General features: G+C 44.0%; 1 protein-coding gene and 1 non-coding gene across 2 annotated transcripts; one reads left to right on the plus strand and one right to left on the minus strand.

Annotated features, from left to right (window-relative positions):
* Positions 1-16,799: 16,799 nt before the first annotated feature.
* Positions 16,800-120,999, minus strand: CACNG3 (calcium voltage-gated channel auxiliary subunit gamma 3). The gene is made up of 4 exons (XM_003930206.4): positions 119,744-120,999; positions 33,203-33,286; positions 24,233-24,373; positions 16,800-17,857 (listed from the first exon to the last, which is right to left on the minus strand). The coding sequence occupies exons 1-4, from the start codon at positions 119,952-119,954 to the stop codon at positions 17,346-17,348; spliced, it is 948 nt and encodes a 315-aa protein (XP_003930255.1). The 5' UTR covers positions 119,955-120,999; the 3' UTR covers positions 16,800-17,345.
* LOC120367474 (small nucleolar RNA SNORA1) lies at positions 44,376-44,508 on the plus strand. The gene has a single exon (XR_005581855.1). It is a non-coding gene; the product is annotated as a small nucleolar RNA SNORA1 (small nucleolar RNA).
* Positions 121,000-121,896: the final 897 nt, after the last annotated feature.

A 121,896-nucleotide genomic window follows, 5' to 3' on the forward strand; every position in this document is an offset into this window, starting at 1 on the left:
AACATCTTAAGTAATTCTTAAACAAAAGCCTTATGATTCTAATGTCAGAAACAATGGGGATGAAAGTCAATTCTTAAACTGTCTTAGGACCTTACTGTTCGAAATCTTACCTACAGGAATCATGAGGATGCAATGGTCAGTGTCCGGTACTAAGTGACTTTAGCAACAAGGAAGTGGGGCAGATTGCAGCCTGATTGGTACATCATTATAACTATATTTCTGTCCAGAACCTGGAATGCAATTCTTGTCAACACTGCAGGAATGGTTTCAGGGGGCTGTTTCCCATTCTGTTGTGGCTTACTGTCTCCTAGCATAACTGAAGTCAAACTCTACTCACTTCCCTGAGATTAACTTCTTATCAAAGACCATCACCTCATTAAGGGGACATTTAAAAAGCTATACTGGAGAAACCTGCAAAAGAAAAAGATAAAGGTATAGGCTCCAATCAGGTTTAAGTTATTTTGGAGAAACATAAGATTTATTGCTGTACTCACTCCTTTTCAGTGTTGTGAATTATTTAAAATCTAATACAGTGAATATTACCAACGTAATTATGGAGGAATAGGAAAGTGTTAATGTTTCAGAGGCCTGATGCTACCCAGGCCTAATATTACTCATGAGGAAGCTTAATATTTAAACAGAATTGGAATGAACTGGGCTGCTTTAAACTGCTTCCTTTATGTTCAAAGCAGACATTATCTTCTGAAGGTGGAATGGCCTTCCATTTGCATAATGTCTTTCCTTTTGTTCCTTCTGTTGTTCCAACTAATTGCTTTAGAATACTGACCTCTTCTGTTTCTCCTGTCTTTCTTGCCAATAATGATTTATGGTTCTCTTCCCTCTTGATATGTAAAATGTGAAATGAAAATTCAGACACTTCAAAGGCACAAGACTTTGTGTAACTCCCCCACATCCATAATGGCAATATTGATCCTGGGTGCTAGAGAGTGAATCAGGGTAGAGGAGAGAGAAGCCAGCTCCCCTTGTCTTCCTTTTTAATCAAAGTGTTTCATTATGGAATGAGAGGGGCTGGGTTTTGAGGAAACATTGTAGGAGCTGGGTTCTTAAAATTAAGAAGTTCCCCTTCCTAAGATAGGCTCAGAGTGGGGATTGCCTGCTTCTTTGAGGTTAGTACAACCAGATAAGTTTCTGTGACTGAATTGTTCTGCCTTCTCTAAATTGTCCTGGAAACTTAAAGGACAAAAATACTGGGGCTGAGGGTGGATAGAGCTTGTATTTATAACTATTGAACAAGTTATAATTTATTAAGTATTGACTATAAGCCAGTCATGTGTTAAGTGCCATGTAGGAGTCATCTTGTTAAATTTTCAGTGCACCCAGTGAGTAGGATTCTATTGTTATCTCCATTTTGCAGTATAAAGGGACAATTTTTTCCCCCTACCTTCTTAGATTTAATAACTAGGACCCTATAAATTGAACTGACAAAAGGATGAAGGCATACATGTTGTATTTGTTGCTAATATTTTAATTTTGTACATGTACACTTGGATCTCACAGAGAAAGAAAATGAAAACTCAGAGAAGTGGTTAGGCCCGAGAGTTTATATACCATTTTAACAAAGAACGATAAATGTCTGAATAAGTGACAAGACACAGGAAGAGGGTTTGCGCTTCTGGGGGTGGTAAATTGTGGGAAGATAAATACCTGGGAAGGGGGAACAAAGGGAAGATAATGGTTATTTCAGTAAGATTTATTTATGCAGATTCAAATTGGTGCAATCTCAAGTGATAAGAGTCATCTCATTTTCCTGGTATGACAGAGGGGAGCCAGGACACCTTTATAAAGGGAAATTTATGCTCTACTTTTATATAGAAAGTGGAGGGTAGGAAACTTTTCCTGCATCTGCTGTTTTTTTCTCAATTGCCTTCAGCTCAAAATAATTCTTATGCCAAAGTGTTATATTTTGGGGTGGCATGCTCTGATACCCTCAGCAGCTGAGTAAACTGAAGCACAAAAAGCACCTTGCCTAAAACTACAGAGCAGGGACTGGAACTGGGCCTATTTTAAAGACAGGGAGGGTAGGAATGGGGTAGTAGGGGAGCTTTTTGTGGCAAGGCAGTCATGATCACATAGCTCAAAGTTTCTGCTCTCCCAGGTCCTTTAGCCCTTGGGACACCTGGCACAGGAAAAGAAATTGCTTGATCTCTAAGGAGGTGAGCACTGGCAGGAGTGAGTGTAACAAGTTCTTCTTGCCTGCTGTACAGATAAAACCAATTCACAGAGACAGCCATATTACTGTAGAGAAAGAGTTTAATAATCACAGGGCTGGCTGAGTGGAAGGATGGAAGTAATTACTCAATCAGCCTTCCTAAGAACTCAGAAGCTAGGGTGTTTTTGTTTTGAGATGGAGTTTCACTCTTGTCACCCAGACTGGAGTGCAATGGTGCGATCTTGGCTCACTGCAACCTCCACCTCCTGGGTTCAAGTAATTCTCCTGCCTCAGCCTCCCAAGTAGCTGGGATTACAGGTGCCTGCCACCACACCTGGCTAATTTTTGTATTTTTAGTAGAGACAGGGTTTCAGCATGTTGACCAGGCTGGTCTTGAACTCCTGACCTCAGGTGATCCACCTGCCTCAGCCTCCCAAAGTGCTGGGATCATAGGTGTGAACCATCATGCCCAGCTGCGGCTAGGGTTTTTATAAATAATTTGGTGGGCAGGAGGCTAAGGAATGGGTGCTATTGATTGGTTGGGGATGAAATCATAGGAGTGTGGGAAACAGTCCTTTTATGCACAGTCAGCCTCTGGGTCGGGGGCTGAGTCATGAGTCATGGGTCTAGGTGGAGTCAGTTCATTGCTAGAATGCAAAAGTCATGGGTCTAGGTGGAGTCAGTTGGTTGCTAGAATGAAAAACATCTCAAAAGACCAATTTTGGGTTCTACAATAGTGATTTTATCAACAGGAGCAATTGGAGAAGTCATAAATCTTGTGACCTCTGGGCACATGACTCCCAAGCAAACAGGTTATAGAAAAGTAAGCTAGGGGGCAATGGTTAGCTATCCTTTATCTATGCCTACATCTTAGCAGAATTTAGGCCCCTCCCATCATCCTAATCTTGTGACCTTTCATTAGTCTTACAAAAGTGGTTTCAGTCTCCAAACAAGAAAGGGATCAGTTTTAGGGAGCGGCTATTATTAACCTTGCTTCAAAGTTAGAACATAAAGGAAATTCCTCCTATGGTTAGCTTGGCCCATGCCAAAGAATGAGCAAGGACAGATAGACTGTGAAGCTAGAAGCAAGATGGAGTCAGCCATTCTAGACTTCCCTTACGGGAGTCAGGACCAGAGGGTCAGAGGTTAGAGAGGCATCAAGACTAGAAGTGTGGAATAAGATTGAGGTTTCATGCCTTTTAAAATGGTGGTAGAGGCTAGGCACGGTGGCTCACACCTATAATCCCAGCACTTTGGAAGGCCAAGATGGAGGGATCACTTGAGGTCAGGAGTTTAAGACCAGCCTGGCAAATACGGTGAAACCCCATCTCTACTAAAAACATGGCCAAGCATGGTGGCTCATGCCTGTAATCCTAACACTGTGGGAGGCTGAGGCGAGTGGATCATGAGGTCAGGAGTTCCAGACCAGTCTGGCTAATATGGTGAAACCCTCTCTCTCTCTCAAAAAAAAAAAAAAATAAATAAAAAATAAATAAATAAAAATATATATATATAAATAAATATAAATATATAAATATAAATATATATATATATAAAAATTAGCCAGGTGTGGTGGCATGCATGTAATCCCAGCTAGTCAGGAGGCTGAGGCAGATGAATCACTGGAACCCAGGAGGCAGAGGTTGCAGTAAGCCAAGATTGTGCCACTGCACTCCAGCCTGGGCAGCGGAGCAAGAATCTGTCTCAAAAAAAAAAAAAAAAAAAAAAAAAAAATTAGCTGGGCATGGTGGTGCATGCCTGTAATTCCCAGCTACTCAGGAAGTTGAGGCAGGAGAACAGCTTGAAACCAGCAGGCAGAGGTTGCAGTGAGCTCACATTGTGCCATTGCACTCCAGATTGGGTGAAAGAGCGAGACTCCATCTAAATTAAAAAAAAAAAAAAAAAACCACAAGGCCAAACGTGGTGGCTCACCGCCTGTAATCCAAGCACTTTGGAGGTCAAGGCGGAAGGATCACCTGAGGTCAGGAGTTCAAGACCAGCCTGACCAACTTGGTGAAACCCCATCTTTAAAATAATAATAATAATAATAAAAACAGTTGTGGTGGGGAGAGGGAACAAGGCAGGGAAGGAGGAAGATATCGAGAGTTAAGGCTGTGAAGAGATTTATTGCAAGGAATGAGCTTATGTGATTGTAGTGGCTAGCTGGGTAAATCCAGAATCCACAGAGCAGGCCATTAGGAAGGGCAGGCTGGAAAATCTTGGGCAGGAGCTGGTGCTCTTCTTCTTCTGTATGGAAGTCTCAGTCCTACTCTTAAGGCCCTTTTAAACGACTGCATCAAGCTCACTGAGATTATTGAGAGTAATCCCCTTTACTTAAAGTTAGCTGATTGTACATGTCAATCATGTCTAAAAAGTTTCTTCATAGCAACATCTGTATTAGAATTAGGTTTGATTGAATAATTGCATGCTATAGGCTAGCCAAGTTGGCACATGAAAGTGATCATCACAGTGCCCAACAAACAGTTGCTGAATTAATAAATAATAAACTAAGCCAGGCATGGTGGCTCATGCTTGTAACCCCAGCACTTTGGGAGACAAAGGCAGGGAGGACTGCTTCAGCCCAGGAGTTCAAGACCAGCATGGGCAGCATAGTGAGATTCCATCTTTACAAAAAAATAAAAATAAAAATAAATACTCATGCACGATGGTGCATGCCTACAGTCCCAGCTACTCAAGCAAGGATTGCTTGAGTCCAGGAAGTTGAGTTTGCAGTGAGCTGTGAATACACCGTTGCACTCCAGCCTGGGAGACAGAGTAAAATCCTGTCTCAATAATAATAATAATGATAATAATAAGCTAGTGTGTTTTGTTCTGAGACAGAGTCACACTGTTGCCCAGGCTAGAGTGCAGTGGTACGTTCTTAACTCACTGCAACCTCCGCCTTACAGGTTCAAGTGATTTTCCTGCCTCAACCTCCAGAGTAGCTGGGATTACAGGCATGTGCCACCATATCCAGCTAATTTTTGTAGCTTTAATGGAAACAGAATTTCACCATTTTGCTCAGGCTGGTCTTAAATTCCTGGCCTCAAGTGATCTGCCCACCTCGGCCTCCCAAAGTGCTGGGATTATAGGCGTGTGCTACAGTGCCCGGCCCTGCTAATGTTTATTCAGCAGTTAATGTATGCCACACACTGTTCTAAGAACTTTGTATATATTAATTTGTTTGCCTTTCCCAACAGATATATGAAGCCAGTATTATTACTTCTGTTAGTAATAATTAGTACTGTTTATCAATCAATATTTCCTCTTCTCTCTTTTTGCAGGCATGTGGTAGGTTTTCACTTTGCAGTATTCTTCACATTTGGTATAGTCATGTGACTTGTTTTGATCAATGAGTTGTGAGGAGGAGTGATGTGTATCACTTACAGGTGGAAACATTTAAGAGCTAGTTTATTTTTCTTTTCTTCTTTTCATTTTGACCAGCAATGTTCAGATAATAGAGTCTCTTCTCAGCTTTTGTCTCCTGGAGTGGGCAACATGTGCAGAAGCCCAGCTGACCGCAGTGGATACATAGCACGTGTTTCTTTCTCTCTCTCTCTCTTTTTTTTTTTTTTTTGAGTTAGAGTCTCGCTCTGTCCCCCAGGCTGGAGTGCAGGAGTGTGATCTCAGCTCACTGCAAACTCTGCCTCCAGGGTTCAAGCTATTCTCCTGCCTCAGCCTCCCAAGTAGCTGGGATTACAGGCACGTGCCAGCTGGTTCATCTAATTTTTTTATTTTTAGTAGAGATGGGGTTTTGCCATGCTGACCAGGCTGGTCTTGAACTCCCGACCTCATGCAATCCACCCACCTGGGCCTCCCAAAGTGCTGGGATTACAGGCATTAGCCACCACACCTGGCTGCCTGTGTTTCCAGCTACTTATTTTGGAGAGTCATTTGTTCCCACTATATAGCCCAACCTATCCTGATAATCCCATTTTATGGATGAGAAAACTGAGGCACGAGGAGGTTAAGTCGTTTGCCAAGTCACACAACTAGTAGATGGTGAAGCCAGGATTAAACTCATTCATTTCTTAATCCATGCTCTAAGAACCTTAGAACAACTCAGGTTTCCAACTTTTCTGAGGCCTGGGGCTTCAACTTCCCCACCCCTGTACCAGTGGTTCTCAGTTGGAAGTCACTTTAGCCTCTCCCACTTCCAGGAGACATTTGGCAATGTCTGGGAGACATTTTTGGTTGTCTTAACTTGCTGGGGGAGGGGAGTTGTCTTGCTGCTATCTCGTGGCTAGAAGCCAGAGAGGCTGCTAAACATCTCACCATGCACGGACAGATCACCCCCTGCCAAAACAATTATCCAGCTTCAAATGCCAGTAGTGCTGCTGTTGAGAGGCCCCAACTTACACTAAATTCCCCTGTTGCTTAAGTTAGCTGTCATTGATTTTTTTTTGCTTGCAACCAGACAGTCAGTGGGGTTATTATGGGTTGTTAGTTAATTGATTAATTGAGAGCAGTGGGGTGTCAGTGCTGGGACTGGTCTTATTTGACATTTGCCTAACTGATCTGGAGGTGTGAGTGGTGAGAGCTCCACATTTGCTGATGACACTTCGCTGTGCCAGGTAGTGAAATGCCAAGCCGCTGGTGATAAGCCACAGGAAGATCTCACCAGGCTGTGTGAGTGGGCAGAGGAGTTGCCAAGGATGAGATTCAGTGTGGGCAAGTGTAAGGTGCCGCGCTTGGCAAAAATAATCCAAGCTATACATAGAGGTTGGAAGAGGACGGAAAAGGAGAGAAGAAAATGAATAAAAATTAAAAGAACTCCAGAGTGATCCCCAAGTCTACCTGATTATGAGACTCACCTGGGCTCTAGCTAACGGTATAGGAGCTCAAGCTCTTACCCTGGAGATACTTGGTCAGAAGTCTGTGCATGGCTGCTCAGGCCTGCTTTGAATTTCCTGTGGGAATACAGAGCCAGTTTTTACAGATTTCTGGAATTTTGGAGAGAAGCTACAAATCCTGGCTTTTATGTGTATGTTTCCATTTTCCCTCATTTTTGGTAACTTTTAATTTTGATATAATTTGAAACTATAGAAAAAAACTGCAGGAATGTTATAAACAGCTTCCCTACACCATTTGTCCAGATTCACCAATTGTTAACATTTTGCCCCATTTTTCTGTATCATTTTAAGTTCCTAAATTTTAAAAACACGCTACAGATCAAGCTAAACATGAAATAGAAGGATTTTCTTTTTTTTTTCCTTGAGACAGGGTCTCACTTTGTCATCCAGGCTGGAGTGCAGTGGTGCAATCACAGCTCTCTGCAGCCTTGACTTCCTGTGCTCAAGTGATCCTCCCACCTCAGCCTCCCAAGAAACTATGCCTGTAGGGGTGTGCCACAGCTCGAGGCTAATTTTTTTTTTTTGTGAGGGGGTATGTTTTGTAGAGGCAGAGGTTTGCCATGTTGCCTAGGCTGGTCTTGAACTCCTGGGCTCAAGTGATCTGCCCACCTCAGCCTCCCAAGGTGCTGGGATTATACGCACAGGCCACTCGGCCACTATGCCTGGCATATATATATATATATATATATATATATATATATATATATATGTATGTATTTTTATTTAAGAGATGAGGTCTGGCTATGTTACTTAAGCTTGTCTCAAACTCTTGTGTTCAAGCAATCCTCCCACTCCAGCCTCCTGAGTAGCTGGGACTATAGGGGCACACAGCTGTTCGTGGCTGTGAATGAAATTTAGTCCTTACACTATCGATTGGTGACTTCTGAAGCCCAGCCTCCCATCAGACTAATTTACTCAGAATCTCTGGGGTGGAGACGGGACACTTATATTTTTAAAGAATTCCCTCTCGGTGATGCTAATGTATAGCTAGGGTTGAGACCACTGGAGGTGGTCCCCAATGGTAATTTTATTCCCTTATTGGTAACTAGTTTAGGAATGAGCACTTGACCCAGTACTGTCCAGTGAGAATAAGAAGAGAGTCTAATGGTATGCTTCTGTGAAAGCTTTTTCCACTCTTAAAGACACCTTTCTGCTGGATGTTGTATCTTGACACAATGGGATATTATATTTAGGTGATGGTATACTGGCCTAAGAATGGGGGTGTGGAAAATGGAAAGACTTTGGGTCCTCGAGTTTATCTCTGAGCTGCTGAAGTAACTAACCCTGGAACCCCTTTATCTTCAGAATTCTTTTTATGGAGTAGACATTTTTCTTATTTAGGTTATGTGGCAGACACCCGCCAAAGATTTGTGCACACTTTATATAATATAGAACTATTATTTGGAAGCAATTCTCCAGACATGGATGACATTTTCAGTATTCCTTCTCCTGGAGTCTAGATGGAACTATGTGATTCATTCTCACCAGTGGAATGTGACATAGAGTGGGCTACTTCTGGGCCAAGGTTGTTATGTTTAGGTGCATGATCCTTCACATTCTCACTACCACTTCTTTTCTCTTCCCTCCATTTACCAGGCAGATGAAACCAAGAGAGTCCTAAAAGCACAATATGGTGGAACTACAAGACAGAAGCCGCTTGGGTCCCCGAGTCACTGTGTGGAGTAGAGCCATCTAACAGTGTCACTCAGCCAGGAATGCCTGCACTGGTCTTTAGTAAGAAATAAAGGTTTCTTCTGTTAAGCACTTGAGATTGTAGGATTTGTTTTGTTATGACAGATAGACTAGGCTACCTGATTAATACGAGCTAGTTAAGCTGGAGTTAGGTGTTACTTGCAGCCAAAAGCATCTTACGGAAAGCTTTAGAGAAGGACCCGTAAGTCCAGATTACCAACTCAAAACTGGTTTTTGTTTGACTTGTTTATTATTTACAAAAATAAAGCTATCAACATAGCATGAATTTTATCTAATATCCAGGAATTCTTGCTTTCAACCTGGTGACTTGGCTTTGCCATTGCCTTTATGATGTCTTTTCAGACTGATGCTTTACTGAACCCTCAGACCTTGTCACTTGGTTTCTGGTTCCTGGTTCTCACTCTGTCTTGGCTCTTTCTGAACTGAACTTGCTTTGAAGTTCTGATCTCTCTTCAACAAACATCCTGACTAAATACTGTTCTGGCATGGCTGTCCTGTCTCTAAAAGGGACTCTCAGCTGTCCCCCTGTAACTGAGTGTTTCCCAATTCTAGAGACACAGCTTCTGGTTAGTGTTTATTTGGTAACCCACTCAGGCTGGCTCAAGGAAAGAGAGGGTTGTTGAAAGAATGCAGAAAAAGTGACACAGGGATCTGAGAATGGCAACTCAAATTGAGATGGGCCTTGAGGAGATGGGACAGGGAAGCTATGAGAAACAAGGAAGAGGTCAGACAAGGTGGCTCATGCCTGTAATCCCAACACTTTGGGAGGGTGATGTAGGAGGATCACTTGAGCCCAGGAGTTTCAGACCAGCCTGGGTAACATAGTGAGACCTCGTCTCTACAAAAAAGTAAAAGGAATAGCTAGGTGTAGTGACATATCTGTAGTCCCAGCTACTCAGGAGGCTGAGATGAGAGGATCACTTGAACACAGGAGGTTGAGGCTACAGTGAGCCATGACTGCGTCACTGCACTCCAGCCTGAGTGACAAGGAAGCCACTCTCTTTCTCTCCCTTGAAATGCTTCTGCTTTCCTCTAAACTGCTCTTAATGCATTTTTCCTTTCTTCCTTTCTTCACTCAGGTATCTGAGCACCCACCATGTGAATAGCTCCATATTAGGTATGGAGGATACGGTCAAGGACCTTGCACTCACAAAATGTATGTTCTCTTAGGGAAATCTGTAAAAATAAGTAAACGAATATGAAATAAAATACTAGAACATTTTGAGCTCTCAAGGGAATAAGGATGAACGCAAGTCAAGAATAAGAGATGATTTACTTTAGAGAGTTGGTGAGGAAAGTCCTCTCTCAGGAGTGACTTGTCCAGCTGAGATCTGAAGGATGAGAAGGGGTCAGCCATGTAGAGAGATTGAAGACATTTCAGTCAGTGGGAATGAAAGGTGCCAAGGCCCTGAGGCATGACCAAGGAACTGAAAAAAGAACAGCCTGACTGGAGTCCACTTAACAAGATGGAAGTATTAGGTTGGCAGAAAAACAATTGCGTTTTTTGCCATTGAAAGTAATGGCACAGTTGGGTGCAGTGGCTCACACCTTTAATTCCAGCACTTTGGGAGGCGTAGGTGAGCAGATCATGAGGTCAGGCATTTGAGACCAGTCTGACTAATATGGTGAAACCCTGTCTCTACTAAAAATACAAAAATTAACCAGGTGTGGTGGCACGTGCCTGTAATCCCAGTTACTCAGGAGGCTGAGGCAGGAGAACTACTTGAACCCAGGAGGTAGAGGTTGCAGTGAGCCAAGATTGTTGCACTGCACTCCAGCCTGGGTAACAGAGTGAGATTCTGTCTCAAAAAAATAAATAAATAGAAAAGAAAGAAAGTAATGGCACAGAATAAAGTTACTTTTGCACTGACCTAATGGCACAGAATAAAGTTGAATAGGTCAGCATGCTCTTGATAATGCAGGAACTTGGAGATCCTGGCAAAAATTTGGATTTAAAAATTTTTTTTGAGATGGAGTCTTGCTCGGTCACCCAGGGTGGAGTGCAGTGGCGTGATTTTGGCTTGCTGCAACCTCTGCTTCCCCGGCTCAAGTGATTCTCCTGCCTCTCAGCCTCCCAAGTAGTTGGGATTGCAGGTACCTGCCACCACATCCAGCTAATTTTTGTATTTTTAGTAGAGATGGGATTTCACATATTGGCCAGGCTGGTCTCAAACTCCTGACCTCAAGTGATCCGCCCGTCTCAGCCTCTGAAAGTGCTGAGATTACAGGTGTGAGCTACTGCACCTTGCCAGAGATCCCTATTTAGATTTGCATTTTTTGCAGTACATTTTCCCTTCATGGCATAGATCACAATTTTGAATGGTGTTGATGTGTTTGTTCATTTGTTCAGTGCTTGTCTCCCCCACTTAGACTGAGAGTTCCATGAGGACAGTGGTCATATCTTTTGGGATTATTACTCTTTCTGGCAGTCTTAGTCTGTTTTGTATTGTTGTGAAGAAATCTCCGAGGTTGGGTAATTTCTAAATAACAGAGGTTTGTTTGGCTCACGGTTCTGCAGGCTGTACAAGAAGCATGATGCCAGCATCTGTTCTGGTGAGGGCTCAGGAAGCTTTTACTCAAAACAGAAGGCAAGGGAAACCAGAGTGTGCAGAGATCACATGGCAAGAGAGGAAGCAAGAGAGAGACAGAGTGGAGGTGTCAGGCTGTTTGAAACAACCAACCCGCGCAAACTAATACAGTGAGAATCCACTCATTCCCAAGGAAGGGCATTCATCTATTCATGAGGGATTCACCTCCATGACCCGGCTGCCTCCTGTCAGACTCCACCTTAACCATTGGGGATCAAATTTCAACATGGGGTTTGAAAGGGGTCAAACATCCAAATGATAGCACCAGCACACAATAAGTGCTGAATAAATAAATGAATGAATAAACGGATGAATGCCCAGAAGTGAGAGACTGTGGCCTGAGGAGCCACAGAAGAGTTCATGGTGCCGGATGTAGTGGGTCATGCCTGTAATCCCAGCACTTTGGGAAGCCAAAGTGGGAAGATCACTTGGGGTCAGGAGTTCAAGACCAGCCAACATGGCAAAACCCCGTCCCTAATAAAATACAAAAATCAGCTGGTTGTGATGGTGTATGCCTGTAATCCCAGCTACTTGGGAGAGTAAGGCATGGGAATCACTTGAACTCAAGAGGCGGAGTGAGCTGAGATTGTGCCACCACACTCCAGCCTGGGCAACGGATTGAGTCTCTATCTCCAAAATAAATAAATAAATAAAATAAAATAAAATTAAAAATGACTTCATGGAAAGGATGAGGCTTCACCTTGGCCTCGAAGGATGAATAGGATTTGGAGAGGGCAAGTAGAAACATTTCAAGTAGGGGTAACATTTATCAGCAAAGGCAGAGAATTGGGAGAAGAGAGCTAGCCCGGGGTACAGTGTGGACACTGGCCTGATTAGCACAGAGGCCTGTGCTGACAAGATCTGGAAAATAAGATTGTCTCTGCAGAAAAGTGCCCAAATGGGAAAAATGTAAATCTGGGAACTATATTAAATCACAATAGCTGACATCTATGTTGTACTTACGGTGTTTCAAGTTATTTTCTTTTGATGACTGGTTTAGGAATGTGCTTTACGAATGTAAGCTCATTTAATCCTCATGATAAACCTATGAAGTAAGTACTATTAGTGCTCATATTATGGATGGAGAAGCTGAGGCAAAGGGCAATGACCTTGTCAAAGGTCTGTGGTTTGTAAACACAGAGCTGGGATTTAAAGTCATTGGATTCAAAGTCAAAGGATTCAAACTTTGAAGTTGTCCAGATCCAGTTGTAGAGTTTGTGTGCTTGAACGTTTTGCAAGCTGCCTCCCTGTTCTGAAAAGGTAGAGGCATAACTTGGCAAAAAGTCAGTTCCAGGGGCTGCACAGTAAAGCCGCAGCAAAGAGAAAGTCAAGGGTTCTGGTCTGGAGCTTGGTGGAGGGGTCTGCTGGTGAAATGAGTCAGCTGGGAAAGAGAGCTGCATTTGAGGGAGAAGGAGTTGGAGAACTAAGCAATGGAGCAAGAGATTCAAGCAGCACGGCCAGGACTGCTTAGTGAGGGGCGGTTGCATGGGCTTTGGAGTCAGGCAGATGTAGGTTTCTGTATTGGCTTTGCTGTCTACTTGTAAGTTTCATTATCCACACAATGAATTTAGCAATCATACCTGCCACAAATATGAGGATTCAATGAGATAAGATGAGTGAAGTTCACGGCACAGTGTCTGACACACAGAGTGGCAGCTTAATGAACGGGAATACTTTTCAAATGGATTTGGATGGCAAAAATTGGCCAGAATCCTGGCTACAATCCAGAAGTGGTAATATTGATATTTATCAGATGCCAGCCAGAGGCGTTCAGCTGAGCAGCCTTCAAGCAAAGGTACCCTGAGGCTACTGTGCCAAAGCTTTGCAGGGAGCAAACCTAGACGGTGCGGTGGGGAGGGATATGGGGTAGAAGGGGAGTCCTTCCGGGGGTCACGTGGCCATTTCTCTCCTCTAGCACTCTGGCCTTTGCAGAAGGACTTTATTCTTGACTACCAGGGCGGATGCCCCACTAGTTAAGGCCCCGGGGCTTTTCTCTCGATTCCAGATAGACTTTCCAAATGCTCTGCTTTTGCACACTCCTAATTCCCAGGGTGTCTGGATACTGCTGCTCCTCCTTCAACCTTTTGCTCCGGTTCTCAGATCCTTCCCTCTCCAAGGGTGGCTGGAACCACTTCTTCCCAAGAGTAGGAGAAGATGCATGGCTCCTGAGCAAGGATGACATGCAAATTCGTGAACTGTTTCATAGTTTTAAATAGCTAATGCATGCGGGGCTTAAAACCTAAATGACGGGTTGATAGATGCAGTAAACCACCGTGGCACACGTATACCTAGGTAACAAACCTACACGTTCTGCACTTGTGTCCCGGAACTTAAAGTAAAAATTTTTAAAAAATTACCTCAGTTGACATTCCCAAATATTTTTCACATGCTTTAAAATAAAATCTACCTCATCCTTCACCTTTTAAAAATATATAAAAAATAGGGCCGGGTGCAGTGGCTCACACCTGTAATCCTAGCACTTTGGGAGGCCAAGGCGTGTAAATTTCCTGAGCTCTGGAGATTGAGATCAGCCTGGGCAACATGGTGAAACCCCATCTCTAGTAAAATACAAAAACTTAGCCGGGCGTGGTGGTGTGCACCTGTAATCCCAGCTACTTGGGAGGCTGAGGCAGGAGAATTGCTTGAACCTAGGAGGCGGAGGTTGCAGTGAGGTGAGATTGCATCACTGTACTCCAGCCTGGGTGACAAAGTGGGACCCCATCTCAAAATAAGTTAAATAAATAAATAAATCTAGAATAATAAACTTCCATTAAAAAAAAAAGAGTAGAAGATGATTTAATATAGTGCATGGCTGCAGTATCATGGAGCGTCGAATCACACAGTGAGAAGGGTACTCCCTTTTGACTTCTCCTTTGCGCCTTCTGGGTAAACCAAGGGAATCATTTTCCTTTGGTGCTAGAATATCCTTTAACACCTCTCTAACACTTTGGTTATATCCTTTTCACAAAGAACAAGCAGTTGGCCTTCAGCCAAACTCAGGGAGGTACAGATTGCAGCGAGCTGAGCTAGCAACAGCTGGAATATAGCATGCTTGTTGGTGTTTGTATCGTATTTATTTTCCCAGTTACCATTTGATTATGGCAAGGAATTTCAGTTTTCTCTGAAGTGATACAAAGTTCCTTTTCGAAATATATTTATCGAACGATTAAAAGAGAGCAGGCTTAAAGAAAGACATTAGGTAAACAGTTGTTGATGTGGCATGTGTATATAAAAAACTTCCTAGGAGCCACACCCAAATGACTGAAAATGCTGGAACACTGGGGAAACCACACAATGTAGGAAGCAGAGGCTTAGATACAAATGTCTCTCTGCTTATCAGCACCCAAGATACTTACTTTCTTTGAGCCTTTATTTCCTTACCTGCCAAAATGGAGATGATAATTCCTACTACACATAGTTCTTTGGAGGACTAAATGAGATGATTTAATGTATGTGCATGCCATTTGCATGCGATGACTCAAGTGTTGAACAAAACGAATTGTCCCCAGGTGCACTTTACAATGAAATTCACTGTGTGAGTGTGGGCAAGGTACTAGTTTCCCAAGACTTCTGTTCCATAGTGGGAATAAAATTTGGGCAAGTCACAGCACTTCTCTTTCCTCAGTTTCCTCACTGGTAAAATGGAGATCTTAGCAGGTGTTTTCTTCATGGGGTTACTGGGAGGATGAAATGATTCTGTGTGTGTATGGCAGCAGAACACAGCCTGGCACCCGCAAGTGTAAGCTCTCAGGGTGGCAACCCTTCCTCCTAGTGTGCTGGAGCCCTAAGTGAGAAGGCTCCTCAGAAGTATTAAGACCTGGGTATGTGCCAAAAATGTTCAAGGAAGTCACTGTGGGCATAGGTGACATACTTCTCATATTTTCTTTTCTTTTTTCAGATAGGGTCTCACTCTGTCACCCAGGCTGGAGTGCAGTGGGATGATCATGGCTCATGGCAGCCTCCACCTCCCTGAGTTCAGGTGATCCTCCCATCTCAGCCTCTCAAGTAGCTGGGACTACAGGCATGTGCCACCATGCCAGGCCAATTTTTTTTTTTTTTTTTTTTTTTTGTAGAGACAGGGTTTCTTTGCCTTGCCCAGGCTGGTCTTGAACTCCTGGACTTGGCCAAGTAATTCTGCCCATGTTGACCTCCCAAAGCACTGAGATTACAGAAGTGAGCCACCATGGCCGGCCAATGTATTTCTCATACTTTCTAACATCAAACATTTAAAATATCTAAATCCTTCCATTCTCTCTTCCAGAGCCCTCAGAGCCTGTGCAAAGTATATTCTCTCTCTTTCTCTCCCTTATATAAAGTAACTTCCATTTGGCTTTTGGCTTTTATCTTGCTACAGTAACACTTTTTGTGGACTGAACTGTGTCCCCATCTACCTTCCCATTTCCCCCAAAATGCATATGTTGAATCCCTAACCCCCAGTGTGATGCTATTTGGAGATGAGATTTTTGGGAGATAATTAGGGTTAGATGAGATCATTGGTGTGGGACACATAGGACCCTCACTATGGGATCTGTGGCTTTATGGAAAGAGAAACTGAGGGAGGGAGGGAAGGAGAGAGAGAGAGAGAGAGAGAGAGAGAGAGAGAGAGATTACTTTCTTTCTATCGTGAGGATACAGCAAGAGGGAGAGATTACTTTCTTTCTATCATGTGAGGATATAGCAAGAGGGCTGCTATCTACAAGTCAGGAAGAGTAGTCCTGAGCAGAAACTGAATTTACTGACATTTTAATCTTGGACTCCTTAGCCTCCAGAGCTGTGAGAAATAAATGTCTGTTGTTTAAGCCATCAGTCTTTGATTTTTTTTTTTTTTTTTTTTTTTTAGAGCTAGGGTCTCAGCTAGACTTGTACTCTTGAACTCCTGGGCTCCAGTGATCCTTCTGCTTCAGCCTTCAAGGCTGTAGTCTCATGAGGTGGGACTACAATCTCATGCTGCCTCTCCTGGCCCATTTTGATATTTTGTTATCACAGCACAAGCAGATCAACATGATGCTTGCTCTGCCTAAAATCCACCCGAAACACTGAAAAATATATATCGATTGTTTGTAATGTGCTAATCATTTTACACGCAATGTTTTATTTAAGCCTCACAACTCTGTGGAGGAGAGTGCTATGATCATGTTCCATTTTACAGATGAGGAGACTGAGGCTTGAGGCTTAGGGGACTTGCCCAAGGTTCTAGAGTTGTTGTGTGCCAGAGTTAGGTCTTGAAAATCAGCGTTCACTCACCCACCTACAGGTAGCCTCCAGGAATTCAAGTGGAGGGAACACACTGATCTGGACATTTGTGGGAACAGAACACCATGCTAGCTTCCAAAGGTGCAGGGAGATCCTCCCTAGTGGCTCAAGTATGGATGAGCTAAGTTGAGAGTGTAAGATGGACATGAGCCAGTTTGGAGGCCGGGGAGTGAGTTTGTGTAGGAAACACCAAAAGAAACAAAACACCCCTGGCTCAGTGGGTTACGACAAGGCAAAACCTTTAATAACATGAGTGCTTATTACATTAGCTGCTTCGGGGCTCTGACATCTTTGATTTCTGGTCATGTTTTTCTAACATGTAAAGGTGAATGCCTCCCTCAGGGCCACCTGGGCGGTGGTTGGTTTCCTGAGGATTTGTGTGAGTGGACGACGGGGACAACTATGAACGCGCCTGATGGGGATTCAGAAATCCCCCCTGGCCACCACCCATGACTTTTAGTAAAGTCCTCTTCCAAGGAGGGAAGAATGTGGAGGTCCTTCCAGTAAAGAAGGAAGAAAGGAAAACATCTGGCACAGATACACAGAGAGAGGAATGACATTAAGGGATTGGCTTGAAAACTTAGGGAGGGATGGAGGGGTTAGGACTTGGAGGGTGAGGGGCAAATGTGGGAGAGGGCTGAGTCCATTTGGTTTCATTCTTTGTAAAAAGTAATACCATCACGAGGACCATGCCATGCAACCTCAGAGACATCTCTGTACACTTCCCCCAAGGCTGTGCTGGGCGTGGGGCAGAGGTCAGAGGTCAGTTCAGACGGGCGTGGTGCGCCTGTTGGCCGGATTATTATGCAGTGACTCTTTGAACTCTTTGGGCGTGGAATTGTGGAACTGTAGAAAAGCGTGGTCCCGGTCAGAGTTGAGGAGGGTCCCCATGGTGATCTTTGAGGGGTCCCGGGAGAGAGTGAACATCGAGATGTCAGTGGAAGGGATGGTGTGGAAGCCTTTGCTGATGGGGGACAGGTCTCGGGATCTGGGCTCGGTGGAGCGAGAACTTGACCGCCTCCGGAATCGATACCTGTAGGGTGGGAGGCGGGCAAAAGTAGATTTCTTCAGGAACTCCGAGTGGGATTTGGCTCGTAACTGCTGATGTTTTTCAATATAGATGTGCACGGCAACCACTCCTACAATTTCTGCGATGATGAAAGAGAAGGCTCCGAAATAAAAGGACCAACCATAGGAGTAACTTTTTTTGGAGTCACGTTGCCCAGGGTCTCCGGCATTGGCTGATATATAAACTATGATGCCGATGATGTTGCTTAACCCTAAGAGAAGGGGAAAAGAAAAACACGTCTTTTATAAAACTCAGAGAGAACTGTCACATTCCGTCTTAAAATATTTATAGAAAATGTGGAGGTAACGGGGAGAGAGGAGAATGGATTATAGCTGGGAAATCCAACCACAGAGCTCTTTTGCATGGTCTGTCACTTGGGAAATGAAGAATTCTGCTGCTCAGTTCCAGGCAATGTGTATTCAGCTCAAGAGTACACCCTACTCCTACAGCAAGTACAGTAGAACTCAGAATGCCCTTATTTTTCCCTTAGAAGCAATTCATCTCGTCAACACTTAATCTTTGGCACTAAACCATGAAGACTGTGAAATGAACAAGATCCATGTCCCTGCCCTTTAATTCTTTATCATTAGTAGCAAAGACTGACATGTAAATGCAATCACAGGAAAATACAGTAAGGGTTTTATCAGAGCCACATAAAAATGGTTCAGGAGCAAATGGAGAGAGAAAGACAGTACCTGGCGCTGAAGATGAGGTGACATTTGAACCAGATCCTGGAAATTAAATAGGGGTGAGCCAGGAGATGAAAGACGGTTGACTATGGCATGTGAGAGAAGGAATTGCGAATGAGTTACTAGGGTTCTAACTTGGATGCTTGGGAGGCTGGTGGCATTTTGAGCTCAAATAAGAGGCAGCAGAGAATCCAGGTTTAGATAGAAGAGGAGGTTTGAACACATTAAGTTGGAAGTGCTTATGGAAACTCCAAATGAAGCTGCCCAGTGGAAATGTATGGGTCTGGAGCTGCAATTTGGGACAATAAATAAACCCATGGGGAAGAGGTGGGAGCTTACCAAGTCTTTTTATCTGCACAGGATATGATAATGCTTCAGATCAGCTGTTGTTTGAGCACCAGGCACCAGGACTCGGGGAACAGGAAGCTGTTACCTCCGACAGGCAAGCCTTGCAGACATAGCTTCCCCAAGTGCCAATATTGCTGGAAACAGCTGCTTAGCCCACTAGAGAAGAATCAATTCTCCAGGTGGCGGTCAGTAGGAGCAGGAGGTTTGGAGGGCTGTGCACATCTCTGCCTACCTTTCTCATGTTCTTGCTCTGAAGGGGATATGTCTCTTTTTGTTTCTTTGTTTCAAGGGCCTCATCCAGGGCTTGGTGCCAACAATGACTCATGGAGGTTGTTGGTACACCAGCTGGCATCTCTTTGCCTCCAAATTTAGGCTACCTGTAGGGTGGTGCTAAATGGAGGTTGTCCCTCATTACAGTTTCCGACAACAGTTGGTGAGTAACCATTTCCAGGAGCCTCTTGAATTCTCACACCATTCCTTGAATGTTCTATACTCTTTGAACTTGGGCATCCCCAAGATCTCCCTACAGTCCAGCAACCAAAGGGTTAGAGCTTGATAGGGCAGCAGACATAGGCCTGTGCTCCAGTGCCACCATTCCGATTAGCTGGTGCACATGCATTAGGGTTATTAGTTTTGTTGTTTTGTTTTTTAAGAGATGGGGTCTTGCTCTGTTTCCCAGGCTGGAGTGCAGTGGAACAATTATAGCTCACTGTAGCCTCAACCTCCTGGGCTCAAGGCATCCTCCCTCCTCAGCCTCCTGAATAGCTGGGACTATAGGTAGGTGCCACTAAGCGCAGCTAATTAAAAAAAAATTTTTTTTTTGGTAGAGATGGGGACTTGCTATGTTGCCCAGTCTGGTTTTGAACTCCTGGCCTCAAGTGATGCTCACACCTTGGTCTCTCAAAACATCGGGATTACAGACATGAGCCACCATGCCCAGACTCAATATTTTGAATAGGACTTCTGATTAGACTTCACCTAAAACTTGTCTCCAGAGTGCAGAGACAAAATCTGCTTCTCTCCTGCCTCCTTTTGGCTCTACCCAGCACAGACATTCAGCAGGTAGGCAGCAAGTTCTCATCACTGAGCTATTTCTTATTATGGGGGTTGACACATCCAGCTCTGTGTCAGGCTGCAAGAAACCACAGGGTGACAAACGGCTCCTCTTCCTGGAGTGTCAATTTGGCTTGAAGATGAGTAGGGAAGACATATTCTTTTATATTAAAATGAACAAGGATATAATAAGGAGGAGAAGGCAGAATTCACATGAATTTTTAAGTTAAATGGGAGGCAGACTTCAAAGACGTCTCGGCTCAATGAAGGTGGCTTCTACTGATGCCCCCTGACTCCCCCAGGCCATATTTTCTCTATCCTCTGCCAGCAGGAATATTTTGATGGTAAAGTTTGGAAACTCCCCAAAGGAAGTCTTTCTGGGACAGCAGGGAGTGGGGCAGGGTGGGGAAAGAAAGAAAGAAGTTCAAAGAGAGGCTCAGATGTCAGACGAGGCTGATAGGAAGCCAAGCAAATTGCCAGTTATCTATAAGGCACTTACCATGTGCCAGGCACTGTGCAAAATCTTTATATGCATCCTAACTATTAATCATCACAACAGTCTCGCTTAAAAAATGATTCCCCTTTTACAGGTGGGAAAACAGACACGGAGAAGATAAGTAACTTCCCATGTCGAGCACAGCCATTAAATTAAAAGTAATTGCAAAAATCACAATTACTTTTGCACCGACCTATAGAAAATAGTTGAAGTGGGATTTGAATCCAGAACTCTTAGCCATGGTGGATTTAGATTTCAGTAACAAGGCTTAGGGAAAACAAGATATGAGTAGACAATTGCTTTGTCCTACTTTCAGACTGTAAGCTCCCTGAGGGCAGGGACCGTGCTTATCTCATTCATTGCTATGGCCATATCTCCCAGCCCAGAGCCTGATTCATAGCAAGAGGGCAGTCCATATTTGTTGAATGAGTGAATGAGTGGAGTTGGTATGAGAATTAAATGGCATACGATAACAGCTACTATGTGTGGAGCACATATTGGATGATAGGCACCACTCTGGGCACTTTATCTCTACCAACTCATTTAATTCTGTTAACAGCTTCAAGAGGTGGGACCATTATGATTCTCTTTTTTCAGATGGGGAAATAAATGAAGCACAGAAAGGTTAAGTGACTTGCCCAAGGTCACACAGACGGAAAGTAGGAGAGCTAGATTTGCACTAGGCAGCCTGACTTCAGAGCTCATGCTCTTGAGCATTCTGCATAATATCTGATACATAGTAGGTGCTCAATAAAGAATTGTTTTCTCTGTCTTTTTTTTCCCCCAGCACTCTTATTTACTGATTTAAAGTGTTGTTAATTGCTTGGCTCAAATGATCAACCTTAGAGTAAGATGAGCAAAAAAGAGCCTTAGAGAGTAGTAAATCATCTACTCCTTTCATTTTAGAGGTGGAAAAACAGGATCTTAGGGTTCTTTGGGGAGATCAGTGGAAGGATCTAGGATTAGACCCCAAGCCTCTGCCTTCCTGTCAGGGCTTCCTCCACGGACTCACACGCTTTCTAGTTCCTATGTGTCTACTCCACCTGCCACCTCTCACAATGCCTTTTGTGAGAAGAAAGTTGCTGGTGACACTCTTCCCTAACAATCCCCTTGGGGGACAAAATAATGATCTTCTCTTGTTCTTAGAAAACTCTCACATCAGCATAACACTGATACTGATCCTCTGGATCCGGCAGCACCCGGAGACACAGCCACCTGGGTGTTGTGACAGGAACTGTGCCTCAAGATAAAACAAGTCCCTGGGGTTGTAGATGCTAACATCTGTCCACACAGAGCAAGGTAGAGGCCACTGCCACCTGTGGGCTGATCTCATCCCCCTGGGGCAAGATGGCAGTTTTCTTTCTGGTCTGTTGCTGGAGTCAGTTCCCAGCGACTCAGCTTTAAACAGCCTCACTTTCTTATCTCACAGAAAGGGAAGGAGTGGGGAAGGAATTTGAGCAAGTTCTTGTGGGACTCCAGATTTTGGAACTGTATTCTTGCTGCTTTTCTAATAGTAGAAAATGGTATTGTGCTTTCTCTGTTCAGTCTGTGTCCCCACCCAAATCTCACCTTGAATTGTAATAATTCCCAGGTGTCAAGGGTGAGGCCAGGTGGAGATAATTAAATCACGGGGGGAGTTTCCCCCATATTGTTCCTGTGGTAGTGAATAGGTCTCATGAGATCTGATGGTTTCTTTTTTTTTTTTTTTTTTTGAGATAGAGTCTCACTCTGTTGCCAGGCTGGCATGCAGTGGCGCCATCTCAGCTCACTGGAACCTCTGCCTCCTGGGTTCAAGAGATTCTCCTGCCTCAGCCTTCCAAGTAGCTGGGATTACAAGCATGCGCCACCACACCCACCAGATTTTTGTATTTTTAGTAGGATGGGGTTTCACGAGGGTTGGCCAGGATGGTTTCTATCTCCTGACCCTTGTGATCCTCCCACCTTGGCATCCCAAAGTGCAGGGATTACAGGTGTGATCTGACGGTTTTGTAAAAGGGAGTTCTCCTGCACAAGCTCTCTTGACTGCTGCCATGTAAGATGTGACTTTGTTCCTCCTTTGCCTTCTACCACGATGGTGAGACATTCCCAGCCATATAGAACAGTGAGACAATTAAACCTCTTTCTTTTATAAATTACCCAGTCATGGGTATGTTTTTATCAGCAGTGTGAGAACAAACTAATACAGTCTCCTTCCAGTAAACCCCATGCAGCTGGTACTATTATGATTACGATTATGATTTTGAGACAAGACCTTGCTCTGTCACCCAGGCTGGAGTGCAGTGGCATGATCATGGCTCACTGCAGCCTTGACCTCCCAGACTCTAGCTGTCCTCCCACCTCAGCCTCCTGAGTCACTGGAACTATAGGCAGCCACCAACATACCTAGCTAATTTTTAAACTTTTGTGTAGATTGGGTCTCACAATGTTGCCCATGGTAGTCTTGAAGGCCTGTGCTCAAGTGATTCTTCTGCCTCGGCCTTCCAAAGTGCTGGGATTACAGGCGTGAGCCACCAAGCCCAGCTGCAGTTGGTACTATTATTATTTGCCACGTTATAGTCAAGGAAAACAAATCACAGAGAGTTGATCACATTTCCCACGGCCTGATTGGTGGATCCAGGATTGAAATCCAGGGGGGCTGCAAGCCACTCTTTCTCACCATTTTATACTCTCCGACACTGTCCCCATGCCAATCCATACTCCGCTATCATCTTGCAAAGTCTGAAAGTCATCACCGGAGTCCAGCACCATCTTCCTCCGTCCCTGACCTATGCTTTGCTTCTCTAAAGCATTTCATCCAGATGGCACTGATCCACTCCAAAAGGAGTGGGGTAGGAAGAGATGGGGGATGAAAGCAAGGATGAAGGATGAAAACTCAGAGGGAATCCAGGAAGACAGGCCACCAGCGAAGGGACGGAGGCGGAGCGGGGCGAGAGAAGGCAGAGAACAGGCCCCTTTTGTGAAGGGTGCCCCTCAGCGCCCTTGCCACCCTGTGCTTTCTTCTGGTCAGGGCTGCTAAGGACTGTAAGGTCTTCCTGCAGAGCATCTTGGGCTGCTGGTTTTACCTTGTTCCCAGAGATGCTTGGAATGATATGAGAATTTGAGCACTTCAAACACTGGATGGGGCTGGACTTTGGTGATGACTTTCAAACTTTGCAGGGTGATGGCAGAGTACTGATTGGCCTGGGAACAGTGGAGGAGATTATACAATGGTGAGTAAGAGAGGCTTGAATAATAGCTAGCTGGCAAACACATATCTCGAAGGGCCAGAGACTGTACATGAACATGCCCAAGTGAACACTAAAATGCACCTCTATATTTTCACATTTACGTATTTAGCGATAGGACCTCACTTTGTCACTCAGGCTGGAGTGCAGTGGCATGATCTTGGCTCACTGCAGCCTTGACCTCCTGGGTTCAAGTGATCCTCCCACCTTAGCTTCCTGAGTAGCTGAGACCACAGGTGTGCACCTGTGGTCACAGCTAATTTTTTAATTAAAATTTTTTTTTTTTTTTTTTTTTTTTTTTTTTTTTTTTTAGTTATCAGTCTCACTATGCTGCCCTGGCTGGTCTTGAACTCCTGGGCTCAAACGATCCTCCTGCTTCAGCTTCCCCAGTCAAAGTGGAACACTTTAAAACACACGATCAGTTCACACCAATCATATATGCAAGCAGCAAGCATGTATGTACACTCCTGTTAATCTCTCTCTCCTTCTCTCTTTTCCCTTTCCTGTCCCTTTCTCCTTCACCCTCTCTCTGTTTCAGTCTCAGCTGATCCTGCCATCCGGTTTCCTCCCTGTCTTTCCCTCATGCTGGCTTTAGTTAGAGTTTTGACACCTTTGATTCTAATGAAATTCTTTGAGTTCTCATCCTTAGCACAACAACTGGAACATTTTCTTGCTCCGTCCCTGGAAGGGAGCTCTGAATAACATTGCTTTTTCCATGTGGCCCTGGCTTTGGTTTGGTGTCTGTGAAGATCTCAGGGCTAGGGCCAGACACTCACCTGCAGAGACAAAAAAGATGCCTGCGCTGAGAATGACATTATGTCTGCTGCGGTGAAACTCGCTGGCTGCCACACAGAGCCCGCCGAAAAACAGCAGCGTGACACTGAGGATGGGGAAGACACTGGAGGCCCTCACGGCTCCTGCGGAGAGAAAGAGAGAGGCTTCTGCCTGCGCCCAGCCAGCCCCTGGGGTCCTCCCACTGCAAGCGTAGCGGTGCCTGATAGGAAGGCCGCACGGGAGGAGAGCAGAGCCCATGTTTGACGTGGGCCCGAGACCAGGTGCTCAGAGCCTGTGCTTGGAGTCTTGGCACTTGGGATTGATGTTCTGCAGTCACCATCCTGAGAGCCTTAACAATTTTATAATCAAATGTGTGTTTTGTAAGTGAAATCTGATGGGACAATGGCATGTGCTTTGGGGCTTGGGGCTTTGACTTATGTGGCATCCCACTCCCTACCTCCCCTCCTATCACCAACACCTTCCCACCTTCCTGCCTCCCTGGAAAAGGCTCTCAAATGCCCATTCTCCCTCTTCAGCCCAACGACTACACAAGGGCCCCTCTTTACCCTTGGTGGGAGCCCAGGCAAGGACACAGGGAGAGTCAGAGTTGGGTGCAAGCCCCAGGACCCTGGGAGGGTTTGCACTCACCAGGAGAATGTCCCTGCACCCCAGGAGGGTGATATTAAATGGCAAATAGAAAACACCATGATAGATCAAGAGTGATCACAAAAAAGGAGATTTTTGTTTGGTTTTGGTTTTGGTCTCAGGTTTTTTGAGATGGTGCTTATTCTGTCACTCTGGCTGGAGTGCACTGGTGCAATCACGGCTCACTGCAGCCTCAGCCTTCCAGGCTCAGACGATCCTCCTGCTCAGCCGCTCAAGTAGCTGGAACTACAGGCAGGTGCCATCATGTCTGGCTGATTTCTGTATTTTTTGTAGAGATGGGGTCTTGCCAAGTTACCCAGGCTGGTCTAGAACTCCTGGCCTCAAGCAATCTTCCTGCCTCAACCTCCCAAAGTGCTGGGATTACAGGCATGAGCCACTACGCCTGGCCTAAGAGCCCAGGATTTTCATTTCACACTGGTCCCTGCAAATGACGCAGCCAGCCCTGTGTACAGGGACTTCCATCAGACCACATACTGCTCATTAAAATGCAGAATCTTTCCCTGTAGGCATCTACATTGGCATAGTAGGGAGAATGACAACACCCATTGAATACTCATTTAGTCACGAATGAACAAATGAATTTGCTTATTCATTCGACAGATATTTCTTGAGCACCTACTAGATGCCAGGTGCTGTGGCAGGTGCTGCAGTCATAGCTGAAATGTTTAACCACAGCAAGGGCACAGGCACTACCCTTCAAAAGAGATACCGGCTGAGGGGTCAGAGCAGAGTCCTGGATCCTTAAGGTCCTGGGAGAGGGGTCCCCTGTGGTGGGGGTACCAGTATTTACCCAACCAGTATAAGAGTATTTCCTGGTGGGTCCGTTCCAGAATACATCAGCTGAATAAATTCCGTGCTCACTGGTGTACCAAGAAGCCAGGGGTCCTGTCCTCATGGGCCTTATGCTCTAGTAGCAATGACAGGCAAGATCAGCTACATAATTTCTAGGGCCTAGTGCAACAGAAAAAAATGTGAGGCCCTAGCTGGGCACTGTGGCTCACACCTGTAATCCCAACACTTTGGGAGGCAGAGGTAGGTGGATCACCTGAGATCAGGAGTTCAAGCCAGCATGGTGAAATCCCATCTCCACTAAAAATATAAAATATAAAAATATAAAAATCACTAGGTGTAATCTTAGCTACTCGGGAGGCTGAGGCAGGAGAATCACTTGGACCCAGGAAGTAGAGGTTGCAGTGAGCCGAGATTGCGCCGTTACACTCAAGCCTGTGCAACAGTTTGAGACTCCATCTCCAGACAGACAAACAAACAAACAAAAAACAGTGAGGTCTCCTGTTCCAGAATTGTTAAGAATTTCAAGATGGTGACAGCGGAGCATGGGACCAAGGGTGGGGTCCTTCTGGGGGCAGAGCCCTGTTGCACTTTGGGAGGGGGAGGATCACCTGAGGTCAGGAGTTTGAGATCTGCCTGGGAAACATGGCAAAACCCCATCTCTACTAAAAAAATTAAAAATTAGCTAGGCATGGTGGCATGTGCCTGTGTTCCCAGATATTTGGGAGGCTAGGAGGCTGAGGTAGGAGGATCACTTGAGCTGGGGAGGCCGAGGCTGCAGTGAGCTGATATGATACCACTGTACTCCAGCCTGGGCAATAGAATAAGACCTCGTCTCAAAAACCGAAAACCAAAAAAAAAAAAAAAAAAAAAAACCCAAAACCAAAACAAAAACACAAACCCAGAACCCAGGCAAGAGCCCTTCATGGACTGGGTGACACCTGAGGTGGTAAGGCGTGGTCAGGTTCAGGGTGTACTTTATATTTTGAAAGTAAAGCCAAAGGAATTAGCTGACTGGCCATGGGCTGCAAGTTGTGTTTCATCTTAGGTGCTGAGTGAATGGAGAATCCTCTCCTGACCAAGGACACATGCAAGGGAGTGGGGGGCCAGGGAGGACATGAGTTTATTTTGACTCAGGCATTCAAAGCTTAGTTGACATTACTCAGTGTTCAAGCTTTTAACTTTCACATTCACTATGTGTTTTCTGCCTATTTAGCCCCAGCCGTTTTCATTTGCTACTGCGCTTTCATTTGTTTGCTTGTTTGTGTTTTCAGTTTTCTGAAAGTCTGGTAACTTATTTAACCTGTGGGCCCTAGAGGGATGAAGGGGGAGACCTGAAGTGGGGGGCTGAGGGCACATAGGGGTGAGGTTCTCTTAAGAAAAGACAGAAGGGATTTTTCTTTGGTTTTGAAACTGCCAATTTTCTTTTTTCTTTTCTTTTTTTCTTTTTTTCTTTTTTTTTTTTTTTGAGAATTAGTCTTGCTCCGTCACCCAGGTTGGAGTGCAATGGTGCAGCCTCAGCTCACTGCAACTGCCACCACCCAGGTTCGAACGATTCTCCTGTCTCAACCTCCTAAGTAGCTGGGACTACAGGTGCATGCCACCACCCCTCTCTAATTTTTGTATTTTTAATAGAGATGGGGTTTCACCATATTGGTCAGGCTGGTCTTGAACGCCTGACCTCAGATGATCCACCTGCCTTGCCTCCCGAAGTGCTGGGGTTACAGATGTGAGCCACCATGCCTGGCTGAAGCTGGTCCACTCTTCTAACAGCCTGGATGCCCATGAACTGAAGCTTGAGAAACTTACATGTGTAAGTTTCAATGAAACAAAGTGCACCTGCTGCCTGCTGGCTAAATCCTCTTCCTTGCCCCTCCTGTGTTTCTTCCCAGTTATACCAACCCTTACTTTAGTTAGTGGTTGGGGTGGAAATGGATTTGAGATTTGTCTTCCATCCCTCTGACTGATGTCAGAATAAAACCTTCTTCCTCGGCAACTCTCATCTCAATGATCGGTTTCCTATGGGTGAGCAATGGGACCTAGACTGAACTCCTGGCATTTGCTAACAGTTTCAAGGTGGCTGTCCCGAATCACCAGACATGGGAGCTGGGCAGTCAGAGTTGCAGATAAAACTGCATCCCTACCACTCCTCTGCTGCAATGGTAAAATTCTGGGAGAAATTTCAAACTGCCTGGAAATCCTGCTGGGAGAAGCCAGGTGTTGGGGAGGAGAACCTGACTGCACTGACCCTCTGGGAGCATGATTAGTGTCCTTGCTGAGTTCTGGCCTGCTGCAAAGTCCTGCAGTTCTCTGCCACTGTTCAGGCTTGCAGGAGGCAGAGCTGGCTCCTGATATTTTTAGCTCCCAGGTCTAGGGGGCCATCCCAGAGTTCTGGGGTTCCGTATGTGAGTATAGCTTATTTTTAATGGGCCCAGTTGTGGGCACAACTTATTCATAATTTGTAAAAATGTACACATAGGACCTATGGGTTTCCAACTGGATTCTTGCCTTGGGCCCCTGTAAATACTGTTGGGGGGAGAGTCTCCTCCAGTGGTTTCAAACACCTGTTTGGGACTTGTGGACTAATCTTAAAGGGATCACTTGCATTGTATCTGAATCCAGGAATTGCGTGAATATTCAATGTAGTGAGTGTAATTAATAAAAAGTGAACACTTTAAAAAAAAAAATCAAAGGATGATTAACTTTTGATGTGTGCCCTAAGGAAATGATCTGAATGCTTGAAGCTATTAAACTGTGTTGGTTACAAAATGGGATATTTGGGCCTGGCCTAGTGGTTCATGCCTGTAATCTCAGCACTCTGGGAGGGCCAAGGCAGGTGGATCGTTTGACGACAGGAGTTTGAGACCAGCCTGGGCAACATAGAGGGAATCCCATCTCTACAAAAAAATATAAAAAGAAATTAGCCAGACATCATGGTGATCATGCCCCTGCACTCCAGCCTGAATGACAGAGCAGGACCTTATCTCAAAAAAAAAAAAAAAGAAAAAAAAAAGTTTGTTTGAAACATGTGGATGGGAGATATGTAAATGTGACTGTTTCCCAAGTGGTGCAAACATCATTTGGGAACCCATTGGGGGAGAGACCCCATTCTTTGCCCCACAGATGAGATACAAGTAGATTCTATCAACTCTGACTGTAAGGGTCTGCCTCAGACAGGACATTTTCTGGTGTCATTTTCTCCGAAGTCAGTGGAAGTTCACCTTGCATTTGTTCTAGCCCGGTGGGCGCAGGGTGACTTCAGATGGAAGAGGTTTTTATTGTCTTCCTTCCATTTCTCCTCCCCACACTGTGTGCGGCTAAGTTAGAGTCTTAAGGGTGGAGACATAAGCTTGTTCAAGTGTAGCCTCATCATCAGAGTCTGAAAAGGGTTTTCTGAGTCCAATGCTGTGTTGCGGGCATTTCTAGTCAACAGAATGTATGGGCTTTGAACCTTCTGCCGACAGAGGCATTGGAAACAGAGTGACTCCCTCTTGAATAGGGCCTGGGTCAAATGAGGCTGAGACCTGCTGAGCTGCATTCCCAAGCACAGGATGATATGGGGGTCAATACAAGACACAGGTCACAAAGACTCTGCTGTAAAACGGGACAAAATAAAGAAGCCAGCCCAAACCTGCCAAAACCAAGATGGTGATGAGAGTGACCTCTGCTCATCCTCACTGCTCATTATATGCGAATTATAATACATTAGGATGTGAAGAGACACTCCCACTAGCACCATGACACTTTATAGATGCCATGGCAATGTCAGCAGTTACCTTGTTGTCAAAAAGGGGGAGGAATCCTCAGTTCTGGGAATCACCTGTCCCTTCCCTGGAAAGCTCATGAATAATTCACCTCTCATTTACCATAAATCAAGAAATAACCATAGTATACTAGGTCAAGCAGTTCATGCCACTGCTCTGTCAATAGAGTAGCCATTCTTTTATTTCTTTACTTTTCTAATAAACTTGCTTTCACTATACTCTGTGGACTCACCCTGAATATTTTTTTTCTTTTTTCTTTTCTTTTTTTGAGACAGAGATTCACTCTTGTTGCCCAGGCTGGAGTGCAATGGCGTGATCTCAGCTCACTGCAACTTCTGCCTCCTGGGTTCAAGCGATTCTCCGGCCTCAGCCTCCCGAGTAGCTGGGATTACAGGCATGCACCACTACGCCTGGCTGATTTTCTATTTTTAGTAGAGACGGGGTTTCTCCCTGTTGGTCAAGGCTGGTCTCGAACTCCCTACCTCAGGTGATCCGTCTGCCTCGGACTCCCAAAGTGCTGGGATTACAGGCATGAGTCACCGCACCCTGCTCACCCTGAATCTTTCTTGTGTGAGATCCAAGAGCCCTCTCTTGGGGTCTGGATCTAGACCCCTTTCTGGTAACGCTGCTATGGGTTTATGCTGCAGCTTACGCCAAAGAGCATAGGAGACAGAGGAAACAGCAGAAAAGTTGATATGCAGAATCCCAGTCCCTCCAGGATTGTGGGTCAGGACAGGGATCAGCGGCGTGAACACCGGTCAGGCAGGTAGAACCCTGCGGGAACACGCTTCCGGCCCTACATGGCTGGATCAGGAATTCTAAAATTCCCAGCAGGAAATCTGTGTGCTCATTAAGGCCTCTCCTTAACCTTAGCCGGATTCTGCTGCTATAGGTGAAGCTTCGATGGACTGTGGGCTAGTGGGTGAGGAGAGAGGGAGGGACGTCTTCCCAGAAGTGAGAAAAATACTTTGTTAGAAAACCATGGGCCTCTCTGAAGAGTTGTGAAGTAGAAGTCACAGTTCTGTTTAGTCTCCAACAGGGCAAACATAAAAATGTTTTATCAATGTAAAAAAGAAAAACGAAGAAAATCTTGAGCACTCTGGTAAAACCCCACTGATGTCTAACGCCATTCTCTATTGAGAACATGCAAGTAATCTGTGTCATCTCCCAGACTTGGGTCAAGCTACATCTCGAAATGTGGCTAATTTTTCTCCTCACACCAAATCTTTTTGAACTGCTGATGTGAGACGTGGGAAGAGAAAACAACTTTTATCTGAGTAATGCAAGCCCTTTTAATTATCAGGCCCAAAGAGAAATGAGAGAGTGATCACGTTCTGCTTGCCTCTTTGAGCTGTGTACTCATCTCTTGAAATTGCTTGCTTGTGACACAAGTATCGTAAAATAACCTAACAATGTTGCATCTGACACTATCCTCCACACCCTATAACCAATCACTAATCAATATTATTTCTGTAAATCAAGGAAAATTCTTTTTTTTTTTTTGAGATAAAGTCTTACTCTGTCATCCAGGCTGGAGTGCAGTGGTGTGATCTTGGCTCACTGCAATCTCCGCCTCTCAGGTTCAAGTGATTCTCATGCCTCAACCTCCCAAGTAGCCGAGATTACAGGTGTACACCACCATACCTGGCTAATTTTTTGTGTTTTTAGTAGAGATGGGGTTTCACCGTGTTGGTCAGGCTGGTCTCGAACTCCTAACTTCAGGTGATCCACCCACCTTAACATCCCAAAGTGCTGGGATTACAGGCATAAGCCACTGCGCCCCACTCCAAGGAAAATTCTTGAGAAACAATTTGTATCAGACTACTCCCTGTCCCCTTTTCTTCACCTTTCAAAATCCACCTGTCACTGCTGCTAATTGGAGTTTACATTCGGGGCAACTTGGATCTATGCTCCTAGGTTGCAACCCTCATTCTTGGCCCAAATAAATTCTCTACTTTTATTAATTCTGCCTTAGCTTCTCCCTTTTAGGTTGGCAGGGGGTTGAATAAATTCTACTGGATGGATTAGGACTGAAAAAGGATAAATGATATGTCTATATTTTATTTATTTGTCTTTTACTAAGACAGGGTCTTGCTCTGTTGCCCACGAAGTAGTGCAATGGCACAATCATGGCTCACTGCAGCCTCAGCTTCCTGGGCTTAAGCAATCTGCCCACCTTAGCCTCCCAAGTAGCTGGGACTAAAGGTGTGCACAACCATGCCTGGATAATTAAAAAAAAATTTTTTTTTCTGTAGAGTTGGTGACTTGCTATATTGCCCAGACTGGTCTTGAACTCCTGGCTTAAGTGATCCTCCCACCTTGGCCACCTAAAGTGCTGGGATTACAGGTGTGAGCCATTGCACTTGGCCTCGTTATCATTTTGAGTGAACTCAACACACATTCTTGCTGAGGAAATTACATTGAAATCCAAAATCAAGTTCTCTCTGTGCCTCCTGGGACAACGGAAAGCTCATCTCTGCAGTGAATTTTGCTATTGCTGATCCCATGCAAGAAACAGGAGCTAATAATGCATAGTACTGCCTCCTGACTATGTGATGGGCCCCAGACTAAGAGTAATATGATTTAGTTTACTTAATTTTCATGACCCTGTCAGTTGGATGATATAATCTGTATTTCAGAAAAAAGTGAAGAAAGGAACTAGAGAGATAAAGCCACTTGCCCATCTAGTAGTCAAACGAGGGTCAAAGCCCAGGTTCCAGAGGCCTTGGCTCAAAGCCACCACACTCTATTGGCTCCTACACACTGTAGTTGTGACAGTTCATGTCATATTCAGGTTACTGACCTCAGAAAAACCTACAGAGACATTGGCGCTGTCTCAGTAGGATTGAAACTGGAGGGAAGTCAAAGGAGAGGTGAACTTGGGTTTGTATTTTTTCTCCCACGCCTGGCTCCTTGGGACCTCACCCATTAGCACCTCACCTCACCCATTAGCACTCTGCCATTAGCACCTCCGATCAACCCTCCCGGGAAGGTGAAAACTTGCATTCAAGTTAGAGAAAGCTCCTTAGTTTTTTCTCCTAAACCAACTAAAAAGAACCTTTCAGTTTTGACTCACTTACTTTCCCTCCATCCCTCCCCTCTTTCTTCCTTCCTCCCTCCCTCCATCCCTCCCTCCCCCCCCTGCTCCCTTCCTTCCTTCCTCCCTCCCTCCATCCCTCCCTCCCTCCCCTGCTCCCTTCCTTCCTTCCTTCCTTTCTTGTTTTCTCCTTCCTTTATCTTTCTCTTTTTTTCAGAGACAGGGTCTTACTCTGTCACCCAGGCTGGACTGTAGTGGCATGATCATAGCTCACTTTAGCCTCAATCTCCTGGGCTCAAGTGATCCTCCCACCTCAGCTTCCTGAGTGTCTGGGACTGCAGGTGTGTGCCACCAAACACAGAAAATTTTCTAAACTTTTTGTGGAGATGGGGTCTTGCTATATTGCCCAGGCTGATCTGGAACTCCTAAGCGCAAGCAATCCTTTCTGGCCTCTACCTCCCAAGCTGCTGGGTTTACAGGTAGGAACTATCCCCCAACCCACCCCTGGTTCTTCTTTCTATTTCTAATTCATTGAAACTAAAAGGGCTTGGATCTCAGAACCACTTCAATGACTCTGTGTACTGACACATGAGGCTCCTTTGCACTTATCCATTTCTAGGGAAGGATGCTGAGGAACCTGTAACCGAGAGGCAGCCGGGTGATGGCAGGGACCCATCCCTTCCTTCCAGAGAGACCCGACAAGCTGGGGAACTTACGCAGGAGATACTCAGCTGTATCCTGTTCGTAGTCAGCATCTTCAGGGAAGTGATCAATTTTCTTACACACGCCTCGGAAAGCCCCTGTGGAAACAGATAAGGGTTCTGAGCCTAAAGGAGGAGACAGAGCTCCTGGGGCCCCGCTTGGGTCCCCATCCCTATGTACGGATCCTTTCTCCGGTTGTTGAGGGCTGTAGGGTTGTTGTTGGGCTGGTAGGCCCAAGAGCACTTTTTTTTTTTCTTCTTGAGACAGGGTCTCATTCTGTGGCCCAGGCTGAAGGGCAGTAGTGCAATCATGGCTCACTGCAGTCTTGAACTCCTGGGCTTAAGTGATCCTCTCACCTCAGCCTCCCAAGTAGCTAGGACTACAGGCATGTGCCACTATACCTGGCTAATTAAGTTTTTTTTTTTTTTTTTTTTTTTTTTTTTTTTTTTTTTTTTTTAAGAGACAGGGTCTCACTCTTTTGCAAAGGCTGGCCTCAAACTCCTGGTCACAAGTGATCCTCCTGCCTCAGCCTCCCAAAGTGCTGGGATAGTGGGCATGAGTCAATGGGATCAGTCACCAACAGCCTGTTTCTTTAGGGCACAAAAAAGAGACCAATAGAGACAAAAGATTAGCAATACAAGCAGGAGGTGGATATTTGCTGCTTTTCAGATTTTGCATGATTTTGGGATCCACTTTAGAAGGGCAAAAAATCCATAAAATAAAACATAAACACTAATTATGAGGACTACCTTATCTTTCCCCTCTCCTCCAGTCAGTGGAGGAAAACTCAGTTGGAATTCAAGTACATCATTTTTTCTGCTCATGACCAATGAGGAAACAGAGCTTAAGAATTTTTCTTGAAATCGCTCAGGTAAGTAGTTATTTAGGTTGGTACAAAACTGTGCAATTAATTTGCACGAACCTAAATAGAATTGGCATTCCAACCAAGAGCTGAATCCAGGCATTCCAGAATAGTCCACTTTCCCCAATGATGTTCATATCTGACCACGGGACTCTCCCTTTCCCTCTCCGCCCTTCTGAAGGATCACAGCTCACTGTCCCTCACTGTGAGGCTCATACTTTCGGGAGCCTCAGATTTCCTGAACATGCATTTTGAGCACCTGTCTGCATTTGCTGTCTTTTTTGTTTTGTTTCGTTTTGTTTGAGACAGAGTTTTGTTCTTGTTGCCCAGGCTGGAGGCACCAGCACTATCTTGGCTCACTGCAACCTCCACCTCCTGGGTTCAAGCAATTTTCCTACCTCAGCCTCCTGAGTAGCTGGGCTCACAGATGCCTGCATCATTCCTGGCTAATTTTTTATTTTTAATAGAGACAGGGTTTCACCATGTTGACCAGGCTGGTCTCGAACACTTGACCTCAGGTGATCCACCTGCCTCAGCCTCCCAAAGTGCTGAGATTACAGGCATGAGCCACCACACCCAGCCCCGCATTTTCCTTCTTTTTTTTTTTTTTTTTTTGAGACGGAGTTTCGCTCTTGTTACCCAGGCTGGAGTGCAATGGCGCCATCTCGGCTCACCGCAACCTCCGCCTCCTGGGTTCAGGCAATTCTCCTGCCTCAGCCTCCTGAGTAGCTGGGATTACAGGCACGCACCACCATGCCCAGCTAATTTTTTTGTATTTTTAGTAGAGACGGGGTTTCACCATGTTGACCAGGATGGTCTCGATCTCTTGACCTTGTGATCCACCCGCCTCGGCCTCCCAAAGTGCTGGGATTACAGGCTTGAGCCACCGCGCCCGGCCCTTCTTTCTTTCCCTCTTTCAACATAAGCTTGACTTAACTTGGTGTGGATGTTTAATCATTGTTTTGGGTGTTGGTTAACTAGACAGTTAACCAGTCTCTGGGGGCCGTTAATAGCTCTGCCAGTTCTTTTAAAGGACAAAAAAATTTCCCGGAAATTATACATTCTTGTCCCTTTCCCTGTCTGTGTAGCTGGTATGAGGTCAGGCGGGGGGCAGTGGAAAATGGACAAGGTTCAGAATCAGACAGAGCTCCATTGGTATTTCGGAGCTGTTATTTTAAGAATGAAATAAGGCTATACATGGACATGGGATAATTTTTGCAAAGCTCTAGGCATGTCATAATAATGGCTGACACCTATTAAGTGCCTCCAATTGGCCAAGCACATAGCTGAAACCTTACCTCCCTTATCTCATTTACCCTTGTTTACCACCCCAGGAGGTGGAGATGATTAATATTGATGTTTGATAATGAGACAGTGGAAAACCACGGAGGAGATGTGTCACGGCTGGTGAGTGATGGAATTGATTTTTGGATCCAGGTTTCAAAGGCTGTGGCTTCACCATTACACTATGAATAGCAGCCATTATTATGACTACAATCATGATGTCTATTATGATCTCATAAAAATAAGAGTGTCGTATATTTAACTACTATAAGTAGGCTCCAGGCCAGAGTCATTTCATAATAAATGCCTTGGAATATGTAGAAAATCTCCTTTGTTCTGATTCTCTGCTTACCAGGCAAAGAATAGACTCAGAACCAGGAAGGAAGTTCAGGAGAGAAGACTCAAGGAAATTCTTAGAAAAAAGACACACCCATAATTTCTTCCCTGATATTGAAAGAAAGGGCTTATTTATTCTTGTTCATATTTTAGAGCAGGCATCCCCAAACTACAGCCTGTGGGCCACATGTGGCCCCCTGAGGCCATTTATCTGGCCCCCTGCCACACTTCAGGAAGGGGCACCTCTTTCATTGGTGGTCAGTGAGAGGAGCACAGTATGTGGCGGCCCTCCAATGGTCTGAGGGACAGTGAACTGGCCCCCTGTGTAAAAAGTTTGGGGACGCCTGTTTTAGAGTTTCATTCATATATTCCTGTTCGGTTTTAAGGCCCAGCACACCCGTCCCCTTCCAGTTGACTGAATAAGAAATCATAATAAGTAACATACATTTGCACCTACTATATGCCAGGCACCATTCTAAGCATTTATATGTTTTTGTTTTGTTTTGTTTTGTTTTGTTTTCTGAGACCGAGTCTTGCTCTGTTGCCTAGGATAGAGTGCAGTGGTACGATCTCGGCTCGCTGCAACCTCCGCCTCCCAGGTTCAAGTGATTCTCATGCCTCAGCCTCCTGAGTAGCTGGGATTAAAGGTGTACAGCACCATGCCTGGATAATTTTTGTATTTTTAGTAGAGACAGGGTTTCACCATGTTGGCCAGGCTGGTCTTGAACTCCTGACCTCAGGTGATCCACCTGCCTCAGCCTCCCAAAGTGCTGGGATTATAGTCATGAGCCACTGCGCCTGGTCACATTTGTGTGTTTTATCCTCTTTAGCTATCTAAATGACTATGAGGTGCCTAATGTTATAATGAGGTAATGTTATTAACATAATGAGGAAATGGAAGCTTAGCAACGTCGCTGGTTTTCTCAAGGACACGGTTGGCAAATGTCTAGCTGACCTCAAAGACAAAGTTCCTAACAATTATTAGGAATTGCACTCTCTTCAACAAGTCTCAGTGTTATAAGCTAAGTTCTTTGCATGGCGGTTCCACGATCATTTTATAGCCCATGCCTTACTACTGATGTTGGCAATGAACTGGACCAGTGGCTTCCTCATTAACTATGCCTCCCTTTGGCATGTCTAAGGGGCCCCTGGGCAGGGGAAGGGTGTTTGGTAGTGACACCATCCCATTGTTAGTTGATTTCTGTACTCCTAATTATTTGCTGTTTTCCATACTTGAAATCCACAGATTTCAAAGGAAGAAGGTGTTCAGGTGAAGATGGAATAGAAACACGACTAAAAACAGACCAGTTGGAATTATCGAGTGAATTAGGAACTACATGCATATGGGGATCTGCTTGCAAAATGGTCTTATTCATGATGGCTTCAGGCAGCTTGAAACTAAGACTCAGAACCAGCAAATGCCAGTAGGTCCTGGGGATGCAGTCACCAGTTTGGTGGTGGTTGTTTGTGTTTGATGTGAAATTTTGTACTTGTCACCCAGGCTGGCGTGCAATGGTACAATCTCAGCTCACTGGAAACTTTCACCTCCCCATTTGTAGCTGTTTTCCTGCCTCAGCCTCCTGAGTAGCTGGGACTACAGGCATGTGCCACTATGCTCAGTTAATTTTTTTTTTTTTTGTTTGAGATGGAGTCTTGCTTCATCACCCACGCTGGAGTACAATGGTGTGATCTTGGCTCACTGCAACCTCCGCCTCCCGGGTTCAAGCAATTCTCCTGCCTCAGCCTTCTGAGTAGCTGGGATTATAGGCATGCATCACCACCCAGGCTAATTTTTGTATTTTTAATAGAGATGAGATTTTACCATGTTGATCAAGCTTGTCTTGAACTCCTGATCTCATGATTCGCCTGCCCCAGCCTTCCAAAGTGCTGGGATTACAGACTTGAGCCACCATGCCCAGCCGTGCTCAGCTAATTTTGTATTTTTAGTAGAGATGGGGTTTTGTTATGTTGTCCAGGCTGGTCTTGAACTCCTGGCCTCAGCAAATCCATCCGCCTCAGCCTCCCAAAGTGCTGGGATTACAGGCATGAGCCACTGTGCCTGGCCTGCAGTCATCAGTTTTAATTGTCTATAGCAGCTCATTACTACCCATGTTTGTATAGCCCATGAGCTAAGAATGGTTTCTGCATATTGGGATGATTGAAAAAAAAGCAAAAGAAGAATATTATTTGTGACCTGTAAAAAATGTGAAATTTATATTTCAGCATCAGAAAATAAAGTTTTATTGAAATATAATCATGCCCATTTGTTTACGTTGCTTCAATTTCTTCGTTATAACATTAGGCACCTCATGAAGTCATTTTGAGGAGTAAAGGGGATAAAACATGTTGATGCCACTCTGACAGAATTCATTATCTGCCACAGAGATGGCAAAGCTGAAAATATTTTCTCTCTGGCTCTTTAAGAACAAATTTTGGTCGTCCCTGGTTTAAAGATTTCTGTCCCAAGAGGGCAAAAATGGAAAGCAAAGGGGAGTCCGGGCCTTCCTGGGGTAGAAGACATAATCTAGGTTCGTGTTTCCAAAGTTGATAATATTGGCTTCTTGGGCAAATCTGGGTTACAGACTGTCTTATTTTATGGTTTTATCTGTGTGTGTTTGTTTTACCTGCAATACTTTTTTGCATATTTTATTTTTAAAAATTAAGTATACATCTGCAATTTATTTTATTTTATTTTGAGATAAATAAAATATCTAGAGTGCTGTGATGCGATCTCGGCTTACTGCAATCTCCACCTCCTGGGTTCAGGTAATTCTCCTGCCTCAGCCTCCTGAGTAGCTGGGATTACAGGCTTGTACCATCACATCTGGCAAATTTTTGTATTTTTAGTAGAGACGGATTTCACCATGTTGCCCAGGCTGGTCTCGAACTCCTGACCTCAGGTGATCTGCCTGCTTCAGCCTCCCAAAGCACTGGGATGACAGGCGTAAGTCACCTATGCTACTGCAACTTAACTTCAAACTATTTCACATAAAACCCCGATTCACAGTTTCTCTTCAGCAATGGGGATCTCTGTCTCACATTTCATGCGGTAGTAATGAACCCCTGGATGATGTAGCTGACATCAGCAGCCATCTTTAGACTGGGCGTAAACTCTCCAGTTGGCCGAAGTCCCCACCTGGCTCTGTATCCTTGCCTGGCCCTGTAGAGATTCGAGTGTGCAACCCCTGAACCAAAATGTATTTCGTAAGAGCCAAGTCTCTGGTGTCCCACGTAGGCATGAATCCTGACTCAGCCACTTAGTAGTCGCAGTACCTGTGGCAAATTGCCTCTCCAAACCTCAGTTGCTTCTTCTACAGAATGAAGATAATAATAGCAACTTCAAGGAGTTGCCGTGAGAATTAGTTGAGGAAGTAATAGCAGTTATTATGCCAGTTGCTGTTCTCAGCACTTTACACATAAGTCTTTTAATTAGGCAATGACATGAAGCACTTAGTACAGTTCCTGGCGCATGGTAGGAACTCAATATATTACAGCTATTATTACGGTTGGTTTTGGTAGGTATTTTCGGATCACAAGATACACATTGGTGCCATGGTGAGATTTCAAGAAGCAGTATAAAAGGAAAAGGAACCAAGAATTTCCCCCAAGGAAGATTCTATACTGAAAATGAACCTGCTGGCAGCCCATGTCATACATGCATCACAAAGCAAGCTGGGACATTCATGTAAGTAGCATATTGCTGGCTCCCAGAAATAACTGCTATTTAGCATTTTTGTGTATTTCCTTCCAGGCTTTTTTCTCTTGTGATTTTGCACACAAATGGCTTTACAAAACTGGGATCATGCTGTTCCTCTCACTTATATTTTCTTAGGAGTATCTTCCCATATCAATAAATCTAAGAAAAATAGAAGGAGATTGGACTTGCCCACTCGGTGCAGAAGATGGAACCAAGAGAGATGTTGAAAACATGCAGACTGCAAGGTTAAAGGTAGGGTACAGAGATGAGCATTGTCCTGGCACAACTTTAAGCTCAGGCATTGGAGCAGAGAGTAGAAGCTAAGGCAGGAAGAGGGTTAACGGTATTTGGTCTGGGGGATGGATCCAGTGGTTACCGTTGAGCGAGGACAGGAGTCCAGGGAAGGGCATGTATGAGAGCTGAGTCAGGAGAACTCATAGACCCCAGGACCTAGGGAAGAGGCTTGGAGTGAAAGATAGAGCCAAAAGAGATTCCTCGAGGTGTTTAAGCACAGTTGCAGAGACTGGCTTTTTGGTAGCCACAGCTTCATCCTGGGGAGAGAAGATAGTACTAATAGTTTGCTTCTGGTTCAGACAATAGAAAAGCACTTCCTTCACACGAGGAGGGTGCTGTTGTCCTTAAGCCGACACTCTTATTTTTTTTTTTCTTTTCCTTTTTCGTTGACATGTAACAATTGTACATATTTATGGGATACAGAGTGATACTTCACTGCATGTATATAATGAATAATGATCAAATCAAGGTAATTAGCAAATCTATCTCTTTTAGCTTTTGGAAAAGATACACTAAATTATTTTATTTATTTATTTATTTATTTATTTATTTATTTATTTAAAGATGGGGTCTTGCTCTGTTGCCCAGTCTGGAGAGCAGTGTCATGCTTATGGCTCACTGCAACCTTGATCTTTTGGGCTCAAGTGACCCTCCTACCTCAGTCACCTGTAGCTGGGACTATAGGTATGCACCACCACACCTAGGCTAATTTTTATATTTTTTGTAGAGATGGGGTCTCATCACGTTGCCTAGGCTGCTCTCGAACTCCTGGGTTCTAGTGTTCCTCCCACTTCAGCCTCCGATGCAGCTGGGACTATAGGTGTGCACCACCACACCCAGCTAATTTTTATATTTTTTGTAGAGATGGGGGTCTTGCCATGTTGCTCTGGCAGATCTTGAACTCCTGGACTCAAGCAATCCTCTGTTCTAGGCCTCCCAAAGTGCTGGGATTACAGGTGTGAACCACCACACCTGGTCACACTAAGTTATTGTTAACCGTATTCACTCTACAGTGCTATAGGACATTAGAACTTATTCATTCCTTCTAGCTGTAACTTCTGACACTTTCTCTTAAAGGTCAAACCCTAGAAATTTTCCTACTGAAATCAGAACTGAGATAGGAATGCCCACCATTGCCTCTATTATTTATTATGGTTCTACAAATCCTAGCACAAGAAGGAATAAAACAGAATTAAGAGTTATAAGCAAGAGAAAAAAATGGAATAAAATTACAATTTCTCCAGGTGATAGAATTAGTCTATTTAAGAAGCTGAAGGTAGGCCAGGTGCAGTGGCTCAGGCCTGTAATCCCAGCTCTTTGGGAGGCCAAGGGAGGTGGATCACCTGAGGTTAGGAGTTCGAGGCAAGCCTGGCCAACATGGTGAAAGCCCATCTCTACTAAAAATACAAAAATTAGCTGGGCATGGTGGTGGGCACCTGTAGTCCTGGTTACTTGGTGGGGTGGAGGGGGTTGGGGAGTGGAGTGAAGCAGGATAGTCGCTTGAACCTGGGAGGCAGAGATTGCAGTGAGTCTAGATTGTACCATTGCACTCCTGCCTGAGTGAGAGAGCCAGACTTCATCTCAAAAAAATAAAGAAAAGACAAAATGAAAAGAAGAAGAAACTGAAGGCAATTAGCTGAAAAAGAAAAAAAAAACAAACACAGTAGAATGAATGAAAGAGCTCAGTGAGGTGGTTTCTTACACAATATTAAACCATACAATAAAGCTGTAATAAGGAAGTCATTGTGATACCGGCATTTTAAAATCACATTTACTAGGCTACTTTTCAATACAGAGAAATAATACAAAGAAAACAAGAAATAGTTCGTTACCTTTATTCAGTTAATCCTTTTTAAATTAAAAGAATAGATGTACATAGTTAGAGAATTAAAACAGTATGGACAGGATTAAAAGTGCCCAAAATTCTCTCACCTGTTAACTTAGCAGAATAATTTTTGTTAACTGTACGTGGAGTGAAATTATGTCTATGCGAGATCTGGAGGTTAATTAGAAGTTAATCAGAGAAAGGGAGGATATTTCTCAAAGCATAATGTATAGCATGTGTGATGATGAGAGAATGAACAAGAGAAAAACTCATTTGGGAACTCAAAGTAGCTCAAGGTGTTTAGAAGATTAATGGTCAGAGGACAGATCCAGTGGGTACAGGTGAGAGGAGAGGGAGTGGTGGGAACCAGGAAAGGTAAGTGTGAGAACTGGGTTGTGAAGATTGGTTTTAGGTCCTAGGGATTCCCTAGTGCCCAAGACAGAGAAGGTCTTGATCCTTGGACCTTACATTCTCATTGAAAAGAATATAGACAAGAAAACTGTGCTTTGAAAGATATAAAACATCAGGGCTGGACACAGTGGCTCACACTCATAATCCCAGCACTTTGGGAGGCCAAGGCAGGCTGATCACTTCAGGTCAGGAGTTTGAAACCAGCCTGGCCAACATGGTGAAATTCTCTACTAAAAAACAAAACAAAACAAAACAAAACAGAAAAAAAAACCCCAAAATTAGCTGGGCATGATGGTGCCTGCTTGTAATCCCAGCTACTCGGGTGGCTGAGGCAAGAGAATCACTTGAACTCGGGAGGCAGAGGTTACAGTGAGCTGAGATCTCACCACTGTACCCTTAGACTGGGTGACAGAGTGAGATTCCATCTTAAAAAAAGCAAAAAACAAAAAAACAAACAAAAAAAAAAGCAAGAAAGATATAAAACACGACAACGTGACAGCAACTCTTCACTGGGTGGGGGCAAGTGGAGGGCAACATTGGGTAGGGATGTTGCAGAAGGGACTCTTGAGCTCAGACTTGAAAGAAAAGGAGCCAGTTATATGAAGAGTCTAGGAAAGGGCTTTTCAGGCAAAAGGAAATGGGAACGCAAAGACCCTGAGGTAGGAGTGAACTTGGTGAGTTTGAAGAATGGAAGAGAAGCTAGTAGGAAAAAAGAGGGCCTATTGCAGTGGTTTCACTGGGTCCATCAGCTGCCTTTAGAGCTGTCCCTTCAGCACTGGGATCACTGGGTCCATCTGCTGCCCTTCCAGCTGTCCCTTCAGCACCGGGATCTCTGGAAAATCTAGAAGGTTGAGTTGCACATGGACCAAGGTCAGCCCCAGCTCTCTCTTAGGGTAGGGAGTAACTTTGAGGTCACCAGATTTGGGGTAACTGAAAGAACCGACCTGGTCCTGCTGGCTTCAAAACATGCAGGGATGGTGAGGAAATCTAGAAAGGGGATGTTTGTATTTTTAACTTTTTTTCAATTAAAAAAATATTATTATTATTATTAAAAATGGGCTATCATTACACTGCCCAACTAGGTCTTGAAGTCCTGGTCTCAAGTATCCTCCCGCCTCTGCCTCCCTAAGAGCTGGGATTGCAGATGTAAGTTACCACACCAGGCCTGTACTTGGAAAGTTTGCAGTCCTGAAAGGGAGATCCTAAAGAGGGCGTGGGGTGCCTACACGTGTGTGTATTCCCACACAGTGCAAACCCAGGCAGGGAGCTCAAGGAGCCGCCACTCTCGGGAGGGAATAGACCTACACCCACTTGCTATGCTATGCCAATTTTGGCCAAAGGCCAGACAGAGCTTTCTGTGGTTTTAGTGGTTTTGACTTCAAGTCAAGAAATACTGGAGCCAGAGCAGAGAGGTTTGGGGAAGTGAAACTGTCATCCAAGGCTCTATCTTTCCAAGTTTGCAGTCCTGAAAAGGAGATCCTAAAGCGGGGGGCAGGTTTCCCTAGGATGCCCGTCCTTCAGTGGAAGGAGAGGATATCAGCAGAGCCTCTTGAGCTTCCAGAAAAGATGCCTGGGGCAGACTTTGGTGGCTGGGAATCCACTAATCTAGCAGAAAGACACCACTTTAGAGCAGGCTCTGGACAGTCATTATGTGCTCAGAGTGAGGGCTGGCACTCCTCATCAGCCCACCTAGCCCAGTGACAGTGCCCGGAACCTGCTCCAACCCATAAACAGGGCCAATTCTGTAGCCAGAGCTTGACATCCATCTCAGCATGAGTCCAGCCAATGCAATCACATTCCAGGCTCCCAAAAGTCCAGCTTAGAGCTCAAAACAGAGGCCAGCAGGAACCCAGGGTCCAGTGTTGTAGGTCTTCTGCTAGATCCCCTTTGTGAAGTTTTTTGCTTTGCAATATCAAGAAGGAAGGGCAAATACCATATTTGTTTATGCTTCCTGAGTACTTGGGTTAAGTCCTTGACTAAGAATGTTTGGGCTTCTGGTGTTATAGCAAATCTTTATTATCTGAGAATAAGGATGCCTTATTGATTCTCAACATCAGTTCACATTGGAATTACCTTGGGAAGGGAGGCTTGAAAAATGCTGAGGCTGGAGTGCTACTCCCAGGGATTCTTACTGTATCTGGGCATCTGAATTCCTCTCCTCTCCTCTCCCCTTCTTTTGTTATTTAGAGACAGGGTCTTGCTCTGTCACCAGGCTGGAGTGCAGTGGCACAATCATAGCTCACGGCAGCCTCAAACTACTGGGCTCAAGCGATCCTCCTGCCTTAGCCTCCTGAGTAGCTAGGACTACAGGTGCACACCACCATACTTGACTAATTTTTAAATGTTGTTTTGTAGAGATGGGGTCTTGGTATGTTGCACAAGCTGTGGATTTTTCAAAGCACTCTGGGTAATTCTAACTGTGCAGCTAAGGTCAAGCACCACAGCCTTCGGGTGAGTCCACTCACAAACAGTGACTAAAGCCTCTTTCTAGATGAGAATGGCACTGTTGATCATGGTGTCTGAAAATTGTAAGTGTGGCTAAATTGAAACAGGTTTGTGCTTCCATAACAGTATATATATTGCAGTGGTGACAATGAGACCTGAAACATTTTGAAATTTTTTTAAGAAAAGCAAAGAAAAAAAAAACCCAGGGACTCCTACTCCATAGTCAACAATCAAGTCCAAAAACATGGTTTCAACTTTATCTGAAAATAAAATTATAGTTTAGGAAAACATGGTGATTTTTCCTGATCTTCTCTAACTATGAGCTATGGTGGACAAAAAGGTAAGCTTTGATGATTTCAGAGTGGCAGGGGTGGGGCATGCTTAATTTTTCTGATAAAATCACATGATGTCCAGTATGAAATTTTTCCCTTCCCCGACAAGATCATAAAGTTTGACTTTCACAGCAGGATCATAAAATGGGTCATTTTTGCAAGAAATATTTGGATATGTCGTCAGTTTTCCTGAGGGCTCCTGTTAATCCTTTGACATTCAAATCATTGGATGTGTCTATCACATCATCATTCTTGTCAATTTTCTCTTCTTCCATTGTTAGCTTGTGTCCCTCCAGCAGGCTCTTGTCTACCTGTGGTTAACACATCACGTTTTGCCTCCTACTTTCGTTGTATTGTCACATGTTGACAAGAGCTGGCAATCAGAGAGAGACTGCCAGACAAAAACCGTAAATTGCAGAGTGTCAAGTGGGTCAGGGGTGGTGGAGTGGAGTGGGGAGGGGGTGCCTGTGTATACAATGATTTTGTAAGGGGTCCAGTCGTGAATGCACATATTCACATTAAGACAGAGTTTAGTTGCATGTCTGTGCAACCTTGCACATAAAGGGATTTAGATAATGAATTCATAGTAACGAGGACCCTGAGCTAAACTTGGCCCCTGATCCAGATGAAGCACTTAGGGTATACCAATTGCAAATTACTGCTTCTAATAAGAGAACCATGAGTCAGTGTTTGAGAAATAAACATTTTCTTCTGGTGTACAGAACTGTGGTTGGTGCACATCCTGATTTAGTCTTTATTCTTTTTTTAGACAGGGTCTTGCTCTGTTGCCCAGGCTGAAGTGCAATGGCACAATCATGGCTCACTGCAGCTCCAATCTCCCAGGCTTAGCAGGTGATCCTCCCACCTCAGCCCACTAAGTAGCTGGGACTGCAGGTGCATGCTACTACCCCTGGCTAATCTTCTTTATTTTATTTTTGTAGAGATGGGGGCTCACTCTGTTGTCCAGGCTGGTCTCAAACTCCTGGTCTCAACTGATCTACTGCCTCAGCCTCCCAAAGTGCTGCGACTACAGGCATGAGCCACTGTCCCCGGTCCCTGATTCATTCTTTTGTTGAACAGATATCTGGAGAGGCACCTACTTTGCTTGCATTAAGCACCGTTTCCAGCACTTGAAATTTATCAGTGAACAAAACAGACTAGGCTGTTACATTCTAGTGGAGAGAGATCTAGAGTAAACAAAGAAATACATGAAACAAACACATCAGTAAAAAGGAAAAGATAATTTCAGTGCTAAGTCTCATGAAAATAAACCCTGGAGAGAATGTGATTGGGGTAGGGGAGGACAGTCATGAGGTTGGGTGGACAGAAGGGGCCTATCTGAGCAGGTAGCCTGAGTGAAAAGAGGAAACCACCCGTGGGAAGATTTGAGGGAAGAGCGTCCAGGCAGAGGAAATTTCAAGTGCCAAGGCCTTGAGGAAGGATAACACTTAATGTGTTTCTAAAACCAAGACAAGCTCAGGGCAACTGGAGCAGAGTGAGTGAGGGGGAAAGTGGGATGAGATCAGGTCCGTGAAAGAGCAGGCACAGATCACCGAGCATCTTACAGGCCAGGGTCCAGAACTGAAAAGGAGCGTGCATGGTCCGGGCTTTGGAGGGTTTTCAGCGCATGAGAAAAAAAATCTGATTTATAGTGTAAAAAATCTGTTTTCATGCGAGAGGAACTTGTGGAGGAGCAGGAATGAATGTGCATCTTAGAGGAATCATTGTAAGTGACCTTGGGCCTTCTGGAGAAGCCACTGGTGATGGGGGTGGAACAGTAATCAAGCCAGAGTCCACAAGGGGTATGCCTTGTCGAGAGAGGGTCCTGCCTTAAAACCAACTATGGGAAATTTAATGAGGAACAGCTGTCTGTGCTGTGTCTTTCTCTGCACATGATGAATAGGCTGGCTTCATTTCTAAAGAGCCCAGACTTGAGTTCTTTGCTTGATCGGCCCATTGGATAGGTTTGGGAGGTTTAGGGTGAAATGTTTTCCTTGGTCCTTCATTATTTGGTCATTGAGGGGTTTGATTCTGGTTAGACTTGGAGCGCAGAGCCGAGAGCCCAGCACATCCTGTCCTAGACCACAACGTATGTTCACCCACACAGCACCTTGAAACTTTGTAGGTGCTGCTGTAGGAGTCACCAATTAGGTAGAATTGTCATGTGTTTGGGGTACCAGCAAAGCAGGGGTACAGGGAGAGAGAGAGAGAATGACAACTAGAAATTATTTGATATTTGACATTTATAAAAAGCATTGAAATGCTGTGGGAAAAACACCAGATGTATGTTGATCTTCCTTGCTTAATAGCTTAGTATTACCATCACTGGAGATCTATGAGGTTAGGGTGGTCACCTGGATCAGTTCATTGCTTAGAGTGTCTGAAGGTCTTCTTAACCCTGCCTTTGCAAGCATTAAAAAGCAGGCAGAACTCATGTTTCCAGACCACAGCAGCTTCTGGTGCTGTAGCAGAGGTCCTGGGGAGAAGGGCTGAAGAGAGCAAGGGTCATAGCTGTGGCTCCTGAGGCTTAGCTGCTTTTTCAGTGGTGACATCTCTTCTTCAGAGGTGCCTGGAATAATTGGGTCCACCTGCATGAGAATCACCTGGGCTCTTCTAAAAACAAACCAACAGACAAACAAGAGCATTCCTAGGCCTCTACGCAACACCCTGAATTCGAGGATTTGAGAACCTTTTTGAACAGGTTTCTCCAAGATTCGGAGGCATAGCAGTCTGAGAGATGTGCTGTGACCTCAGGAGGTGCTCCAGCCTGTCGCCAAATGGACACACAGTATTGTCATCACATCACAAAGGACTTGCCCTCAGGGAGTATTTGGGACCCTTCCTGGAGGATAGGCAAGATAGGTTTGTGAGTGTGGAGGGTTTGTGGAAAGGGTTATTTCCTCTTAGAAGGTTTGGGATTGATATCTTCTGAGACTTACCTGAGGTCTCCCCATAAGCAAGCATCACAGCCATGGTGAATCCTCAGTCCCTGACTGCAGCTGCAAGTCCAGAGCTGGTCCATACCTTGACCCTTGGTCTCACTTTCATAGATACCAACTTTGACATCATTCCCTAATGCAGCTATGCACACAGTCACTGGGATACTCCAACAGACTTGAGGGATGCTCATTGTTCGGTGTTTAACTTATGTCTCATCACCAGACACACCCTACTAGTTGTTTCTCTCTCTCTCTCTCTCTTTTTTTTTTTTTTTTTTTTTTTTTGGAGACAGAGTCTCCCTCTGTTGCCCAGGCTGGACTGCGGTTTCTCAATCTCTGCTCATTGCAGTCTCCGCCTCCCAGGTTCCAGAGATCCCCACGCCTCAGCCTCCCAAGTAGCTGGAAATACAGGTGCACGCCACTATGCCCAGCTAATTGTTGTTGTTGTTGTTGTTGTTGTTTAGTAGAGACAGGTTTCACCATGTTGGCCAGGCTGATCTCGAACTCCTGACCTCAAGTAATCCATCTGCCTCGGCTTCCCAAAGTGCTAGGATTATAGGCGTGAGCCACCGTACCCAGATGCTACCAGTCATTTTTTAATCCCGTAAGCAGCATGTAAGTAGCACAATGACAATATAATGTGTAGAGGTTCAGAGTTCAAAAGATTATTTTTGACCCTAATTTGACACCTTATTTATTTAAAAAAGATAATACAGGAAGAGTTAAAAAAAAAAAAAAAGTGACATCTCAACTCCTGAGAGACCTGGGCTTAGATTTCTGTCCCCTGCAAACTCCGTAAACATGGGCAGAATCAAATCCACAAAACCAGAGCCTATGTTTAACTGTCTGTATAAAGAGCCACTTTTTGACATTTTGTGAAATGTTAGCATTCTGACTATGCTAAGCTGAGAAAAAGAAGAGAGCCTCCTGGATCTGTCTCCAGCTACCCTGGACTGCTCATTTCAACCTTCACTGGTCAGCTCTGGCCAGCGCTAACAGATTTGCTCTCAAGCAAATCCTTCCTGGGTCCTGACATTTATCCGGGGCGTCTTTTACTCTCTTCTATTCATTAAGCATGGGCGGTTACCACGGCAACCATTAACTGCACCTGACATCCGGGAATAGTTCTGGCGTTTTGAGCAAACACCATACTGGGATTTAGTTTTACAAGGTAAAGACCTGGACACCTCCCTCCAACTTGCGTGGACATCCTGGTGGTCCCCCCATCCCTGCTCGAATCTGAGCTGCCCCCCAGGCCTCTTGGCTGGAGAAGGGAAAGAGGGTGGAGTCTCCTCTCCTGTTGCAGACCCCCGTTCTCCCTGCCCACTCAGCCCCCAGGATCTTTGCTAGTTGCCATATGATGGGGATGTGGCGGGGGCTGTCTCTGAGTGGGGTGAGCCTACATAAGGGTGTGTGTGTGTGTGTGTGTGTGTGTGTGTGTGTGATGAGGCTGGGGGCATCCCAGGTTATCAGAGGTGGACGCAGATGCATTTTGGAAGAGCAAGGAATGTAAATGGGCACATGATGCCTGCGTGTGGATGTGACTGTGTGAGTGCACTGGTGAGTACATGTGTTACAGCTGCCAGGCCTTTGCAGCTGATGCTCTTTCTGCCTGGACCACTCTCTCCCAGCCCTTCATGGAGCCCCCAGGCTCCTGCCTCACTTGAACATCTCCAGTCACTTTCTTTGCTGAGCTTATGATGATCCACGAGTGTCCTAAATACCTTGTTCGTATTTATTACCTAGTTTATTTTCTGACTTCTTCTTCCCTAGAATATAAGCACCACTGAATCTCAAATATCTTTCACCCAACCTGGTACATAGTAGGTGCTTTATAAGTGTGCCCTGAACATCTGCCTATCCTTCATATATGTCTGCAGGGATCTTGGGCAACTTCTTGTTGAATGGTGACAAAAATCCTTAACCTGGCCTACGAGCTCCTGCGTGAGGTGGCCCCAGCTCATCTCCAGATCCTTCTCACCAAACTCCTGCTGCACAGGCTTTGTTTTCTCCTTCCTGCCTCAGGGCCTTTGCACAGACACCCTCAGCTTCAAATATTCTTCCTTCTCCATCCTGCATTTGAGTAATTTCTATCTGTGCTTCAGATCTTACCATAAACATCCCCAGGCTGATGCCATCCAGTAATTTGCCCTCACAGCAAGCACCCTGTGCTTCTCTTTCAGGCACATATTACAAACAATTAATTATGGGTTTAATGATGTGTCTGTTTATTCCTCTCTACTGTAAATACCAAGAGATCATCTCTGTCTTGTTCACTGCCATCTTTCCAGTACCTGACACATAGTAGGTTGTTAAATAAACAAGTGGACAAATGAATGTATGGGATGAGTACTGATTATTTCCTCCATGTCAGAATTGCTTTTGTTTGTTTTCTGAGACAAGTTCTTGCTGTGACACTCAGCCTGAAATGTAGTGATGTAATTATAGCTTACTGCAGCCTCAAACTCCTGGGCTGGAGTGGTTGTCTTGCCCCAGCCTCCCTTGTAGCTGGGACTACAGGTGCTCACCACTATGCCCCATTCCTGTTTTCACTTTTTTTGGGAGATGGGGTCTCACGATGTTGCCCAGGCTGGCCTTGAATTCTTGGCCTCAAGCGATGCTCCTGTCTCAGCCTCCCAAAGCACTGGGGTTATAAGCACGAGTCACTGAACCCAGCCTGTATTTCTTTCTTTCTTTCTTTCTTTCTTTCTTTCTTTCTTTCTTTCTTTCTTTCTTTCTTTCTTTCTTTCTTTCTTTCTTCCTTTCTTTCTTTCTTTCTTTCTTTTTTGAGACAGGTTCTCACCCTGTCACTGATGCTGGAGTACAGTGGTGGTACAATCTAGCTCACTGCAGCCTTGAACTCCTGAGCTCAAGTGATCACCCCAACCTCAGCCCCCGATCCAGTGACTAAGACAACAAACACCTGTCACCACACCCAGCTAATTTATATACACATATATTTGTAGAGACAGGATCTTCTTATTTTGCCCAAGCTGGTCTCCAACTCCGGTGAGGAGTCTGAAGTGAGGGCTTAAGTGATTCTCTCACTTCGTCCCCAGATGCTGGGATTATAGGCATCAGTCAGGGCACTCAGCCTGGATTTTAAGCTTTGTTTATTGGCATCTCTTCACTGCCTGAGACTCTCCTTTTATTCCAGAGCCTCTCTGAGCCCACGTCTTCTTTTCCTCTTCCTTCTCTCATTGCTATGGCTTTTGTTATTGTTGTTGTTTGGGGCCCCTGCTTTGCCCACTCCTTAGAGACTTAGGACTTCATCTCTCTGCATGGGGAGGATACCAGGCTAAGATCACATTCACTGCCACTTCCTTCACCCCCATCACCTGCTGCCATTAGTTCCCAGGGAGAGGCCAGCCTCTGTTTCTGGCCAGAGCCTCAAGCCTGGAGCCTCCAGTTAGGTGTCATTAGATAGATCAGTTCAGGATCAGGTGGCAGGCGAGAGAGATCATGGCATGTTTCTCTGTGATGGTCCAAAGGCTGAGGTCACTGGTCTGTATCAGGCATCTAGAGGGAACATCTGTTTTAGTTGCCAGAGGAGCTTCCATTCTCCCTCCCACTGGTAAAGATACCCTCATTCCACTGTAGGGAATGCCTTCTCTCCCACTTCAGGCCATGGAGAGAGTGAGATGAGCATAGGGTGACTCCATTGTCAGTTTCAGAAGTGGGCATGTGATTCGGTCCTGGCCAATCAGAATTATCAATTCTCTGGGCTACAGTGGTTGGCTAAGAGGGTGAGCACATGACCTTGATCTGGCCAATCAACACATCTCACCACCCTGATTGGAGTGATTGGTTTAGGAGAGGTCAAGTGACCAAGCTGGTCCAGTGAAGATAGTCTGGGAAGCTTGGTTAGAACTGCTGAGAAAGAAAAATGTTGTTTTCCACTGAGTGGTTAAGCTAGTGGGCTGGGGCTACAGCTGCCAAGAGCCCCCCTTGGAGACAGCAAGCTTGAGGGTGAAATCAAGGCAGAGAACAGAACATAGAGCTGAGAGGTGTTGATGGTCTGACTCTTGCTAATATTATTTGAGCCCCTGGCTCCAGCCATGCTTGAAACAAGTAAACCTAGGGTATTTCAGTTCCATCAGCCAATAGCTTATGTGACTACTTAAGCTTATTTGAAATGGGTTTCTGTACTTTGCAATTGAGAGTCCTCAGAAACTGAGAGTCCTCACCGTTTGGAACAGCAGTACCTACTATTGATTAAGCTCTAACCATGTAATAATCTCCCAGTCCTAGCTTTGCCCCCATGTCTGTTCTGCAAACCCAAGCAACTCACATTACCATTTCTGATCTTGGTTTCCACAGTTGTGGAAAGAAGCTCATCAACTCTACTTTTCCCACCTGTCAGACTTGTTGTGAGCATCAAAGTGATGAGTGTAAGGCGGCTCATAAACTGTGAATCACCAGCCCATGCTGCAGAACGGTACTGAGCACCTTCTCCCAGGAGCAGAGCTCGCTGGGGTTGGTGGAGCATGCGCTCAGCAATGCGTTCCAGCTGCTGTACGCCATCCTGGGGTCTGGCTGCTAGAACTTGGGGAAGGATCTCAGGGTCCTGAGTGTTCCTGGTCTCAGGAGTATGGGAGAATAGAGTGGGCTAAAGATTGGTGGTGGTTGACTCTGTTGAATGATTTTTTCTTTTTATCACAGAAACTGTCACTGAATAGCTTTGTTTTGTTTTGGTTGGTTTTTTTTTTTTTTGACATGGAGTCTCACTCTGTCTCCCAGGCTGGAGTGCAGTGGTGCAATCTCAGCTCACTGCAACCTCTGCCTCCCAGGTTCAAGTGATTCTCCTGCCTCAGCCTCCCGAGTAGCTTGGATTACAGGCACCTGCCACCATGTCTGGCTAATTTTTTTGTATTTTTAGTAGAGATGGGGTTTCACCGTGTTAGCCATAACGATCTCGATCTCCTGACCTCGTGATCTGCCCACCTCGGCCTCCCAAAGTGCTGATATTACAGGCATGAGCTACCTTGCCTGGCCCTGACTCTGCTGAATATTAACTGATGTCCCTGCAACCCTTATTCCCACGTACCTGATGATGTTCCTTATGTTCCAGGGAGTGAGAACATCTCAGCAGATGCTGGCATGGATCAATGACCCAGACCAGATGTACCCACCTCTGCTGTCCCCCAGAATTTAAATACCCCTCAAGGGAAGGAATTGGCTGAGATTAAAGAATTGGCCAATATTAAATTCCTGCCCTCTTCTCCCAGTAGACACAGAACTCATAACATAAATTCATTCACTCATTTCACTCAATAAATAGCTGCCACGTGCCTGGCATCCCACAGGCACTTTGGCTCCGGGGGCATGACACAGAGCACTCTTGGATCCTCCAAGGGGATGGGGCAGACAATGAATCAAATGACTTCCAACAGCAATCAGAGCTAGGAAGATCCTCAGGATAAGGGACTTGGAGTGACCAAGGGTGATGAGGTGGGGAGGGGGTTTCTGAGGGGGCTGTGTGGCCTGAGAGCTGAAAGAGGAAACAGCCTCGTTGCAAATCAGGGCAAGCAATGCAGGCAGAGGGAAGAGAAAGGGCTGGCCCTGTGGCAGCATGAGGTGGTGCATGGAGGGATAGAAGAGACCCAGTAGGGAACAGAAGAGTAGAGGGGGAAGGAGGGAAAGGCTGAGACAAGGCTGAGGCCATAGAAGGGAGAGCACGTGGGCCACTGAGGAGCATTTATTCCAAGGGCAATGCAGGTTTCAGGGAGGAGGTTAAGCAGGAGAGTGATATTATAGGATATGCATTTTGTAAATGGTCCCTCAGGCTGCCAGATGGAGAATCATCTGGGGTGGGGACAATGGTGATTTGAGCTAAACTGGCAGCTGCGGAAGTGGGAGAAGCCTTTGCCTTTGGCTACGATGATATTTTGAAGGCAGAGCCAATGAGACTTGGTGTGTTGGGTGTGGGGAGTAGAGAAAACAGAGGCACCAATCATGTCTACACTTTTGGCCTGTGTATGGCTTGGGTAAGTAGTGGTACTAGGAAATGAGGTGGAAAAACCAGGCAAGAGGCAGGTTTAGCAAGGAAATTAAGAAACTAAGTTCACTTACAGAAAAATAAAGTTATATTCACACACACCTGGGTTTGTGGGCTGAGATCTGTATCCATTAGAAATGCAAGCAAGGCAGATACAGGTTCAAATCCCAGCTCCACTACTTGCTGTGTGACATTGGGACCTTTACCTTTATTGGACTTCAGCTTTTTAAACACAAGGATGGCGGTGTCTTTCTAATAGTCTTTATTGTTGTTTAGCTCTTTGAGAATTCAGTAAAATAATGTATATAAGAAATCTAGTGGCTGGGTGCAGTGGCTCATGCCTATAATCCCAACACTTTGGGAGGCCAAGGTGGGTGAATCACCTGAGGTTAGGAGTTCGAGACCATCACAGCCAACATGATGAAACCCTGTCTACTAAAAATACACAAATTAGCTGGGTGTGGTGGTGGATACCTGTAATCCCAGCTCCTCTGGAGGCTAAGGCAGGAGAATTGCTTGACCCTGGGAGGCAGAGATTGTAGTGAGTTGAGATCACACCACTGCATCCTGGGCCACAGAGTGAGATTCTCCCTCCAAAAAAAATAAAAAATAAAAAAATAAAAATAAAAATCTGGTAAGGTGCCAGACACATTCTGAGTGCTAAATAAATGTTAGTTTTATTCGTCTTCCCTCTGCCCTTCCAGGCAAGGGTAATGACTCCATTTGTGTATTGATACTTATTAGTATCAACCTGTGGGAATGATGATCTTGACTTACTGAGAGTTGCTGTGATTCAAACTCAGTATCAACTGCTTTACATAAACATGAAGTCAAACCAGCCTGGGGTTGCATCCTGGTACTACCCCTTAGTAACTGTGCATCCTTCTGCTAGTTATTCTGCTTCTCTGAGCTTCAGTTTTCTTTGTTTAAAACAGGTGTAATGCTGCTATCCTCAGAAGACTGCTGTGAGTATTAAACAGCCACTGCAAAAATAAAAAAGCCTGGGAACATCTTAGATCATCTTTATGAGGGGAAGAATTAGATTCAACAAGGTACACCTATACAAGGGTCTAGTATAGGCAGCTATCATAAAGAATGAGGAAGCTCTGACCATGTGATTACCTGGAAAGATGTTCATATGGAAGGCCTCATCTCTCTCTCTCTCTCTCTCTCTCTCTCTCTCCTCTCTTTCTTTCTCTCTCTCTTTTGAGACAGAGTCTTGCTCTGTGGCCCAGGCTGGAATGCCGTGGCGCAATTATGGCTTACTGCAGCATCAACCTCTCAGCCTCAAGTGATCCTCCAACCTAAGTAAGCCTCTTGAGTAGCTGGGACTACAGGCATTTGCCAGTATGTACAGCCATATATATATATATAGTAGAGACGATGCCTTGCCATGCTACCCCAGGCTGGTCTCAAATTCCTCAGCTCAAGTAATCCTCCCACCTCAATCTCCCAAAGTGCTAGAATTACAGGTGTGAGCCACCACACCTGGTCTTCATCTCATTTCCGTAAGGTGAAAAATATATGTGAGTGGATTGTAAGGCTGGTTATGTGAATGGTGGCCCTGGGAATTGAGCAATGTGCCACCTGAGCAACTGTATAGAGGTATTTTGTAGCTTGATGGCAAAATAGGTAGATATTGATTTAAATTATAGACATAATCATAGATAAAGAGATGAATATAAATCTATCCCAATACACATGGAATGATTGAGAAAGTTGCTTTAAGCAAACTTGTCACTTGGGGAGGGGGTAGAATTTGAGAAGCAGGAGAAAAACTTTTGCTTCTTATACTCTCTTTATAAAAGTGCTTTAGGAGGGAGTTTTGCTTTTTTTTTTTCTTTTTGGCTCCATTTTTCTGTCTTTTTCAAATGTAAAAGTCTTCTAAAAACAGAGCTAATGTATAAGAAAATGTTTAGCTAAGCACTGCCTGGCACGAGATTTATATGTTCAATAAAAATGACAACTAAAGGGAAAAAAGAGTGGGTTTAGTGGGGAGGGGGCAGAGGAGAAGACTAAGAGAAACTGTGGCTGTGAAGCATCCAGCTTCTCTTGGCAGCTGGTGGGAGGTACCCAAGGGTGGCCAGGGATCCTCTGAGGTGCTAATGACCTGATAGAACCATACACAGGCACTGGCTGGGCGGTGTTCTCTGGGGCATCTGGAGAAGGTACTCTTCCTCACCTAATTAAGGAATGATGCTGATGTGTGCATTTCAATCCAAATAGGAGAGTAGGAGTCATCAGCGGGGCATAGGGTGTGGGTGAAGGGGGCTATCTCTGAGTTCCAGGCTCTTCATTGCTCTCCTTCTGCCGCCTGTCTGGTTTCCAATTCAGGTTTCTCCATCGTATTAGCCGCGTAACTTTGGCAAGTGACTTAACAGCTCGAGGCTTCGGTTTCCTCATCTGGAAATGGGTATACAGCAGTCCCTTCTTATCCACATAGGGTGCATTCCACGACCCCCAGTGAATGTCTGAAACTGTAAATACTACCAAGTCCTATTTATAATGATTTTTCCTCTACATACCTACCTGTGATAATGTTTAATTTATCAATTCAGTACAGTAAGAGATTAACAACAGTAACTAATAAAACAGCACAATTATAACAGTATATCATCATATAAGTTATCACTCACTGTGGCCATAACTCCTGCAGTTTGAGATGTGACAGCAAAACTTGCCTGAATTTCTTTTTCACAATTTCATGGATAGGAGATTCCTTCCCTAGATCTTAGTAACATCAATAGATACTTTTCCATTTTTCCTAAGTCGAGAACTTTCACCCTTAAAGGAAGCACTGGACAGCTTCTTTTCGGCATATTTCAATTGTAAGCATCACTACTCTTGTGCTTTGGGGATACTATTAAGTAAAATTAGAGTTACTTGAACACAAGCACTTTGATACTAAGAATATCCATCTGATAACTGAGACAACTCTTTTTATTGTTATTTATTTATTTATTTATTTATTTTTGAGGCAGAATCTCACTCTGTTGCCCAGGCTGGAGTGCAGTGGAGTGACCTTGGCTCACTGCAACCTCCACCTCCCAGGTTCAAGTGATTCTCCTGCCTTAGCCTCCTGAGGAGCTGGGATTACAGGCACCCACCACCATATCCGGCTATTTTTTGTGTTTTTAGTAGAGGCAGGGAGAATCGCTTGAACCCAGGAGGCAGAGGTTGCAGTGAGCAGAGATTGTGCCACTGCACTCCAGCCTGGATGACACAGTGAGACTCCATTAAAAAAAAAAATCCCTGACAAGTCTGGGCGTGGTGGCTCATGCCTATAATGCCAGCATTTTGGGAGGCTGAGGTGGAAGGATTGCTTAAGGCCAAGAGTTCAAGACCAGCCTGGGTAACACAGCAAGAATCTATCTCTACCCACCACCCCCCGCCGTCCCCCCCACCAAAAATCCAGGCGTGGCACATGCCTGTAGTCCCTGCTATTGATTGAGGCCAGGTCAAGGCTGCAGTGAGCCATGATCACACCACTGCGCTCCAGCCTGGAAGACAAAGCAAGACCTCATCTTTTGCAAAAACCCTAACTTTGCACAAAGACCTTTGCAACCTTACATTAAAAAAATACTTCTATGAGGACATCTTGCCAGCAACTGCCTGACCAACCTCGAACTAGAATCATCCTTGTTAGTCATCCTTGTAGCTAAGGAAAATTATCTCAAAACAATTACACAATCCTCCTGATTTTTCCTTTAAAAACCTTTGTCTTCCTTTACTTCCCTCCCTAAATATGCACATAATTTACTCTGACACCTGTATTCCCATTGCAATGCCTATTCCCTAATAAACATCATTTTCTTTTGAAGCGTTTTCCTGTCTGTCATTTAGGTTGACACTCTTTAAATCAACCCCAGTTTCTTTTTTAACTTAAATTTATTTTCAAAGGAAACTTTATAACCCAGCTGTAAATGGAAAGTGAGAATCACTGGCTGTAAATAGAAGGCCACTGTAAAAATAAACACGATGAAAACAAAATGATGTTATTAAATTCCAGCTAGGTACCGTGAATTGAAAAGGAAATAGCTTTCTCGCCATGTGGTGAGATCTTGTTTAATGCCTTGTCCGGATACCACATAGCAGCAGTGGTAGATGGTACTTGCAGCCCAGGAGCCTCCTACTGGTGAGGTTGCCTGCTGGGGTAGAAGGAAGGGGCTAGTTAGCTCTCTACCCCTTCAACCTGAGGTGGACAGCACAGATATTCCATGCTTCAAGGAACGGCATTAACAGTTGCCCTTTCTCTGATTAGAGCACCCAGAATATGCCCAAAGTCACTCAGTAACAGGAGCCCCCACCTGCAACAGGAAATGTACTCGTGAGCTGTAAGACCCTTGAACCAATATCGCTGAAAGGTATGACCAGAGGGTGGTTAGCCTAGTAGCTTATTTTCGCTGAAAGTGAGATCCTGGAGTCTGGGCACTAGGCAAGAAGTGGCTGTTTTTTCATTCATTCATTCAAAAAAGGACACACTGGCTGGGCTCAGTACCTCATGTCTGTAATCTCAGCATTTTGAGAGGCCAAGGTGAGTGGATCACCGGAGGTCAGGAGTTCGAGACCAGCCTGGTCAACTTGGTGAAACCTTGTCTCTACTAAAGATACAAAAATTAGTGTGGTGTGGTGGCAGGCACCTGTAGTCTTTTGGGAAGCTGAGGCATGAGAATCGCTTGAACCTGGGAGGTGGAGGTTGCAGTGAGCTGAGATCGTGCCACTGCACTCCAGCCTGGGTGAGAGTGAGACTCCATCTCAAAAAAAAAGAAAACAAGGAAAAAGAAATAAAAAAATTAAAAAAAAATGTTAAGGGATATGCTGAGTGCCTCCTATGTGCTAAGCACCATACCTGGCTCTAGGGATGCCACGGGACAAGCCCCCCTGTCTTTGTGGATATGGGAGAGATGGAGAAGGATCATATGAAGGAAATAAGGAGGCAGGATAGCCTGTCACAGCGGGAGGTTAGGGAAGCCTCTCAAAGAGGGGGCATCTGGGCTGAGACCAAATGCCAAGCATGAGCAGCCACACTAAGAATAAGCGGGAGGGCATCCAGGCTGGGTGACCAGCAAGCGCACAGGCTCAGAGGCTGGAATTTTTACCTCTCATCACCCCATCTTCAGGAAAGTGCTTCAGTGGGTGCAGAATCCCTGGGGGTGAGGGACAGAGGGGTTGGCTTAAGATTCCTGGGTCACAACTCAAGAAGTTCTGATTCAGCAGGTCTGGGGTAGACCTGAGGTTCGGCATCTCTTTTTCATTCTTTCCCTTCCTTCCTTCCTTCCTTCCTTCCTTCCTTCCTTCCTTCCTTCCTTCCTTCCTTCCTTCCTTCCTTTCTTTCTTTCTTTCTTTCTTTCTTTCTTTCTTTCTTTCTTTCTTTCTTTCTTTCTTTCTTTCTTTTTCTTTCTTTCTTTCTTTCTTTCTTTCTTTCTTTCTTTCTTTCTCTTTCTTCTCTCTCTCTCTCTTTCTCTCCCTCTCTCTCTCTCTCTCCTCTCTCTCTCTCTCTTTCTTTCTTTTTTTTTTTTGAAGACAGAGTCTCCCTCTGTCACCCAAGCTGGAGGCAGTGGTGTGGTCTCAGCTCACTGCAACATCTGCCTTCCAGGATCAAGTGATTTTCGTGCCTCAGCCTCCCTAGAAGCTGGGATTATAGGTATGTGCCACTATGCCTGGCTAAGTTTTGTATTTTTTTTAGTAGAGATGGGGTTTCACCATGTTCGCCAGGCTGGTCTCGAAATCCTGACCTCAAGTGATTTGCCCGTCTCGTCCTCCCAAAGTGCTGGGATTGCAGATGGGGGGCACCACACCCAGCCTGCTTCCACACCTTCTTACCCATGTAAACTTTTTGAATTTCTCAACATCTCTAAGCTTTGGTTTCCTCAACTGGAAAACTGGAATGGCCAATTATATAAAATAATATAAATTAAGCGCCTAGCATGTCCCTGACACATGGGATGTGTGGGTAATAATGATGATGGTGATGATTATGTACAGGTCACTCATGGGACCCCTTTATTCAGAGGAGTTCCCTAGACCCAGTGTAACAAGCTGGTGTCATGATGCCTTTGTCCAAGGTACTAGACTAGACTTTCTCCCTGTTACGTGATTTCTTGTCCATTCTAATCCATATTTCACTGGTAAGGATATTAAGGCTTTAAGTTATTTGGGGGTGGCCCAGTCAAGTAGCCATGCTGGAATTCAAACAAAGTTTGTTTGAAATATGCTGTTAGTTTGGAATTTCCACCAGGTCTGTTTGTCTCCACTCCACATGGGGCCACTGTGTCAGGAATTTGGGGAATGCCAGATTAACAGGGCAGAACTGTGTCACTCACTCCCAGGAGCCAAGGGCTGGGAAGGGACAGCCTGGATCTGGTTGGGGGCCCCGAGGTCTTTGGGGAGTGCAGTGGAGTCTGGGGGTATCTCAGCTGAGGCTGCTGTGAGGAGAACTGGGAAGGTGCCCAGAATACTGGGAAGCCACAGATGAATCAATCAGTTAATGCCCCAGTGAGCAACATGGTGCCCATGCCATGCTGGCTCTGTGGGGGACACAGAAAAGCAGGCCATGTCTTTCCCGCAGGAGCTTTGTCTCACTGGGGAGAGAGAACACAGACTCACAAAGACAGAGGCCACATCAGAGCAGGCAGAGAACACTCTCAATGTGCCAGGCATTTGGGGTGGGGCTTGAAGGACGGGCCAAGCCTGGTCCTCAGGGAGAGTGCTGCCCTGGGAAGGCATGGGGGCATGTTTCGGGGGTTAGCATAGCTCAGACAATGGGGAAGGCTTCTGCCAGGGATTGGAAGAAGAGGTGAGAAAGAAGAGCTGTGACTGCTTTTGGTGCCCTACATGATGGGTAAAGTCCAGACGGTTCCTGAGAGCCCCCCAAAGCAGAAAATATGTTAAAGTTATAGCAATAGCCTGGCTCCCAGGCTGTGTGATCTTGGGCAACTTACTTACACTCGCTGAACCTCAGCTTCCTCCTCTGTAAAACAGGGATAATAATAGCACGAGCTCTCTACTTCTGTGTAGCATTAAATGAGACAATGCATGTGAAATGCATGACATGCTGCCTGGCACATAGTACATGCTCAATAAGTGTTATTAATTAAGATGACGGGCTGGGCACAGTGGCTCACACCTGTAATCCCAGCACTTTGGGAGGCCAAGGCAGGCAGATCACCTGAGGTCAGGAGTTCAAGACCAGCCTGGCCAACCTGGCGAAACCCCGTCTCTAATAAAACTACAAAAATTAGTGGGTATGGTGGTGGATGCCTGTAATCCCAGCCACTTGGGAGGCTGAGGCAGTAGATTTGCTTGAACCTGGGAAGAGGTGAAGTTTGCAGTGAGCCGAGATTGTGCCACTGCATTCCAGCCTCGGCAACAGAGTGAGACTCTGTCAAAAAAAGAAAAAAAAAAAAAAAAGGAAGGAAGGAAGGAAAAGGGGAAGGGGAAGAAAGAGGAAGAAAGAAAGGAATAAAAGAAAGAAAGAGAGAGAAAGAGGAAGGAAGGAAGGAGGGAGGGAGAGAAACGATGATGGATGATGGTGAGGATGAGGGTGGTAATCAGAATAGGAAGAAGTGATGTGATAGGTGTGTTCTGGCAGCTTGGGAAGTAAATCCCATGACTCCAAACATCCCTTCCTAGGATTTGGAAGAGATCTTTCCCCTGTTGAATTTCTGGGTGAGACGCAGAGATGGATAAACTTTGGTGAAAGGTGCAAAGTCAGTTGGCAGTAGGGCAATGTGGCCTGGTCCCCAGGTACATTAACCAATGAATACTTGTTGAATTAATAGATTTCCAAAAATTATTCTGAGAGGCATTGCGAAGGCGCCATGGATGCTGATGTCTGGAAAGTGGCAGCACCAGCCAGTAGGCTGGGCATTGTTTTCTGCTAGAACAAAGTCCTTTTGACCGTCAGTTGGGCAAGACACCTCCATGTTCCAGGAGCCTCCTGAAGAACCCAGGTGGAGAATTGAACTGTCTTGCACAAGCCCACAGCTTCTTTATGCAGTGGCCCAAGGGACTCATAGCTTTGCACGCTCGGGGACTCTGGTTTCTCAATCACCATAACTCTCAGAGCCCACAGCCCCTATTTTCTATCCTCCCCTTACTTACTTGGGTTTCCTGATTGTGTGGGACTCCTGGAAGGCATGAAAATGAAGGAAAGTGGGCGGAGGTGGGAGGAGAAGGAGGAGGAGGAGGGGGTGAGAGTCCTAGGAGAATTTGCCAGGCTTCGGAATGAAGCTGCCACATGTCTGCTGGGAGTCGGTGGAAACACAGGGACATATATATCTATACCGTGAGGGCTGTGGCAGCCCACACATGCAGAACATTTTGATGGTTAATAAATCTTAGGGAAAAGAACTGGGCTTTGGTTCAGATGTGGTGGAGACTAGAGAAGAACCTGCTGTCCAGATTCATCCATGAGGACAAGGCTTCCTTCCTAACTTTTTCACCTCAAGGTGCATTGGGCAAAAGGTCAAGACTGCTCACAGCCCTGAGGCAGCTGGCCTGGAGCTCCATCGCCCATGGCGGCTGGACTGCGCTGAGGGCCAACGGGAGTCTTACTTCTCTATAAGAAGCTGTGACTTCTTTCTGAAGAGTCACGTGGGATCCCACGTTGAGAAGGATCTCTGCTTCATTTAGTGCTCTGAGGTCTGTCACTGCGTTGAAATTCTTAATATTTTTTTTTTTGAATCAAGGGCTCCGCATTTTCATTTTGTGCTGGACCCCATAAATTATGTGCTGGTCTTGCTCAGCACACCAGTAACCCAAGCCAAGCATACCTTGAGGAAAACTGTTTTAGTGCAGGAAAAACATGCTAGATATGTCCTTTTGACCATTTTTATTGTTTCATTGATCCTGAAGAGTGTAGGAAAGTAAAGGTTTTTAAAAACATAAGGCCGGGTGTGGTGCGGGAATCCCAGCACTTTGAGCAGTCAAGGCGGGTGGATTACTTGAGGTCAGGAGTTCAAGACCAGCCTAGCCAACATAGCAAAACCGTTTCTCTACTAAAAATACAAAAATTAGCCAGGTGTGGTGGCAGATACCTGTAATCCCAGCTACTCGGGAGACTGAGGCAGGAGAATAACTTGAACCCGGGAGGTGGAGTTTGCAGTGAGCTGAGATTGCACCACTGCACTCCAGCCTGGGCAACAGAGCCAGAATGCATCTCAAAAATAAAATAAAATAAAATAAAATAAAATAAAATAAAATAAATAAATAAAAACGTAAAAGTCACTTTGGGAGGCTGAGGCAGGAGGACCACTTGAGGCCAGGCTTTTGAGACCAGCCTGGACAAAATAACAAGACCTTGTCTTTACATAAAAACAATTAAGTTAGCTGGGTGTGGTGGCATGTGCCTGTAGTTCTTGTTATTCAGAAGACTGAGACAGGAGAATCACTTGAGGTGAGGAGGTTGAGGCTGCAGTGAACTATGATCATGCCACTGCACTCCAGCCTGGGCAACAGAGTAAGATACTGTCTTTAAAAACAAATAATAAATAAGTAAAAAATAAAAAATTGAAAACACGAAAGTGCTGAAAGGATCTCTTGAGGCAAGTTAGTGTAGGGTTTATGAGCTTAGACTCTGGAGCCAGAGTGTCCACGTTCAAATCCCAACTGTGTTACAAGCTGTGTGACCTTGGCCATGTGTTTGATCTTTCTGAGTTTCATTCTCCTCTTCTGTAAATTGGAGCTAATAATAGGATTTATCTCAGAGGGTTGTTCTGAGAAATAAAGAAGTTCACTATAAAAAGTTCTGGAATAGTGAATGTTTTAATGAATTTGTTCTAGCTACTGTTATTTTTTTTTAAAAAAAAGACTAATAGCTACACACACGAATTGCTATTTATTCAGTGCTTACTGGACGACAGAAGCTTGCTTTCTTTTCCTTCCTTCCCTCCTTCCCTCCCTCCTTTCCTCCCTTCCTCCCTTCCTTTCTTTCTTTCTTTCCCCATTCCCTTGCCCTCACTTCACTTCCCTTGCCTTGCCTTGCCTTCCTTTTGTCAGACAAGATCTCACTCTGTGAGCCAGACTCGAGTGCAGTGGTGCAATCGTAGCTCACTGTAGCCTTGAACTCCTGGGCCTAAGCGATTCTCTTGCATCAGTATCCTGAGTAGTAGCTGGGACTATAGGTGTGTGCCATAGGGTCTGGTTAATTTAAAAAAAAAAAAATTAAGAGACAGAGTCTTGCTATGTTTACCAGGCTGGTCTCCAATTCCTGGCCTCAAGCTATCCTCCTGCTTCAACCTCCCAGGGTGCTGGGATTATAGGTGTGAGCCACCGTGCCTGGCCAGAGGCACGCTTTCATTTGGTCTTCACAACAGCTCCAGAAGATACCTATTATTATCACCCAATTTTTTACAGATGAGAAAACAGAGAGGGTAAGGAACTTACGCTAGGAAGCACAGCTAGCAAGTGACAGAGCTGGATTTAGAACCCAGGTAATCTGACTTTTGACTTCATACTCTCTGTACTTCTTTTCATTATGCAGTTCACCAAGTCAGGAAAAAGAACACAGATGGGGAGGATTGGCGGGGCAGGAGGAGACGCTTGGCTCGATTACGACAGGGAGAGGTAGAAGGACTTGTGGAATAGCCAAGCAGAGACGTCCAGTGGTCTGGGTTCTTACTCAGTTCCACGTTAAAGCTGCAGCTTCCCCACCAGCACATGGCGAAGCAAGCACAAACCACATTTCTTCACTGCTTAGTGCTGTGAAGCTTCAGCCACAAATGTTTGGCTCCATCACTCCTTCTTGTTGACTGATTCCACATTCAGAGCAGATTGGTACAGGCTGACTTTAACAAGTCAAATAGGTCAGGTCCAGGGACAGACATGACGATTGATCATGACCAGAAATACCCTGGTCTGCGGATGATAGTCCTGGCTTGGAGAAGCATCATCTCTTTCCTTTGTGGCCCTACCCACCACCATTGTATTTTATTTTATTGATTGATTGAGTGGAATCTTGCTTATTTATTTATTTATTTGTTGAGATGGAGTCTTGCTCTGTCACCCAGGCTGTAGTGCAGTGGTGCGATCTCAGCTTACTGCAACCTCCGCCTCCCAGGTTCAAGTGATTCTCTTGCCTTAGCCACCCAAGTAGCTGGGATTACGGGCATCCGCCACCATGACCAGCTAATTTTTGTATTTTTAGTAGAGATGGGGTTTCACCATGTTGATCAGGCTGGTCTTGAACTCCTGATCTCAGGTAATCTGCCCACCTGGGCCTCCCAAAGTGCTGGGATTATGAGTGAGCCACTGCTCCCAGCTTATTTTATTTCTTTATTACATACTGAAGAGGCATTTAGAATGTACTTGGCACTTTCTTATTTTTGAGATGGAGTCTTGTTCTGTCACCCAGGCTGGAGCACAGCGGCACAATCTCAGCGCATTACAACCCCCGCCTCCCTGGTTCAAGTGATTCTCCTACCTCAGCCTCCCGAGTAGCTGGCACTACAGGCAGTGCCACCATACCCGGCTATTTTTTGTATTTTTAATAGAGGCAGGGTTTTGCCACGCTAACCAGCCTGATCTCGAGCTCCTCACATCAGGCGATCCACCCTCCTCGGCCTCCCGAAATGCTGGGATTACAGGTGTGAGCCACCGTGCCTGGCACTTTTTAACGGCCCCTTACACACACTCATTCATAATAGCCCCATGCAATATTAACATGGTCCCTGTTTTACAGATGAGAAAACTGAGACACACAGAAATCTTATAAATTGCCTTGAATCTCTCTGTAGAGCTTTTGCTCTTAACTTTTGCCTCATGCTGTCGCTGACGGAGGCAGCCCAAGTGCCCCTGGGCTGGCCTTCTGCTTCCCAACGTGGAAACGGGAAACACCCTGAGAAGGTCCTAAGAACCCAGTCTCTCTGGCCAGGAAGCAGCACCCAGTGGCATTCCTAGTATTTGTCCCTTGTGGGGACATTGTCTAGACTGTGTCCTAAAGGAATGTCTGCCTCTATTGGACTTCAAACACCTTCAGCAGAGTAGTTCCCTGGAGACAATTTGTGCGTATTGACTGAGAGGCTCAGGGAAGGATGTGAGGAGCCCGGAAAACTCCTTGTTTCATGAGCATTCCTCTTTGGGAAGAATACAGGGTGAAATTCCAGTGCATAGATTCTAGAGGCAGACTGTCCAGGTTCAAATCCCAGCAGCACCCTTTACTGGGTATGTGACCTTGGGCGAGTCACTTAACCACTCTGTGCTTCAACTTCCCTAATCTGTAAAATGGGGTTAACAACAGTATCTACCTCACAGGGGCTTTGTGAGGATTAAATATATTAAGGGATTGAACAGTGCTAGGCATGTCCTAAACACTATTTTTTTTTTTTTTTGAGATGAGGTCTCACTCTGTTGCCCAGGCTAGAGCGCAGTGGCTCAATTTCTGTTCACTGTAACCTCCACCTCTCAGGCTCAAGCAATTCTTCTGCTTCAGCCTCTCGGGCAGCTGGGATTACAGGTATGTGCCACCACGCCTGGCTAATTTTTGTATTTTTACCAGAGATGGGGTTTCACCATGTTGGCCAGGTTGGTCTTGAACTCCTGAACGCCTGACCTTAAGTGATACATCTGCCTCAGCCTCCCAAAGTGTTGGGATAACAGGCATGAGCCACTGTGGCCAGTCTAACACTGTTTAAATAAGAGCTATTTTCATTGCTGACTCACTCCGAAGAGCTGACTTCTTTATATCTTTTCTCTCACTCTCAAACATCGAATTTGTCCACAGAGTCTGTCAATTAGGTCTGCAAAGCATGTTTCTCTTTGGAATCCTTCCCTCCCTCATGCCGGTCCAAGCCACTGTCATCCCTTACCTGGATGGCCCCAGCCATTTCCTTTGTGTCTTGCTCATTTCTTTCTCATAGGGACATTTCACACACACGCACACGCACACACACACACACACACACACACACACAGCCACTTCACATGACTCCAGAGTTTAAAGCCCTCTAGTGGCTTTTTGTCCTATTTAAAACTACATCTGAAGTCCCTACAAAGTTGCATGACACCGTGATCCAGCTCCTGTCCACCACCAGCCTTCATCCTGACCCCCTTGGTCACACACCTGGGCCACAGCCTGTGCCACGCCCTCTGTCTGGAATCCATCTCCTCCTCTCTATTTCCACTCAGGCCTCAGTTCAAAATGTCACCTCTTCAGAGAGGCCCTCTCTGCCGTCCCATGGCAGGACCTGATCTGATTTACTCTGTAAAAAGATTATTCTTACTGCTTTGTGGAGAAATCATCACTTACGCAGCATGGCCTTGCACTGTGTCTACTGAATCCCACCAGGCACCAGGCACCCCTGCATGAAAGTACGTGAATTGTAATTCATCTGCTCACTCAATAGGCACTGTGCTTGGAACTGTGTGCAAAACCAAGACAAATGAGTCATGTGGCAGCCCGCCATGAGGTCACAACCTGAGCTAGAAGCTTATGTGATGGTTCTCTTATGCTGGAAACATTCTGTGGCTTATAGCTTTTTGAAAAGAGTGAAGTGGCTCTGACAGGTGCCAGGAAGCCTGCGTTAAAATCCTGGCTCTGGTGCTTGCTGTGATGACCTTGGATAAGTTACTTAACCTCTCTGAGCCTCCCTTATCTCATAGCACAGCTATTGGGAGTAAAAGACATAAGGTATGGGATGCACATGATGCATATTAGGCAGTAGATGTCATTTGTTTGCTGCCTTCTTTTTCTACTCTGCATGCTCATTAGTCCTTATCTCTTTGTTCAAATGGCTTCACTTTGTGCACATTGGAGATATAATCGAGCAGTGCTTAAGTGCACGTTTGCAGAGCCAGCTGCCATTGCTTTATTAGCTGTGTGACCTCAGGCAGGTTGCTTGACACATCTGTGTCTTGGGTTCCACAACTGCAAAATGAGAATAATTATCTATAGGGCTGCTGTGAAGGTTAAGTGAGCTAATTCAAGAAATGTAGCCAGGTCAGTAGCACGTAGTAAATATTTTTAAACTGTTCACTTTTACCAATGATAATATTAATTAATCATCTAGTTTTTTTGTTTGTTTGTTTTGTTTTTTTGAGACAGAGTTTCACTCTTGTTGCCCAGGCCGGAGTGCAATGATGCGATCTCGGCTCACTGCAACCTCTGCCTCCCATGTTCAAGCAATTCTGTCTCAGCCTCTTGAGTAGCTGGGATTACAGGCATGCACCACGATGACTGGCTAATTTTTTGTATTTTTAGTAGAGACAGGGTTTCTCTATGTTGGTCAGGCTGGTCTTGAACTCCTGACCTCAGGTGATCTGCCTTCCTCGGCCTCTCAAAATGCTGGGATTACAGGCAAAAACCCTCATGTTGTGGGAAGGCGGAAGCAGGACCAGACAGAGGGAGAAGAACAGCGATGTGGTTGTCACAGTGGACTCAGCCAGTCCGGTGGGGATTCGAGTCAAGATGGCATTTGGAAGCTGGGTGCAGTGGCTCACGCCTATAATCCCAGCACTTTGGGAGGCTGGCACGGGCGGATCACTTGAGGTCAGGAGTTCAAGATCAGCCTGGCCAACATGGTGAAACTCCATCTCTACTAAAAATACAAAAATTAGCTGGATATGGTGGTACGTGCATGCAGTCCCAGCTACTCGAGAGGCTGAGGCAGGAGAATTGCTTGAACCCAGGAGGCAGAGGTTGCAGTGAGCTGACACCACACCACTGCATTCCAGCCTGGGTGACAGAGCAAGACTCTGTCTTAAAACAAAACAACAACAAAGACGGCATTTGGAGATGTCCAGAAAGAAGGCACGTTAGTTGAACTTTTATACTCCCGTATTGCTCAGCTATTGGATGTGGGAGGCCTCTGGGAAGGGGTGTGACCTTGGCTGAGGAAGCTCGTTTGTGCTGAGAGCAGTTCCTGGAGTGGTGCTCAGCTGTGAACCAGCTGTGTTGGATAAGAATGGTGTTGCCCCCACACCTGCCTTCCATGTCAAACAGAGTGAGGGGCCAGTCTTGGTCTCTTACTAGCTGAGAGACTAGGGATCAGTCAACTTCCTGGAGCCTCACTTTCTCCGTCTATAAAATGGGGGTGAGACCAGGAGGGGTTTCCTGGGCTGGAGTGGGAGGGCTGAATGAATGAGGGACTGTAAGTGAATCTCTAGCATGGCAGTGCAAGGGGAGGTAATTATTGTGCCTGGGATAATGCAGAGCATCCTGCCTGATGCAGTGTGGAATGTGTGTATGTGTTGGTGTAGGAGTGGGCAGGAATTTGGCGTGGGGCAGAGAATGTCCAAGAAAGTGTCCCTCAGTTGGGGACAGTTGTACGTTGAAGAAACTGTAGTACCTGGAGTTCCACCCATCTGGGATCTCTCTCACCCCACTTCTTTACCTCTAGGCAAAGAAGTGGGGTGAGACACCAGATGGGTGGAAGGAGTAGTTATGAGTCCAGAGATGAGTCCCCAACTACCAGGTGGTCCCCTTCTTTTGGGGTCTGTGCCAGAACTCCCTGCTTTGTCACCCCACACTCCTGCAGAGGAAACTATAGCTTAGTAGCTTTCTGCTCCTTAAGCTGCCTTTTCACCTTGTTCAGCATGATCGCTTCAGCAGCCAGGAGGGAAGAGATGAAAAGCCCAGATGGAGGAATAGAAACCCTGGGTTTCCAATGGGCTAAATATAAGCTGCCATCAAACACAAATAAATCCAAAGGACAGTGACCACACGGTGGCTTCAAGAAAAGCCCACTGGTGTGACAAGTCCCACTAATGTGTGAAGAGTGGTGGTGTAACTGGGTAAATGGCACCGGAGGAAGAAAGCCCACCTGGTGGCTCCATCAAAGAGCTCAGACCAACCACATCCGTAGAATGTGCCTGTCAATTGCCTTGGATCTAAAGGAGGCTGAGGTCAACCCTGAGACCATCACCTAAATGTGTATATATTATATATACAGTCCAGGCACAGTGGCTCACACCTGCAATCCCAGCACTTTAGGAGGCAGAGGGCAGAGAATTGCTTGAGGCTAGGAGTTCCAGACCAGCTTGGATAACAAAGCAAGACCTCATTTCTATAAAATATTTTTTTTCCTTTTTAAAAAAAATTTTTTTTAAGAATTTTACTTTAAGTTCTGGGCTACATGTGCAGAACATGCAGGTTTGTTACATAGGTGTACATGTGCCATGGTGGTTTGCTATATCTACCAACCCATCATCTAGGTTTTAAGCCCTGCATGTATTAGGTATTTGTCCCAATGCTCTCCCTCCCCTCGCCCTCCACCCCCCGACAGTCCCCAGTGTGTGATGTTCCTCTCCTTGTGTCCATGTGCTCTCATTGTTCAACTCCCACTTATGAGTGAGAACATGCAGTGTTTGGTTTTCTGTTCCTGTGTTAGTTGTCTGAGAATGATGATACAATAATTAAAAAAATATATATTAGCTGGGTGCAACAGCTACGCAGGAGGCTGAGGTGGGAGGATTCCTTGAGCCCAGGAGTTGGAGGCTGCAGTGAGTTATGGTCACCCTATTCCACTCCAGCCTGGGTGACAGAGAAAACCTGTCTCTAATACACACACACACACACAAACAAACACACACACACACACACACACACACACTTTTTAGTTTTTAGAACAGTTTTAGGTTCACAGAAAAATTGAGCAGAAGGTGCAGAGATTTCCTGTATCCCCCATCCCCATTCATGCATAGCATCCCCTATTATCAACATTCCATACCAGAAAGGAAACATTTGTCACAGCTGATGAACCTATATTGATACTTCATCACCACCCAGGATCCATTGCTAATATTAGGGGTCCATCACTTTTTTGTTACTCAAATTCGACAGTTCAGTCCCTGAGAGCCACACCCTCTGGATTCTCCACAAAGGATGTGCGTGGAGATGAATGGAGGAAAGTAATTAATTGATTACCAATTAGTTTATTCAGCAAACAGTGATTGACATCTTGTTTTTGCAGGGCACTGCTCCAGTTACTGGGTCACAGAGGTCATAACGCTGGATTAAAACTTTAAAAAAAAGATTGTGCTGGGTGCGGTGGCTCATGCCTGTAATCCCAGCACTTTGGGAGGCTGAGGTGGGTGGATCACTTGAGCTTAGGAGTTCGAGATCAACTTGGGCAATATGGTGAGACCCTGTCTGTACAAATAATGCAAAATTTTACTGGGCATGGTGGTGTGCACCTGTAGGCCCAGCTCCTTGAGAGGCTGACTTGAGCCCAGGAGGTCAAGGCTGCAGTGAGCTGAGATTGAGCTACTGTATTCCAGCTTGGGCAACAGAGTGAGACTGTCTATAAGAACTAAACAAAACCAAATACCCCAGTCTGTGCTGTTGGAGGCAGGTTACTGCACTCCCAGGGATGGTAGTGACCAGAAGGAGCATGAGAGAAGCTTCTAGAGGCTTATCAGGTGCCATCTCTTGATTTGGGTTCTGGTTACTCAGATGTGTTCAGTTTATGAAATTCCATTGAGTTATATACCTACACTGTGTGCATTTCTCTGTATGTGCACTTTAATTTCTACAAAGCTAAAAAAACTTAAATGTTCTAAGCACTAGGAAGGTGATACTCTTTCCTATGCATAATTGGAAGAAAACCCTATCCTTAAAATGTATATAAGGAAGTCCAAAAAATTCTATTTATTTCCATGATGACTACTTTAATAAGTTTTTGAAATAGCAAATCTCTCTCTCTCTCTCTCTCTCTCTCTCTCTTAGTTGGAGTCTCGCTCTTGTCATCCAGGCTGGAGTGCAGTAGCACGGTCTGGGCTCACTGCGACCTCCACCTCCCTGGTTCAAGCTATTCTCCTGCCTCAGCCTCCTGAGTAGCTGGGGTTACAGGTGCCCACCAACTCAGCTGGCTAATTTTTGTACTTTTAGTGGAGATGTGGTTTTGCAATTTTGCCCAGGCTGCACTAGAACTCCTGACTTCAGGTGATCCACCCTCCTTGGCCTCTCAAAGTGCTGTGATTACAGGTGTGAGTCACCGTGCCTGGCCACATACCTCATTTTAAAAAGACTTTTTCTTTCTCCCCTCCCCCTGCCACATGTTCTTGTCTAAAACACTTGCTTTAGTTTGCTATTAATTCAGTCCTGCAGATAGATAAAACCACAAGGTCACTATCTTCCTGGAATTGAAATGGTTTTTATCTTATTTTGTTTACTTTTTAAAGATGGGGGTCTCTCTATGTTGCTGAAGCTGGACTTGAACTCCTGGGCTCAAGCGAATCACCCACCACAGCTTGTGAGGTAGCTGGGACCATAGGTGTGGACCACCTAATTCTTTCATTTGTTTGTTTTTGAGATGGGTGCTTGCTCTGTCACCCAGACTGCAATGCAGTCAGCTTACTGCAACCTCTGCCTCCCAGGCGCAAGCCGTCTTCCCACCTTAGCCTCCTGAGTAGCTGGGACCACAGGCACACACCACCAAGCCCAGCTATTTTTTTTGTGTGTGTGTGTATTTTTAGTAGAGATGGGTTTTGCCATGTTGCCCAGTCTAGTCTCGAACTCTGGGGCTCAGGCGATCCACCTGTCTCAGCCTCCCAATCTAATTCTAAAGAAGGAAATTCTAGTGAGAGAAAACAGCCACGTCGAAAGCAAATACAAAAACAAGTTAACCGCAGAGAGCAATGAATACCGAAGGGAATAAATGAAGGCAAAGAGACAGAAAGGTGGTGGGGGGATGGGAGTAGCAAGGGAATGTTCCTTGAGAAGTTGACATTTAAGTAGAGTCCTAGACCAGGCGCGGTGGCTCATACCTGCAGTCCCAGCACTTTAGAGTCTGAGGTGGGAGGATAATGTGTGGCCAGGAGTTCAAGATCGGCCTGGGCAACACAGCAAGACCCCACCCCTACTACATACCTACATACATACATACATAGAGCTCTAAATGATGAGATGAGACCTACCATGTGAGAAGATCTTCCTAGGTAGTGGGAATGCAATAACTGGGGACCCAAGAGCTTCCTAGAGTGTGACAGAAAGGTAGGTGAGGCTGGAGTAGAGAAGAGAGCAGGGAATATGGCTGAAATGAGGCTGGAGGGGGAAGGAGCAGATGGGACAAAGCAGTTGTTTTTAGTCTCAATAGCCCTTTAACCACCAGGTGAGCTTTTTAATACCAGGCTAAGTGCAGTGGCTTACGCCTATAAACCCAACACTCTGGGACGCTGAAGTGGGAGGATCGCTTGAGCCCAGGAGCTCAAAACCAGCCTGGGAAACATGGCAAGACCTTATCTCTATTAAAAAAAAATAGGTCAGGTTTAGAGGCTCATGCCTGTAATCCCAGCACTTTGGGAGGCTGAGGCAGGTGGATCACTTGAGGCCAGGAGTTGAATACCAGCCTGGCCAACATGATGAAACTTCTTATCTACTAAAAATACAAAAATTAGCCTGATGAGGTGGTGTATGTCTGTAATCCCAGCTACTTGGGTGGCTGAGGCACAGGAATCATTTGAACCTGGGAGGCAGAGGTTGCCGTGAGCCGAGATTGTACCACTGTCCTCCAGCCTGGGCAACAGAGCATGACTCTGTTTCAAAAAGCAAAAAACAAACAAAAATAAGCTGGGCACAGTGGTGCATGCCTGTAGTCTCCACTATTCTGCAGGTTGAGGTGGGAGGATGGCTTGAGTCCAGGAGTTCAAGGTTGCAGTGAGCTATGATCACGCCACTGCACTCCAGCATGGGCAGCAGAGCAAGACTCCATCTCAAAAAATAAAAAATAAATCAATATCTGGAACCCATCCTGATGGCAGAAGCCGACTCTGTTGATTGTATTTTGTAGTTGCATTTCTTACAAACCCCCAGGGCATACTGGATGCTCCTGGTCCAAGGGCCACTCTTTGAGTAGCAAGGCTTTGGCTGTGATAAGGAGGCTTATTTTTACAGACCCATGGGAAGTTGATGGAGAATATTAAGCAGAAGGATAGCACGACCTTACAGATGTTTTCAAAAGATTACTCAGGCCGCATTGTGGAAAATGGATTGGAGGCAGACAAGAGTGGAAGCCAGATGACAAGTGATGAGGAATTAGAAGAAGGCAGAGTGACTTTTACTGCCTTCCAGGTTGTCCGAGGCCCCAGGGGTTCTGGGCATGGGGATGGCATGAGAGAAATTAGAAACTCACAGTGCCTAAGGCCTAGATCTAGAACCTTCACCTATGTCATCTCATTAAATACCCAGAATTATCCCAGGAAGAATCACTCACCCAAGTAATGACTTTCAAACCCAGTTCTATCCCCAACCACAGAGATCACAGAAAGCAGAAAGGAAATGCAGCTAAAGCCAGGTCCAGAGGAGCAGAATAATAGGCAATTGCTTTCAACTGTAAGAAAATGATCATTAATGTCTCCACTTTTTGGTTGCCAGTGAATAGAATAGTGCTCTCTTGGGTGAGAGATGAATGCTGCACGCAAAGATGAAGGAAGAATGGATGGTTTTTATTTGGAGGCCTGACCCTGCTGAATGGAGAATAACTCCCCCAGCTCCATTCCCTTGTGCCTTCTGTGATGTCTTCAAACCAATCCCCATAGCCCCGAGAGAGAGAGTCACGAGTCAGAAAAGCAAAAGAAACAATGAAAACCTCAGGGAATGATAAATGTATCATGACTGGGCAGCCTGAGGTCCTTTCCTGCCTGCACACTCTCCGTGACCGTCATGGGCCGCAGGACACTGTACTTCTCCCAACACTGCGTAGACAAGCTGACTGAGTTGAGTAGTTTTTGCCTCTAGTGTTTTGTTAACTTCCGGTGTTAATTCTTCAACCTCCAGAGAATCTAGATTCTAAGTTGTCTGGAAACTCATCAGCTCAGGAAAGAAATAAAAGTGGATGTTGTTTCAAGACAAAATGACCCAATGTTACCCACGTTTTCTAATTTTCTAATATGTGGGACCCCTTTTTAATATAAAAAGATGCTTATGGATCCCTATACAATTGAGCTGTTAAGCATTTTTTTTTTTTAAACAGGGTCTCACTCTGTTGCCCAGGCCAGAGTGCAGTAGCACAATCTCATTTCACAGCAAGCTCCATCTCCTGGGTTCAAGTGATTCTTGTGTCTCAGCCTCCCAAGTAGCTGGGATTACAGGTGTGTACCACCACACGTGGCTAATTTGTTTTTGTTTGTTTGTTTGTTTGTTTTGTTTTGTTTTTTGAGACAGAGTCTTGCTCTTGTCACACAGCCTGGAGTGCAATGGCATGATCTCAGCTCATTGCAATCTCTGCCTCCAGGGCTGAAGCAATTCTCCTGTCTCAGCCACCAAAGTATCTGGGATTACAGGTGCCCACCACCACGTCTGGCTAATTTTTGTATTTTTAGTAGAAACAGTGTTTTGCCTTGTTGGCCAGGCTAGTCTCAAACTCTTGACCTCAAGTGGTCGGCCTACTTTGACTTCCCAAAGTGCTGGGACTATTTATAAGTGTGAGCCACCATGCTCAGCCTATGCCTGTTTTTTTTTTTTTTTTTTTTTTTTTTTTTTTTTTTTTTTTTTTTTTAAATCAACAAGTGAATTCAGATACTAAGATCCCAAACTGGCGATCCTGCCAGAGGATGTATTTTGGTTGGCTCTTGCTGTGTTTTGGAAAGACTGACAACCATAACCAACATTGCAAAACTGCAAGTATTTGCACAAAAATGTAGATTTCTGGTCTCACCCACAAAATCAGAGGACCTAGCAACAATGGGCCTGCATTCCTGTAACAGATCATGTGATTTCTAGTTTGCCAGAGTCCTCACCCAGCCCCTTCTCACGTGTGTAACCTGCCTGGCCTCTGTAGACACCTGATCGGGGCCCCTGTGTACAGATTTGAGAGCCCACTGTCTCCCCCATGAGGTCTATGGCCCATAAATTGAGAACAAAAGACTCTTTATCTGGGATGTAAAAACAGTTTGGAGGCAGTTGAGTTCAAAAGGCCTTAGTCATCTCTCAAAAGAAGATGCTACAAAGCACAAAACAAACATAGAAATAACCACAGCTTTCCATCTCGAATTCTTTGATGTTCGTGGTCTCTAGTTATCAAAGTGGGTTAGTTGTACAGGCAGTACTTCCAGGTTTTGATCCCTTCAAGCAAAAGGGACAATAAGACTCTAATATACTATGAGAAATTTTATCTTAGCATACCTCATTCTATTGTGTGTATCTCTGTGTGCATCTGTGTGCATGTCCACATGCACATATGCTCAGATAACTTGATTAAAACTTGACTGGCAGTAAATAGGTTCAGGGCACACTTGTCTTCCCCTACCCTCATCCCAAATTTCGTGGAAGGCAATATGGCACTATAACTCAAAAGTCTTTCCAATATGACTATCTTCAAGGAGGGAGAAAGCTGGAATGAACCATGTCATACTGGATTCGACTGAATGAACAATGTCATACATGTCTTCATACTGGAGATAACACTATGAAGTCATGTTTAGCTTAAAATAGATACAGGTAGATAAATATGGAAATAGTTATCAATGTGTCTGTACACATGCATTGGGATATATACATAGATTTCCAGGCTCTTTCCATTGACAAAAACAACATTATCCCAATAGCAATGAGCACACCCAGCACTCAGATCTTGGTTTCTAATACCATTCTTCAGTCTAAGGAACCAAGGATCCTTGCAGAAATGATTTATTCCAGGGCTAAGGCAAGAAATGTACTAGATGTGCGTGGAGCATCTTGTAGTGCTAGAAAGCAAGGTCATGTTCAAAATACTAATAAATCAAGAGTATCTCAAGGGGACACAGGAGGCAATTGAAAGCACTCCCAGTGCTGAACGTGGAACAATTTGAGCAATAAATTAAACAATGCAGTATTAGATGATAACCCAAAGTATAAAATAAATGTCTGAGTCCATACTGATGTAAATAAGTGAATGAATAAATAAGCAAATGGGGGTGAATAGACATATTTCCGGTTCAGAAGAATCCCAAATAGTTTATGTAGACATGGCCCCCTCAAGAAAGTGAAGCCTAATTTCCTACTCCTTAAGTGTGGGCTGGGCATAATGACTACCTTCCAAAGAATACGATAGGGAAAGGGAGAAAAGAAAAAAAAAAAGTACTCTACAGTGGCAAGACCTGGGAAACACAACTTCAGACAGGAGATCAAGGGTAACGTCATTAGTGGTGAGTCATGTTAATAGCATGCCCTTGATTTGATGTGTTGAGAAGGACATTTTACCTTGGTGGACTTCCTCCGCCAAGCCCATCACCCCTTGTGTAATCATGAGCAAAATGGCCCAAAGCTAATTGAGGGATATTCCACAGAATCTCTAGCTAGCACTTCTCAAAACTGTCAAAGCCATCAAAAACAAAGAAGGTTTGAAAAACCATCACAGTCTAGAGGAACCCAAGGCGACATGATGACTAAACATAATATGGGATCCTGGATCAGAAAAACAATGTCAGGGAGCAACTTGGGAGATCAGAATAGGCTACGACATTCAGTTAATAATAATGTGTCAATACTGGTCCATTAGTTGGAACAAATGTATCATATTCATGCAAGATCTTAACGAGGAAACTGTAATGACGGGGAAAATGGATGTGGGCAGGAACTCTATATTATCTTTGCAGGTTTTCTGTAAATCTAAAACTATGCTAGAATAAAAAGTTTATTTAAAGTATGCTATAATCTTTTCACTCAATAATTTCAGTTTTAGAAAACTATTATGAGTGCCTGCAAAGATTTAATGACAATGATACGTGCGTGCGCACGCGCGTGTGCATGTGTGTGTGTGTGTGTGTGTGTGTGTGTGTCTGTGTCGTTTTGGGAGCAAACCAAATACCCAATAACTGGGGATTAACTAAATAATTTATGGTACGTTATACCATGAAATATTATCTAGTCACCAAGTGATGGAGTAAAATATCTGATGTAGGAAGGATGATCATGGTATTTTAGTAAAAGAAAAAGTACATTACCAAAAAAACGTAGACTCCATTTTGGTAAAAACAAGGGCTAACGAAACAGAATAGAAAATGTACATACACATACTTGATGGGGTTTATCTTTGGGCTAAGAGACTATAAAGATAATTATGACTTGTACCTTTCAAACTAATTTTAATTTTCTAAATTTTCTATAGTGAATAATGCATTGCTTCTGTCATAAAAAAGAAAAACAATTACACACACGCACACACACACACACACACACACACACAGAGAGAGAGAGAGAGAGAGAGAGAGAGAGAGAGAGATCGTTTGAAAGAAAAGAAGACACAGGCTTCCAGGCCCAGGCTGAGGACCTTCACTTAAGCCACTGTGACAGCAACTTGGGGTACAATCCAGTCTTCCCCCCTTTTTCAAGGTCACTAAAAATGCAGAAAAATCCTTTTTAGAGGAGTTTCTTGCTGACCATGTCTAGGAAACAGAACAAAGTGGCTCACATGGGGTGGAGAGATTCTGGAACATCACAGAGATCTACTCACAGCACTCCCTCCCCATCCATCACTTATGCTTCCGTTCTTAGGTGACTCTCAGAGGTCTGAGTTTCAGAGGCTGCAACATGTCAGAGCTAAGCTGCCTAAATTCTAGCTCCAAAGAGCTCTCTGTTTGCTCAGGCTGTTGAGTCTGGAGGACACTTCAACCTGCCTGGCAGGTAGTGGGTTCTCACTCAACAAACACTTGGTGAGTGAGTGAGAGAGTGAGTGGGCGGGTGGATGCATCCTCTGTTCAGCTTGTTCTGAGTCCTCTCTTGTTTGCAGTTCTAAGGTGAGAGGGTTTTGGTTACGGCTTTTGGAAGCTCTGCTCCTTGCAGCACACCAGTTCTCCCCCCAGGATCCCCAGAGCAGCTTCAAAACAAGCTGTTGCCCAAAATTCTTGTTTAAATGGGTCTGGAGAAGGGGGGCAGACATCAGTATTTTATTATTATTATTTTTTTTTTAGAGATAGGATCTTGCTGTGCTGCCCAGGCTGGAGTGCCATGCTGCAATCATAGCTCACTGCAGCCTCAGACTCCTGGCTGCAAGCCATCCTCTTGCCTTAGCCTCCTGAGTAACACAGTCTTGTGACCCCATGCCCAGGTAATTTTTGTTTCTATTTTTTGTGGAAACAGTATCTCACTTTCTTGCCCAGGCTGGTCTCAAATTCCTGGGCTCAAGCAATCCTCCTGCCTTGGCCTCCCAAAGTGTTAGGATTGCAGATGTGGGTCACTGCACCCCACTAACGTCAGCACTTTTGCACCCCTCAGGTAACCTCCTGTGAGCCGGGACTCAGGATCATTGCTTGTGGCTGCACTCTCAGCTCCTGTCCCTGTTTGAGGGACAATTACAGGTCAGTTCCATTTGCAGACCCATAATGACTGGCAGGCTCAACATAGATAATGAAGCCCTTTCTGGCCCAGGGCATCATCTTCTTGGGACTTCAGTAACTCATACAGGCACCAAGCAGCCCCTCTCTCCTTCCTTTGCTGGTGTTTTGAGAACCCTAGTTTTATAATAGCAAGTTAATTCACTTATTCAGAAACAGTAGTAGTTGTCATGTACACCAGAGAATGAGGAGGGTTAATTCTTGAACACTTTTACTTAAGAGAAGATGGGGGAAAATGTATTATGGGGGAGTCTGTGGTCTTGAAATATCTGCAGGATGAGCACACACCTCAGCAAGCCCAGACCTTCCTCTCTAGAGAATGGTTCAGGAGTGTCTTCGAAGATAACGGTGGTATCGCCACAGCCCTGTGAGCAGCTTCTTTGCAGCTCTAATCTCAACTGTAATTGATTAATTTTTTGTGCACAGCTGGGTGTCTGGTAAGGAAGAGGTTTAATTTTGTTTTCAGCAAGAAAGACAGTTGCTATGCTGGTCTGAAGGAGCTGCAAGTTCAGAGGACAAATTTACAGAAGGAGAATAAGATGGAAAGTTGTAGACTCCCAGGGCAAACTGGATTAGCTCATGGTGTGGACAGGCAATGCAAATCCCTAGGCGGGGTTCACCCTGAGGGTGGCAGGACAAGGAGTCAGGTCACAGAAAGAGAAGGCAATTGTGAGCTGGTGGACACTGGGGAGGGGGGTTCCTGATCTTGTCATCCTGGGGGCAGACTTGGAACTGAATCTAAAGATCTGTATGTCCTATTTTGATGTGATGCACCTTGTGCAAAATTGTCCTCCTTAGAGGCAGTAGAGCATGGTAGCCAAAGATGGTGACTCTGGTTCAAATCCTGGTCGACTGCTTATTAGCTGTGACCGAGGAGGATTTCTTAACCTCTTCAAGCCTCAGTTTTTTCATCTGTAAAATGGAGATCATCCTAATACCTCTTTGAGGGTTTTGTTTTTTTGTTTGTTTGTTGTTTGTTGCTTTGTTTTGCTTTTTGAAATGGGATTTTACTCTGTAGCCCAGTCGGGAGTGCAGTGGCACAAGATAGCTCACTGCAGCCTCTATCTCCCAGGACCACGCAATCTTGCCACCTCAGCCTCCGAGTAGCTGGGACTACAGGTGTGCTCCACCACACCCAGCTAATTTTTAAAATTTTTGGTGGTGATGAGGTCTCACTATGTTACCCAGGCTGGTCTCAAACTCCTGGGCTCAGGTGATCCTCCTTCCTCAGCCTTCCAAAGTGCTTGAATTATAGACATGAGCCACCACACCTGGCCTTAAAGTTGTTTTAAGGATTTCATGAGTTAATGTATGAAACATACTCAAAATAATACTTCATCCATAAATTGCAAAATCACCCAATAACAATTGAATGTCAGTTGTTTTTATTACTAACACCTTGAAGAGTAATGGCAACCTGGGTAGAAATTGCACTGTCTCTGGAGACTGAGATCTAGCTGCCATCAGCTCCAGGAGTAGCAAGTTGAGAATGTATTTGGGGTTTCCCTGGCCCAGTAGGTACACCATGGGACATACTTGGTAGCACGAAACCCCTTTCTGAAGCTAGCATCTCGGTGGAAGTTATGATGTACCAGAGCCTCCAGGAAGCACATGTGGGTTCCAATTCAGGCTGCAAGTCTGGAGAAAGCTGGGCTGAAAACTTAGGAGCCCAGAGTGACCTGGAGACTTAGGAAGAGACCCAAGGTGGGAGAGATCGAACTTCTTGCTAAACTGGCAGGTGGAGGTCTAGGACTTGGGCTCTGAGGGACACTCCTGAAAATTCATACTTTAGCACAGACCGCAGGGGTAGACTGTCCTCCCCAATGTACCTGGAAGCGCAGTTACCATGCCTACCCAACCCCACTTTATCCCCAGTGCTTGACGTCTACTAAATACTCACTATCTATCATTAGGAGGAATGAATGAATGAAGCGCAGTTCTCAAAGTCCTTTTACATCTCTGATCTCATTTAATTCTCATAGTAGCTCTATGAACTATGCAGGCCAAAAATCCTTTTTCTAATTTTACTAGGCAAACTATCACAAGACTCTTGCAACAGGCAAGTTTCCAGGTTTCATTCCCCTATGACCCCTCACGGTTCTTTCTACAACATGTATCTTCTAAAATATCTTATTTGTGCTGAGTACAGTGGCTCATGTCTGTAATCCCAGCACTTTGGAAGACAGAGGTGGGAGGATGGCTTGAGGCCAGGAGATCAAGACCAGCCTAAGCAACATAGTGAGATCCTGAATTATCTTTTGTTTGTTTCTGTTAGGAGTTAAGGGCAATATGGTTTCATCACCATCGTCCACCTAGACTTTGTGGAGTGTGTAAGTCACTTGACCTCCTTGCCAAGCATCCCCTGGCTATAAAGACAATTATTTCCTCCACTGCCCTGGAACCTGGACCTTCTGCCCATGAGAACAGACAGATTTCTCCCTCAGCCCATGGGCAGCATTAATGAACAGCGGCTGGGGACCCCGAGGCCTTGGCACAGGCGACTCTGCTGCCAGCAGGAATGGTGCTGTGTCCCTATGTGTTGGCTGATTCGGGGAGTTCTTATTCCCAAGCCAAGGGGAAACTGTCCTCATTGCCTGGAGGGGAGACGTTCTGGTGCCTTCTTCCAGCATCTTCTCTAAGCTAAGAGTTTGCAGATAAGCAAAAGGAAGCAATTTTGCTGCTATGTAGATTTTCCTTCCTGTGCTGCACCTACGATCAGGTGCACAATGCCACATTTGTGGGAAGAATACATCATTTCAGAAGCAGCAGATTTTCTCAGAAGGGAGATAAGGTGAGAGCAATTTCCTATGAAAACGCATTCTTGCAGCCAAGGAAGTGGCTGGAGGAAGAGGATGGATGAGAACAAGAAACAAAGGGATTGGAATGAGAAGCAGTTCATACATGGGTGAAGAAGATTCAAGTTTTATTTATTTATTTATTTATTTACTTATTTATTTATTTATGCCCATAATGTTTCCAATATGGATCCCAAAACCAGATGCAGGGTCTTGGAGGGCAAGAGGATTTCCCCTTGCTGAGTGTCGCTTGGCTCTTTCTGCAGCACTCGAGAACGTCTGCTGACTAATGCTGGGCAGATAGATTTGCCTCTCTGGTCCTCAGCTTGAGAAAGCTGAAACTGAAATGGAACCACATCCAAAGAATAACCAAAGCTCAGTTTCAGCCCATTTCACTGTCAATTGTAGAGGGTATCCCTAGAATGTATTACTAATACTAGTGTAGGTTTTGAAGTGTGCAAGTGATGTGCTTTTTATTTTTATAAATAAGGGCAGGCTCTATTGTCACTCAGTTGCATTCTGACGTACTTTCTTAGATGGGAAGGGGAAAAGTGAAGAAGCTTATTGTTATCCATTTCTTAGATGAGAGAACTGATGGCCCTGAGAATTCAAAGGAGTTTGTTCAAAGATTTACAGCCACTAGGTGTAGAGAGGAAAGATTCAAATGTAGGCAGTGTGGTTCCCAAGTCCATGCTCTTTGCTGACTGTCAAGTAGAGGGACAAGGCTAAAGAAAACCAGAGGATGAACATCAGAGTTGGAGGACCCTTGAGGTCACCTAGTCCCATTCTCTTTTTCTGAAAAGAAGAAAGCAGTGCCCCCTACCCCAACAAAGGACGTGATTTATATCAGGGTGCAGAGTAAGTCAGGGGCAGAGCTGAGAAGAGCTAAGCTTCTGGCTCTCCCAACAGAGAAGATTTCAAATAACTCTTATCAGCTCTAGGACCTTGAAATTCAAGGGACAGTAACTTCTTGGCTTAGCTGGGAGCCCACGTCCTCAGTGGCTCAGATCTGAATGACCATGTCTACACAAACCATCATCCAGATGTTCCCAAGAGTCAGATGCTCCCAAGAGTCAAGTGTCTGTGACAGAATGGACTCAAGTGATTGGAAAATGTCTTCTAACTTTCTCTCTGCTGCCTTTCCAATCTTATCAAATTCCTTACTTTGGTTTTCTTTCCAACATACTGGTGTTCACATCCTCTCTGTTCTTTCCTGTTCCCCATTCTAACTGGGGGAGTTTAGGCTCTTTTCCCTAATCCATGCCATTTTTCAGAATAATTTTTTGGTTCATTCCGGCTTTGATTTTACCCAAATTTCTTAGGACTGACTCAAAGGAAAAAGCATTTTGTTAAAATAGCTGCGTTGCTTTTAAACAATTTGTCCTCCTACTCACTTTTTCTTTTTGGAAGACAGAAACTGAATATAGATTTGTGGGAGAGAGATAAAGAGGGAACCGGAGAAGAGGAGTAGAGAGGAAGAAGGGGAGAGGGAGAGAGTCTGGGTAGAGGGGATGGGAGAGAGAGGAGGAGAAAGAGAAGAGACGGGGAAGGCAGGACTGGAAGGAATTCGAGCTCCAGGGATGATGATACGAGGAAACTTGTATGAACCCTTTTCCAGTTCGGGCCATCTACAAGCAATGATTGAAGACTAGGCTGTCTTTATGTCAAAAAGGAATCAGTGCCCAGCACCCTGCTGATCTAATGTTTCTGAATATGTCATTTCACTTAACAAAGGGAAAGAAGGTCCCTCTCCAGCCCCCTAAAGAGGCCCTTGGGGAAGCCAGTGGCCTGAACCCAGAAGGAACAGGTACTCAACACAGGGATTCCTGCTGACTCCGTTTCTCCATTCATGACTCCCCCTGAGGAACAATTGAAAAATGGAGCTGTTTGGCACAGTGGGACAGTACATGCATATTCAAATCCCTCCCTTCCAGCGCTAAACTTAGCTGCCACCTTGCTCATCCTGAATGCCTTCCTCCTCCGCCTGCCCGGTTATCCGTTCCACCTGTGCCCAGAAGCCAGTCTCATCTGTTACCCTAATGTCCTTACCTTGTCAATAACCACCCCTCACTTACCTCAGTCTCTCTCTACCCCCTACTGGCTCATCCTGAAACAAACTTGTTCCATTCTGCCTCCCTTCAAACTTCCATCCTCCGTAACCCCTTCCTTCACCCCCTACCATCTTCAGTTTCTCATCTTCCACTCATTTCTTGACATTAATAGCTAAAACTTAGCTTGGCTTTCCTGCATGCTCCCGTTGAATGCATCTCATGTGCACTAATCCACTTAATCCTTATCCCAGCCATACACAGATGGTGCCATTATTATCACACAGCCAGTAAGTGGGGGAAGCAGGCCTTGAACCCAGGACTGTCTAACTCACTACACCCTGCTCTTAACAATTTGGCCCATAATAATTGCCTTCCACCAACACAATTTTTCTAAGAATCCTGAAGTGGCTTTTCATTCAGCCCCAGATCCTTATATGGCCCCCTGTCTTCTTGCTCTCAGTAATATTGTTTCCACCCCCCACTTGATTTTTTTAAAGCCTATGTGGCCCATACTCAATTGGCAGGATAAAAATCACTGCACTTGAACGTTTGTTGGACTGCACAATCTTTAAATGCACTGTCATATGGTAGTTGCCAGAAGTATTGTTGAGAGGAGCAATATCTGGTGAGAGTTGTGGGATGTGCAGGTCCCTACTCTTCCAAGTATTCTGAGTACCCCTCCAGATCAAACCAGAGCAGCGATGACGCATAGTGTTGTAGTCAACAACAACAAACAACAACAACATGGCCATTGAGGGCCAACTGGATGCTGAAACGAAGCTAAATGCTTCATCAGTCAAACCTCATTTGACTTCCATAAGAACGCTGTGAGGGAGTTACTGTTATTTTTACAGAAGAATATGCATTCCAGGAAAGTGAAGTGACATGCCCAAGGTCACCTGGCTAGTAAGTGGAGGAGCTAGGAAGCAACCCATCCTTCTTTCATGCTTCCAAGGACAGTGCACTATTGCTTTGGGGAGCTTGCCGTCTTCCCTCATTGAAGACACCATATCTTATTATGTGACACATCGTCCTCTTAGGGAGGAAGCCATCCCTAGCTGATCTTGGTACCAAGGAAAGTTGTGTGTATCTACATGTTCTAAATTTGATTTTATCTAGTATGTATCACACACTTGCTAAGTAGGTAGGGCTGTGATAAACACTTCACATATATTCTTTCACTTTACTTTCGGAAGCGACCCATAAGCTGGGTGTAGTGGCTCAAAACTGTAATCCCAGCACTTGGGGAAGCCAAGGTAGGAGCACTGCTTGAGCCCAGGACTTCAAGAACAGTCTGGGGAACATAGTAAGACCCCATCTCTACCTAAAAAAATAAATAACCCATGACTATAATTTGTGTCCCCATTAGAGGTGAAAACACTCAAACTCTGAGACATTAAGTCGTTTGTCCAGGGACACATCTTAGAGTCTGCTTGCCAGCTCGGGTCAGCCTGACTGCAGTCTGCTCAGCCACCAATTTCTCCTGTTTTCTAAGCACTGCAGATATGCAATGAACAGGCTTCCCTTAGTGAAAGGGCTGCAAGGAAGTGCAGTTTACAGTCAACCTTAGGAACTGCTCTTCTCAGGAATGTAGTTCGTTGCGATGTGCATGTTCAGCATTATGCTTGGGTCTGCTCTGTCCCCATGTTTTCTTCCTTAGTCCAATTTTTAAATGATCTGATTTTGTCTTATTTTGTATAACTAGATTCCCTTTCTAATTCTTTCTGGAACAAGATGGATATAAAGAAATAAACAAATAAATAAAAGATCGGTATAAATCAACAAATATATGAAATGTTTGTTGATTCAAAATTTTAATTCATAATGTTGACTTTGAGTGTTACAGTAGAGTTTCTGACATATAGTAGGTATTCTCTATCTATGATGGTCTTTGTCCTAACCTCATGCCTGCCCTGCTGAGGCCCAAGCCTCTATAATACTCCAGGACTGGGCTTCCCACTGTTCTTAGCCACTGTGCTAAATCTTTCTTCCAAGTTGAGCTTTCTCTCCTAATAAGTGATAACCAACATTATTGAATGATTTTCATATTTTTAGTACTGTTCTAGGACCTTTTATAAGAATGAACACACTTGATTTTCACAGCAATCCTATCAGATAGTGATTATTCCCATTTTACAGATGAGGAAACTGAGGTACACAGGAATTAAGTGAATAAGGTCCCACAGGTAGTGGATCTACAAATCTAGGCAGTCTTGTGCCACAGCTGTGTGCTGTGCTACCAACAGTTAGGAGGGCAAATGGGGTACCTTTATCGACTAACCCGGAGCATCTCTCAGAGTGAACCCTGTAGGGAGCTGGAGCAGGGATGGAGACACAGGCACGAAGGGCTCCCTGCAAGTGGGTGGCCACCCATTGTGTTGATGGCTCAGACCCACAAGCTCATCAAAACCCTCTGAAATGCAAGGCTCCTACTCCTGTCAAATTGAACCTGCTTTGCAGATTTCAGTTTCAATCCTGCCAACTTGAAAGTTTTAGCATTTCAGCTGTTTCAGAATTATAAAAGCCTACAAAATGCTAAGGTGCTTTTTTTAGAGTTTAAAAAAATGTGTCTTTTCCCCACCATCACATAACAATCTGAAGGGATTTTTTTTTTTTTTTTTCAGATTCTTGCCAAATGTGTATTTTTAAAGATTGCATTTGGCCAAAGACCAGAAGTGGAAAATCTGAGAGGAACGTTGAGGAAGTTCTAAGGCGAATTCATCGAGGAGGAGAGGGGAAGCTCTTTCTTTTCTGCAGAGCCCTGGGTCGTTTGGGAGGGATGCTGTGTACTGCTGCTTTCTTGCTACCTTTGTAGACAGTTTCCTTAAGATACTGACACTTCAGTTGGGTGGCGTAGAGGGCATCTGAGCTGCATCCCTGGCCATGAAAGACCACCGTTACTGTATGCAAAGCTTCCAGCTGGGTAACTGTCCTCAGAAGCCAGATGGCCCCATGATGGAAAAAGTCACCCTACCCTTTGGGTCAGGCAAGAGATCAATTCTCACTAATTAAGTGTCTGGTGTGTGTGTGTGTGTGTGTGTGTGTGTGTGTGTGTGTGTGTGTTTATGTGTCACAGACTCTCTCCCAGTGTGAATCAGCTCAATCATCATTTTGCAGTGTTTCAGCTTCAGATTGCAAACATCCACCAACAAATGGGAGCCTTGCTTTCTAACGAGCCGGGGATGTGTGGAAAATAGAATCACTCACACTAGTAGTGAGCCACAGATGTTCCATGGAGACAGCAGGCTGTGCCAAGCACAGACAGTATGTGTGGCCATGAGACAGGATGCAGAATCTTGCCATGAAAGTATTGCCCACAGAGCCCAGAAGATAAAGGCGAAAAGACAGTAGATAAAAATCTGTTTTCTTTTTTCCAAGTCCTGGCCTTCCATACAGTTGCATGACACCACATTTAGAAATGGCCCAGGAAGCTGAATGTTTAAATTGGAATAACTGCCACCAAGGCCTTCACTTCGAAAGCAAGGATGAGAGATACTCCCAAGGAAGGAGAAGAATGTGGGTTCAATTCCCAGGTCTAATACTTACTGAGTGCCCTTGTAACCTTTTGGGACCTCAGGTTTCTTATCTATAAAAGGAGCTTAACTTATTGGGTTGTTGTTGGGATTAAATGAGAGTGCAAGTGAAGCTGTTAGCATAGTGCCACTCATAGATGTCCAATAAACAGTAAGCTGCCATCATCGTCATCATTACCGCCATCACCATCACCATCATTTCTAGCTCTGTGATCCTAGCAAAGGTATCCCAATGCTGCTAAGTTTCATTTTTCTCTTCTATAAAATGGAAATAATTATGCTTATTTCACAGAGTTGAGTTAATGTTTATTAAATTCTAGGATAGTCCCTAACACATAGTAGGTCTTCAATAAATGTGAATTTATTTTCCTTCTCCCCTTTTCATCCCTCAGCCTTACTTACTTACTTTATTTCTTTAATTTGCTTATGTTTTGGAAATACTTGGTTTCCTTATGTTGCTCAGGCTGGTCTCAAACTCTTAGTCTCAAGCAATTCTCTTGCCTTGGCCTCTCAAAGTGCTGGGATTATATGCATGAGCTCACTGTACCTGGCCTCGATCTTACCTTAAAACACTATTGAATTTAATTATTGAGAATCAACCTTTGCTTAATGTTATAGAGGTTCCTCTCAGGACCTGTGAACCAAGAGGCATAGACATTGACCTGTCCCTAAGGAGATGATGATGCATTTTCAGGTAAGACAAGACAATGGGTAGGATGGTTCTGTTGCCAGGGAGACCAAGAGGCTTGGAGAGTCTCAGGAAAATTGATCAAGGTTTAACAAGTTGGTTTTCTACCCAGGTCATTCTGACTCCAGAATCTATACCTTTTTTTTGAGCGGGGGCAGAGTCTCGTTCTGTTGCCCATGTTGGAGTGCAGTGCTATGATCTTGGCTCACTGCAACCTCCACCTCCTGGGTTCAAGTGATGCTCATGCGTCAGCCTCTTGAGTAGCTGGGACTACAGGCATGTGCCACCACAGCTGGCTAATGTTTGTATTTTTAGTAGAGATGGGGTTTTGCCATGTTGTTCAGACTGGTCTCGAACTCTTGGCCTCAAGTGATCCACCTGCCTCAGCCTCCCAATGTGCTCAGATCACAAGTGTGAGCTACTACGCATGGCCCAGAGTCTGTACTTTACATCATGCCTACCTGTTGCCTATCACAAGAGAGTGGGGAAAGGCCAAACCAAGGGTTCCCAGTGTTTCTTAATTGCTTCAGTTTGCTTAGAGTAAGCAAGAGAAAGAGAGCAGGAGAGAGAAAAGAGAGAGAAGAAAGCTGGCTTTTGAGTTGCTTGCAAGAGCAAGCAAGCATGCCATCCATGGTGTCCTGGGGTGCCCATGAGCTCACTCAGTTCTCTCTGAATAGGGAAGGTACTTGCTGGAGGTCAGCCTGGCTGCAAGGACCTTGCACAGGAGCTCTCCTCCTCCGCACAGGAGGCAAGGTGCAGCCCTGCCTGGGGCTCTCATGAACGTCTCAGCGATGATATCCTTGGAGGAAATCCCACACAGTGGTTAAGGGCATAGGTCTTGGAAGCAGGCAGAACTGGAATCAAATCCCAGCTATACCACCTATTAGTTGTGTCACATTGAGCAAGTGACAAACTTTTCAGGACTCAGTTTCCTGAAATGAAACTTTTCTAAAATGAGGATGGTAATAGCATCTATCTCTTACATAACCATGAGAGTAAGACAGAAAACGCGTACCTAAAATGTATTACCTGGGTATTACCTGGGTGGGACTCGATAAGTGCCTTTGCTACTGTTTTTAATGTCTTCTGGGGGCCAGCATGGTGATGACAATGGAGGACACTACTAGGAACGATGGAAATTCGAGGCACTATTTGTGCTTCCAATCCATTCTAGGGGATCTCCTTTCAAAGCAAAATGTTTGAATTTGTATATATGTGTGTATGTGTGTGTCTTTTATTTAATAATTGAGACATTTGCCTGATAATCATTCCCCTTGCTACAGTCTTATAAGATAATAACCTGTCAATATCTATTAAGATTATAACCCCATACCCTTATTGATCCAGCAGTATTGCTTTTGGTAATCTAGTCAGAAAAATGAAAGCATTACTATGTAAGGACATATGTTGTCATGTAACATGTAACAAGAATGACAATGACAGCAATTAAAATTGGAAATAAGAGGAATGCCCATGAACAAAGGCATGGTTGAATAAACTGAAGTGATTCCATTCTATGGAACATTAAGTAGCTATCGAAAAAATCAAGTTAGGAATTGCTTGAGCTAAGGAGTTCAAGACCAGCCCGGTCCACATGGTGAGATCCCATTTCTGCCAAAACTACAAAAAAATAGCCAGGTGTGGTGACATGTGCCTAGGGTCCCAGCTATTTGGGAGGCTGAGGTAGGAGGATTGCTTAAGCTTAGTGGATGGAGGTGGCAGTGAGCTGAGATCGCACCACTGCTCTCCAACCTGGGTGACAGAGTGAGACCCTGACTCAAAAAAAAAAAAAAAATTCAAGTTAGATTTACAGTACCTATAGACCTAGAAGGATAGCCACGATGTATTAAGGAAGAAAGGCAAGTGGCAGGCTAATATCGACAGTATGATTTAATTTATGTGTATATCTATCTATCTATCTATAATATTCAATTAGATATATAATTATTTATTTTACACTTTAAAAAACTTTTATTATTATTATTTTTAGAGACAGGGTCTCACCATGTTGCCCAGGCTAGACTCGAACTCCTACTGCCTCAGCATCTTAAATAGCCAGGACTAGAGGTGTGTGCCATTTTGTCTGGCTCTGATTCAATTAAAAAAAAAAAAAAAAGCAAATCATGCCCCTTCTTCTGTGCATGTATGACGTGTGTTTGTTTTGAGGGTAGAAGAGGAAGCACATTTAGCAGTTAATGGTAGTTACTTTGGAAGAGCATGGGTTGGGGCAGGGTGAGAATAGAGCAGGGGATAGTATTATTTCTTTTTCTATTTTTGAATAGTTTCACCAGTTGCAGTAAACAGCTTTCTCTTATAATCTTTGAAGAGGGAGCTTAAACAATCTGTGTTTGCAATTATTTTAAAAAATGGTGTTAGTAACCTTGTGATATTGGAGACCACATAACTAAGAAAGGATTTTCCTCATCAAAGTCCCTGAGGGCAGGGGCCACATCTTTTCAGTTTTGCATGTCCAAGACCAGCACAGCGCCTTACCCAGAGTAAGTCCTAATGAGTGCGAATCACAGGAGTGAACCACATTTACTCAGCTTGTGTTAGGGAATGTGGTTTTTCGCTGAGTTCTGTGAACCTGAAGTGAGGCCACACTCCGGTGTCTTCTGATAGTGATGATGTTCAGCTAATTCTTTTTATTTTCTTTTTATGTTTTTGATGGGACTCCCACAAAACCAAATTATAATTCCTGTGTATGTAAGGCAAGACTACTAGATGTTTGGCTAACTCTTTACTGCACTTTTATGTACTTGAACTTTTCCCCTTAAATGATTTTATCAATGACTTGCTGAGAACTGAAATGATATTGGCAGATGATACTATCTGTGAGGTCTAGTGACTTCGCTGGATAGTAGTTAGGATCCCAGAAGTACCTCTTCACATTGAGACCATGCCAACCTCTACAAGATGAGATTTTAAAATCTAGGTTAAAAAAATCCCAGGAGCAAAAACGTATTGCTCATAATGGCATTTGGTTGGCTGCCTTCAAACTGCTCTTCCAAGATTCTTAAAAAATACGTTAAGAAACCCAAGAAAGAGATGAAAATTCAAAGCCTAAAACTTAAAGACTGAAAGATAACCTATTGGCACCATTTTGGAAGAAATGACACCAGTTATAAATGCAGTTGGACACAAGTTGAGAAAATAGAGAAGAAAAAAGACAGACTTGAAAGAAAATGAATTAGAAGCAATCACACTATTTAACTGTAGACTAAAACATTTTTACATTTCTATGAACAAAAATGACTCTAGAAAAAGACTCAAAATAGGCAAATAGGATGTGAGAGAAATTGTCGAAGAACTACTTTCAAAAAGGCCCCAGGCCCAAAGGGTTTTATGTGATAATTTTCATGCTATTTAGTCTACTTCAGAGCATTGAAAATCATTTCAGTGAGTTACCACAACTCTGATTTCAAACATTAACAACAATAACACACAAAAGACAAACCACAGGAAAATTTCATTGAGAAGTATATAGAAAAATCCTAAATTATATATTAGCAAATCCACTTCAGCATTACACAATCAAATACAAAATATACTCCAAAAGTAATTATTACAAGAATGAAAGGTAGAAAGACTAATATGAAATCATTAACATAGCTTATCCTATTAATAACCCAAAGAGGAAACAAACTTATAATCTTAATAACTATAAAAAATGTAAACCTTCATGCATAATTCTGAGTTAGGCAGACATTGACTGAAATCTTGATAGTATGCTAAAGAAAACCTATCTAAGCCAGTAACAAATACCATGCTTCTTGGTGAAAACCTGGAGGAGTCATTCACTTTAGTGTAGACAGGAATCACCTTAGGAGTCTGCTAAAATGTAGATCACCAGGTATGTATAAATTCTATAATGTATACCCAGATCTGTGACCACACTTAGAGAAACACTGTTCATGAAGTATCCATTACAGCTAAATGCAAGGTGGCCTTTGACCACCACCATTATTTAACACTATTCTCTAAACTTCAGTCAAAGAAAAAAGAAGGCAAAAATGTTCCACCTATCATTTGCAGATATTATGATTGTTTATCTGGATAAGAAAATGAAATCAACTAAGTGAGAATGTTCAAACAACTTATAAATAATTATAGATCTAGAATAGCTTTCTCACCTTCCAGTTATACTAACCTCTTAGAAAATATACTGGAAAACACCATCCATTAACATGAGTAAACAAGAAATGTAAAAACTACCTAGAAATAATATACACAAGAGATGCATAGACTTGAATGATGAAAATGTTAAGATTTCTCTAAAAAACCTAAAATAAGATGTCAATAAATGGGAGATAAATTATGTTGTTAAATGTGAAGTCTCAGTATCCTAAAGATGTTGCTCATCCCCAAAAAAACCTGTTAATTACATTTTTAAATTAATATCTCAATATCCCACAATGAGACAGAATAGTCAGCATGCTAGCAAAACCAAATGATTAGAACTCAGATGTTTGGTAAAGAATAGCAGAGAAGAAGGTGTTCTTCTAGTATTAAGAGACTTACGGGCCAGGCGTGGTGGCTCAAGCCTATAATCCCAGCACTTTGGGAGGCCGAGGCAGGTGGATCACGAGGTCAAGAGATCAAGACCATCCTGGTTAACATGGTGAAACCCCGTCTCTACTAAAAATACAAAAATTAGCTGGGCATGGTGGCGCATGCCTGTGATCCCAGCTACTCAGGAGGCTGAGGAGGGAGAATTGCCTGAACCCAGGAGGAGGAGGTTGTGGTGAGCTGAGATGGCGCCATTGCACTCCAGCCTGGGTAACAAGAGCGAAACTCTGTCTCAGAAAAAAAAAAAAAAAAAAAAAAAAAAAAGAGTCTTATGAAGCTACATGAATTCAAAAGACAGTGTGGTAGAATCTCAGAAATAGAAATATAGATTGAAAGAAAAGAATAGAAGGTTTGGAAATAGATCCGTTCATATGTACATAAATAAATATGTATACATACATACATATGTGTGTGTGAGTTTAATAAGAGATAAATTTGATGTGGATAAATTGTTTCATAAACAGCTTAATTTACAGTTTACGTCTTTGAGGACAACTTTGCGTCCAAGTTCTTGGGACTCTCGTGTCTGCCTATAACAATCACAGAAGTAAAGTAATGAGGCCTAGCATGGTGGTTCACGCTTGTAATCCCAGCACTCTGGGAGGCTGAGGCAGGTGGGTCACTTGAGGTCAGGAGTTCGAGATCAGACTGGTCAACATTGGGAGACCCCATCTCTACTAAAAATACAAAAATTATCTGGATGTGGTGGCATGTGCCTGTAATCCCAGCTACTCGGGAAGCTGAGACAGGAGATTCGCTTGAACTGGGAGGAGGAGGTTGCAGTGAACGAAGACTGTGCAACTGCACTCCAGTCTCAGAGACAGAGCGAGATTCTGTCTCAAAAAAAAAAAAAAAAAAAAAAAAAGTAATGAAGAAGCAACACAAGCGGATACGTGTGGGTGGAGGATGAGCCTGCAATAAGCCCGGTATGACTCTTCAAGGTGTGTGGTCTCCTAAACATTTACTAAGCATTCAGGCCACATTACTGCAGGGCCAGAAAGGGTGGGCAGAGGATTCTAGTCGCTGTTCCACTGTTTAATTCATGTTTGACCTAGAGCAAGCCACTGAACCTAAACCTCAATTTCCTCATGGGAAAATGGAGATCATGCTTCCAGGTCCAGTCTCCTTTATAAAGTTGTTGTGATAAAAAAAAAAAAAAAAAAAGTCATGTTTGAAAGCTTGCTGTAACTGAAAACTGCTGAGTTACAGTGGACATCTGGTAACCCTACCCTAACTTAAGATGGTGTCCTAGAGTAGTGGTTTAGAGCCTACACTCTGGTGAAAGGCTGCCTGAATTTTCACAGTGGCTCCATTGTTTACTGTCTGTGGGTTTTTGGAAAGGTTACAGTCACCTCTCTCTATACCTGCGTTTTTGTTATTTACCAGCTGTGGGTCCTGGGCAAGTTAGTTCATTTTGTTACAGTTTGATTTCCCTCATCATTAAAAGAGTGATGACAATAGCACCTATCTCAGTGTTGTCATGAGAAGCACACAAAAAAAGCATTTATGCTGATCAGAACATGTAGCAACGGATCAATAATTGTTGTCATTTATCATCATAATTATCTTTGGGGATCTATGCCCCTCCTGCTCCAAGATTAAATCACATGACTCAGGCTTAAACTAATCAGCCTTTCGGGACTCTTCGTCTGCAGTGATTAGTTCAATAATGGACATGTGACCTGATCAAAGCCAATAAAATACAATGAGACCTTTGCCTGCTGGGAAAGAAGCTTATGCTGTTATGGTGGGTTCAAGAATGTGGCCCTCCTTGTCACAGTGGCCATGCCTGTAATCCCAGCACTTTAGGAGGCTAAGGTAGGGGGAGGATCACTTGAGCTCAAGAGCTGGAAAACAGCCTGAGCAACATAGCAAGACCACTGTCTCTACCAAAAAAAAAAAAAAAAAAAAGGTCAAAAAAAAAAAAATTAGCTGGATATGGTGGTGTGTGGCTGTAGTCCTGGCTACTCCAGAGGCTGAAGCAGGAGGATCACTTGAGTTCAGGAGGTGGTCATTACAGAGAGCTGAGATTGCACTACTGCACTTTAGCCTGGGTGACAGAGTGAGACCCTGTGAGACACTGTCTCAAACAAACATACAACAGCAACAACAACAACAACAAAGCAGAATATAGCCCTGAGAGCTGCTGTTCCCCATCCTGAATCACTGAGTATCCCATCCATTACTCTGAAATGAAGTCAACAGAGAAGAAGCAGAGGAAACAATAGTGAAAGATATAATGTGCTTGTGAATTTGGCCCCCACATCCAGCCATAGCTTGATTATTTCATTATGTGAATGAATAGCGCTTTTTCTCTCTTTCTTTTTCCCTATTCTTAAGTCAATTAGAATTTAGTTTTCTGTCACTTACAACCATAATACAACCATATTGTTGTTGTTTTATTGTGACTTTAGACAAAATATTCCCAGATTCTCCAGAACAAATCGGGTCTGTTTTTGTTTGTTTGTTTGTTTGTTGAGACAAAGTCTTGCTCTATCGCCCAGGCTGGAGTGCAGTGGCTCAATCTTGATCTCAGCTCAGTGCAAGGTTTGCCTCCCAGGTTCAAGCAATTCTCATGCCTCAGCCTCCTGAGTAGCTGGGATTATAGGCATGTGCCACCACGCCCGGCTAATTTTTGTATTTTTAGTAGAGATGGGGTTTCATCATATTGGTCTCAAAGTCCTGGTCTCAAACTCCTGGCCTCAAACAATCCGCCCACCTCAGCCTCCCAAAGCTCTGGGATTATAGGCATGAGCCACTGCGCCTGGCTGGGTCTGGTCTTGTTATTAGCGTAAGCTCAACACCTAGTACATTTTTCATCCCTAAACAGTGTGTGGTCACACAATTACGAATGATGATCCTTCACCCGAATGATGGGCATTTTAAGGACGAAAACAACACTGCCCTTTTCCAAATTATGGTTGAGAGCACAGGGCTAGAAACTAGTCAAGAGCTTCAAGCAGCAGCCCTAAGGCTGGAATGGAAATTAGCCAGAAACCATCATTTCAAATTCTAAAGGTCACCATTTATGAAAGGATACTTTAATGTTCACTCAAAACCAGATGACAAGTCAAAAATGGAAGGAGAGGGGCCTGAAATGATGGTTATGCACAACTGGCTTTCCACGACCCAATAAACTCTATCTGTGCCTAATTAGACTGGCAGTGACCTCCTGATGTTGCATTCAGACTTTTAACATCAGTTCATCTGTCACACGGAACCTCAGCTAATGGCCTTTCACCAATTGCCTCTGTTAGAATTAGCAGTGGTTGGAATGTACATGTTTGACTGTTTCCTGATCAAAAAGGTATAGCTCCCTATATATGGAAGTAATTAGACCAGATATCCCTCATGAGTTCTTGGGCAGTGCATTCAGTGGCCCTTTTAACACCCCTGCTTGAATGTTACAAAAGTAGCTGCAAACTCAACACTTTCAAAACCAGACTCACCCTCTCCCTGTCACTAAGCTTTTCATCCTAAAGGGCATCACTATCCATCCAAAGGTTAAAGGCAGAAACCCAGATGACCCCTGAGCTCATTCTCCCCTACCTTTACACGCAACAATCAGGAAATTCAGTTGATTCTAGCTTTCAAGCATCTACCAAAGTGATGGTCAATGAGTCCTTATTACTGCCATCTCCCTGATATGAGACTCTATTATTGCTATGGAATTATTGCATTAATGTTTCTTAACCAGCCTGCAAATATTCCTCAGTTGGGTGCAGTGGGTCACGGCTGTAATTCCAGCACTTTGGGAGGCCAACGCAGGAGGACTGCTTGAGACCAGGAGTTTAAGACTAGCCTAGGCAGCATAGTGAGATCCTGTCTCTACAAAATAGTAATAATAATAATAATAATAATAATAATAATAATAAACAAATTCAGCCAGGTATGATGGTGCACCCTTGTAGTCCCAGCTACTTAGGAGGCTGAGGTGGGAGGATTGTCTAAGCCCAGGAGGTCAAGACTGCAGTGAGCCGAGATTGCATCACTGCACTCCAGCCCAGGAAACAGAGTAAGACTCCATCTCAAGACAAATAAAAATAGGCTGGGCTCGGTGGCTCATTCCTGTAATCCCAGTGCTTTGGGAGGCTGAGGCAGGCAGATCATGAGGTTAGGAGATCGAGAACAGCCTGACTAACATGGTGAATCCCCATCTCTACTAAAAATATAAATATTAGCTGGGCATGGTGGCGCCCACCTGTAATCCCAGCTACTCAGGAGGCTAAGGCAGGAGAATCGCTTGAACCCTGGAGGCGGATGTTGCAGTGAGTCGAGATCGCGCCACTGCACTCCAGCCTGGGTGACAGAGTAAGGCTCTGTCTCCAAAGTAAGTAAGTAAATAAATAAATAAAAATATTCCTTTTCCATTCCCCAGTCCGTGTCCCACACTTCAGCCAGAATGAGCCTCAAAAATGAAAGCCTGATTACATGAGATCTTTAATTTTCTATTTTAATCTCTCCAAAGGATCTCTGTTGTCCCTAGCATAAAGTCTTACTTAACATGCCTCACAGAGATCTTCACAACACAGTCCCCGTCTACTTCTCCAGTCTCACTGTTCTCTGCACTCACCCCACCCCTGCTCTGGCCATTACTGTATGTTTTGGCTTCTTTCCTACGCTATCTTTATGCTCCATCTAGCCTCCAGAACTTGGTTCTTGCTGTTCCTTTTCCTGGAACACCAACCCATCCCTTCATCTCTCTAACTTTTGTTCACCTTTCAGCTCTTAAGAGTTGTAATTTTCCTTCTGGAGGATTTTTCTCCATCCAAGGAGCCAGCTTGGTAGGTAAGAAGGAAAACCATGGAGTCATATCATTTGAGTTTAGATTCCGTCTCAGATAACAGCTCCATGTGTGACCTTGGGTCAGTTACTTAACCTCTCTGTGCCCAAGTTTTTAAATCTGTAAAATGGAGATAATAAGTGTTGTTAAAAGGATTAGCTGTGATCATGTAAGCTACTCAGCGTAGAAGCTGGCACATAAACTCTCAAACAGTGTTAGATACTATTATTATTTTATGTTATGCATGGATGTTCCCCCAAGGCTCTGTCTTTGGTCCTATTTTCCTACTTTTCACAGGCTCATTGGAAGCTCTCATTCACATTCAAGATTCTGCCTTTTACCACCGATGATTTCAAAATGTGCATTTTCCATATCATGCCTCCTTCCAATTTCCCATATCATGCCTCCTTCCACATCATACCTCCTTCCACACTCCTGGAGTCTTCTCTCTCTAAAGTTATTGCAATACCCACTGGCTTATCTCCTGCTCCCCTCTTACGTCTCAAAAATCTGTTTCTACCTGGGACCTGACCACACTTTAAAGACATCAGTTAGTTGGGTGCTGTGGCTCAGCTCTGTAATTCCAGCACTTTGGGAAGCCAAGGCAGGAGGATCACGAGCCAAGGAGTTGAAGTCAACTTTGGGCAACATAGTAAGATTCCCCATCTCGATTTCATAAAAAGTAAAAAAATATATATATACATCAACTTACATCCTATTACTCCTCTGCTGAAAACCCTTCAATGGCTTCCCTTTAGCTTTTTTTGAGACGGAGTCTTGCTCTGCCACCCAGACTGGAATGCAGTGGCGCATTCTTGGCTCACTGAAACCTCTGCCTCCTGGGTTCAAATGATTCTCCTGCTTTAGCCTCCTGACTGGGACTACAGGTGTGTGCCACCACACCCAGGTAATTTTTGTATTTTTGGTAGAGATGGGGTTTCACCATGTTGGCCAGGCTGTTCTTGGACTCCTGACCTCAAGTGATCTGCCCACCTGGGCCTCCCAAAGTGCTGGAATCACAGGCATGAGCCACTGCACCTGGCCCCCTTTACCTTTTAATCAGGATTCTCAACCTCGGTACTCTTGACATTCAGGAGTGGGCAATTCTGTGTTGTAGGGGCTGTCCTGTGCATTGCAAGGTGTTTAGCAGCATCCCCGATCTCACCTACTAGATCTGGTAGTGCTTTTCTGATCCCTCAACCAAAAATGTCTCAGACATCACCAAATGTTCCTGTCAAGAGCCACTGCCTTAGTATAAATTCCAGATGCCTAAAGATAATCTTCAAGGTCATTCCTAGGTTACATGCTGGTCTTGTCAGGCTGGAGTCAGTTCCACCCAAACCACATGGACTGAGGATAGGGTGGCATGACAACCGCCCCCCCCCCAATAAGAACACTGTTACCAGAAAAAGCAGGTATGGATGTGAGGTTGACCAAACAACAAACAAACTAACTAAAACATTCATGGCCACATACCACAACCTCCCTTCAAGTGTCCATTTCTCCATTTCTAAGAACCAAGCCCTGGCACTGGCCAAGAGAAATGTTTGTTCAGTGATTGCCCACTAGACTCTTTCCCCAAATTCTCCATCCTCACCCACAGTGTGTTTAATTATAGGTTAGAAGGTGGACAATGTATACATTTAAATTCCCATCCACCAAAAACCTGTTCAAAAATCTCAGTTTTTCTGCACTGCACTTCGCTTCATCTCACATACAAAGAATATCACTACAGATCTCAGCTCTTTGTGGAGTGATGGCTAAGCTTTGTCGGTGTTCATGAACAAAGACACAAGATGCTATGAATCCTCCAGGCTCTGTCTAACTTTACACCAGCAGGGTTGCATTTTAATCAAAGACGCCTCTTTCAGTGCCAGCTGAAATCTCATGTTGCCTCTTACATCCCAGTGATGGCGGAACAATGACTTAGCTTAGCTGCAACTGAAGAGGAGTCAAAAAGATACCAGAACCCACCAAGGGACTGTTTCATTTCTCACTGGAGAAGAAAAGACAGAACTAGAAGGAAACCTTCTGACGAAAGTGTGGAAATAGCTCTTTGATTTTCTCTCCTCAGCCATCTGAAGTTAGTCAACAGAATTAAAATACAGCTGTAGCAGGGGCTCTCAAATTTTTTGGTCTCAGGACTCCTTTACATGTGTGCAAATTATTGAACTTTTGTTTATATGGGTTACATCTATATAATATTTCCTATATCAGGAATTAAAACCCTCTTAAAATCTTAAAATATTTATTTTAAAATTCATTTGAAAATAATGATAAACTCAATTGCATGTTCACATAAATATTTACATGTAAATAACTATATTTTCCAGAACAAAAAATAGTGAGAAGGATTGTTTTTAAACTTTTGAAAATTTCTTTAATGTCTGGCTCAAGAGAAGAGAGGTAGACTCTTATTTCTGCTTCTGCATTTGATCTATTCCTCAATTTTGTTAGAGTTGAGCTATATGAAGAAAGTCTAGCCTCGCACAAGTTAAACAAATAGAGTAGTATTTGAATAGCCTTTGAAATAACTGTGACTATTCTTTGATATTACACCAAAACTTGACAAGTGGTAGTGTCTCAAAGGCTAGTTGCAATGTGGAATCTGAAACCATATTAACTTTTTATGCTTTGCTACATGAAAATCCATTTTTCTAATCCTGCACGTTGAATGGGTCTTTTAGCCAGGCGTAATTGTGTAACATCATGCATTCGTCATTTGGAAAGTATTGTTTCATAGAGTTACACAGGTCTTCTAAATTTGGCACATTTCATTATACGGTATAGAAACAAATCACATTGGCTCACACAAGTTTTCCAAAATCATAATTATCACTTGAAACCTTGAATTTTTATCCTTGGCAACAAATACTGTCAGTTGCTTTCTTTGAAGTGACAGGCTCACTTAGCTCATCTTTGAGAAAATGTCTGCCAAATACCCAAGCCTGAATAACCGTAATTTACCTGTCATTCCTTCAAGTAAATGTGGTGTTTCATGGAAAAAAGCAGCTAGTTCAGCTCGCAACTCAGTGGCACAAGTGCCTTTGCCTGATACCACCAGCATACCCCGGCCGAGGTATTCAAAGCATAGCTCTCATTTGGTTACACAGACTGTATAAACCTAGCACTCAAGGTTTGAGATTTCATAAAATTGATTCTTTTTCTGTGGCTTCATCAGGGACATTTTTAAGTGAAGCTAGCATTTTTTTCTCCTGTAAGTGAGTGATGATGACGAATACAATCAGTACTGAGCCACAGCCTTCCTTTGCAGTCAAGCTCCAACAGTTTTACCTACCATTGTTTTTGCCTCATAGTGCAAATTTCAACACAGTGAAAAAATCATATATATATATATATATTTTAGAGATGGAGTCTTGCTGTATTGCCCAGGCTGGGCTCAAACTCCTGGGCTCAAGCAATCTTCCCACCTCAGCTTCCTGAGTAGCTGAGATTACAGGTGTGCACCACGATGCACAGACATATCGTATTATTATTCTGAAATAGTTTCAACCTTGCCAATTCCTTAAAAGGATCTTAGGAAGTGCCCCTTTTATCTTAGGAAATAAAAGACCACCCTTTGATAATGTTGAGCTATGACATCAGGATTAAGGACATCAGTTTTCAGATTTAAAAGACCTAAGTTTGAATTCTACCTCTACCACTTACTGGCTCTGAGAATTTGGGACAATTACTTCTCTGAACTCCATTTACTCATCGGTAAAATGAGTCTAATACCCCACAAGGCTCTCGGGAGGACAAAGTGAGATGACGTATGTGAGCACTCAGTGGACACTTGCTGTTGTTAAGTGCTGATGCCTTCCCGATGTAGCTCATCTTGGGGATATTCTAGAACATCTATTCCCCAAGGTTTTGACCACCTTCATCAACCAGCATGAAGAAAATTGGGCCCAAGACTTGCCATCAAAGGCCACAAATCTTGTTCCATGGTAGGGACTCCATCAACTGCATCACTGGCTTTGCCTCAGTCCTCCCTGAGGCTCCTAAAAATTCTTGGAGATTAACAGAGCAGAGGTAACCATGGACTGAGTGATTCCTTGCTGTTGGTGAAGAAATGCAGGCAAGTAGATTCTGTCCAATCTAGTCATCCCAAGAAAATGGTAATAACCAACATCAAATTAGTACTTACATGTGTCAGCACTGTTCTAAGTGTTCTACAAATATTAAGTACCCACAACAACCCTATGAGTAGGTATAATGACAACTCCCCCATTTTACAGATGAGGAAACTGAGACACAGAGAGGTTAAGTAATGTGTCAAAGTTGCACAGCCATATGTGGTTGAGCTGAGATTTGAGCCCAAGCAATCTGGTGCAAACAATCTGGTGGTAGAGGTTAAGTTTTTTTTTGTTTCTTTGTTTTTTTTTTTTTTTTGTTTGTTTGTTTGTTTTTGAGATGGAGTCTTGCTCTGTCACCCAGGCTGGAGTGCTGTGGTGTGGTCTCCACTCACTGCAACCTCCACCTCTGGGGTTCAAGGAATTCTCCTGCTTCAGCCTTTTAAGTATCTGGGACTACAGGCATGCACCCTCAAGCCCAGCTAATTTTTGTCTTTTTGGTAGAGAAGAGGTTTCACCATATTGGCCAAGCTGGCAGGGTTGAGTTCTTAACTGCTATACTACACTGAGGAAGCAGGAAAAAAGGGAGAGGAGTTATTTCTCCAGAAAAGTGTTTCCTCTTGTACGGGGCTTATGTTTTAAAAAGCCTAATTTTGCTCTGAAACGATCTGCTAAAAAAAATTCCTTGAGCCCATCAGAAACTCCAGGAATAATGAAAACTGTACCAGAAAGCCCAAATGTGATGCAAATAAATATATGGTATGACTTTGATTGACTGGTTAAGTATTAGGCAACTCCATTTGGACATGTTTCTTGGAGTGACTCAGAGATTGTGACATTGAAACCACAAAGAGAAAAACGTAATCTCAGAAAACGAGTCAGCTTCGCATTGAACATTACCTACATAATCAGAATAATGTTCATTGGTTTTCAAACTTCAGAATCGATCCATAGCCCAAGCATGGAGGACATTGGTTTAGTTGCAGAATAGGATGCAAGCAGAGTGAATCTTGATGACGAGCAAGTAAAAACACAGCTACAGGCATGGGTAGGCGGAAGTGAGGAATGTGAACTTTCTCGTTCTATGAAACAGGAAGCTAAGACAGTCTACGTAAGGTGAATGAAGAAAAGAAATGAAAATATAAGTTATTTTTAAAAATTAGAAAGCTAACCAATACAGAGGGAGGAATGAGTTTGCTAAATTCTCACCTATCATGGCAGGAAGCCAATAGATTATAAATTGAGAAATAGAGGGATGAACATATTATTTAAAGATAAAGATGTAACCACCAGAAGAACCAAATAAAAATGGTTTCAAAAAGCTTCCTCTGGGCAATAGGACTCAGGGTGGGGAGAGAGCAGTATCTCTCATGTGGATGCTTCTCATGAAAATCCCTTCCATATGATCTGATGTTTAAAATAGTGTGCCTGAGGAACAGAAAACCAAATACTGCTTGTTGTCACTGATACATGCGAAATAAATGATGCGAACACATGGACACATGGAGGAGAATAACACACACTGGGGCCTCTTGGAGGGTGGAGGGTGGAGGGTGAGAAGAGAGAGAAGACCAGGAAAAATAACCAAATGGCTACTAGGCTTAATATCTGAGTGATGAAATAATCTGTACAACACATCCCCCATGACGCAAGTTTACCTACATAACAAACCTGCACAGGTACCCCTGAACTTACAGTAAAATTTTTGAAAATTTTTTGAAAAGCAATTATATAATAGAATGCTTCAAAGCACTAAATAGGCACCAAAAAGAATAAACGGGACTTCTCTATTAATGCAGAAAGATCTCTAGGATACTTTTTAAAATGAAAAATAAATGGCAAGTTGAAAAAAAAATCTCATAGATTCAATTTACGTGACAAAAAATGTTATATGTAAATTTTCTGTGCCACAGAAGAAGTAGTACTTGAAAATAAATTTTCTTGGCTAGACAATTTACTTCTAAAGAAGGGCGTGTCTCACAGATGGAGCAATGGTGAGTGCTCACCTGGACAAGGAAGGGGAAGGGGTTCTTATTCCTGATGCAGGTAACCCCTACTGCTGTGTTGTTTCCCTATTGGCTACGATTAGACTGCACAGTCTAAGCTAATTCTGATTGACCATTTTAAAGACAGCAGGAGTACGAGCCAGAGTGGTGGGGTGGGTAGTCTGGTGGGAAGGAAGGTTACAGAACAGGTCAGAGCAGGTGACCAGGGGAGACTCGGGTCAAAGCAGATGACCAGGGGAACAGATGTGAACTACTGATTAGAACTGGCAGGAAAGTTGTTTACTGAAACTAGAGCCAGGGGGGTAAAAGAGAACCAGGAAGTTAAACTTTAAAATGAAGAATTAAAGAATAAGAGAGCTGAACATACTGACATACTGATTCTTTGAAGAGAAACTTGGAGTTCACCTTATCTAACAAAAATAAAAACAAAATAATACAAAAATGTGCATGATTAAATGTCTTAATAAATTGTAAGATAACTGTAGATAGATTTCTAGGACACTTTATTAACTGAAAAATAAATGGCAAGTTGAAAAAATCTGAGTTCAACTTACATGACAAAAATAAAAAAATAATGTGCACGATTAAACATCTAGTAAATTGTAAGATAATTATTCAAGAGTGTGGAGTGACTCATGAAGAATGTGAACTGGAAGAGAAAAAACGCACATTTCCTAGTCTCTTTGACTTGGTAGAGAAAGAGAGAGAGAGAGAGAGAGAGAGAGAGAGAGAGAGAGAGATTTATTGGTTATTTATCAACTAGAAGTAGCTGTCATTTTGGGGAAAGGAGATGAGTTTATAGTGAGGGTACAAAGGAAACATTCTTGTCTGTTTTGTTTTAAACTTCTATATTAAGAATATGTTTTTTATTACTTTCATGTTGTAAAAAGTGTTTCAATTAACAAATACAATAGGAAAAATATACCACTTGAAATAATATAATAATAAATTATCCAGGATTTCTTTCTTTCTTTCTTTTTTAAATTAAAGATAAGAAAAAAAAGAGAGAGAGAAAATGTATAATTACTCAGTGTGCCTTCATGGATTTTTAGGGGTAGGCTCTTTTCATGTTCTCTTTCCCCTCTGTTTAAGGATAAGAAACCAGGATCTCTGAGCTCATTTCTACTCCAGCTCCGAGTACTTGAAGAGGTCAGTTCTCCTCTGTGTATGTTTCACAAGCCTTTTTGCATGTTTGGAAAACATGTTTTTAGCACCAACTGTGGGCCAGAAGCACCATGAGGACTCACAAGCCCTAAGAGAACACTTACGTGATACCCCTGCCATTGACTAATCTAGGACCTGATACTCTCTGCTACAGGAGCCTCTCCCCTGCTCACCTGGGTGCACTCCATCAGCATCTTTCCTACACAGTTGTGAGCTTACCAAAGACAGGAACCATGTCTGCTTTATTTTCTGCTAAATCATCAGGACCCAACACAGTGTCCAGCACATAGTAGTTGCTCAATAAGTACATCTGGTGCAGGCAATTCAGGTTGGAGGTCCCCCCAAATACAAATCACTCACTTTGCATCTCTTGTTGGATCTCTAGGTTGAGAAGGAGAGGCTGCACAGGAGGAAATGCCAGCCTGAGCCAATGAAAGGTGAGAATCTGTGAGTTGGGAAGGGGCTTCCCAGCAGGAATGATGATTCCAGGAGCTTTGCAAGATTTGGCAAGGACTAGAAACTTCTACTTCAACGGCATTAAAAAAAACCCAGTTTTCCACAATGAGAAATAAAATACTGAAAAATAATAAGGGACCACGGACTTGTCCTCAGCGACAGAAGGAAGACAGTGCTGATAAGGTGCTACCTCACTGCACCCAGTCATAGAGAAGGGCGAGGCAAAAGTGTTAAAAGTCTAGAGTTGTACTTGCCTGAGGGAAGCAAGGGAGGTCACAGGACAAAGTACTCTTCCTGTCGAGCAGCAAATCGTGCAGTTGAGAAGAAGACTCAGACATGGTGAATTCAAGAGCATGCCATTCTTGGGCTCAGAATCCTTCAGAGTCTTCCAGTTCATTAAGAGTCAAAAGTCCTTACAATTCCCTTCAGAGCTCTGCATGACCCGGCCTGCAGTATCCTAGACTGATCTGCTTCTCTCCTCACTCCCCCACTTCAACCACGTCGGCCTCCTTGAACACTCCAGGCACATTTCCTGCTCCAAGCCTTTGCGCTTGCTGATCCATCTGCCTAGAATGCCCTTCCCCCAGTGAGCCACTTGGCTTTGCTTCTCACCTCCTTCATATTTTGAGTTAAATGTCACCTTCTCAGGGAAGCCTACCTTGACCACACCATTTACAATTTCATCCTTACCCACCCTAACACACCTTCTCTGCTTTAGGATAATTTGGAAGAAGTCCATTGTGCTGTGCTAACATTTTCTGTTTCTTAAGCCAATGAGCTGTCACTGCAGCTGAGCCCCAGGGACTCTAACTGGAAAAACATCCTAGGGTGGTCCAGACCTGATTTCCTTGGTCCAGATCTTATTAGGAACCCAACCCCTGCCATGTCCCACCTGCTCGGGAGCTAAGCCATCACTCACCGAAGAGTGAAAAAGCAGAAAAGAGCAATTATGCTGCGCAGCAGACCTTTGGCTCAGATTAACATCATTGCCTCTTGATTTGATCTTTTTTATTTTTCTCCAAATAAAAAATGCTCCTAGAGCATTTTGATTGCCTGCCAGACTCATCTTTGGTGAAAAGTAACATTTTGAAAAATCAGGACTTACTTGGTAATACATATTTTAGGGCACATTAAGCTGATAAACAGCTAATTGGTTCTGCTGTCCTGTAATTTGCAAAGGGTAAAATGATTTGTAAATATACATCTATATTAACTGCTCTACGCCAAAACCAATTTCTACAGGTTACAGTAGACTTTTGTAATGGATGAGGTGATGGAAGTCACCTCAACAGTCACCTCAACATGGTTTTGTGGATGACTTTAATTTAACAGGTAGGTATTATCATATTCCAGGGCAGCTATGGATGATGTCAAACAGCATATGGTACAGAATATAGAGTGGTGGAAATTCCGCTTCCTAAATGTGCAGGTGACCAAATATATATATAGACTCTTAGCCACAAGGAATAGAAAGTGTCTGTGGGATTTGTGCACAATATGTCCACACAATGTATTTTCTTTTTTCTTTCCCTGAGTTTGCACCCAGGATATTGAGGGAATTTTAAAACGAGACTGTTGAACTACTCTAGATAATCTTCAAGGATAAAATGGAAAGAAAAATGGACAAATAACACTGAGATTTTTCTTTCTTTCTTTTTTTTTTTTTTTTTGAGATGGAGTCTCTCTCTGTTGCCCAGACTGAAGGGCGATGGTGTGATCTCAGCTCACTGCAACCTCTGTCTGCTGGGTTCAAGCTATTCTCCCACCTCAGCCTTCCAAGTAGCTGGGATTACAGGCATCCACCACCATACCCGGCTAATTTTTGTATTTTTAGTAGAGATGGTGTTTCACCATGTTGGCCAGGCTGGTCTTGAACTTACGACCTCAAGTGATCCACCCGCCTTGGCCTCCCAAACTGCTGGGATCACAGGTTTGAGCCACTGCACCCAGCTGAGATTTTCAAGACTGGAGAGCTAGTCTCTTTCAAACTACAGACTGCTGAATTGTAGACAATTTTAGCTGGGATTATAGGATATATTATTAATAGGGTAAATTGTAAGCACTTAAAAGCAAAACAGTAATTGTCAGGGATTAGTATAGGTTCACTAGGAGAAGCTTAAGATAATTGAATTATCTTCCTTCTGGCAAAACTTCAAGGTATATTTATTGAACATCTACTATACACCAGGCTCTAGTTCTAGGCTGCTGGTTGAGAGAAATGTGGTGGATGGTTTTTGGGCTGGCAATAAGGTATTTGATAGCATTTCCTACAACCTTCAGGCTTAAAGGTGGATAGATGGTGTTGGGCTTTGCCTGCCCAGATCTCATCCTAGTTACCCGTTCCTGGCCCACTCAAGTCGAAGGCCAGTAAAAACCAGGTCTGATGGTACATTTATCTATTGCAAGTCTGGTGCCTTTCAAAGATGGTTTTGGCTGTCTGAGTGCTGCATGAGAACCTGGCTGTAGATTCTCATCACCTATGTTACAGAGTCATCCAAGCCCCAAACCCAGAGGTGAGGGCGAGGGTAGGGTTGACTTTTGCCTGACTCAGTTTAAAGCCCAAAGAAGTCAAATAATGTGCTCAAGTTTACTCTTCGGGAGATGGAATAGCCCTGGACATGATGCCGTCCCCATGTTGGCAAACATCCCAACTCCAACGTGGAAGATGTGAGAACCTCAAATAATTTGCCCACCTGCATCCCATCAGACTCCCTGTTCTTCTCACTTTCAAATCATTAGTGTTCCCTTTTTAAAGAAAGATTTATATTTGATCACCAGAGGTGGTATTTCTTTACAGCCTAGTGCTACAATGTTTCAATTTTATTGGCTTTACCGTTTATTTTCCTTGACTTTGCTTTCTGGATTTGGTATCAGAATTGGGAGAGGTTGGGTGAATTATTTTTCACAATATCTCCAGTCATTGAGTGGTTCGGAGCCTCTGATTGATGCCAAGCTCTCCTTGATACAGAATTGAGCATGTTGGAAGAGACCCAACCCACCAGCCTAGGTCCTGAAGTTAGGGCAGGGTGGTGTGGTGGTTAGAGTGAGATTGTGGTTTATATCTCAGCCCTGCCACCACCTAGCAGAGTGATCTTGTGCAAGCTACTTTACCTCTCTGAGCCTCCAACTCCTTGCTGGTAATACAGAACAATTAGCAGTAGACAGGACTATCATAAGGCTCAGTTGAGCCTGTTTATGCTAAGGATTTACCCAAGGCTCAGAATACAGTTAATGAGTGACAGAAGAAGGTACAGTTTAAATTCCAGCCCAGCCTTTACTAATCATATGCAGTTTGCGAAATGGAGGTAATAGTATTATCTATCTCTCAAAGAAATCAGGAGAGTTAAATAATAATTGTAAAGTGCATGTTTAGAAGAGTGCCTGGCATCTAGCATATGTTGGTTAAATAAATGAATAAATGCACAAGGTCTGGCCCAGAAATGAGGCCAGGAGTGGTGGCTCACACCTGTAATTCCAACGCTTTAGAAGGCCAAGGCAGATGGATTACTTGAGGCCAGGAGTTCGAGACCAGCTTGGTCAGCATGGAGAAACCCTGTCTCTACTAAAAATGCAAAAAATTAGCTGGATGTATGGTGCACATCTGTAGTACCAGCTACTTGGGTGGCTGAGGAAGGAGAATCACTTGAGGCCGGGAAACAGAGTTGCGGTGAGCTGAGATCATACCACTGCACTTCAGCCTGGGCAGCAGAGCAAGACTCTATCTAAAAAACAAAAAATGAATGCACAGTCTACCACAATAATTGTTGCTAGGCACATAGAAGGTGTTTGTTAAGTGTTAGCTTTTAATTATTTTTTATAGGTAAGGAACAGTGGTTCACACCTGTAATCACAGCACTTTGGGAGGCCAAGGTGGGAGAGTCACTTGAGCCCAGGAGTTGGAGACCATCCTGGCCAGCATAGTGAGACCCCATCTCTACAAAAGATTTTAAAAATAGCCAGGCATGGTGGCATGTGCCTGTAGTCCCATCTACTCAGGGGCCTGAGGTGGGAGAATCCTTTGAGCCCAGAAGGTGGTGGCTGCAGTGAGCTCTGACTGCACCACTGAACTTCAGCCTGGGAAATAGAGTGAGACCCTGTCTCAAAACAATTTTAAAAAGTAAAAATTAAGAAATTAAAAATAATTCTTTCTCCTAGTTACTTGGCACCTGTTTCTGGGGTTCTCATGGTCCATCCTCTCCCTGTCCAGCTTCCTTGGAAGCAGCCCCCAGGATCCATAACAGCATTTCATGGGCTGACTGATCCCAGGAAGGGCAGACTTGCCCTGGAAGTGAGCCACCTCATACAAACCCAGGAAAGAGGCTACACGTGGGGTTCCTGCCTTGAGAGAGCTCTCTTAGGCTGGAGGGCTTCTAGTAGTAGACATTGTTTTTCATCTGTACCATTTTGGAAAAAGCTTCAGCAGACCCACAAAATGCTAGTCAAATCCTGAATTCTTCTTCTCCTTTATCTCTGCTCTTCCAGATTCTCACTGGCTCTTCTGTTCTTTGTCCATAAATGTGAGTGATACTTAGGGTGTCATTTTCCCTCTTTGTCTTCCTTGTGTTTCTCTGGCATTTACTGTGTACTGTCATACCTTTGATTACCATCTATGTTTGGATGGCCCTAAGTATCATTCTCTGTTTCACTTCTGTTCTAAGATCTACCTTTGTGACGTGTAACATTTTGGAGTATGAGACTCTTTCACAGAAGTGCCCATTCATGTATCTTTCACGAAGTTTCATGAGCATACTGAACCTCATCCATGGAGCTACATGGCACAGTATTCATACCTAGACTCCCAACACCAGCTGCCTGTTGTGGGCCACCCACCGAGTAACCTTGTCTTATGGAGTCTACTGTCAAACTTAGCTAGAGCATTCCTTTCTTTTTACTGCTAGTAGAAATGCTGGCTCCCAAGGCTTTCTTCTTTTGTCAGCCCTCGAAGATACTGTTCCTGCGTACCTGGTCAGGGACTACATTTTCCTGGATGCCATGAGAGAAGGGAAAATCAGAACTATGTGGGAGTTCTCTGGGAAATAAAGAATATCTGATTACATGATGGGTCTGTGATAAAGGCAGATGGTACAAGGAAAAAAGAAAAGCAATTCAAAACTCTTGGGAAAACAAAGAATCCTTCTAGAAATAGAGTGTTATTATAGATTCCTACATGTCTCTGCAGTGAGATATATAGCAGGGTTTGGCAAACTTTGCTTTTTCTGGAAAAGGCAAAATAGTAAATATTTCAGGCTTCGCAGGCCAAGCAGCAAAATTGAGTATATATAAACGACAAGAAATTGTAAGATATATAGATATACAAATGTGTATATATATAGATAGATAAGTGACAAGAAAGAAAACAAATTTCTTTCTTTCTTTTTTTTTTTTTTAAGACAGAGTATCGCACCATCACCCAGACTGGAGTGCAGTGGGGTGATCCTGGCTCACTGCAACTTCTGCCTCCTAGGTTCAAGTGATTCTCCTGCTTCAGCCTCCTGAGTAACTGGGACTACAGGTGCAGGTGCATGCCACCACGTTCAGCTAATTTTTTTGTATTTTTAGTAGAGACAGGGTTTCACCATGTTGGCCAGGATGGTCTCAATTTCCTGACATGATCCACCCACCTCAGCCTCCCAAAGTGCTGGGATTACAGGCATGAGCCACCATGCCCAGCCAAAAACAAGTTTCTACAAATTTTTTATTGGCAACATTTAGGATTATGGATGTTGTTATTTGAATTTTATATCTTTTTATGCATCATGAAATATTATTGGATATTACTTAATTTTTCAACCTTTTAAGATACACAAAATATTTTTAGCTATGGGCTGTCCAGAAGCAGGCAATGGGCTGAATTTGGCCTCATCATAGTTTGTCAAGTCCTGAGATATAGCTACAGATCATAATATATCTATACACCACTGGGCTTCCTTCTTTCCCTCTCTCCCTCTTTCCTCCCTCCCTCCCTCCCTCCCTTCCTTCCTTCCTCTCTTTTTTTCTTGCTCTCTCTCCTTTTTCTTTCTTTCTTTCTCTTTCTTTCCTTCCTTCTTTCTTTCTTTCTCTCTTTCTTTCTTTCTTTCTTTCTTTCTTCTCTCTTCCTCCTCCCTCCCTCCCTCCTTCCCTCCCTCCCTTCCTTCCTCCTCTCCTTTCCTCTCCTTTCTTTCTTTCCTTTCCTTTTTTTTTCTTTCTTTCACAGAGTCTCACTTTCCACCCCAGGCCAGAGTGCAGTGGCATGATCTCAGCTCATTGCAACCACAATCTTCTGGGATCTAGTGATCCTCCCACTTCAGCCTCCTGAGCAGCTGGGACTACAAAAGCATGTCAGCACACCTGACTAACTTCTTTCTGTATTTTTTTTTTTTTTTTTTTTGCAGAGATGGGGTCTCACTATGTTGTCCACTCTGTTCTCAAACTTCAGGACTCAGGTGATCCACCCACCTTGGTCTCTCAAAGTGCTGTGATTACAGGTGTGAGCCACCATGCCCTGCAGAGTTTTCAACTGTTAAAAATTTCTGAGACAAAGCATGATGACATTATTTATGTTTATTGGGTCTCAATTTAGTGGGATATAAACATGCACTAGTTTTAGTTTGGCTTTCAACTATGTTACTTCAAATCTTTTTTTTTTTTTTGAGACGGAGTTTTGCTCTTGTTACCCAGGCTGGAGTGCAATGGCGCGATCTTGGCTCACCACAACCTCCGCCTCCTGGGTTCAAGCAATTCTCCTGCCTCAGCCTCCCAAGTAGCTGGGACTACAGGCACGCACCACCATGCCCAGCTAATTTTTGTATTTTTAGTAGAGATGGGGTTTCACCATGTTGACCAGGATGGTCTCGATCTCTTGATCTTGTGATCCACCCGCCTCAGCCTCCCAAAGTGCTGGGATTATAGGCGTGAGCCACTGCGTCCAGCCCAAATCCTTCATTTTCTTAAAGATAGTTTAGGCAGTTTCATAACTTTCCACTTTTGGTTGTTAAGACTTCCAGTTCTGCCTAACATTTCAAATTGCATGTTGAATTCAAATCACTATCCTCGCTCCTTTTTCCTTTAGATCCTAGCACCTTCTGTATGTATGTTCCTCAGGGAGCAGGAAGAAAGAAAAGGCCAGTCTGCCACTTCACTTAGCTGGGCAAGGCTATATACTTTTCTTGTTTGCTGTCACTGCTTCCCTGGCTAACATCAACGGCCAGGCACTCTGTGTAGCAGGCATCTGCGTGCTATCTTGTGGAGTCACGTGCATTGGTTATTGGAGGGTCCTATGGCACCTTACCACTGCAACTTCCTTTCCTGATGTGGAATCTTTGACTCCGGTCTAGTCTTTTCCAACCTGGGTGGCTCTTTCCACTGAAAACACACAGCCCCATGTTGCTGAGACTGTGGTTGACGCATACAGTACCCTGTGGACATTTAGTATAGACCCTCCTCCCTTTGAGTGGACTCAGTTCTGAACCAAGGTGCATGGCTTGGTGAGTGGAGCATGGGCTGACTCTCAGCCCCTACTCGACCCCTCGGCCAAGCAGCCTCGTATAGGGCAACATCTTCACAAATTGTACAGCCCGGGTTAAGTCTTCTTGGCTAATGGGCTGCTCTCTCGGGTGAGATATGAACACAATGGTGGCAGCCCAGCTACCCACTGCCACATCCAGTCCACACACAGAACTTCACCATTCCAAACAGGCTACTCCCCTCCCGTGCCTCCTCTTAGCTCTGTTGTTCCCTCCAAGTCCGTTGCTGAGGTGGACACATAAGCTGCTCAAGCAAATGTCCAGTCCAGCACTCAATCATTGTGGATGATTCTTCTTGAAGCCACGGATACCTCACTGAGGAACTAATGGTATTGAGAGGAAGGGGAGAACTTGTATAAGAAGGCTAACTTATCATTTGTCTTAGCAAATAGATCTTGTGTAGAAATGTATAAATCAATAACTAATGGTCAACATGTTATTTAGAAGTCAGAAGAAATGAAGGAAGCACAAGAACTAAAACAGAAAGAGTTGAAGGCATCTGCTACTTTTATTTCCCCATTTCACAGATTAGTAAACTAACATTCAGAGAGTAGGCAATTTTCAAGGTCTCACAGTCGGTAAATAACAGGAACCACGTAACCCCCAGGTTCACCTGCTCCCAAAGCCCCTGTTATATTCCGTATTCTCTGTGGTCTTTCATTAACTTAGTAAGGACCTATTTGTTCCTACATTGGAAAAGTGTGCTGAGGTAGGATTATAAGATAGGAGAAAATTAAGACAACCTTGGGGTTTTCGACACCTCTGTTTAACCTCAGAAACATTGTTTTAATTGAAGGGTGCTTCCATATGTCAAAGTATACATTTTAAATTATTAAAAACATAATTCTCCTAAAATACATAGTGCGCTCATGTCAAATTTTGTTCAACTCAGCAATGAGGAAACCAGCAAAATGACAAAATTGGTTCAAAAGAGGATGTTCTATTTCTTTTAGTGAAAAAATTTTGAAGTAAGATCGTTAAATTGATATAAAACTGGTTGTTAGGAGAGAAGAGAATAAATCCACAACATTTGGGGTTACCTCATCTAATTAATGAAAATTATGTGGACATCTACTGAACAAAAGTATGTGCATCTCCCCAGTTTTCTACAAGTAAATAGCTAACTACATAGGAACTAGGCCTGAATCTGTAATGAAAGCTAAGTCAATCAAAGTTACATTTCCCCAGACAGTCAGATGACCCCTTGGGTAAATTTGATTCACTGTGCTCTGTGTAAATATTAAAAGAACACAGTCATCTTTTTGCCTAATTTCTTGTTTTATTCTTTTCTTGATGCACACTAGCTATCCATACAAATAACCCACACTGGTGACCCAACCTTGGAATTAAGGTCACTTGATTTTATCCTAATCCAGAACATAAAATTTCAGAGAATGAAACAAATGAAAATATTTTCAAGGCTTCTACTTCCTAAAGTAGATGGAATCCCAGAGTCAGGTAGAATATTGAGTTTGAGGAAGAAAGAAGAGGAGTAAGTTCTTTCCACCAATGATGATACAATTAGGAATGAGATTTAAAATATTTAACAACCAACAGGACACAAGACCAGACAATCAGAATGAATGGTTTTATAGGGCTGGAGCAATGTCATGATGATATCTGCTGGGCTAGGTTTTCACTCTTTATTTAATGGATCTGAGAGGCTCCAGGAAGGGCTAAGGTGGGTGTAGTGGTGGTGGGGAGTTGGTGAAAGACTTGGGCCAGACATTATTAAGACATAGGAAAGTATTTTAAGAACCAGTATGGTGCTATGGACACATTCTGGCTATTAGTCATGTTCATACTCCAACCTCTATCACCTGCCCAATCCTGACTCAACCCCCAAGCACAGTCAGGGTCACTCATTCCCAACCTGCCTTAAGGCTCCAGCCCACTTCTCTCTTCCATCTATCTCTCAGGCTTTAGTGGCAAGAAGGAAGAATACATAAAAAGGAACTGGGAGAAGGTCAGGAGTAGGGAAAAGAGTAAGAGAACTCCAACACCTTCTGAACCCATATCTAAGGGAGGATGCAGCATTAAATCTAGGACTGCAGTTGCAGAAGTGATGAGTTGGTACTGTTTCTAAGTTTTCTAAGTATAGCGGTGTCCCAACAGACAAGAATCCTCTTTCTTACAGATTCTATATTATACTTGGGGGGAGACAGGAGATAAGAAAAGTATGAGTTAACAGGTACAAAAGCACCTAGCACAGGGCTTGGCACATGGAGAATAATTAATGAATGATACGTCTTTTCCTCACCTCCATCCTCAACCACATGCTTGCAGCTTCCCTGAAGGTTTCCAAACACATAAATACTGCTGGAACCCCATCTGGCTGAAAAAAATCAACCATCTGGAGATTTGGAAATATGGGAGAACTTCTAATGACTGGCTAATATTTTTTTCCCATTTTTCAGCCAGATGTTTGATGTCATCCTGGCCCATCTGTAGCAGAAATACCAGATACTAAATCTCTTTTTCCGTAACTTTAAGTTCCCTGTCCTAAAATCCTAAGTAAGTAGGTTTTCTTTTCTATTTTTTAACGAATTAAAAAAGTGATTATTGACTAATAAAGAGTAATTCAACAATCAAATATAAAAATATCAGAAATTTGGATTAAAAGTGCCAGTTCGATAATTTACAAGTCTGAAAACTGGCAGCCCATGGGCCAAATTCAGCTACAAGGTAAATTTGGTTTGACTAGTATCACATTCTTAAAAAGCTGAAAGAGTTATCTGCATTTTAAAAATCAAGAGATTTTACATCTGGCTTTTCTTTACTTGAAATATTGGGTCACACTTGGTGTCCATTTCTCCAAGGTAAAAATCAACTCAAGCCAAGTAATAATCATCCTTCAGATGGGGCTTGAGCTTTCTAGTTTGCCACAGTCATCACCACCCGCTATTGCCCCACACTGAGACCAAGCTCCAGTTACCATACATCTTCTCAAATCTACTGTTACCTACCTCCAAAGCTGTTTGGAATTGAGTTAACAGGGTTGAGAAATGCTTGTTTCACATTTTACATTAGCTGCTTCATCTACACGAACATTTGGATTTGTGACTCCCTAATTTTATCTAAAGCTCTTATTTTAGAATTGGGTAAACTGAGGTCCAAAGAGGGAAAATAATATTCACAATTCATTGTTAATTCGCAGTTAACTGTTAGTGATGGAAATGGGATGAACACCAGGTTTCCTCACTACTAGCCTGGTGGTCTTTCTGCTATCTAAATACATCGCTTTGATTGTCTCTAGGACTTCAAAAGGTTTTCTTAATGAGACAGTCACATATTGAACATGTTCTCATTCAAATTCACAGGCCACTGTTGAAAACGTGAAGCAGGTTAGGGCTCTACTTTGTGAGCGCCTCCCGTGCTTTCCAGATAATGAGTCAGGCGTTCGTGTTGGTTTTCCAGTGTGGGTGTCTCTACACAGGTCGATTGTCTTTCCATTCAAAGTGTGTCCTTCGCTGCCTCTGAATTTGTGTATGTCTGGTGGCTCCTGTGTCCCTCCCGACGCTGCACAGGCATGCTGAGTGTTCTGAGATTTGGGACTTCTGAATGGAAAAACCCATGTGTCTGGGCATTTTCACAAGATAATGTTTGTACCGGTAGCAGACTACCCACTGAAGCATAAATTAATGTTCTCTAGCAAATGTTCAGAGAGGCAGCACGACTAAGGTTAAGTATTGCCTGCTGAGTTTAGGTGTGTGACCTTGGGCAAGTTATGTAAATTTCCCAGCCCTCAATTTCCTCATCTGTAAAATGAGGGTAGTAATAGTACCTATACCATTGAGCTCCTTTGAAGATGAAAGGGGTATTTTTCAAAATTCTTAGAACAGTGTGAGCACATAGTAAGTGCTAAATGCAAGGGATATTCCAATTGGTTACATTATCTTTTCTTAGTAGGTTTTTTAAAAAGTTGAAAAACTGATTATTGACTAACAAAGAATAATTCAGGAATCAGATATAAAAATAGCAGAAATTTGGATTAAAAGTACCATTTGGGTAATTTATAAGGCTCAAAACTGGCAGCCCATGGGCCAAATTCAACTACAAGGTAAACTTAGTTTGAGTGATCCTGTCACTCAGGGAGGAGAAGGATGTTTCCAGTTTTCATTTCTATAACCTAACTATAACTAAGTAGGTTATATAAAAAAAAAACCTTACTATAACTAACTAGGTAGGTTATAGAAAGGAAAACTGGAAACATCCTTCTCCTCCTTGAGTGACATGGTCATCCTTAAAACACATAGCCTCAGGCACAGTACAAATATCAATGCATGTTGGCTTTACCATCATAATTGCATGGAGCACCTTTAGAAAAGTCAGATTTTTGTGGTCCACCTCAGACCTATGGAAGCAGGAGATCTAGTTGTGAAGTCCCTGAAGATCTAAAAATTTTTAAAACTCCTCATGAGAATCTGATGACCAGCTAAGCTGGGAAACAATTCCTTATACTTGAATATCTTTGATGTTGGAAGACTCTAAAAGCTTCCCATTCCACATTCGATAGTTATTTATATGGAGGTAAAACCTATTTTCCTCTAGCTCCTACTTCTACCTCCTTGAGGCCACACAGAACGTTTCAAATCTCTCTTTCATATGACAGCCCTTCAGATATTTACAGACAGCTGTCATGTTCTCCTTGGCATTCTCTTCTTTTAGAGAAAATAATCACATTGCCTCATGGATCTTTAAAAAGTATGGAAGAATTAACTTTTCTAATTTGATATCTAAGAAAATGGAGCTACAAAATCCTCCCAATTTTCCTTTGACACTTAAAGGACCAGAAAATGAGGATGCTGCAGCTCTGGGGTAGGTAAGAAATACTGAATAGGAAAGAACTGTCCATCTTCATTCTAGCAGAGGATGGAAATGCCCAGGTTGGATGCTACCAACTGCATGTGTCTTCCAATGCAGAAATCAGAGGCTCCCGAATATTCCTCAAACACCTGATGTGTTTGATATATTATGACAAATCTTGGCTTCAAATTTTAGCCAGGGCCCATCTGGGTGTTGATTACATGGGTGCAGTCACAGCTAATATTTTCTTGTGATTCATTGTGATTTGTGCATCTTAATGTATTTAACACTTCAAAAAATTAAACAACAAAAACAAAAAGCCAGGTCAAGTTGTGTGGGGATTGCAACACATTTTCTGAATAGAATTCACCTGCCCAAGGACACATCTTCAATTCATCCAATTCCTTCTTGATTCAATTTCTCACTTATCCCATTAAGCCTACAGAATGCCTGGGTGGGGTTTCAATTCCTTGCTCAAACTGTGGGTGTAGGACATGACATTAGAGAAAAGTGAAACCATCAGTTGAGAAATTCTTAGCAAGGGTTCAAAAATTCTAGGTCCTACCTTTGCTCTTATAGGTACGTTTTCTCACAGACCATAATGAGGGAAGTCAAACTTTGTGTTTAATTGTGCATTCTCAGGTTTGATTCTAAGAGGCAGAAGAATTGAAAATGGCTAAAGCACAGTATACATATGTGCCATTTTTGGCTTGGAGAAATCTTAGATTTTTTTCTGCCATCTCTAGAATCATGTGGATATCACAGCATCCACCAAATAAGTTTTACAAAAGACAATTCAATTCCTTACAGTCAATATAAGAAAGGGAAATACTGAATTTCCCTGAGGTAAATGACTTCACCATATACAGTCACAAATATTTGACTTTTGTCGTTGTTTAGGAAATAATTATTCTAGAATTTCTGTCAGTACACTGAATACAGCATAAGCTTTAGATAGTGTTAATTCAAGACCACCTAATCCAAATGTATCATTTCTCAGATGAATAAACTAAGAATTGGAGAGGGTAAATGTCTTAGCCAAGGTCACACTGATACTTTGCAGCATTAACCAGGTCTTCTGACTTCACGTGATCCTTGCTGCATTAAAGATAGCCCTTTCCTACCTGGGCTTCCCACCAGTTGCAAATCTGTGTCAGAAACAGAATCAATTGTAGTAGCACTACGGTCAGGAAAGCAGTTGTTCAAAGTGTCAGGACATGGGAAGAAGGCCAGAGAATGATGCAATATTACACTGGCAAGTGATGTCATAGCATGATTTCCTAAGCGATTTACATAAATGCAAGTTCTCAAGAAGCCCTGACAAATGTCAGCCAGTGGGAATGCAGTCTGAAGAACCAATGGCAAGCAGGGGAGGAGACCATACAGGAAACCCAGATTTCCTTGCCCACCAATGTGACAAGCTTCACAGGTTTCTCAGAAGCCTAAGAAAACCCCCTACTGCCCCTATAATCCAGTGACTTCCCTCAGGCACATAGGCTCCAAAGAGCTTTGATTTTCTTCCTTATCGTTCTATTTACTCCTAGTGATATCCAAGCATTGCCCATTGGTGCTAAGAGTGACTTCTGGTGTGGTGAAAGCAAGTTTAATAGTGTGATAGGCTAAAAAGGGGCTTTACATTTTAAAATTGTTCTATCTTCATTATAATTTAGAGTTACTCCATTAATTTTTAGAATTAAAAGTGATGAACCGCAATTCTTGGAGAATCAATCTTTTGTAAATGTCTTGGAAATAACATCTTTTTTAGGTTTGGGAATGATTTAGGGATAAAGACAGGTGGATACAAAATACCAAGACTTCAGTTTGTTGTAATCCAAACTAATAAAACATGTATCAATAAGGATTTTTTTTTCTTAAAATGTGTGCATGGGGTGTGAGTGGGAGTAGAGGTTTACATATGTTACCCTGTTATTGATTGTCAATGGAAGTTCATGACAATATCTAGTTGGAGTGAACTCAGGAGAAACTGATAAGTCTATGTTGAGAAAAAAGGAAATAGCTCAGAATGTGCCAGACCAGGTCAGAATCTCTCTCTCTCCCCCTCACTTCCTTCCTATTATCCTTCTGCCTCTTCTCCCTCCCCCTCCCTTCAAAATGCAATTTAAGCAGAGTTAAAGACCCCATCTCAAGCCAGAGATTCAAGCAATTTACAATATGCCTAGGGATTTTGGATTTAAAGACTTTTCTCAACTGCAGAAGCTGCCTAGAGTGTCACAAAATCTCATCTCATGAAGCTTATACTAAAAACAATCAACAAGACCCAACCCCTTTAACTCACATGGCGTCAGTCTTCCTGGTAACAGAGTCTGTGCACCTGCACATTCTCAGCAATAATTTGAACTACTCTTCTTTCCTCATCACCATCTCCATCTCCCCCAAACAACCACCAGAATATCACAAACTGGATTATTCAGAGCCATTGAGAGGAATTTGCAAATACCTTCTAGGCAGCAGGTCCTCCACAGCCCCGAATGGGTCATTACTTCTTCATTCTTCCTGCTGGTTTCATTATCACTTGTAGATTTAGTCCTGCACACACCTCTGGAATATAACCAGTAGTCCGTGCCCACTGCAATGGTCATTAAACTAAAAGCTGCAAAGGCTCCCACAGTGGTGATCAACATCTGGATACCTCTGTCACACATCCTCATAATTCTTCATGGTACTCTGGACGGCTGGGGGTTGGAGGGGAAGAGTCAGTGCCGGAGGGGAAAATCACTCTGCAGCCGGGTAACCTAGCACAGGCTCTTCTAAAAATTCAGGTCTCCTTTTGTCAGCATCCACAGGGACTTTGGGAAAGCTGGGATTTCCTGTCTGGAGCGCTCTCCAGTTCCCTGGGTCGCCTATGGCCCTCGGAAGGGTGCAGGCTCCGGGGGGTTGGTCCGCATCACTGCTGCTTTCTGAGGGTCCCTGGGTTCCTTTCATTCCTCAGGAGCTTGGTAAAGACGAGGGTCCGTGCAGGGCATGGCTCCGGAGCCTGGAGCTGCCAGCTCGGTTGGAGATGCGCCTGGCTTCTCACAGCCTCGGGAGACTCAAGGCAAAGAAACCCAGAGAGGTCTCTGTGTGAGTGTGTGTGTGCGTGCGTGCGTGTGTGTGCGAGCGCGTGTGCTGGGGGTGAGGGCGGATGGCAAAAAATAGCACTGCTGGGAGGCGAGCCGCTGAGAAGAGTGTTCACTGCTTCCACAGCCTCGCAGGAAAGCTCTCCGCCTGCTCCCGACACCCCCGCTCAAACTGGAGAAAAGACAGAGTCCTGGGGCGGGGGCTGGCTGGTTTCACTGGGGGCGCCGAGTCCGTGGTGCTGAAGGGACAGCTCCCAGCCTGTTGCCCCGCCTCCGCCGTCCTAACGCCTAGGCTTTAAGGTCCGTGGTGCTGAAGGGACAGCTCCCTCCTGCAGCTGCACCCCGCCGCCCCGAGTAGAAACCCGGAGTGCTAAAGGGTCTTCCTTTACCCGCCTTTCCCTCGTTCCTTCCCCGGTCAGCCAGCCGGCTTGACTCTGTCCAGTCAAGCCCACTCTCCGCGCAAAGTTTCTGGAGCCGAGGGCAGTCAGCGCCCTGGCTCCTGGGCGCTGCAGCACGACCCGGTTCCTCCGCTCTGGGAAGGGTTAAGGAAAGGGGAAGGGGAGTGAAACCCTTAGCGCACTCTGGCGCTCTCTCAGCACCCACCCAGCGCGGCATTCTTCAATCCTCCCTTCCACCCCATGAGCCAGGCAAGTTTGCCGTTTGCTGCGAGCACCACTGGAACCCACTGGGGAAAAAGAAGACCCGAAAGACCGAGTCTTCTTAAAGGCACCGGCAGCTCTGGGGACGGCTCTATGGCTCACTTAGGCAGGCAAAAAGTGTTGTCACAATCACATCTGTGTAGAGTCTGTCTCAATTTGGTTCCCCAGCAAACAAACCAATATGTCTACCCTCCTTTCTCTGGAGCTCTGGTTTACACCGGAGACAACCTGCTCAGATCAGACCCGGAACTGTTCATACACATATGATCATGTATTCCTAAAAGATGGAAGGAGCTAAATGGATATAGATTCTATCATGCACATATTGGGGACCTTGGGCAAAAGAGTATAAGATTTTGGTCTTTGAATATGCCTCTTATATATTTTAACACCTCTACATTTAAGGAGGTGATGGATTCACGGTGGGAGAGTCACTGAAAATGTCAGATTTTTTTCAAAGGTCTCTAGGATAATCATTTGCTAACATTCTTATCTAAGTCGGACCACCAGGCAGGTGAAGTTAAGTCTGCTTTCCTTGTTAGTCCAAAGTGCAACTGAAGTTGCATACCTGAAAGCTCTCTTTCTTGGAAATAGCCAGTGTTTGCAACAGATTAGCATTTAACCAGCTTTTTATTACTATGTATTCCGGCATATGCATGGGCTCACACCGCGTTGACTAAAAACAGCCCACAGAAATACTCCTATTATTATTTTTTTCCTATGGCATACTGGGACTGATATCCAGAGGTCAGGCACTTGGAAATGAGGCTGCTTGGGTTGTTTCCGCAGTTCCTGAGATGTGTCTGCAACCAACTGTCATGTTTGAATGTTATTTAGCTGGACAGAAATATAACAGGAGGTAATTGCAGACACAC

Source organism: Saimiri boliviensis, chromosome 12 (genome assembly GCF_048565385.1).
Source record: "Saimiri boliviensis isolate mSaiBol1 chromosome 12, mSaiBol1.pri, whole genome shotgun sequence".
Taxonomy (NCBI): domain Eukaryota; kingdom Metazoa; phylum Chordata; class Mammalia; order Primates; family Cebidae; genus Saimiri; species Saimiri boliviensis.

What these genes read in the sequence shown, in the direction of transcription:
- CACNG3 (XM_003930206.4), bottom strand. Translation starts at nt 119,954, where the DNA reads ATGAGGATGTGTGACAGAGGTATCCAGATGTTGATCACCACTGTGGGA. An exon ending in GAGGACCTGCTGCCTAGAAG is followed by an intron (nt 33,287 to 119,743) that starts GTATTTGCAAAT and finishes CTGTTTCCACAG; the next exon opens with GGGCTTTCCGAGGCGTGTGT. An exon ending in CATCTTTTTTGTCTCTGCAG is followed by an intron (nt 17,858 to 24,232) that starts GTGAGTGTCTGG and finishes CCCTTCTCTTAG; the next exon opens with GGTTAAGCAACATCATCGGC.